We start from the raw sequence: 144,179 nt of genomic DNA, 5'->3' as shown, positions 1-144,179 counted from the left end.
AATTACAACAATTTACATGTGGTATTCTCCTGTACATTCAACTTCTATCCAATTATTTGTTCATTTATTTTCTACAGCTATTCCACTTTTGTAGGTTAAACTTATAACAAATCAAAGCAAATATAATTTTCTTTATTTTTGATGGAGACCACTTATAATGCATAGATTTCAAAGTTGTCATTTTCTTTTTCTTTTTCAAATAAACGTTTTCTTGACACATTTTAATTGGTTCAGAGATCATAGATTTCAGTTGATTCCCACAATTTACATATTTTAACATTTCAGTTTGGTGTAACACAATCCTACAAAATTGATTTTTAAAATGAAAGATAAATCTATCATGTAATCACATTTTCATGTTGAAAAAGGGTGGTTCCATTAGTAACTTCTGGTTTATCCAAGACAAAATTGACTTTCAGTTGGACGTAACACTCGTCGTTACTGGAGATGGATTATGCTCAATCATTGATCCAATCAGATCATCGACTAGTATGTTTTTCCCGTTGCTTATGAGTTGGGAGCACTAAAGTGTTGTTGAGAGTGTGTTGATCCTCTTGAAAATGTATAACAACCTTTTAATTCTCATGACTAAGCGGGGAGCTGATCAACTCTTCGCAGAAGTCAAAGTTACTATGGCTAGGGCTTAAAAGGTGGTTTTGTTTTTGAAACAACCATTCCACGTTAAAACAAATACCACTAGAATCTCAGGAAAAAAGATCTCGATAAAGGAGAATTTGGCAGCTTTTAGGGATATCATTGAAGAAAAATACGATCACTTTTCAGAGAAACTATTTGATATGATGGGTGATATAAAAGAGGTGGAAAAGAAGTTCCATGATATATAAGATCATTGGTTAGTCATCACCCAAGTGCTCCAAAATAAATAAATTCACTACTATTATTGATTTCAAACAAAATACGGCAAACTCTCGTTGAGTCGTTTGTTTTTTCATCGCCTAATATTTCAAATGTTATAGTGTACATTATCTATATCATCCAATATCGAACTCTCAACACATTATTCTCGTTTCTTGGATTGAATATCTAAATGACTGGAGTTATGTGATAGCATGTCACTCAATGTATAACTATTGGATAAAAGTAACATGGTTGCTTTTTTGACATTCAATAGTTCCTAGAAACACATGTAAAAGACTAATAAACTAAGCAGTAGTTGACTGCTGCCGGTTTTCTAGTTATAAGCCAGCGGTAGTTAACTACTGTTGGGGTATTTTAGTATATTACTAGTGTTTTTAGAAAGATTTTGATGTTAAAAAAGCAATTGTCTAAAAGTAAAAGTAATAAGAAACGAAACATACATTCAACAACAACCCATATTTATGTGCTGCCATTAAATGATCATCTGGTAATTGAACTCTTTTTTCAAATGCCTTGGTGTCTTTTGGATCATTTAGTGGCAATCCCACTATTAAGGCCTTAACATCATATTTCTCAACCTTTGAGCGAAGAATGTTCGAAATTGTGTCTATATCTACAGGCTTGTTAGACTCTGTGATGCGGTAGATCGGCCTAGAAAAAAAAACATACATGGGCTATAAAAAAAACAAGGGTGTTATTCAAATAAGCGGCAATATTTACCTAATAGGTTTTTCAAAATCGTCGTCGTGGGCATTTGAGATAGCCAAACCAACAATGCGATCTCCTACATCCATTGCAAGGAAAGTAGCTCGAACCCCGCTCAAGTTTTGTCTTATGTGTTGAGTGACCTCCGGCTTGGTAAGCAAGTGCCTCATCCTTAAATCCACAAAAACTAAAAAAAAAAATTAAAATTTAAATATATAGTTTTTTCTGGAGGCCACTTATAATACATAGATTTCAAAGTTGTCATATTATATTTTTTTTGATGCATTTTAATTGGTTCATAAATCATAGATTTCAATTGATTCCCACGATTTACATGTTTTAAAATTTCAGTTCGGTGTAACACAACCTTACAAAATTGGTTTATAAGATTAAAGATAAATTTATCGTGTAATCACTTTAGGTCATACGTCTACATTACCTATATCATTCAATATCAAACTCTCAACATGTCATTCTTGTCTATATGATTGAATATCTAAATGACTAGAGTTATGTGATCGCACATGACTCAGTAGTTTTTTATAAACTCTGACTTCATTTAATCTATTGTATAAATTAAAGTAGAAAACTACTCTAATTTCTTTAATTCGTTCATAATCCTCTTCATCACATATAATTTATATTTTTTAATGTTCGCAATTTAGACGAATTAGTGTTATAAAAAAAGTAATTTATCTACTATATAAATTAAAGTAAGGTTTCTCTAATTACAACAATTTACATGTGGTATTCTCTTGTACATTCAACTTCTATCCAATTATTTGTTCATTTATTCTCGTTTCTTGGATTGAATATCTAAATGACTGGAGTTATGTGATAGCATGCCACTCAATAGATTTTTTTTTATAAACTACCTTTTATTCTCGTTTCTTGGATTATATATATATATATATATATATATATATATATATATATATATTAAAGTAAGGTTTTTTTAATTACAACAATATACATGTTGTGTTCTCTTGTACATTTAACTTCCCTCTAATTGTTTGTTCCTTAGTTTTTTACAATTATTCCACTTTTATAGGTTCAACTTATAACAAATCCAACCAAATATTATTTTCTTTATTTTTAACAAAGGCCACTTATAATACATAGATTTCAAAATTATCATTTTAATTTCCTTCTTCAAATACACATTTTCTTTACACATCTTAATTGCTACAATTTATATGTTTTAAAATTTCAATTTGGTGTAACACAACCCTATAAAATTGGTTTATATATGTTAAATGTTCAACCCACGATTGTAAGTCTTAATTTTCCGGAAAATATTATATTATAATTTCAACATTAACATTGATATCTTATGTTATTATTTCATATATATAAATCAATATTCACATTTGAATAGAAGGCAAGCGGACAACAAGCTGCAAATAGTGATTTATAAATTTGATAAGTTCTAAATAAGCTCATGTTATTGTTTATACACAGTCAATTAGATGTCTTGTTTCTCCAAATTTCACTGTTGTAGAGATTTAATGAAGTTAATTTGCATCGTCACAATAAAGTTTAAAAGTGATGCTTGTTGTTGTGGTCATAAATGTTGAGTGTTACATGTGATTGTTATTGAGAGATTTGATCGACGCATGACATATAATAGTTAAAATCGTACATCAAAATTGACTATAATGGTTAGTTGAACTATGATCGAGTGTTATATGATCGTATATACAAGTGTATGAGTATATGCGTGTAAGACTATACTCGAATGATATATGTTTGTGTGTGTATATGTGAGTCTCTTATATCAAACGGTTGGAGTTGTCTAGATATAGTTGAGGGAAAACAACATATAAATTCGCAAGTGTCAAAATGCCAAGTTCAAAGTGGTATGGTCAATGCTTGGAGTTATCCTACGTGAATAAGGCAAAATTAAGTTAATTAAACTTACTTAAAAGTATTATGTTCCAATAAAGGTCTGACATCAAAGAATTTGGTTCCTTAATAGCATTATTCACTACACATCATCTTCCTAACTATAATCCTTCATAGTAGAATTTCCATTGCCGATATATTTCTTAATCATATTTTATATCAAATGCGTTCTAGTAAACCATTCTCAAAATTTTATATGCTAACATGCCAAGCAAGGAAATAACACATCATGAACATGACATGAGAAAAGAGTTACTATCATTTTCTTACTATAATTAAAATTCAGAAATTTAGAACTTCTTTTCAAAACCCATTTTTTACACAAAATTAACAACATGATTTTATCATGTCAAACATCATCGAAGATTAACTAGCAAAAACTAAGGATGAGTTAACATATATCAAAACAAAACTTAAACTTCTCTTTGAGTTTAAGATGAGTTATCTCCAACAGACTGTTGATGTCGATCGATAAGAAGTGAGTAGTGTGTTTATTATTAAAATTAATTTTTTCTAACAAAAATTTAAATTACAGTTTTTTCTGCCAAAAAAGTTAAACGTGTGTACCGACTTCTAATTAATCATGAACATGATCATTATTAGTATACTGGTATCAAATAATTTTTATAGTATGACATTCTACTTCATGATAATGAGAATTGTTCAAAAAATTTAAATTGTGAAACTTTCTAATATCATAGACATATAAGTCAACTTTCAAACCCAATTTTTTTTAACCAAATAAACACAATAACTGTCTGAAATAAACACACAAACAAGCTGACACAAGCAAGCATATAAAACACATTACAATCACAAAAGTTAAGTCTAGAAAAATTCCAACAAGCTGACATCAAACACACAAACCTAATCACTATCACTGTCTAAAATAATCCGAACATAGATATTGTTGGAGTACTTTCAATGATGAAAAACAACCTATCACCAATTTTGACATTCCTCTCCTGAAGGAACTTGCACCAACCACTAACTAGATATCTCTTACATGGAATCTTCCTCTTTGGAACCAACACTTTTCTTAACATTCCAGCCACTTTAGAGGCGATCGACAATATTTAAAGACATGGAGTAAGATGATTCGGAATAATCCCGTCAATAACGAAGGAGATCATCATCATGACACTCAGGAATTGGATTCTCCTCTACTTTTACCTGGTCGAGACTTAGAAATTTTAACTTGATTTGTTTTGGAGAGCCTTACAACCCAGGTAAGTGGTTCTTATGAGCTAATCTTTTTTCACATACTGAGTTGTATACGTTCTTGTACGAAAATTCGTTGTTCTTAAAAGACTTGATGTAGTAAATCAACGTTCAGTGAAATATGAACCACTAACCCAAGAATCCGTCTTCTCGTAATAAATGCGACATTTTTTCCGTTTTTTCAAGGCTTTTGGTGCCATTTGTTTGTCAGTGACAGAGAGAAGGTTACTGACATTACCTGCCTCTTGGGCTCCACCAAGGAACCCTCCTGAATTACAACAATCACCAATAAACAAAAAACAAATTTCATCTGATTTAATACAACCAATTTAATACAACCAATTTGTCTTGGGTTAGTTGGTTAACAACATTTATGATTTCAATATTGGACTCTTGAAAATCAAAGTGGTCAACCAATAATTCACGAAAATGCATTGCTGATACGAAGGGGCCACTGATGGGTGGGACCTTATCATCGCGCGTCATCTCGTATTGAAACGAAAACATTAATCCGTGCTTGGCCATATGATGTCGGTGAATGTGGTACAACTGAAATTTTACAAGTAGAGTTACTGAAATACTATGGGACGTTCCTTTTGTTTTGGGAAGGTGATTGATCTTGTTACTGAAATTTTACAAGTCGACGGATGAAGAAGAATTTTGTTTTGGGTTACAAACCCATTGAGAAACAAGAATTTGAAAGAGAAGAACTAAGATGTACTGTTTTTTTTTTGTGCTGGGCAACCTTCATGAATTCATCCACTTTCAAACCCAATTGGTTTTACACAAAAAGTAGTTTTCTATCTAAAGTTATGACCAAATATCACATGTATATGCATACAATTTCAATTTGACACTAATAAAACTCGACTCAAACCTTATAACCCCAACAAGAACAATTGAAATGTCCAAAATATACTAACTTTATAAACATGTTCTTATTGAGATTGTAAGGTTTGAATTAAGTTTTATTGTTATCATATTGAAATTGTATGGCTATACGTATGATATTTTGTATGTCTGTGTAAAATTTATAAAGGTGAGGGAGAAGAAGTTGATCTTCCCTTGTGTTTGTGTTTTGAACTCGTAAACAAGTAAGAGAGGAAGTTGTAGTTAGATTAAGTTGCTTTGGAAGTGAAACTGATTGGGTTGGATGGTTATAAATTAGTTTAATGCGTGTGTAATCGATTAATAGTTGTTAATTCGGGTTTAACAGGTGGATCATTGAATTTACTAAAGTTTATTGTTAATTGCATATGTTAATTAATTGCAATTGATATGACTGATGCAATGAAAATTATTATATTGAGTAGTAAAAATCTGACAATATGTGAAGTAAAGCCTTGAATGTAAGTAAACAAAAAAAAGTTTGGTGTAAATCATCAGTATCCTTCCCACGTAACTGCATAACCAAACGGGCGACAAGACACCACTTCACAACAATTAATACAAAGTTGGTAGGTTTTAACCAGATCAATAATTAAGTCTTCATGCTTATAATGGATAAATCCAAGACGTTCTTGAAGAATTAATATTGTGTCTGTAAAGGGCGTAAACTTTGGACGAGGAAGGGTAAGGGTTAGAGGATACAAAGTTGGAGGATGAATGTTTGATTTCCGATAGAAACTGAGGTAACTGCAAACCAAGGAGTGTACTCTTGGGGAATCAAATTTTTCAAGTGTCTGGATAACAGAATCCATAGTCGAACGAATGTTGAAGAAAATAAGTATAAAGTGCAAGCGAGTGAACCATTAAAGTAAGTTTGAAAGATCAAAGGAAGGGTATGAGTTAAAGGATACAAAGTGTAAGCGGTTGAATGTTGAAGAAAGTTTAAAAGATTGTTTGAAAGAACATTACAGAAGTGTAAGCGGAGTGAACATTAAAGTACAAAGTGTAAGCGAATGAATGTTTTACAATCAAACAAATTTCAACTAAGTGCATGTTTGCTTCCATTTAAAGGGATCATAATTGATTTTTGGAGGTGTAAAATTGATTCTGACATGTTTGATTGCTATCGAATATAATTGATTATACCTTCAAAATTGATTATAATTGAAGATATGATTTCTATTTTTTTATTCTAAAATTGTTTTTCTCACACAAACTTATAGTCCAATTCACTTTTACATGAATGCATTCAAATATAAACCACTTTTATCAGGTTTGGCAGACCGGTTCATACATGTTAACCCATTTTGACAGTTCTATGGTTACGACTCTCTACATTGGAAATATATCCTTGACTTTAATTCACTTCTGATGGTTGCATCAAATTCACACAATTAATCTTTGCAAGTTTCTAATGTAATTACTTATGTGGACACTTCAGGATCAAGCTTTGGAAAACGATGTTAAGATTTTAGTGAAAGAGTCATGCTAACATGTGTCATAAGAAAAATTAATTAAGAAAAAAAAAGAAATTTTAACGTTTTGAGAAATAAATTAATCTTTTTTCATGAAAGGTACATGTTAAGGATTTCACAAATAACAAATATTTATTAAGAAAAATCAGTTTTTAACTTTTTGAAAAGTAATTTGCCACAAATCTCAGTTCATAATTTCTACCATGGTATCCTAACATTTTCCTCAGGGAAAAAAGAAGTCGATTTAATGATAGTTTGATGCCAAAATAGGGCTTGAGGGATTAAAGTTTTGGAGATTGGGCCGGAGATTTTATTCGAAAGATTAAATTGCGAAAAGAATACCCTCTTTATCCCATGTAACAAAAATTACGGGTATTAATAAAAATTGTCTGAGTAACAAATTTGTATCAAATATTTATAATTATTATTGAATTATCCTGAGACAGACAAAAATAACTATTCAAACAAAGAAAAGCTATGATTCATTGGATTGCCATGAGGAATTAAATTACCACTGAAAATTTGATTATCTGTTGTTATTACTTGCTAAGCCTTTCAAAGTAAATGAAACAAGGAGCATGATGTTGGATTGACGAGAAAAGGTTAACATCATGATACTGGACATTTTACACTCATGTTTTCAGATCCGTTAACAAGCGCAAATACTAATTCAATCGAAAAAATTGCAAAGCAAATTTTGTAATCCAAACCCACCTTTTCGAACTCTAATTTATATATCATCTATTCATGAACACAAATCCTCATGTCTTCAAACTCGTTGGCCCTGTCACCATCACTATATATCTCAACCCAGAGAGGGAGGAGAAAGAAGAAGGTTCTTTCTCAACCGTCACAGGCTTACATCACTGGACCTCACACCCCCCATTTGACCCGAATATCACTGAACCAGATCTGAAACTTGACGGGTTGCATAAGACGAAGGAAAATGATCACTCATGCTCACTTTAGAAAAGTATTTTTTGTTGTGTGGGACCACGAAACATTTTTTTTAACTGGCTGTAGAAGAAGGTTTAATTAGAGAGATCCATTGATAGACACTTAAAATTGGAAAATTGCTCTTCTCCCAACAAAAAATGCTCACTCCCATACAAACTGAACAAAATATCTACCGCGTGAGTTAACTCACGCTCGGTAAGCTAAATATAACCTACATAGTTAACTCACGTTGTAGCTATAATCTACATGAGTTAACTCACGCTGGGTTATAACTTATAACCTACGATAGTTAACTCACGTAGGTAATGAACGTGACTTAAGTCACGTTGTGTTTAACACCTGCGTGAATTAACTCACACAAGATATTTTGGTTAGTTTGTATGGGTGAATTTTTGTTTTGGAAGAAGAACAATTTTCTTAAAATTGGGACCATATTAGGGCTCCCTTTTTATTTTAATTGAAGAGAGAATAATAATTTAAGATCTAAATTGATTTTAAGACTTAAGTAACTTCTTGTTTTTATTTCTTCTCCACATTTATGCAACATTGAAAAGGAAAAAGACTAGCAGAAAACCCTCAACTCTTAAACCCTGGTGGCGCAAGCGGCAAACCTGATTCCACTGCCGTCAACAATGGGTTTCTTCGACCTAAACATACCTTACCCTTCACCCACCACAAAACCTTCAAAATCCACCATTGAAAACAACCGAACGCGCCTCGCCGTTAAAGCAATGGAATTAGGTTACACCGGAATCGCTTACAACCGCACGATGAAAGGCGTAATGTCCGATAACCATCGTTGCTCAATCTCCCCACTTTCTCTCTCTTCTCTCCTCAATGTCGTTCCGTTTCTTGCGTCGTCGGCGAAGCTTCATCGGGAGCTTCTTGGAGTTTCGGCTTCTACTCCGTTTCGGCAGTACACGAGGATTACCGTTTGTGTTGAGAATGCTTTGCAGGCGAATGCTTTGAATGCGGGGAATCCGATTTTGAAGACTTATGATTTGGTTGCTGTTATGCCGTTGAATCAGAATGCGTTTGATGTTGCTTGTGAGAGAATGGCGGTGAGTTCAATTTAATCCTTACTGATTGATCCTGAAGAAAAAACATTTGAGATTTTTGGTATATGAGAAGTGAAAATATATAATGTAGTTCTTAAAAAGTTAAAATGTGTGGCAAATTAGTCAATTTTTAAAAATATTATAGTTTTGTTAAGATTATTTTCATGGACATTTAGATGTTTGATAACTATATTGGTGCTAAAAACCGATTTGAATTGATCTATTTGCACTTATTGCAAGAGAAGACCTGCTCAGTAAGGAGAGTAGATCAATGTAGGATAGTCAGATCACTAGAGGCAAAGAGAAATTGTTAAGAATGATCTAGAGATTAATGAGTTAGATTGAAATGTGGTTTACGATAGAGTATTATGACGTAATTTGATTCATGTAGATGACTGGATAAGGCTTGATTGTTGTTGTTGTTGAACTTATGTACTGGCGTATTCCCAATGAGACTGTTATAAAAACTACTTATGAGTTATGACATCGACATGGCCGTGAGCTTTTTTCAGTTGATTTTTGTAAGCTCTTTAGGATATCTTATGAAAACAACTTAGAGTTTATTTGAACAAATTTTTACTTTGTTTTATCTTTGTTATTTTAATAACTTGTACATAAACTGATATATGATGAACAGTTATGCCATAAGCTCTCAATTAAGTTGTTTATACTAAATCTAAATAGTTCTCCGTGTTTTCGTATGGGCATTTAGATTTTGGAGATGTATATTGGTATTAATAACATGTTTCAACTTTCAATTGAATTATTTGAGCTTATTTACGTCATTTGTATTTGTGAGACTGATCGAGAGCTTATGAAAACAGCTTATGATATGTCAATAGGATAGCTTATGAAAACAACTCAGAGCTTATTTGAAACAATTTTACTGTGTTATTCTTTTGTTATAGAAATTACTTATACATAAGCACTTGAATGATAACCACTTATTTATTCAAACACGGCCTAAATAGTTCTTCGTGTTTTTTTTTTTTTGAAGGACTAGATTGAATATCTTTATGATGAAAAGTTTATTTGTGTTCTACTCCAAAATCAATCTTTTGATTATTGATTATTATTGTTGCAGGTAGATATCATTTCAATTGATTTTTCAGCTAAGTTGCCATTTAGGTTGAAGCAATCTATGGTTAAAATGGCTACCCAGGTTTGCTCTTGAGTGTTCTGTTTTTGCTTTTCCCTTTCTTTGAAATAGAAAAAGGAACTAAATATTAACATTTGGCTTATTAATACACAGCGTGGCGTTGTTTTTGAGGTTTCATACTCTGGTCTTATTGCTGATGTCCAATTAAGGAGGCAGTTAATTTCCAATGCCAAGGTAAATAGCTGCTTCCCTATATAAATTTACAATCACATGGAAGATTTTTTATTGCTTAATTGTTTACTTTACAATTCTCATAATTAAGCTCTTTTATTTTGTTTTGTTGCTGACTCACTAGTTATGCATTGTTTTTTGTTTTTAATAAATTGAGGTATCAGTTTAACAAAGTTGCTTTTATACGCCAACATATGCTGTTAGTTAAATTAAAAAAAAATGTGAATGAGAGGTTTAACATGTTGTCTTTTGCTAAACTCACCCATATATTGACCCCATAACTGCACAAATAAGACAAGTTTCATGGACAGGTGCATAGGAGCATACCGTATAGTAAGCTTGCGCAACAGAATATTGGAAGAAATAAAAATGTCAAGTTCCAGTACACATTTATATTACGTATCTTTATTAATGCGAGCTGGTGAACTTATATGTCTTGAAGTCTGACTGGTTATTGAAGTTTTGAGGGATGATAATTCAACTAAGTGTTCTTAACAACTAAGAAAGGTTGGGGGGTATTGAATTGACTGTGTATACTTTATGGAATCCCTACTGATGAAGGGGATGTGCGCGGGATGCACCTTCCGTGTTTATAAGCAGGGATCCAGTATAGGCTGATTAGGAATCGTGCAATATTAAGAATGGACCTATCAAGCATATACAGATTTTAACTAACCAGCGCTAGGCTCTATATGCAACTTATTCAAACCAGTGCTTGGCTCTGTATGCAACTTATTTAGTCATCATTTATTTGGTATCTACTATCTATAGTTGATTGTGTTAAAGCTGTTAGCATGCATGACCATGGGGGGTAAAGAGATTCCTTGCGAACTGGAACGAATCAACTAGTTTTTGTTGACACAGTTTATTTATATGATATAAAAAATTTGTAGTTAGAAGACTTAACCACAAAATATCTGTTTAAATTTACTTTTCTATTTGTCTAGTGTTCCCATTACCCTGTTCCTGGATTTCAATTTCCTGTTAGAGCAGGATCTCATCTTTACCATTAGACCTCCTGACCCTCATAAGATCTATGATTTTGACAACCTTGTATGTAGTTACGGTTACACTATTAAGACATTTTATTAACTTGCATACTGATTAAACATGTAGCTGTTGATTGACTGGACTCGTGGACGAGACATTGTATTTTCAAGTGCTGCTCCTTCGGTGAATGAACTTAGAGGGCCGTGTGATGTTGGAAATTTGTTGTTATTATTTGGGCTCTCCAAAGAGGAAGCTAAATCAGCTATTTCTAAAAACTGTAGGTAATAATTTGCTAAAATCCTTTATAGTGTTTTGGTTCTAGGGACCACTGGGCCAGTGTTTAACATATCTTGAGTGACATTCTGAATGGCTTGTAGGGTTCTTTTAGCCAATGCTCTAAGGAGAAAGCGATTTCATAAAGAGGCAATAAGAGTAGAAGTTTTATCATCAGATGTAGCATCTCATTCTCAAGAGTTGCTAAAGTGGGACCCTCTCTCCAGTGGGGAAGGTGATATCCTGTTGGATGATATGGAAAATTCTGGTTCAGCCTCCTGTAAAGCATCAAAGACTGCAAAAGCCATTGACTTTGTTTCAGTACAAGACAGCCTTCCATCTCAAGGTTATAAATTCCAGGATTTCTTACCTGCAAATGACACTCTCTCTATCTTCTCAATTAATAAGGTAAACTTCATGCCTGTTGCCGAAAATGTAAATCAGTCAACACCTGTACCCAACAACTTAACTGAGCAGCCCAACAGGACTGATGTTTGTCCAAAGCAAGACGATAGATCATCAATGGATGGTATAACAAAACATCACATTGTGAGATGTGGCAATTTTTCTGAGAAAAACGTACACAGCGGAACTACTGAAGCTTTTCATTCTAAAGAGATAGACACTGAGACAAATGGTGCGAAGTTGGAACTGAAGAATTCTATTGATTCAGATGTCCGGATGGACGACGTAGAAAAGTCATTTACAGCCTCTTGTGAAGCATCAAAAATTGCGAAAGCCACAGTGGACAGTTATATTAATGGAAACTTACTTCCTGTTTCTGAAAAAGAAAATCAGTCAACACTGGAACCTAACAACTTAACCAAGCAGTCCGACAGGCTCCACATTTCTCTTGCGCAAGATGAAAGGTCATTATCATCTGACACTGTAGCAACAGATGATGTTGTGAGCTGTGAAGATATTTTTGAGAAAAATACACATAATGGAACTATTGAATCTTTCAATTCGAAGTTAGAGATTGACACTCTGACAAATGCCACAAAGTTAGGACTTCCAAATTTCAACGATTCAGATGTTGATTGCACCCAATTGGATGCAAAATCACTTGATTCACAGTCAGATTTGTGCATCTCAAGTAATGTGTTGGATAATTTAAAACCACATGAGAACGAAAAACAGCCTAAATCTTCAGTTGATCCTCACAATATTAATGAGAAAGTAGAAATTTCTACACCATCCATAGGCGTCATTTTTCCGGCTACAGAACATGCAAAGCACAATGAGAATAACTCTGATGTCAATTTAAATGCACATTTTTCAACGATGCATGAAAATTTGCCAAAGGAAGATTTTAAAATTGCTGAGCATACAGTGGTGGATATGAACACATCTACTTCTGTAACATCAGTGGAGGATGGACAATTTAACAAACCAGAAACTGATGCAGTTGAAGTTGATGAGATGCCTGACCAAACACCTTTTGATGAAATGAAAACGGAAGACGATTCTATAGCTGCAATACATTCATTTCCAGAAGTTATGGTGGAAGATAAAAAGTTTGGTGAAGTGAGCACTGATTCTGATCAATTAGCCTCTGTTCAGTCTGTCTCAGGTTTGCATCTATTCACTAATAAATATCTTTATCTGGTTTTTGAAAGCTATATGTTAATTTTTTCCATTTCCCTCTCAGCAGTCCATGTAGTTTGAATAGTTTCAATTCCTTCCATCACAAGTAAATAACGGATATTGTTGATTGCACTTCTTCATACAATTTCCCTACAAGCGCACATCGTCTACTCGCATGATTCCATTTTAAGTGTTGTGACATAAGTATAATCGTGTGCATTTGCATTATATCCAGGTCGATTGCGAGTTAGGCGAAAGACACCAGTTTTCTTTCCATTGAAGCGGTTGTTTCATATGGTGCCTTTTAAGAAGAAAGGTAAAAAAGTTAAGAGAACTAATCCAAAGTAATTAGTTTTTATTCCAGGTTATTATTGTTACTTGCATAGTCGTGAGCTGATTCTCTATATTGTCTATCGATTTTTTATACCGGTTTCTTCAACCCTGAAAGCTCGATGGGTTATTTAGTCCAAACTTAGGGAAAGACACACAAACAATTGGATGGTTGTAGCAGAATAGTGGGATGACTGCTACATCAAATATTTTGATATATGTTGAATAATTTATTTATATTACAATTACAATTTTTGTGATCTAAAGTGTATCTTATTGAAAAAGTAAAGGAAATGATGACTTATGATGACATTTCATTTATATTCGATGCGGCATAGAAAGTGGAATCTGATAGAAAATCCGGGGACTAGGTGAACTAGGTTGTTCTTGCTAGATGTCGGCAACTTGTTCCCTTGTCTCATTTTAAACCTCATTCTAAGGATTGAACTAGAGAATAAAATATCCTTACAATGTCAATACCATCAGTTTTTGGATGAACCTTATAATCCATCTCTATAATTAGCACACTCTAATCAAGTGACAAAAGCCGATGAAAGTAAAACCAGTGGCCTCGCCTAACCCGGAGGCATTGAGAGAAGCTAAGCGTGCCAGCTGCCTGTAAAGGCATCACTTGTACGTGCACGTGATGGAGGTGGAATTCATCCAATGCTAATATGAAGATCGTGGGCAGCAAAAGCTAGAATCAAACTTGTCCTTGCCTGCCTCCAGTTGCAGAAGAAATTGGCTGCTCTGCTAGTTAAATTGTTACCACGTTTTTTCAAGTTACAAAATGATTAATTTCGCGCACATCAAACATTTTATACTTTTAGGGAAATGTTAACGAGTGTCCCCGGGGCACTCTTTAAGCACTTTAAATAGTAAGTTTTATATGAAAAGATGTGTATTGAATGCATTGGAAATTGTGACAGTAGACTTTTTAAAAGAATAATTGCTAAATTTATGATGCTTAAAGAGTGCCCCGGGGGCACTCGTTAACAAGACCCTACATTTTAATTTGGTTAAAGATGACTTAATCATTAATTAAGAAAATATGTTATCAAACTATTAATCTTTTATTGTGATGGATTCCATTATCTGTTTGCCCAAAAAAGAAAAAGAGTATTTTTTCATGGTAAAAAGAATGTTTCATTACGACGTTGGTTCCTCTAGTTTGTGGTATGTGAAATTTTGGCACTAAAGTTTTTTTTTTTTTTTAGCGATATTAGCTCCTTAAGTTTTTAATTGTTCCAGTCAAGTCCTTTCACAACCTTTTTCATTTGTTTAAAATCCTCAAATTCTCATGATCTATAAAAAAAAAAAAAATCACGATTTGAGTCGATTAAATTGCTTTGAATGTTATTTCACTTAAAATTTACCAATTAAGATATCAAATTTAATTAAAAATAATAAATCCCAAATTTTTCTATATTTTAGACAATAAAAATTAAATTAAAAAAGAAAAGGAAGTACAAAGATTAGGGGGCAAGGGCTGACCCGGTAAACCACCACACCAAAACTCTAATGGATGATACAACAATTCAATACAAAGGTCGTACAATTAAGAAACAACAAAACCCATTAACAACAAAACCCTAACGGGTGATACAACAATTCAATACAACCCCAAGCAACCCTAAGCAACCGTTTCCACAGACAATCTAGCGAACCTACGTGTCGGTGGCGAAATAGAATTTCAAAAAACAACGATCCAAGTTCCAACAGCTTCCTTGAAAGTGTCAACAAGCCATAAACGCCTTACCAAACTAACCATATACGTACCAAAGTCGAGCACATAGTCGCATAAGTCTTGAAACTTCGATCGTAGTCCACATATCAAAATATATCAAATATTACAAAATTCAGATTTTTAATAATTTTTAGATATTTCTCCTTCAAAAAATAATTTTTATATATTTCAAATTCATCACCGAACTCTAAATACATCACCGTGACTTCAGTGATTCGTTTGCGCCCACGATGATAAGATAAAAACATGATAAGTTAAGGCGCTGAATAAGAGTGTTATAAGATAGTGATAATATAGAACCTTATCTTATAATTTGTTTAGCGCATCCATGATAAGAAATAGAATAACATGATAAGAAATAGAATAACACTGTTTGCTATTTTTTATATACTTTTTTTTGAAAGAAGTTTGCTATTTTTTATATACTTAAGTATGTAATATTTTTGTTTGGGTTAATTATGTTTTTGGTCCCTACAAAATTGCGACCTTGTAAGTTTAGTCCTTACTTAATTTTAATAGCATTTTTAATCCCTACAAAAAATTTCTGCACTCAATATTAGTCCTTACTCAATTCAAATTTGTTTAATTTATGCTTAAACTCTTAAGTTTTTCAACAATTTTTTACAGGCGTGTTAAGAACGTTATTAAAAGGTCCTCCGAAAAAAATATCCCAAAAATTTGATTTCTACATCCATATTTTTGTTACTTATATCTTAAACTTTTGTCGTTTTAAAAAATTCATATTTAATTTATTTCATGTTAAAAAATTATAGATTTTAGTAAATGAACCTTTCATAGTGTTTTAAACTTGTATAAAAAGAATCGTTAAAAAATTTAAGAGTTTAAGGATAATTAAACAAAATTTATTTTAGCAGGGACTAAAATTATAAGTAATTTTTTTTTGTAGGGATTAAAAATGCTATTAAAATTAAGTAAGGACTAAACTTACAAGGTCGCAATTTTGTAGGGACCAAAAACATAATTAACACTTTTTGTTTTTGATTATGATATATGTAATTGTTTTGCAAGGATAATCCTGTCATTTAAATAAGAAGAAGATAGGTATGAACAATGAAGTTTCCAACTAATGGTTGGTAGGACGGCAAATTGATATTGCTTGCCATGTGCTGTTAATATATATATATATATATATTTTGTTTTTACTATATTATATAACTTTCATTCCTTTTTTGTTCTTCTACAAGCCTTGTGTTTAACGATGTTGAAGAAGTTTTGGTTTGGAGCGGTCCCCCCACATGAACTTTTAACTTAATCAACTCGAGAGTCATGATCATAGTAAAGTCTTATAGGCATTCATAGCTCCTATAGCTCATTATAATGACATCCATCATCCGTATATCTTGCACTAAGTATTTATTCCTTCTTAAAGAGGGGTGGGGTTTCCCTATCGGAGCATCAACCGTGTGGGTTTTATGCGTCTACACATTTCACATAAACTTAAGAACTAAACTCTTATTGGGAGCTCATTGGATTGGACCTTTTTCTAGTGATAATGGAGTGTGCTAACCTATGATTTTATGTTACTGTAATATGTGACTTTGTAACCACCATCATCTCTCTATCAATGCAGTATATACGAGAAGTGAGCAAGAGTAAATAGAGGGAAGGTGAATAACTGAATATAATGATGCAATAGGAGAAACTTTATAATGTTGCGTTTAATTTGATCTGAATTTAACCTAAATTTTGAATAAAGGTTACTCCCTCGGTTTCATAATAACCGACACATTTGAGCATTTCATTTCATATACATTAAGAGGTTCCTTCAAAAAAAAAATATACATTACGAGGTTCCTTTAAAAAAAATACACATTAAGAGTGAACAAGCATTTTTTGTGCACCTCGAACCGGGTAGGAATGTAATGAGTGATACAACTCTTCTTAAAACGATTTAACACATGTGTATTTTTAAGGTTGAATTCTAATCCAAGACCGCCGGTTAAACCGAAAGATATCTCTTATCAACGTGATTAATTTATTTTCTCTTCTAGCTTTTTGATACACTAACTTCCATACCAAAACATTTGGAGTGAGTATAACAACATGTACCGCAAAATCAAAATAAAATAATCAAGAAACAAAGAAAACAAGAGAGTAACAATAATTTGGCTTCACTTTACTTTATATTTTGGATATTAAAAACCTCCCATTAACCAAAGTGGCTAACACACCGCCGGCACACAAAGGTAAATAGGGCCATCCTCCCCCACCTTTGGATCTTACCATTGAAGGTTAGAAGCTACAGATAGATATAGCTTTTAAAGGATCAAGAATTAAAAAACATAATATTTATTTTGTATCTATTAACCCTCAATCTTACAACTTGGTTGATTAACAACATGTATGATCTTTAATGATTAGTAAGAGTAGAAAACTAGCTAATTTTGAGTTTAAATTAATCATTCTCAAAGAAGGTACAAACTACACAAGTATGCAATATATAAAATAGGTTGCTTCCTTTTGAATGTGAGTGAGACCAGACCTTACCTTTTTCAATACTATCTTAAGGACGAGTGCGTGAATAGACATATATATATTTGTGCACATGGTTGGAACTTTTAAATTTAGACACGTTATGAGATTAAACTTTTAGTTGTTTAATTTTAATTTTTTTTTTTTTGCCTTGACCCTCTTAAAGAATGTGTTATGTGGTAATTAAATTGATTCTACTTGAACAGCTAATTGATTAACACTAATTGCTAATGTCATTTTAAAACTGAGAATATTATGTAAATAAGAACTAAATGATTTAATTCATATACATTGTCGTCCGTTAATGTAAAAAGTTTTTATATTGTCAATCGATCATATTCATAATTGTCAAATAATTAAAAATATGCAATTGACTTTTGTCATAACTATAAAGTTATACACGTAATTGGTTATGATATGTCGACAATGTAAACCTTTTAAAACTAATTGTACATGAAAATTAAACTGATTACTAAATATGTTACTCCTAAAGAAAAAATTGAAACAATTGAGATTTCTTAGAAGTAAACTTTTATGTTGTTATGCTCCTAACTTATCATGGACTTTCACGTTTCAGTCCTTTTCAGAGCACTAGACAGTAGCACCTTAACTAGCCACTCTTCAAGTCCAACGTGCATATGGTATAGGTAACCAATGTTTAAGTCAATTGCTTTATCCTTCATTGTTACTTTATGTGGGATCTAGATTCCCTCCTCTCATGGAAAACACGCATACATGCAGTAATAGGTTAAAAATCGAAGTAATAGGTTAAAAATCGAATCGGTACTCCGGGTTTGCTATATTCACACACTGCATACCAACTATTTGGGGGAATTAGTCACTTTAGTCCCTGAATGGGGAACGATTCGTCGATTTAGTCCCTGAATGCAGATAATATGCAAAACAGTCCCTGCATGGTCAATTTCAGGGACTAAAGTGACTAACGAAGTCTACATTCAGGGACTAAATTGACTAACGGAGTCTGCATTCAGGGACTAAATTGACTAACAAAGTCTACATTCAGGGACTATTTTGCAATTTATCTGCATTCATGGACTAAATTGACGAATCGTTCCCCATTCAGGGACTAAAGTGACTAATTCCCCCAACTATTTGTGTTAGATTTAAGTGTTACACACAATAATAGGTTGAATTCATTGGGTAAAGATCAACTTGAAAGATTACCTCAACTCATTTTACCTATGTAAACTCGAATCATAAACTCGACTCGTAAACTCTGTCGAGTTTACATGAGTTTACACAAGTTTACCGAGTTTAACACGTGTTAACTCGGTCAAACTCATCAAACATTCCAATTTTGGAGTTAACACATTTTTGGCACCTAAAAACGTAAACTCAAACGAGTTTACGAGTTAACACTCGATTTGTGGAACACTGATCAGATGACTCAAATTTTAATTTTAACTAGTAACATACCCGTGCATCCGCACGGGTACTGGTTGGTCGGGGATGATATTTAATAGTTTCAAATTGAACAGTTTGAATTTTGACCATTTAAAAGTAAATTAATATTAATTTTAAAAGAAATATAATTCTATATATAACTTGTGTTTAACTAATGCAAAAATTTAGATTATTTTTATGTATAATAATTAAAAATTTATTTAGTACGTGTATTTTTATATTAATATTAATAAAAATATAAAATTATATGGCTGAAAATATACAATATAGTAACACAATTATTTTGTTTACAATTATATTGTACTCATTTCAATAATAGAAAATATTATTAGACTATGTTTAGTTGTGTGCGTTTATACCTAGTAATAAATGAACTGGTCAACAAAAATGTTTGTGTTGGAAAGAGAACTATTAAACAGGAACATGTTCCATAAATATGCAGTACATCAGTAAAAGAAAAATAGAATTGTCATCCCTCAATAAAAGATATTGAATGGTTATGTCTCATTATTTTTGACTTTATAGTCGTGTATTATAGATAGTGTATGATACTCTCTATGTTCCACAATGAGTGTCGTTTTAGGGAATTGCACACAGATAAAGGAATGAAATAAGGTAGTCAAATGTCATAGCAATTTTAATAAATTATCGTAATCAAGTATTGGTTTGTTTTTCATTGAAGGAAAAATAATTATTTATAAGTAGTGTAACATAGTATTAATTAAAGGATACAATTGAAAAGAAAAAGTTATTATTGTATTGAAAACTAAAAGTGACATTAATTTTGAAACGAAAATTTCTGTCAAAGCGACATTAATTTTGAAACGGAGAGAGTAGTAGTCATAGTTTGTACAGCATATGTATAAGTTTCAATAGTAATGTATTTAATAATAAAATATAATCGGTTTATTGTTTATGAAAAAGGGGTGCGAATAAAAAAAATTGATTTTTTTTTTTTTTACAATTGTTGGCTGGGCCTTGCAATAGCGGGTCACTATTTTCTTCAACAGATTATTTGACCCGATTTGAGGGTTTAAATAGTAACATTCACAATAACCTTTAGTATACTTTGTGTTTGCAGCATTGTTTATTTGGTTGTGGATTTTGAAAATGTCTGTTTCCAAGAAGTTAGACTTCGATGCATCAACCAGCAGTGTTGATACAAAAAAAGTTGATGCAGGCGAAGATGTTGTAGCAGACAAATCGAAAATTGTAATGGTTGACAATTACCGTGAGCCAGTGGAGCTTCCTCCATTCTTGAATGTTAAAAAAAATTCATGGGAGATTATTGTCAATGAATCACATATACTACCAAATCACAAGCTTGTAAGTGTTATTTATATATTTTTCTTTACCATTTTATATTCGATTAATAGAAAAATATTTACTTTTTAATATGCAGCGTCTCCCTCAACATCTTACATATGAAGGTGTTCTGAGTTCTGATAAGAACATTATGCTCACTCAACTTGATCGAGATCAAGATGCAGTTGATGCATTTGGATGTGAAGTTGATTCTGAAGAAGGAAATCCTCATAAGAGATACATAGCTAGTGGGTGGCATGCATTTGTTAAGGCAAGCCAAGTTGAAGTTGGTGATAGGTTGTTGTTCTCAATCGAGAATTATGAGATGCAAATATTCATTATATTGTATTATATGTTATTAAAAGTTTTATTTAACCCTATGGTATCTAAATAACAAAAACTCTCAAATAATCATTATATTGTATTATATGTTATTAAAAGTTTTATTTAATGCAGAGAAATTATAAATACATACGAACTAATAGATCAGGACGCCATTTCCCAGCAACAATCTCAGCAAAGGGCTTGAACTTCAGATCAACATCGGGGATATGATGGACATTTGGGTCTGCAGCTATAGTTCCACCAGTCCATATCAACTTGTACTTGTTATCACAAGCCTTGAATACCAGGTCATTTGGCAACACCTGAAAGTTGCTTAAAGTATAAGTTGAGTTAACCTCAATAACTTTCTCATAATCAGCCTTGCATGCCGTTGGAACGATAACTTGAATGTCGGTTCCCTGATCCAAGTCAAAAATTCAGCTATGGTAAGGCAAACATGAACTAAAAACTTTAACTTTTTATAAGTGAGACATAAAAGTTAATATTGTAAACTTTAAGGACTACAAATACCTTGCCATCAACAATGACCATTTCTATGTGCTCCCTACCATCCTTTACAACGGTCCAGTTGTCTCTAACCTTAACAGTCACTTTCCAAAAGTCTTTCTTCTGATTGATATCTCTCAAGAATGCAGCTGGTCTCAACATATCAGCTGAATATTCAAAAAAGATTACAACATAGGAGTTAGATAGATGACCAACCAAGTTAAATATAATAAACATGGTAAGAATTTGATCAAGACTAATCTTACCTTGGAAAAATTTCACAGAGAATTTAGATCTAAAGATACTTTTAGTGTTAGTAGTAGTTTGAAGTTTGATGTTATGAGCTGCAGCAATAGAGCTTTGATATGTTTTTTCTGCACTATAATAACATTAGAGTGCAGCATGGGAAAGAGTGAGTATGTTGATTTGATATGGTACTTGATGAACAGTAAAAAGCAAAAGTTGGTGATTTGTTTGAAATTGTTATGGTCTGTTGTTGTTAACTGAATATAGGAACGTCATTTAAGCAGTTAGAATTGAATTGAACACAAAGTTTGAAGAGGAAAAGAAACCAAACTAAATAAAACATGACATCATTATACCAAACCAATATGTAAATGTACTGAATTAGTTGGCAAAAGCATATTTTAGACACAAAATACCCCTTAAACAATGGCGTGTCAGCAGGGTAGATTGGGTGCATATAGGATTTTCCACAGGGTTTAGTTTTCTTATATTAAGTAGGATTTTTTGATCTATTTTTTTTTTAAGAAGCTAAATTAGCCCACCCAAATTGACACTTGTGAGAATCGAACAACACATTTTTGGCACCTAAAAACGTAAACTCAAACGAGTTTACGAGTTAACACTCGATTTGTGGAACTCTGATCAGATGACTCAAATTTTAATTTTAATTTTTTGATCTATTTTTTTTGTTTTGAAGAAGCTACATTAGCCCATCCAAATTGACGCTTGTGAGAATCGAACATGAGACCTCGAGGAGGAGCACACTCCCAGATCCCAAGTCATTACCACCCAATTTTTTTGATCTATTGAACTTTAACATGAGATGCATGATGTTTATTCAACAATTTCAACTTACCAAGTGCAAAGAATACAAATTCCTTCATAATTATGGGGTACTAAAGTTCAATTGTGGTATGACTTTTGCCTTTATTAGTTGAACTTGAAACCAAATTCGGTACAATGTATCAAGAAAAAAAAAAAACCAGTCACAGAACACTTCATTATTGTCCCAAATTCACATCAAAGAAATTATAGAACTATAAACACATCATATAGAGTTGTTACCAAAGTTTGATTCAATAATACATGACATACATTGATGCTAAGTCCTATAAAAAGATATGGGGCACTAAAAACATCACCCCTGACTGAACTCTAAAAACTGCATATATGGACATGACTCAAATAAATATAAAAATATTTACATTAGTACTTAGTTTGATCTAAACTAAAAGAGAACCACGTACAATAATACTTTAAAAATGGAAAATAAAAAAAAAAAACTAGCTAAACTTAATAAACTTGTAAGTATTCTAATATAATAGACCAAAGGAAGAACTTCCTTGAAACTCATCATGAACAAGATTTGCAGCAACTATGGAATTAAAGATATTATTCCAATTTTCATCTTCTTCATCCTCTTCCTCCCCACCACCAATGTGGCTCCACTCGACTATAGGTTTATTATCAATTTCATCATTTCTCGCAAAACGTCCCCTAATTCGTGGCCTCCTATCCGCCAATGTCTTTCGGCAAACATACTGATTCATAACAAAAAATAAAAATTAGTCAATAAAAGTGTTGTCAATTGCGTGAATTGCGAAAAATAGATGTTTGTTCAAATTCCACCGTACTAAAATGCTATAACGCTGTTATAGCCACTATATGACAATAATTTGTACTAAATAGCGTATGGAGCAACAATAACAATTTGTTCAAATACTGCTAATAGTGTTGCTATAACTGGTTTGGCAACACCGGTCAATATTCTAATCGAGTTTTTCATACCTAAATGGTAGTATAATGATGGACCACTAGAATCAATAAACAGTATACATTTTTTTTGAAGGAATAAAAAGTATACATGTACACTATGAATTTTCTCTCAAAAAAATGTACACTATGAATTTGGAGTATATTGTTATTAATAAGGGCGTGTGGCTAATAAGATTCCTGATCTATAAAGCCCGGATACTCCAAAATGGTGCCGTACCCGTGTCGGATACGTATCGGATACCGATACTCCGCGGATACTCCGGATACCGTATCCCAGAAGTATCGGAATTAATTATTTTAATTTAAAATATATATTTTATCGGATACTTAAAAGATACTCGACGGATACACACAGATACTTATAAGATACTTCACACAGACGTATCCAAAAAAAATGAAGTGTATAAAAATGAGATTGTGTTGTGAAAATTTAAGATACGAATCACTATAATTACTTTTCAATTAACAAATTAAATATTATGATTTTGGTGGATGAAAGTAACGAGAGAGGGGAGATTTAATCAATCAACATTAAACAAACTTTGTTTTGAGTTCTTTTATTGATACATTTGTTGATATCCTAACATATTATTGATACATTTGTTGATATCCTAACATATGAATGAAAATAGAATATGATTTATACAAAAACTTTACATTTTTTATTTTGATCATATGTATTTTTTTTTTTTGTAAATTGTAACTTTTATGATTATATAGTATGAGTAATCAATGTTTTTTTTAAGTATTTTACACGCATATAAATTTTAATATAAATATTTTGTTAACGTATCTTAGCCGTATCGTATCCTAAATTTTAAAAATTTCGCGTATTCGCGTACCCGTATCGTATCGTACTCGTATCGCACTACGTATCCGGACTTCATAGTTCCTGATTGATTCTGTTCTCCAAGATCTTGACAGGAATGGAGTTAGCAGTTACATTAGAGAATAAGACAAATCCGTAAGAAGATTTTCACACCTCACAAAATTCTGAACCTGTTGCTATATACACTGACTAAAAGACACTTCAAATCATGGAAACAAATTCTTGTCATATTACATGTAGAATTTAATTTTGATACATATTGTTCGTAAAAAGTTTTACATTGTCAACAAATCATAACTAATTACGCATGTATAAGGGTAAGATATTTTCCAATGAATTTATTTTTTCACCAGTGGCAGTGTCTACCTGTGGAGGTAGCATGCATAAGTCTCTATATATGATTTGAGTGATAGAAAATTTCATAAAGGGGTCTACCATGCATTTATTTTCCTCTTTGTACAGTTTTGTCCATTACTTCTTGTTCTTTTTATATTTAAATTAGTGTATGAAAGTTAAATTGGTGCAGCACTTTTAAATTAATTCATCAAGCAAGACATAGAAAACTAGTAAAATGAGACAAATATAACAAAATTGAAGTGTGTCATGTGTGTATTTTGTACAAGAGTTAACCTTAATTTTCTTGTTAAAGTTCCTCTGATTCCTCTTTCTTCTGTATCTTTCAATTCTCACTTTCTTTTCTTCTGGGCTATATGGACAAACTCTGCTCATACCTTCTATGATCATACTACTTTCACTAGACAATGGACTATCCACGCGATGATGATTATGTTGCATTCCGTTAATCCTCTGTGAAAAACGTTGCATGAAATTAGTAAAACAAAAAACATTATTAAACCCTTAAAAAAGCATTCTTAAATATCTTACTTAATACTCATAGCAAGTTTAAAATAAAAAAAAAACTTGTGCATTTCTTTAGGTACGCTTGGTATGATTCTTAATTTGAAAAACATTTTTTTTTGCGGCTGTAAGAAATTTTTAATTTTTTTGCGGTTGTAAGAAATTTTAAAAAAACTATGAATTTGTGGTTATGCTGCAATTAAGGTTTAAATAATTGTTTATATATATAAAAAAAAATGTTAACTCGTTGACAAGACCAAAAAAAAAAAAAGTTTAATGTAGTCGCACACACCTCCAAAATTATTAAAATGCGACCGCAACTGCAATCTAAAACAATGAGCATAGTGTACCTGCAAATCGCCGGTACTGCAAACTTTCCTCACCGGAGCATCGTCTGAGTCGAGCAATTCAGCAAAAAAAGCGGAGAGGGGATAATGGTGAGTCCCATTATTGTACTGAAGGGAATGACTGCTAATGCTTCTCTGCATCAAGATTGGAGTACTTGGAGAAGGTGATCCACCATAGCTGCTATAGCCACTGCTCAACTCCGAGTTATTCAGCTGGGAGAGAGTGTCTTGGAATGAGTCTAACTCATTGAAATCAGGGATATGTTCCATAAATGGAGAAGGAGATGGAAGAAGAAAGGGTGTTGAGAATGGAATATTGTTGGAATTAGAGTGTGCGTACATGATGATAATGATTTATAGAAGCACTTAATTAATTAGTAGTGTAGTAGTAGTTACTAGAAGAAGAATGAAAATGAAATGTCAAGTGTGTATGGTACTAACACTGCAATGCAATGCTAAGAGCATTTAGTATTTATGATGAGTGAATTATGTTTCTTATGAGACATAATGAAGTCTTAAAAAGGTCAACAGAATGTCGTTGTTACAAAAAATTAACATTATGGGTCTCATGCTGTGAATGACGTGGATGATGACGTCATCACTTGTTGTTGACTTATTTTTTCAACCCAAGTGAAAAGACTGCAGGGGATAAAACTTAAAGTAAATCCTATAACATTGCCAAACTAAAATATTTAAGGGTTCCCATTTGAGTGAATATTGATTTTAGTCATTTGAAAAAAAATTCAACACAACTTAAAATTTTATTATTTATTGGTACAACTTAAAATTCCATCATTTTTGATCCCTTCAGTATTCAAGTTACACTGTATCCATTTACGTGAAAGGAATCTTGATGACTGAATCTTTCCACGCACAACAAAGATGAAAAACAAAACTAAGTTAATTATATAAATGAAAACCAAAAAACCTAAAAATTATAGGGATCAATGACATAAGTTATTCATCCTTCAAAAATAACATAAGTTATTCAAAAAAACTTTATAAAGATCATATTTTTTAGCGCAATAAAGTATTATTGCGCTAAATTAGTCAACGAGTTATGCAAAAAAAGTTTATTAGTTTAACGTATTATTTATATATATAAACAATTATTTAAACTTCTTAGTTGTCAAAAAAAGAATATATATATAATCTGACTACGTTAAACTATGAATTCAGTAGTCAAAAAAAGTTTAACGTATTGCAAAAAAAGTTCTAACTTCAATAGCTACTTATGCAATAAATATACAATTTAGCGCAATAAAAAATAGGAATGACAGACACATTGTCTATATAAAGATCATATTTTAGTTGTTCTTTTTATCTTAATTGCAAATACTCAATACTACTCTAAAAAATATGACACGATGGTAGTTGTCTTCATACCGACTTTACTACATTATATGAAAAAAGAGACGGCTAAAACAAACCCAATTTGAATTTCGTAGGCCACTAAGATGACATTGGATTCTTTACATTTGTTTCATAGTACACTATATTGTAAGCATGGATGAATCTGTACTCACAATATTGGTGAGACACAATTTCTTTGGTTAGAAAATTAAGTAAAACTCAATTTAATAAAAAGTTATACTAAAAGTAATTGTAGCAACCAAAATTACGAAGAAAATGCTCTATTTTTCATTTGTTGAAAATGAGCCGAAATTACATCATTTCTAATTGTTCTAAGAACATCTCTTTCTATATACGTTATAAGACGATCATTTAACCATTGATCACCCATCTCTTTCTCATCCAGCGTGCTTCTGTTTTGCAGTTATGTTGTGTTGTGCGCGTTTGCTGAGAGAAAGAAGAATGAAAAGTGCTTGCTGAGATGTGAAGGGAAAGTGTGTTCTTGTGTTTCGGGCTGAGTTTGTGGAACAAACAAAAAGAAAATTAAAATTTGGGTCTGAGCTGGTGTGACACTTGCCACACATTGACCTGTTCAGATCCATCCCTGGTTGTAGAGCAGTTTAATTTCAGATTTTTTATTTGGTACTCTAAAATTTCATCAGGTACAAATACTTTGTAGGTAAATTCAATTCAAAATTTAAATTTACTTGACAATAATCAAATATAAAAAATTATAAAATTTAAATGATTTGATGTTCAATATCATATCAACCAAACTTTAGAATATCATAATATTCACTTAATCAAATTACAAGTTGGTCCTAAATTTAGAGCAACTAAGAATTTAGGATGTCTCACACATGGGTCAAAGGAGAAAGGAAGTTGAAGTAGTAGCACTTTCTTGTGTGGTGGTCATTTTGGTGTCAAATATATCACCTCCCCCCTAAGGGTTATAGAATCGTACCCAACTTTCATCTTACCCCACCACTTACAGCACTTTTCTATAAGCCTGCATGTGACAAACATATTGGTGATATACAATGGCAATATACAATATATATACCAGGCTACCAGCTTTATTTATAATTATAAATCAATTAGGCCTTCGACAATTTGGTTCTTAATCATCACTATTTGAGATAAAGCAAACCTAGTTATGGTATGTTGTAAAGGATGATGGGTAGCACTTTGGTGCCATTAAATCTGGGCCACACAAACACATTGTCATTACATCTGAGCCACACAACACATCTATCTTGGTGCCATTAATGACCCAGATTTAATGGCACAGTGCCATTAATGGCACCGAAGTGCTACCCAAAAGATGATATTGATTTAGGATTGTGGTCTTTCAAGGTCATTATTTTCATCATAAACATCATTAGCATATATGAATGAAATATGGGCACGGTTGTGAATGTGAACACAAATATAAACACTTTGACGCTTATGTCTAAACTATAGGACTAGTGCGAACTTTTTAAAAGCTGGTTCATACAATGGTTAGTACCCTGGAATTTGGTTGATATGTTTCTATCATTCAATTATTCAGTCACTCTCTCTATTTTAAAATAAATGTCGTTTAAGGTTTTTACACACATATTAAGAAATACATTAATTAAAAAAAATGTTATTTTACCAAATTATTCTAATCAACTATTGCTTTGTTTTTCATCAAAGAAAAAATAATACTTTGGAAGTAGTGTATATAATATTAATTGAAGGGTACAATTGAAAAGAAAAAGTTATTATTGCATTGGAAACTGAAAGTGACATTCATTTTGAAATATTTTTTTTTGGCTAAAACGACACTCATTTTGAAATGGAGGGAGTACATGTTATGTTTTTATATTCATTTGTTGCATTAATTAAGTAAATGATCTCTATAAATATCCATAATTTCGTTTTTAATCCCTAGAAAAACGTTTATACTTTTTAGTCGTTGTAACATTTTTCTTTAGTATTTTTAGGGGTAAAAATGCTGACGGAAAATTTTACAAGGTCTAAAAATGTTCATGAAATTTTTTACAGAGACTAAAAATGCTGATGGAAATTTTACAAGGACTACAAAATGCGATTTTTTTGTAGGTACTTAAAAAGAATTTCAGGATATTTATACAGACCAAACTTAATTAACCCTAATTTATTTACGAATAAAACCAAAATTTCAATGAATTTTGCCTAGGAAATACAGATTTTCAACCAAACTTCATGCTACCTAAGAATTTACTAATAAGTATTCAAATTTTACATAAAAAAACCAATTTTTCAATGAATTTTCCTTATGGAATATCGGTTCTCAACCGAACTTCAAGGTACGTAAGAATTTATATTACTAATAAGTATTCAACTTTTACATAAAAAAGAAGATATGTCCATGCTCATTTCTTGCTAATTCATAACGAGCAATGTTTCAAACTATTTAGCCACTTGGTAAAGAACCAAACTATTTATTAATTATAACCTAAGGTAAAAAATCAATTGCCATGAAGACTTGAATATGTGTAACCAGAAGAAGAAGACTTGAATATGCAATTAGATGCAAAAATTGTTAATTACCAAAAGTAACTAATAACTGATAGCGTGGAAACTAAAATGTATAGAATTAGTTGAGTTTAACCATAGTTTGAAGTTTTAGTGAGGGAGCATACGATCCAAATAAGCAATAAGAGAAATTTATTTCATTTGTTTGGTAGGCTCCATGTATATATGTTTTCTGTTACAATATATATAACTTTGATACATCTTTGTCTCCACTGATTCTTAGTCCCCACAAGTACTGCATCTGCAATTCTGCATAATCTTTTTCCTGAGTCATTATTTCCGTAGAGCACATGCCACACTTGAATTGACAACTTGGTTTTGCACATTTTTTTTTTACCTCGTATATCATATACGTATCTTATATAACCATGCTCATTGTTCCGTTTTATTACACTTTAATAGACCATATGCAATCAACAATTTTGACTTTGGTACTGATTAATCTTCTATATATGCACATCTTTGTCAGCTTTAAGTTTTGCATTTTGAAACAAGTCAACCCTTATAATTATATCAATTGAAAGAATATATATATAGTTGAAACATGGTGTGATTCGGTATTTTTCAGAATTGCTAAATGAAAAACTGATATGATACTATTTTAGAATTCAGGTTACACATAACTCGACCCTTATAAAACTGGTTAATAAAGTTAGAACTATCCACCACTTATAAACACGTATTACTTTGGTACCATGTTAAAATTTGGGGCATAACCATCCTTACAAAACCGGTTCATAAGGCGAGGAGTGTCTCCTCTTTATAAACTTTTATCGAGAGTCTTATCTATCCAATGTGTGAGACTTAGGTTCTTTCCAATACAAGGGTGGAGCCATTTCAAATTCTTTCTCATGATCATGCCATTGAAACTCACTCACAAATCCAAGTTAAAGAAGAAAAGAATAGAATCTTGGAGAACAAGGGACTCCAACTTGTTGTGTGCATCTAGCTAGGAAATAATAATGCATGCCTATGAAACATAGCACGATGTTTATATGGAACATGGTAGGAATTAATGGGGTGGGGGCTTATGCTTAGATGGAAAGCAGAACGATTACCAATAAATAGTAGACAACTAAACTTGGACATGGCCCAACAAGGCCCTTTGCATAGATTTGTGGTCTTTTTCAACTCCACAAATAGTTTCTCCACTACAGTTAATCATTCTTTGACATTGTTTGTTGCTGCTGGGCTGTTTATAAGTTTCAATTTAGAAGCTTCTGTCTGATGTAGATTGACAGATGAGATTAATGTTGGGATTGTTTGATATTCCATTCCATTCACTTTTCACACAAGACTTCTTTGTAAGTGGAATGGAAAAAATCATATATAGATAGAAATGGTAGGTGGACTTTGTAAGGCCCAAACCTGATCCGATAAAAGAGTTAAAGACGTCTGATATGTTACCTTTCATAGACTTATAAATAATATCATATTTTAATTCTAGTTTATAATGATGCATTTAAAGATTATAGCTAATTTATAACAAAGTTTGTTTTGCATAATAAACTTCTAAAAAGTCTTAACTTTCGCTACTTAAAACAAAGTCGTCTTGGTCCAGCTCCACGTAGACTAGACCTCAGGCTCCTGTCGTTCAGTCATCATGAATTATTCCCAGCTCTATATAGGTCAAATGTCATAGCCCAATCCCTTTACTAGAACAAAAGTTGAAGGAAAAAAAAAATAGGAAAAGGGGGAACCCTTGAACCCTTTTCAAGAATTTAGAAATTGGTGGATCTAATAGGAGAAATGGATATAAATGATCACTTTTTCACTTGTCGTGTGTTTGATGGATTACATTTTCTTTGGAGCATATAATTTGGATTAGCAACTAATCTCTTTGGACTGTATTGATTTGTCATTTCAGATTGGACCTCACGGAGGATTTCAACTCTAGGCCCCTTTGAACTGCAAGCACCATATTAATGGCACATCATATACTCAAGTTGGCTTCTATATCTCAAACACTAATACAAGTTAGTGGAAGGTTGACTACTGATTCCTATGTCCAAAATTGTGTGCATATAAGTCACGTATCAATTGTGATAGATTGAAAGCGAGTCTATAACTCTACATCTTATGGGAATCGATCCTCTCATGTGACAGGATGGTCTACTGAAATCCCCACCATTTAATAATAGAAAGAAAGAGAATGTAGTAAAAAAGAGATCTTAAAGATTGAGATTGAAAAACATGAAGAAAAAAATGAGAGAAAAAATATCCAAATTTTTGTAACGTGTGCAAATTAATCCTTTTTTTTTTATATGGGTGAAATAAGAAAATTCTTGCATTGAGAACTTGTGTCAATGACGCCGACATCTTTAAAAAAATAATAGTTTTTCAGTTCTCACTGTCCTCGTGGTTGAGACGGTAACTTGGTCGACAAATTAATAAAAACAAGAAACAACATTATGGATCTTCCCTAAAAAAGAAAAATATGGATCCCAACTTTAACTTACATTCATTTACTTTTTTTGTTGGACACTATAACGAAAAGATACAAAATTTCTTACTTCATTGATAGATCAATTGAGTATTCATACAAGGGTGCACAAAATGAAATACAAAGATGCAGAAGAGAAACAACTAAGTAAGATAGCAACTAATTCTATAGGACAACGTCCATAATTGTTAGAGTTTCAAATGATTTTAAGTATTGGTATATCGTAGACAACCAATACTTAATATCATTCATCAACTAATCTCATAGGACAACGTCTCTAATAGGTGTATAAAATCGGGTTGTAGAAATGTTTAAAAATAACAAATAAGTGTATGAAATGAGAAGTAATATTTGTATAACTGTTTTGCGACAATTCTCTCTCATATTTTCATTGTGTTCTTACTCTTTTTATTGTTTTGATTTATGTGCAAATACTTTAAAAAAAATATTTGTATATATTTGGCTGTCTCATAAATTGTTTCAAAATTGTTGTTCAAATAACATGGATCGTATAAAATTAAGTTCAAAATATGTTTTAAAATAACAAAAGTTCAAGATATGTTTTAAAATAACAAAATTCACATCTCACGGGTCATTGTCACATGTAAGTGACTAGTCATCTAAACAAGAAAAGGTGGAATTGAAATAAGTAGGCTTTTGGTTGATTGAAATTGTGAGATTATTATTATGGCATTGAACATTTGTATGTGCAGTGGTCAATTTCATCTTAATTATCTTAAGGATAGCTTAGTTAAGATTAAGTTAGCCAATCATAAAACACCATTGTGGAATGTCGAGTCAAAAAGAATCTTGGCTGGGGGGTATAGTATAGCTTGGCTCACAACTCAAAACTACAAACACATTTTGTAGTAGCGGGTTGATGCATGCCACACATATATCTACGTGCTTGTTATTGCTGTCATTGAGATAAATTTCTCATCTCTAGATGCGATTTCCAGATTTCAATCATTATTATACCCAAACAGAGCGTAAGGAGTGGAGCCAATTATATAATCTTTTGTGTAAATTGATCTGTCGACTCAAACTATATTTGATAGATACCCATACCAAACATATCTTCTATTTTACACGTTGCAATAAATAATCTGACTGAATCTTGATTCCTCCTGTTTGTTTCAAAAACCAAGAGAGCAGTGCTCATTTAGTAGAAATATATAAACAATAATAATCACCATTAAAAACTTAAAAAAAAAAAAACACACATAATATATCTCTTTAATTTTCTCTTACTTACCTCCTCTATTTTGCTAATAATATTATTTTCCAACTTAATTTAATCACAGTTTTTTCTTTTCACTGCCCAAATACTAAAAAAAAAACAAATAATGGCGTGGAATTATGACTATTTTATTTTTTATTTATTATCAATTACTTTATATGTTATATTAAAAATGACAATATTTAATTATTATTGATCCGATCCGGGAAAACCCCAGTCCGATTCCTAAACCTTGAACCCGTGTCTGCACCTGTTTAATATTCGGTCCAATTTTGATTATTTTGAATGATAAATAAAGGGGTGAGAAATGGTTAGGAGGAAGATAAAGGGAGGACCTTTGAATTGTTGAGTTTTTAGGGGTAAGAGTAATTTTGCCTTTTTTAAAATTAATAGGAAACAAAATAAATAACAAGGTGGCAATATGTATTTATTATTAATTACTTTATATGTTATATCAAAAATTAAAATATTTAATTATTATTGATCCGATCCGGTCAAACCTCGCTCTGATCCTTAAACCTTGAACCCGTGTCTACATCTGTTTAATATTCAGTCCAATTTTAATTATTTTAAATGATAAATAAAGGGGTGGGAAAAGGTTAGGAGGAAGATAGATGGAGGACCTTTGAATTGGTGAGTTTTCAGGGGTAGGAGTAATTTTGCCTTTTTAAAATTAATAGGAAGTGTCAAAATGAATAAAGAAGGTGGCAATAAGACTGTTCTTAATTTCATGCATATGAACAAGTGAACACATCGAGGTCTCACTCTACAAAAACATTGTTTTTAAGAGCTTATATTTTAAGTGCTTTCAAGTTTATTTCTACTAATAATTTTTTTTCTTTCTTTCTCTTGTTTTTTTATATGTTTTCTCCATCGAAGATATGTCGAGCATACTATATTTTTTGTCACAACAAAGTTATAACAACATTATTTTGTGAGAGTGATTACTTGAAAGCGGTTGAACTATTCGTTGTTGGTCGTGATCATACCTTCACGCTTATGCTTCTAACATCTTCATATTAGAGATGTTTTACATGGAAATGGTAACACTACATTGATGCATGTTCTTAGGGAACACGATGTGTGTGCAGATTTTATGACTAATGAATGATCACATTCAAGGTGCTATGCACCTCTTCTCGCCGAGATTGTCCCGCCTGACATAGAGTCTCTCATATAAGCTTGGAACTTACTTTTTCCTTTTTGTTTTGTCTTTTTACTTTGTCACACCACCTAAAAAAAATGTAAATACATCTCGCAATCAATATTCAAACTTGTTATATTTTACAATCTAATCCCTTCTACTAGACTAAAACCCTTTGCTAACTTCTAGCTAACAATTAAGACGTTGGAGAAATATCAGCTAAATTATCAAGATATCAAGAGCAAATCTAGGATCACATCCCTAAGTAGCCAATAAGGAGTAGCTAAAATATTCACTTGGCCAGTATAGGGAGTTGGTGAAATTGTATAAACTAAGCTGGATGTTGCTGTTAGAACAAGTTAATCCTAGATATAATTTGAAGGTAACTCCATATATAACTTCTTTTCGAGTCTTTTACCTTGAAGATGACTTCCACTTCTTCTAATCACACAATTAATAGAAGTATATAAAGGACAATCTATGTTGGCCAATTTTTCATTGCAATCAAAACTAATCAAATTATTACTATCCCCACCCCACCCCCACAATAATAATGGTGTCTATCTTTAGGCAGTATACATTCGATGACTCATTCGAGCAAGTTTTCATATCTAGCAAATTCCTAAAAGAGTACCAAATTGCCCTCACATTTGCCACAGACTACGACCAAAACAACATACCCACAAATGGAATTTTCAGGGTAAATTGGGACACAACAAAAGTCACACCTGAAGCAATAACCAATTTCAAAAAACAACACCCCGAAGTGAACATTAAAGTGTACATTAGTATAGGTAACCGTGGCACAACATTCCCATTTTCTCCACAAAACAACAAATCATGGATTCTCAATGCAACAAAATCACTCACAAACATCATTAAAAACAACAAAGATTACAATCTCCAAGTAGATGGGATCGATATTTTATATGAAAACATTGAAGCTTCACCCCTTGACTTTGTTGAATGCATTGGTCAACTTATAAATAATTTAAAGGAAAATGGAGTTATAAAAGAAGCTTCTATTTCTCCTTCTTTTGCTCTCAACAATGAATTTTATTTCTTATTGTATCGTGCTTATTTTAATCAAATTGATTGGGTTGATTATCAGTTTCAAAACGAGGTTATTCCTATTTTTGCACCCAACAAATTGGTGGAGCTTTATGATGAATTGGTATTGGAATTTTATCCTAGGAAGAAATTATTTGCTGGATACAGTGCGGAGAATGAGGATTGGGCTACATTATCACCTATAGTGTTTTTTCTAGGTGGAATGAACATTCTCAAGAAGAGAAAGGGTCCTGGTATATCAATTCATTACCATAATTACTATCAACAAAACTCGAATAACGAGTGATCCATGGTATATGTATGTACACTTTAATTTAATTATACTCGTATATAGTACACGTATGCTTATAAAAAAAATACGGTATAAATGTATGTGGCTGCAGTGTATGCTTGATGCTCAAGCAACTATTGTTAAATAAGACCCATATGGATAGTGATAAAATCTTCTACCTAACCATCCTCTAAAAAAAAACTTCAATATCTCATGCATGTTTGTTATAGAGAAATTTGTCACTGTTATGAGCAATTAAGCTTTTTTTGTTATTGTTGTGAACAATAATTTTTTGTGAATAATGTAGGAGCATGTAATTTGTTGAAGATAAAGTATCTTAGACGGATATGTATAATGTGAACATTTACACTATCCTTTGCAATTTTTGCATATGTTTAAAATCTAGAGTACATGAATATGATACTAGTATCAATTGGGTCAAGATACTAGGATCATACTATGTTTTATATACTAAAGATATCAATATTTAGTCCATCATCTAAAAAAACTCCTAGATAGAAAATCAATCTGTAAAACATATAAGGGAACAATACTTTAGCCAATTGAAATAAACAAAGGATAGGAGTTCAACATCCCCGGTTGAAAATTCTATTAAGGAGATTTATATAAATAAGTACATGTTACTTGTTAGTTGTACTAGCACTAAAAATAAATAAAATTTTAAATTTTGGTCTTCACTTAATGTTTGAGAAAGCCTTTACAGAATTAAAATGGTAAACTCATAATGATTGCTTATATTCCCTTACAAGTCGGTGGTGTGAGATTTACAAACTACGTAATAAAATCATGTTCAATGGGGGCGCTTACATGAGATCATGACAAAAAGAATTAGAACCTCGTGATTATTGGATGCACGTAAGACCTACAATGCTAAACAACATCAACAACAAGAATTGGGGACGTGTGATATAATGCCCTTCTTTTTATTTAATTATTTTAATTAATTTTAGAATATATTTATATATTTATATGTATATGAGGGATATATGATTTGTTGAGATTAGATGTCTTTTTATAATTTAGTTAATATATTTTGTTGAGTGATATTTTGTTGTTATATGTTGGTATTTACTAGCATAATATATTTGTTAATTGTTATAGATATATATTTGTTATTTGGTGTATTATTATATATTTAGTAGAGAAATATTATTTATTAGAATATGAGGATTATTAGTGTGAGTGGATTTGAGGGTTAGAATAGAAAGAAGAATAAGTTGTTGGGCCTAAATAGATTTGAGAAGAATATTTTAGTATTATAAATAGAGAAGCTTAGGTTAGAAAGAGTTTACCCTAAACCGCTTTTTGGAAAAGAGGAGAACAAGAAAGAAGAGAAGAGAAGAGAAAAGTCAAGAGAAGAGGAGAAGACCTTAGGAAAGAAGAACGTTGCTGCTGATTCAGGAATTAATCTAAGGTGAGGGTGAGACTATCTTGCATTAATATTAAGTTGTTAAATCGTTAAATTACATCTAACAAGTTGGGGAGAGTTTGTGAGAATTTGAGAATTAGGGTTTTGAGAGAGATTTGATGATTAGATGATGAAAACTTGTTGAATTGATGTAGAAATTGTGTACAAACCTTAGATAATCATTAGGATGATAATTAGAATCAGTTTTGAGGTTAGCACCATGAGATTAGGTGAAACTTGAAGAAAATCTACATTCTGGCCGAATTTTGATATTAAAACTGGTATTGATCGATGCGGAATTGGTCTTAGGTGTAAACACGAAAGTTGTAGGCATGGATGTTAGCTTTCTAATGTCGTTGGTCTCACGTCAAAACGATTTATAGAACTTGAGTTATGGTCAAATTACTGCACGTAGGTCACAATGAATTTTTATGGACTTTCAGCACAACTTTTCAAATTTAAAATGAAAACTGGTATTGATAGGTACATAATTGGTCTTAGAAGTAAACATGAAAGTTTTAGATAATTTTGTTAGCTTTCTAGTGGCCTTGGTTTGACGTGAAAATGATGTTTGGTCTTTGAGTTATGATGAAAATACTACAGGGAGGTCTTAGCGAAATTGTACGGTGACAACATTCTCTGTTTCATGTTTTTGCGTTTTGTTCATATGTTTCTGTTTTGAATTGATCCTTGTTGTAAACATGAAAGTTGTTGATATTTGTGATATCTTTCCAGTAGCTTTGGTTTGACATGAAAATATGTTGTGGATAATTTATTATGTTTTTACAAAGATACATAGTGAATTATTGTTGATGTTTAAATACGATGTTATATGAAGTTGTTTATGATTGATGAATATGATGTTTTAAGATGTTGTTTATTATCATTTGATATCGTTATATTATGATATGACATGAATTATTTATGTGATCCATATGTTGTCAAGATGCTAGGATGTTAATATGTTAAGACGTTAAGATGATAAGAGTTGTTAAGTCGTCCAGTCGTTATGAAGTCATCAAGTTGTTAAGATGTTATGTTGTCAAGATGTCAAGATGTTAGGATGTCATAGATGTTCATGAAGTTGTCTAAGTTGTACGAAAGTTATGTCGTTGCATTAGAGTTGTGTCGTTGCATAGTCAGAGATGGGGGCTTAATGCCCGACAGGTCCTTTATGACCTTAGAGATGGGGGCTCAATGCCCGACAGGTCCTTTATGACCTTAGAGATGGGGGCTTAATGCCCGACAGGTCCTTTATGACCTTAGAGAAGAGGGCTTAATGCCCTGGTGGTACCACATGCATAATGAAGATGTCTAAGATGATTTAAGATGATTTGGGAAGTAGAAGTTGCATAGTCAAGTCGAAGTTGTTAAGATATTGAGATGTCAAGTTGTCAAGTTGTTAAGATGTCAAGTTGATAAGTTATTAATGAAGTGCTATGATGAATGAAGACGAATGATTTATGATAAGATGTTACGTGAGTTATAATTATGTTGATATATGAAGTTGATTACGAATTTGATTATGAAGTTGTTCTCGGTAATGCTATGTTTTGATAATAATACTTATGTGAAATTACATGATGATGCTTATGATTATATTTGATATTAGGTGTTGATGCTTATAAATAATGTTTGATGAAATGTGGTGACGTTTGTGATTAATATTGATGCTATGTGATGATTGTTGGAGACTATTATTTGATGTTATATGATGATGTTAAGATTAGTAATTGATAATATATGAAGATGTTTATGATTAGTATTAAGATAGTTTTACGACCAATATAAGAAGATTAATGACCCTAGTTAAGGAAGTTTAAGTTGTTCGATATGATTAATGAATTATAAGATGTTTAAGTTGTTGAATGTACTTTATATGATTTATATGCTTAATATTATTGTTTGAGAAATCTCACCCCTCTGCTTGGAAATGTTGCTCTTCGTATGGGTAACTTGCAGGTAATCAAGATTAGAGGCGTCGTGAGTGGACTCCTCACATGTGTGTCTAGGTGCTCTGATACGTAACGGGATGAGACTTGACTTTACTTCTACTCCTTACGTATTGTTTATGAACTTTTATGAATAAATATTGAACTAAGACTTATGAGATTTTCTGATGAGGCCTGCGTGCGAAAGACTTTTTATGTTGAATGAACTAATTCCGCTGTGAAGTTTCGAATTACTTATGTTAAATGATTTTGAAGAATAAATTGTTATTTATTCAGTTTATGAATTTTTAAGAAGTGTAGCATTCCGTTTAAAGTTGAATTACTCTGATTTTTAATTATGAAATTTTTACGTTGGGAAAACGGAGTGTTACATGTGACATGATTTACTAACATCTAACATACATAAAGTCTTATCAATCTAGATTTAGTTCATATAATTTACTACATCAAGTTTGACGCACCGCGTCTAGGATGTTAACCTAATGAAATTGTTTTTAAAAACTTTTCATAAAAATTGTGAAATATGTAAAATATTTTTTTTTTTAGAGGTTGAAATATGTAAAAGATTGATAGAAATTTATATGCATTTCAAAAGTTCTAAAGATATTGTGGCTCACATTTGTTGATCATATTTTTTGACATGGTGTAATCCTATTTTTAAAACAGGGCTTAAAACAGAGCAAGTAAGTATGTTAAGATTGAATTAACTTCATTATCTGTTGAAAGTGAGCTATTACAATTACTTTACTTGATTATAAAACTTTTGGTTAATAATTTCATACCAAATTTTTTTCTTTATAATTTTGTACATAACATATATTTAAATAAATATTATACAAGTCCTAAACATAAGTTTATCAATGTCAATTCCATCTTCGAAGGAAGACCACATAATAAATTCCACATGTGACAGAGGTTTGACTTGACTTGGACTATGCCAACCATATAATGACTTAATTAGCTCCACAAACTTAAAGTAGAGACGTGTCATGTAACATAGAATAATCAAGAGCTAAAATTAGGAGAAATAATTATCATAATCGAACAATACTATATATTTTTATAGATACTAAATATTAAAAACAAGTTCAACCCTTTATTTAATTAATACAATACAATGGGTGAACAAAAAGATAATTAAAATCTAATTAGGACTAGCCAAAAGCTCTTGTGCTTCCTTCTCATAGCGGAAACCATCAGCTTTAGAGTCATCAGCTGAATACACAAAAATGCCATTAAGCTTTTGCTGACTCTTCAACATACGACATGCATCAAAGAATCCATTCCCTGGGCCTAATCCAGTACTCCCATCACTAACAAAACTCACCAAAACTTTTTCACTATTATAATTTGAGCTTTGTTTATTGTAATAATCAATAAATTGTGCCACGGTGGTACTTTTATCATATGCATAAAATTGAAAATTAACATAATCTATAATGTTATTATAACTCTTCCATAAGGCTAAGTAATGATTTTGAACTTCATCATTATCAAATCCAAATGGAGCAATTGAAGCAAAACTAATAACCTTGTTATTTTTTAGAGTTGTAATTAACCTTCCAATACATTCAGCAAATGTAGTAGGATCTCCCTTGAAATGTTCATAATCAATGTCAATTCCATCTAAATTATACGTCTTGATTATGCTTGTGAGTGAAGAAACCGCGTTCGAAACCCAAGAATCAATCGAAGATGGACTGAAGTTAACGGGGTCGCCTTGAACGGTGGCTCCACCAAGACTCAGAGCTACTTTGACATTAGGATTTTGATTTTTGATGGAAGAGACTTCGGAAGGGCTAAGGTTTTGAGTGTCCCAAAAGATGTTGAAATTTCCATCTGTGGGAGATGGAGGAGATGAAGTATCATAGTCAATAGCAAAGGATAAAATGAAGTGGAAATTGACATTTGGGTTTATAGGAACATCTGAAAATTTGACACCTTTGAATTGAGCTCCAATGTATTCTCGGAATAGGTTTGAGTTTGCAGCTAGGGTGGTTGATGCAAACAAGGAAGTCATTAGGATTAAAAGGACAAAGTATGGTTTGGGAATGTGAAGTTCCATTGTGATATTGCTACTTTAGAGTTAGGCTTAGATATGGTACAAGGAAATGATGCACTATATGCGCTTAAATACTGGTACTAGTTTATAGAAAGGGGCTAAAAGTAATATTAGTCTATATGAGTTGAAGAATAGTAAGTAAAGTGGGGAATAAAAATCAAACACAAGATAAAAGATTTGTTTGAGTGTCAAAATTGTCTTTCTTTTGACGTTTTTATTTTTTTGTCATACATGTCAGTAAGAGATCGAATTCTCAACTAAAATGGTTAAAAAATTAAGATATCTCAGTTGTCAAAATATAATAGGTCAATTTATTTTGAAAATATAATAGTTGTGGTATTTTTATTTTTTAAACATGTGACCAAGTCAAGTCAATCCTTGACCATGTAGAGTGTGACTTGAGTATTTTGCCTCTTTGTCACGTAACTCATCCCATCCAGATGTCGCCTCAATTGAATTTTCCTATTCTTTACATTTCCACAAGTTCTAATCCACATTTTGTAAAAACAAAAACAAAAAAAAACTTTGAAGAAATGAAGAATATCGATTCGGATTCCGACTCATACATATTATAATATCCTTAAAACTAAGTTATGCTTACGGAAACATTTTAAGTTTTGATAATTATAATGGATTAATTTTATACGTAATTTTTTTAGGAAGCAATATGTTTTCAATTCAGTAAGTTATATTCTTGTATTAATTTTTACCAGTCTTAATTCTTTGATTCATTGTTATATTTTTTCAATCAAAATTTCACAAAATGGTTTTATTGAAGTTAGTTAGACTCAAAAGATATAAATAGCTCTTCATACTCATCTCTCACACAGGTTCAATCTAAATCTAAGATATTTTCCTAAATTGAGTTTCTCTTTGTATTCTCTAAGATTCTTCATTATTTCTTTAACATGTACAATAACTTCAAGATGGTATTAGAGCTCCTGTCAACAATGGTTTGCGGTGTTGGTATTGTCGGCAGCAATGTCAACAATCTTTTTTCCTCGTTAGTGTATTATTATTTGCATCTCTATGATGGATTTTTTTTTTTTTTTTTTTGTTGACTTGCTCTAACTCACTTGAATTACCATGCTTGAGTTAAGAATGAATTTAATTTTGCTGATAGAAGTATAGAGCTATTTCAGTTCCTGCACAAGTTGATCGAAGTTTCAAAAACTGGAACCTGTGTAATATGCTTGTGCATTCATGGATCATGAGTTTCGTTGATAATTCCGTTGTACAAATCATTGTATTTCTTGAAAATTCAATTGATTTTTGGATCGAACTCAAGGAACATTTTCTTCGAGGCTATTACATTCGTATTTCAGAACTTTAATTTGAGTTTTTAGTTCTAAGACAAGGATCTAGATTTGTTTCTTAATTTTCTCTCGGTCTCGAGACACTTTGGTAAGAACTTGAATCTTATCTTCCTACAACTGTTTGCGGTTGTCTAATGTGTTGTGTTTATGTTGGCTTGAGCGTGCAAAGTATCAACATGATATTACTCGCACAATTAGATTATGTTTGCACCAAAAAATAAGTAATCGAATCATAAATTTCTCACTAGGTTGAAGTGAAATAATTTGGTTATGATTTGCATCTTAATCAACAGACATTAAAATTAGTTGATGTTGATATTAGAGATATATAGTTTAGTTACAAGTAGTATTAGTCCTATTAGTATATATAGTTGTAACCTCCCCATAAGTGGGACAACTTTCTCATATTGTAATATTTCATTTTCATCAATAGAAAGAATTTCATAAGCTTTTATCTCCTTCATCAATAAATGCCATGTTTCCTAACATGGTATCAGAGCTAATCTGGTATCCTCCTTGAAGGATTTTCCACTGCATTTTCTTGAGAAAATTTAATTTTCTCACGTCAGTTTCATTTTCTTTTCCTTTCTCATTCTATCAGAAAATTTTCCTTCGTTTTCTTTTCTTCTTTTCTTGTTTCTGTTTCCTCCTTCGATTTCTTTTCTTCCTCGATCGATTTCTTCAGTTCTGATCTCGCATGTTCTTAATCCCAAATTCTAGGTTATGTGTTTTCAATTTCCTTTCATTGCAGTTCATGATTCTAGTTCAATTGCAAATTCGATTTCAATTTCTGGATTAGAATCCAGTTTCTGATTGAATTTCACCTTCGATCCGCGTTTCTTGCTCGAAATCGCTCGTTACTGCAATTTTCCCCAAATTCTAGGGTTCTTGATTCCAATTCGATTATGATTCGTTTTCTTGACTTTATGTTCAAATTCGGTTTCACTTTCTTCGTTCTAGATCGGTTTAGGTTTCGTTATCGATTCCTATTCTCAGTTTTCAATTTGTGATTGCTTTTTGGCCACGTTTTTTCTTTTCTTTTCAGTTCTCTCTTTTCCCCAATTTCAATTTCTAGGGTTTCATTTTCGTTCTTCCCTTCATTTTCTTCTCCATGAATTGTCATTTTTAGTTTTGTGACTCTGTTTAGCAAATTGGTTTTGCAATTCTCGCGATTCCAATTGCGATTTGTTTCCTCCTTTATTGTCAATATCTGGTTGTGGTTAGTGATTTCAGAGAGCACTCAGATTCTGTTTGAGGTTGTGATCTGTTTTGTTGATTGTGAACAATTTGAGGTTGTGATTTGTTGGAATTTGTAATCATTGTCTTGATGCTACGGTTGCTTGAACCTGGACATCATCGCTGCATTTTCTGATACAGTTAGTCCATTGACGGATTTCACAGCCGTTATGCAACTCTTATGCTACAATCTATCAGACTTTGGTATGTTATCTTGTAACTTGTAGCAACCGGTTTATTCTTTGAGTTTGGAATATTGTTTGAGGTTGGAAGATTGATCATGGAATGGTACTTTGGAATTCTCTGTTGTTGCTGCACTGGTTATTTGATTGCTTATGGTTTCTGCATCAGTATTTCTATTTGGATGCATAATTGTGTTAGTTTTGGCATATTGAACTTGGTAGCTTCCTTTGTGCATTGGTTTCTGATATGGTTGATTGGTTTCTCCATTTGGTTGCGTATATGATGATCTATGAGAGCTGCACCTGCATATATATTTTTGATTTGGCAATTCTCAAGTTGAGCAGATGAATATTTTTCGAAGAATTGGTTTATTTCTTGGTATCACTATAGTGAGATATGGCATGTTACTCATACTTCAAATAAAGAAGAACTACTTTGAGCATTGTTGGGGTTCTGCACATGATAGTAGCAATTGCAGAACATTTTGGTTTTTATGATTGGATTGCTCTTGGTTTTACTTGAGGACAGTGATAGAAATATGAAGTATTGGATTCATGTTTTAGTTACTTCATTTACTCACAACTGGTATTAACAATTAGTTGCTTTGCTTTATTCCTCTTCTGGTGTTGTCTATGGAATGGAGCATCAAAGGAATATTTAGATGGCTGTATTGATTCTTGGCAGTTTGTTTCTCTATATTGTCAAGCTCTTGCACTTCAAGTGGTTCTGTTGATATGATTTCAGACTCTGTTTTGTTCTTCCTGGATCATTCATGAAGTTTTTTTCCTACTGATGAACTATGTACTATTGGAGTTTGGTACCTGTTTGTTATCTCTCTGTTCTGTGCTATTTTTGATTGCATTATGCAAGTGGTAGCACCCTTTGAAGAGAAAATTTGGTTGTCAAATTTTGGGCAGTCCTTTTACAGGTTGCATTTGGTTCTTTTCTTGTCTCGGCTCGGCATTGGAGGGCATCACTTTTTATCTTTGGAACCTTGGTCTTGTTGCTTCATGTTACCTTTGGTGTGAAGTTTGTTCAACATATGACCTCTTTCCATTGTAGACTATGGCCCTTCCTTGCACTTCTTTTTTGGATATCATCATTGATTTTGGATATCCTTGTATTTCTTGTCTTGTGCTTCTGTTCATGATGGTTAAGACATGTTGATATGCTTCCGTCATGGATGGTTAAGCGTCGTTTTCTTCTTCTTCTTCTTGTGCTTCTATCTTGAGTGATTGAACACTCTTGATGGTTAAGCGTTGTGCCTTAATTGGCTTTGTTGATATTGGCTTCTACCGGATGGTGGTTAAGCGTTGCTTTGATGCTTCTTCCTTCAATTGGTTTAACCTTGAGTTGTGGTTACTTCTTGTTAGATAAGCACTTGTTTGATGATTTTGGTTTTTTAGCCGATGTGTTTCCGGCATCTTTCCTTGTATTTTCATTTGCTTGATGTATTTCCTTGTATTTTCTCATTTCAAGTTGGAAGTGTTTTGCACACCTTCCAACTTGAGGGGGACTATTAGAGATATATAGTTTAGTTACAAGTAGTATTAGTCCTATTAGTATATATAGTTGTAACCTCCCCATAAGTGGGACAACTTTCTCATATTGTAATATTTCATTTTCATCAATAGAAAGAATTTCATAAGCTTTTCTCTCCTTCATCAATGGATGCCATGTTTCCTAACAGTTGAATTGGCTAAAATCTAGACAAACCAACAAATGAAGCGACTGATAGTTGAGTTAAATAAAAAAAAAACCATTGCACAAAGACGAGAAATCAAAACAAATAATGTAGTGTCGTGCTAAGACGACAAAATAAGAAAAAATATGAAAGAATACTAAAAATGTGTGAAAATCACTTATTTAATTAAAGGAAGACAAAATAAACAATTTGAAGAGGTGATTTCAAGTAATTATTGACTCTAAGCCACCGCTCATAAATTGATCTAAAAGAAGAGGAATATAAGTGGTAACAACTAGGGGTTGTGTTATGTTCCATCCTCAGATACACACCGCGTTTCGAGGTATTGTTCTTTAAGTGTAAGCTCTTCAAAGTTTGGTCCTTCATAAAAGGTGTCTCATTGGTTTGATTATTGTGGATGTTGTATATAAACTATCATTGTCCTCTGCTCCCAAGCGATGCAAGACTTTTAAGAGCATACACATCGCCTGGCAAAATGGGTTGTAACACGCTAACCAATGCATTTGTGTCATAGTAACTTGGATAATTGGCATTTGATATGAGTAGCTAAACCATCCATAGTAGCAATGCATTGCCACAGTTCTTTTACTGCATTTTTCAGAATTTGTATTACTTTTGAGCTTTTTTTCCTTTAATTAATATTTATATTTTTAAAGAGGGGTAACCTTGGCGCAACTGGTAAAGTTGTTGTCATGTGACTGAAAGATCACGGGTTCAAGTCCTGGAAATAGCCTCTTGTGTAAAACAGGGTAAGACTGCGTACAATACACCAAATGGTGGGACCCCTTCCCAGACCCTGCATATGCGGGAGCTCTAGTGCACCGGATTGCCCTTTTAATATTTATATTATTAAAGTATATTGTTGTTGTAAGATAAATGGGACTCATTTTAGAGTTTTAGAGGAGTGGTATGAATATTTAGACAATGTAGTTGAGTGGTTTAAATAATTGAGAAGTGTAAAGTAATATAATGTAGGAAAAAGATAGGTAGACACCCTTTTTTATACACCTCTCTTGTACACCCCATGTGCCAGGGATATTTTAGTAATTTCACATCACATCATCACCCCCTTTTCATCTCTTCTTTCAATGTTTTTGCCACATGTCACAAATGTGTATTGGTGTAAAAGGGTGTATGCCACCTAAGATGGTTCATGTATAAGAGCTCTATAATGTATTATATGAGACCCATTTATACCACCCATATGGGTGACATGGATGTGTATGCTCTAAGGTGTACAAGAATAGTTTCCCTCCAGTCTAGGCTAAGAGAGAATTTTCGAACTCGATCCCCAATTTCTTGTTCCACCCACAAGTATGTCACACCGTCTTACGAGGTATTGTCTACTTTTGGTGTAGGCCTTTCACAATTTTGTCCTTTATAAAAGGTCTCGTTGGTTTGAGGAGTGTGAATTGTATATAAACTACCATTGACCTTGACTCCCAATCGATATATGTTTTTTAAGATATACATGAACAGTTTGACAAAGAGACAAAAATACAAAAAGGGATGAATGTAAATAAGCGATTGATTGCATTCTCATAAACAATTGTTAAAAACCTAGAGCATCTATCACTTTCAATCATATTTACCACCCTCTTTTTTTGTTGTGAAACTACCACCTTCTCTAGTTCAGTATGAAATGCAATCAGTAGTTACCTTTTAGTCACACAAAACAAAAGGAAACTGGGAGCATCTCAATCGGTGGGCTTTTTTTTCAATCGGTGGGCTTTTAAGAAATCTAAAATTGGTCGGTCAAGAACAAAAAAAAAATAAAAATAATCTAAACTTGGTTCTATGATCATTGTTTCTAGAGAAAATTACATTAACCTCCCCTGAGGTTTCTTTAAATAACACTTACACCCCCTCTAGTTTTGAAAAAACACTTACCTCCCCTCATTATTAACGGTGTTAGATATTTGTTAATTAAAATAACAAAATAAAGAACATTCCACTACGTCTGTTTTTCTGGAAAATAAAGAACATGAGAACAAACGCAGCATCTAACACCAAAGCTTGATGAGATGATACGGTAGAAGATGTTAACTGATACCATTTGACTTCAAAATATTTGTTGGAAACAACTATTTGTGTGGTTTTCACTTATAGCAGTATATCGTATTCAATTTGTTTGTTAGAATTTGTTTTTGCAATGTGCAATTAATTATGAATGTGCATAAGAAAGGAATTTGCTACTGCTTGGTTGTCCATATAGATTTACAACTATCGTCCTAACCGCCCATATGCCACCTAGACTAAATCATGAGCACCCTATTTGGCTCCATTGATCAAATATTTTATTTGCTGGATTTGAGAAAATTGTTGGCAGGGAGACGGTCACATACAAAAAGCAGCAGATAATGTGTTGGTCTACATAAAAACCCACGTAACATAATGAAAAATTAGGTTTAGAGATTCAAATGAACATAATGGACTCCTCTTAATTTCTTAAGTTAACAGCAAGGAAACGGCGCTAACAAGCCAGGGGCAGTTAGTGTCAATTAAAAGATTAAGTAAGGGAGGTTATCGTCTATTTAAAAACTAAAGGGGGTATCAGTGTCATTTAAAGAAACCTCAAGGGAGGTGAGTGCAATTTCCCCTTGTTTCTATCATGTCATCTCACATTAAGCAAATTCAAATTCTTATTATTTTGTTTTTGGTACAAATTCAAATTCTTATTTCTAATGATAGCAAATTTAACCAACTTCCCTTAAGAAAAATAAAGAAAAATGTTAACCGGTGTCTCAAAGACACTAGTTAAAGAAACAAATATAATAAAAACTTTTTTAAAATTTCTAATCAAATATTTAAAAGTGTGGAAAATGTTTTTAATACATTTTTTTTTTAACTAATGTCTAGAAGACACTATTTAGTATGACTCAAACAAATTTAACCAACTCGTACCAAACTAAATAGAGGGTTTTGCCGAGGACCCATGTGACGGAACTTAAAATAGAAACTATGAAAAAATAATTTAAAATTTTTAAGAAATTAAATGTGTGGTATTTGAAGATAACATTTCTATATTTTTAATTCATTAACACATAGAATTGGATTCTTGGAGTACATGTTAACATTTGTCATAGATAAATTAACATACCCACCCATCCCCTAAAAAATAGTTTAACAAACCCGCGATTGTCATGAATATAACTCAGTTGACGGGGACATCGTAATATATAGTAATTAACGTTTGAGTTTCACATTCTCTACTTATTCATCTTAAGATGTGAATTTTAAACCGATAAATTATCTAAAAAAAATTAAATTTAAGAAACCCACTGTTTTAAATATTTGACTGTATTCATTCTTACTTCAAATTAAAACGTTAATTAAATCATTTTAATCAATTCGAATTTTTTTTTTTTTTTTTGAAAGATCGAAAATTTGTTAAATATATTAATGTTGCTGTCCTCAAATGTATTTGACCTTTTGGGTGTTGCTGGAACTATGCTGAATAATTTCCCCATTTGTTTTTCTTCCCAAACTTCGTTGACCTGTTCTTTCACCTCATCAACCCGTAATGTCCCCTGCGTTGTAGGGAAAGTGCACATGTTTGGCAACGAAATCATAGTGCACCACTTCAATTTTGATAAAAAAAAATAATATTTATAGTTTCAATAAAGGGGTAATAGTCACTTTGGTCCCTTAATGTGTAGCAAGTAGTCATAATAGTCCTTCAATGTATCAAAATTCTAAAATAGTCAATGATTGTCCACTTTGTTAGTCAAAATAGTCCCTAACGCTTAAATAATCCCTTAATACTCACAATAACTCTTTTTATATAGGGACTAAAATGACAATAAGTAAGTACGTATAAGGACTAATATGATAATAAGTAAGTCTATTGAAGGACTAATATGACAATATTAACGAAATATTTTAATATCAAGGACTATTTTGACTAACAAAATACACAATCAATGACTATTTTGAAATTTCGATACATTGAGGGACTATTGTGACTATTCGTTCCTCGTTCAAGGACTAAAATGACTATTTCCCCTTTCAATAAAACTACCGTATCACAATAAATTTGTTAAATTCGTCGTCAATTCAAACATAAAATGAAAAGGGAAAAGCTAAAGAGTGCCTTAAATATTTTAAGAGTATAAAAATAAAAATATTGTATTGAAAGATAGTGAAAAATGATAAATTTGACTCTTTAAAAATTAAAATAATGTTGAATCCAATGCAAACTTACTATTTTTGATTTCTTTAACAATTATCATAAGAGTATTTGTTAACATAACCCTAAATGAAATAACAAAGATTATTGTAAAAAAACACAATAACTATATTTCACCATTTATTGTTTGATCAATCATATTTCACCATTTGTGTTGCTATTCTATAAAATAGTAACATAATTTTAATACTTTCTATCCAAAAGTCTCTCCATCACGTGAAATTTATGTAGTCTATCTCGTTTTTAAAATGGTGAGACGCACATGAAATTTATCCAATTATAAAATAATTAAAGAAAAAAGAATGTAATATTAGTATTATTTATATTAATGTCAAAATGGACGCTAACATAAAAAAAAAAAAATATGCCTTTCACTTTTATCGTTGTAAATAATTAAAGTTATAAAACTTATCCAATTATTGAAAAAAAATTAAGTTATTTAATTGTTGAGGAATGTTATAAAGAAAAATGATTAAACGAAAAGCAAAATTGAAAAAAAATGTTATATCGTATATTTAAAAGAACTAAACTGTAGATAAAATAATTTGTATAAAAGGTAAAAATAGAAAAGAACAAATCACATCAAGTGTATATCTTCTTTTTTATATATAGATGATATATCTAAATTGTGAAATTATTGACGAATGTGTTACAAAAATTGCACCGTAATTAATTCATATTAAATATATACAAATTAAACTCTTTATCTTGAAAAATTACATTGAGCTAAGAACAATTATACAAGTAAGATTGGACACCACATCATAATCCAAAATTTTAAAACATCACATATATCACTTCTATATTTTTCAACATCTGTTTTTTTTATATAATGTGGAACTTCTAGTTCATTTGATTCATCAACATTCTCTTCTTCAAGTGTGAGACTCTCCTCATCCTTAATCCAACACCATAAACCACACCTTGCATTATCATACAACCAAACTAAATCATAAAACTGAATTACGTAAATGAGTATGATGATCACATCTTCATCTAAAATTACATTGAGCTAAGAACAATTATACAAGTAAGTTTGGACACCGCATCATAATCTGTAATTTTTTTCGAAAAAAAAATCCGTAATTTTAATACATAAAATATATGAGTCATATCACTTATATATTTTTTAATATTTGTTTTTTCATATAATGTGGAACTTCTAGTTCATTTGATACATCAATATCCTCTTCTTCAAATGTAAGACTCATATGATAATGACTATCACATCTTTATCTAAAACTTTAACATGGCATATCGAAAGTATATTACTCACGGTGCGAACAGGGGTAGGGCTGGTCCTGGAATTAAATTGTGGAAGCGGTATACAACAAGAACTTCGTAATGTGTGTACATGTCAGAGAATCATAGAAGGTAGCTAAATAATATATGTTGAGAAAACAAAAGGAGTGGAGTGAATGATACGAAGCAAAGACATAGAGTATGTCCCAAGCAAAGATATTGGAAGATTATTCGTATGACTTAGGTGATTGAGTATGAACTCAACTGTGCGTGGATACTGCATGAATATAGTACTCTCTCCGTTTTTAAATAATAGTCATTTAAGGTGTGTTTGGATGGAGGGTTTAGAAGGGGAAAGGGAGGGAGGACTTGATTTTCTTTTTTAAATTACAGACATTATAAAATGATTTTTAAAAAATTGAATTAACAACATGATAAATGATCATATAATACTTCAAAAACAGTTGATTTATTTTGAAAAAAACATTTTACATTGTTCATAATTTAAAAAAATTAAAGTGAGCCATCCCCTCCCTTCCCCTCCTAAACCCTCAATCCAAACACGGTTTATGCACGATTATTAAGAAAATGATTAATTGTGTTGATTTTGATGGTAAAATTAGTTTCATTTACTAAAACACCCTTATTAATTGTAGTTAGTTGAGTAGTTAAGTTGGATGAAATTCAATAAATAAGGGTATAATAATGAAAAAAATTATAAATGCTGCATTGATATTCTAAAGTGACAATTATTTAAAAAAAAAAAGAAAAATGGATAAAGAGACAATTATTGTGAGACGAAGGGAGTATACTTTTAGCACACAATTTTATGACTCTTTCACACAAGGTCGATCCATGATTAATTTTAGTTTGGTTAAAACAATAGTATCAAAAAATTTGCTCAATAAAATTAAAGACTATATTATTTTATTCAAAATAACAGTTTTTGTAGTTTTATTTATGTAAGTTTTATTAGCTTATGTCTATTTATAACCTTAACAATTGCTAATTATGACAAAATAAACTGTCAACTGTCAATCTAGCAATTGTCTATGCAACAATGATCAAACAAGAGTAAATCTAGCAATATATATATATATATATATATATATATATATATATATATATATATAGCGAATCCAAAATCATAACCAAAGAACAGTATAATGGAGAAGGAACAAACGCAACGAGAATTTGTTTACCCATTTCAACGCAAACGAGTTTTTACAAAGAGACACAAAAATGTTACAAAAAATTAGCTTCAAGGCTTCTACATGAACAAACCATAATTTGTACTACTTTTCTTATCTCTTCTCATGAACAAGAGAGTTACAAAGGTGACCGAGAAATCGTTCTCTATTGCTCACCAAGAGCAATCACCAATTTCTCTTCTTTCTTCTCTCAACCCACTAAACGATAAACCACTCGAGAAAACAAGAGAGAACTTTGAATCCTCACTTTAATGAAATCTCTCAACCCAAGATGTTTAGAATGTGTTTTCTAACCCTAAAGTCTCACCCCAAGAGCTCTAAACACTCAAAACCCTAACTTTTTTTGTGTCCATTCTCTTTAAGATTCTATTTTGTAAGTTGTTTGTAATGATGTCAAAAAGCTATTATTTATAGACAAATACACGATCTTAATTCGAATCATATTACATTACGATTAAAATCACACATACAATACGAGGAAACTAAAATAACAAAAAAAAAAAACTGGCATGATTCAAATCAAATTCGAATCACAACAGCCTTGATTCAAAGGACAAGCGCAAAAAATTCAAAACTACTGCTTTTAAGACACAATCTTTTACACTTTTAATTCCCGAAAATAAATAAATAAATAAATAAATCGAAAGACATTTGTTTGATTTTTAAGACACAATCTTTTACACTTTTAATTCCCAAAAATAAATAAATAAATAAATAAATAAATCGAAAGACATTTGTTTGATTTTTGTGCTAACTTATGTTCATACTCGTTAGCGTGGTGGCACAACGTGTATTATGTATTAATGGTGAATGCATAACAATATTTTTAGGATAATTTAGTCATTTAACATTTCTTTCAAAAAATTTTTTTAGTCATTAACATTAATTAAAAGGGGCAATTCAGCCTCTTAAACTGGGTTAAATTCTTAACTCATTTCTTTTCAACTATTTGCCCCTTTGTGTTTATTCCTCCATTTGAAGACTTTGTAGAGCACTTTCGACTGTATGAGTCCGGGTATGCTCCATTTACCATATGCTCCATTTACCCCATTTAGGGTCTTGGATGATTGACATGTGGCTAAAAAATATTCAAGGGTTGAGATTTAAAATTATAAAATAAGTTTTATTTAATAAATAAAAAAATTATGTCCTCTTGTTCCCTCTTCCTCTGTACGCACGACCACTTTGCCCTCTTCCTCTCAACGTCGCTGCCGCCATCAACTTCCGTCCACCACCGTCAATCACAACACCCATCTCTTCCCCTTCCTCTTATTTCTGCTCGCGTTGTCACTTTTATCATCCCAGCGTCGTCTCGCCGTCAAAAATTGATCCATTATTGTTGTTGATGTTACTGTTTTGTTGGTAAATTTTGTTATGCTTTGAACGCCGCCGTTCCAACCTCCACCGTGTGTGTTATCAATCCATTAAAATTTGATACAACCCTTTTAATAATTTGAACAACCATGGCAGTACCATGGTCCATGAACACAACCTGTTTATCTGTTAAATCTATGAATAGGAATTGATTTGTGCAAATAACGGTGATGAAAGGCTTATGAGAGGAAGAGGGCTGAGGTTTCCAAGGAGAGAAAACATAATTCACGTTATATTTTATCAAATAAAACTTATTTTATAATTTTAAATCTCAATCCTTGAATATTTTTTAGCCACATGTCATTCATCCGAGACCCTAAATGGGGTAAATGGAGCATATGGTAAATGGAGTATACCCGGACTCCGATTGCATTGTTCTTTGTCTCATTGATGGTGCAAGTCAATAAACAATAGAATGTCATTTAAAGATAATCAATAAAAGGAAACAAAAGGAAATCAATGGAGCAACTTTTTTAAGATAAAAAAAGGTGTAAATAAACTTCAATTCTATTGTTCCTTTTAATTAATATTGTGAACTAAATTATCCCTAAAAACGCATTGCAATAGCACGTATTCAATATTGATACATGTTGGAAGAATCGGCACACAAGCGATCTGGATCCTCTATTGCCACAAGACGGTCATGTACGATCTGGACTAGTGATTTCAATCAACCACATGTAGTCAGCAACACATATTGGTTGATTGGTTCAAATTCCGAGCAGAACAAAAAATACGAGAGAAACGTAGAAAAAGATGTGATCCCGCACACAAATTAGCAAAAAAAAAAAACATATTTTTGAACAAACGTTAAAGACAATGCATTTATTTTTCAATTTGGGTTTTGCATTTTTTCTCTTATACATCACAATTTTTATTCAATCTAAAAGTTAACTAAACACATATTTACATACAAAGTAATTGAAAGTAAACTATTACTGCATGGGTGTGGTGAGAAAAGGACAGAAATTAATACTATATGTATAAAATTTGGTCACATGTCACATAAGTGGATATTATTTATTAGAATAGATAGATTTGAGACAAATCGTTAGTTTGGTTAACTTAAGTTTGCAACTACCTACTAAAAGTTCTACTTTTTTTCTTCTTTACAAAACTAAAAGTTATAATTACAATGAACAAAAAACTTCTATTGTTGTACACAAATTTACATTGATCAAGAATAACAAGAGTTCTGACTTTTTTCTCTCTTCTTCCAATTTCGTTTTCGAATAGAATTATATGCTACATCAACTTGATGCAGACTTGGCTTGTAAATCTCAAGTCAATTTTTTTTTTATTCTAAGAAAATGAAGAGATTTAATTGTAACTGTTGTTCAAGAATTTATTGGAGAACATGAGCTTTTGTTTAACAGACGGACTAAAATGTAATTAAACATTCTTTATTTTTGTTATTTTTTGATCAATATTTACATTTCTTTAATTAACATACCACATGATAATTTGCAATCAATTTATTTAAAATTATAACATATATATACAAAATAATAAATTACAACCGGTTTACTTAAAATTAAAACATATTTGTTGTCGGATGAGTTTTGTTGCAGTAAGAAAACCCATGCAGTCACACAGTTAAACATTGGTAATCGTCAAATCAATGATCAAACCGTCTTTAATTTAAACACAATATTTTTAAAATTTTTAAATAAAATTCAAATATACTTTTCTAGACAGTCCAACTGATTAAGATCGAACATACACAAACATCGTGACTACATGGAATGACCGACTGCGTGGAATCCATTTCCATTTATAGTCATAGGATGCTCTCCAGCATCAAAATTAGAAGTTAAGTAAGAAATGAGAGAAAAGAAATGAGAATGCATGAAGGAATCATAAAAGATCAAAGGGCATGTGCCTCATTCCTTATCATGTGGGGTAACTTATGCCTGCATACCACGATGCTAAACCCCACTTTGCTTTTCTTTTCTGAACCACCAAACTTCTACTCCCTTTTATCTAGGTTCTTTCTCCATCATGTTTAATTGATAAAAAAAATAACTTTATATATAATTTTTCGTCTCAATTACCAACTTTGCATACATGCTTCCTGTAAAAGAACAAGACCAAAGGAAATGAAAACATTATTACTGTTCCTGGGTTTGAGTTATACTCACGGAGACAAAACTTCTATCTAGTATTTACCACGCAAGCGCGTATAAATTTTGTTAAAATAAATATTAATGAGGTGTATGATTTTGCATCCGTCCATGAATCTCATGCGATGTATAGTTAAGGAGGTATATGATTTTAAAATAAAACAGTGCAATCTTAGTTTTAAAATGAAACTATTTGTAGAATGGAAAGAAACTTCCTTTTCTAATGCTATGTGAGAAAGATGCAATTGGGTGAGCATGGAATTCGATGTACATTTTCTTAACCCAACCCTAAATTTTAATCGAGTCATTTTTTCTCCCATCTCAATGTGTCCTTAACTTTAATAAACTCGATTTTATGTGGGTAAAATTAAGACAGTGTTTTATTAAAGACAAGATTGTACTCACGTGAAATATTATCGAAATAAAATTATAAGATTATGGCTCAATATTTATTTATTAACTAAAAATTAAAAGTGAAAATTATATTTGTTAGTATTTTATCATGTATCTAAACTCAAACATGACTCTTGCTAAAACAATTATAAATAAAAGTTTAGCCTAAGGAGACACATTCATAAATAAAACGAGAGAATCATCAACCTCAATGAGAAGGAGACACATTCATAAATAAAACGAGAGAATCATCAACCTCAATGAGAATTTAGATGAAATTAACATATAGTCAGTCTATCCACTAGAAAATTTTAAACTTAAATTACAATTATACGTAGTGTGAATAGAAGATTCAATTGTCCCTACATCTGAACAAAATTGAAGGTTAAATGACACTAGGATGAGTTAAAAGGTGGAATTTGCTCTGATTTACCCTAAGAAGCAATATCCATTTTTTATTTTTATTTTTTTGAAATGGAAGATGAAACATATTAATGTTTTTATATTAAAAGTTCAGGTGAGTTGAATCACGAGACGTCCCATTAGGTTCAATGCTCATTGAGCGCTTAAGAACAGTCTATTAATGATATTCTTACACTGAAAATAAAATTGAATCCACGCTTTTGCTGTTTGTGAATCAACTTCTTACAAATTAAACAAATCTACATTGCCAACAACGGCGAAGCTAGAATTTTTTTTTTACGTAGGGGCCAACTATAATTATTTTTTTTTTTAAAACCAACATATTAAATTTAAAGATAAAACATGTTTTTAGTCCTATAAATTATAATTTTTTAGGTTTGCTCCTTACAAAAAAATATTAAATTTTTGTCTTGATTTTTTTAAAATTTTACAAAAAAAAAATGTGTTTTTAGTCTTGGATTTAATCTCTATAACAAAAAATTAAGGACTAAAATTTAACAAAATCTTAGGAACTTAATCTGAAAATCGCAAGCGTTGTAGAGACAAAAAACAAAATAATCCGAAAATTAACCAATACATGAAAATTAACTAAAAGCAGCAACAAATGATAAAAATTGACAATAGCTATTTAAAAAGTTGGACAAAATGTGTTTCAAGGAGCCAATTTTATCCATAAATGTGTTTATAAAATAGATTAATAATGTCTTTTTCAATATACACAAATAGGTTATGTTTAGTTATGACTATTGTCTTATTAATTTTTATTGTTGAAATTTTTTTCTCTTTAATTGTTATTGAGACCGAAAGTATCAAACCGATACAAATAAGTATATCAATCATGTAATAATTTTTTTACTTTTTTATTTATGCTAATTTTCGGCAACTGAACTTATTTGAGGTAGCTGAACGTTTATTATTTGAGGTAACTGGATATAATTTGATATCAAGAATAATAAATTTTTTTTTGGTAGCCAAGACCACCCCTTCACAATGAAAGGATACAACCTTGATTGCCAACATATTAATTTCTTGGAATCCTTAATGAAAAATATTGTTCAACTCTCCATAAATGTATTTATTTATAAATATTAATACAACCCCATCAATTTAATTTAAACAAATATGGAATTTTTACTTAAGTTCCTTGTCCCCCGTATAATTTTGTTTCATGCAACAAGTTTTGCGGTGGGACCATGAACATGATACTGAAGGCCAGCTTTCCTAGTCCAGGGATACAAAACCTCACCTTGATCAGTTTTTGTTTTTATTTCTTTCATAATCATAATGATCATTATTTTTTCATTCTCTTTACATTATTATAGTATACTAATTCTCTTTTTATTATTACATACAAAAAATAATTCCACGCAATAACCGCAAGAAGTACCTTCTTTCTTCCATCTTCTGATCCTTGTCATTTTTCTTTTCTTGTTATAAAAGCAAAAAGTAAAACAATCTTACCCGATCCAACCACAATTTTAAATTATTGTAGTTAAAGCAAGAGAAAGCATGAGTACACTATTAGCTCTTTTGCCCTCTCGGATACGGACACAAACACAAACACCATACATAATATAGACTTTGGCACATTGATATTGATAATAATTTAAACAAATATAATTACATGTGTGAGTATCGTGTTCGTGTCAGACCGTTAGACATTATTTATTTAAGGGTCATGTTAACTTGTGTCCTAAGGGCACAAGTTAAAGAACTTAAAATAGAATTAAGTAATAAATTATATGTTGAAAAGATAACTTTTGAAACTTTCAAGACATTGAATGCACAATTTTCAAAAAAATACTTCTACTTTTGGTTCCTTAACTTATGCCCCAAGGGAACAAGTTAACACGTCTAATTTGAAGAGTATTCGTGTTTGGTTGCTTTTGCCGGATTTCACAAATCATTCCTTAAAAAAAGAGGTTTAATTTTATACTACTTTAACTCACGTTGCTTGTCTTGTTTATAACGGTCGGAAGATCCGAAGTAACGTCCAAAATTAACGGCGTTATCGTGAGCCTCACCTACATCACAGTCAATTACCGTCACTTTAATTTTCAAACGCCCCGTAACGGCCTTGAAATTTCAATTTCCAACTTTTTTTTATATTACTCACATTTTTCTTCTTTCAGCTCACAAAAGAGACACTTTCATTATAGTAACAATTTAAAAAACTTAACAAATCAGAACAAATTAAAATCAAGTTAAGTGCTTTTTCAGTTAAGTGCTTTTGCAGTGTAATCTTTGACTTCAAGTTTTCCCTCACTCACGTGAAATTCTCTTTCAAAATAGAACAGAACAACTCTCTAGAATATCACTGTAAGTTCCAATTTCAACAATTCTGTAACCGTTTCTTCTTCATTTCTTGATCCGTGAATTCTTCATTCTTCACATTCTTCTTCAATTGCAGATCGCAAATTCATCATCATCATCATTGTTAATTGTTGAATTTATTCAGTTTTTTTTACCGATTAGGATTTGATTTGGTTGAAATTGGAACTTGGAAGTGAAATGGAGGTTCAACATAAAAAAGGTGGATTGGTGCCGTTATCGCCGTCGCAGACGCCGCGTTCGACGGATAAGCCGGCACGAGATCTACGATCTGCGGATTCTAATTCAAGTAGTCATAATAAGTATGATAAAGAGAAAGGTGTTAATGTTCAGGTTCTGGTTCGGTGTAGGTGAGTTTGACTCGTTCTGACTCGTTGATGAGTTGAAAATTGAGTTTGTTTTTGATTGTTTTTGGTTTTGAAGTTTTATGATTGGTTTTGTATTTGTAGGCCAATGAATGAAGATGAAATGCGGCTTCATACGCCGGTTGTGATTTCGTGTAATGAAGGAAGAAGAGAAGTTGCAGCTGTGCAGAGTATTGCTAACAAGCAGATCGATAGAACATTCGTATTCGACAAGGTTTTTAAGTTGTTTCGTGTTTTGGCTACAAGAATTTTTATATTTATAATGATAGTAGATGAATTATTTGATGTTGATTTCATATTGGTAGCTGCATTCTGCAAATTTAGGAAAATTTGTTTCTAAATTTAGTAACTTTAGGTTATGAAAGGGAATTTAAGAGAGAGAATTTTTCTAATTTTGCATTATTCAGATTTCCAGAAAAGATAACTGCATTCAAGCATTAAATTTTGGGTTTGAAGTTCATTAATTATGATGGCATATTTTGTAGGAACTCTTATGATTTTGTTTTTTCTTGGCTTAGGTGTTCGGTCCTAATTCTCAACAGAAAGAATTGTATGATCAGGCAGTGTCTCCTATTGTGTATGAAGTGCTTGAGGGTTATAATTGCACAATTTTTGCATATGGACAGACCGGAACAGGGAAGACATATACCATGGAAGGAGGCGCAATAAAGAAGGTAATTCATGTCACCGGCCTCTCTTTGTGATTAAAATTTAAAGTTTATTATGTTTTTTCATGGGTCTTTGATAAAAATTTAAAATTTATTTTATTGTACTTGATTTCGTAGAATGGCGAATTTCCGATTGATGCTGGTGTCATCCCAAGAGCTGTGAAGCAGATTTTTGATATATTAGAAGCTCAGAGTGCTGAATACAGCATGAAAGTAACATTTTTGGAGCTTTACAACGAGGAAATAACTGATCTATTGGCCCCTGAGGAGACTACCAAATTTGTAGATGAGAAGTCTAAGAAACCTATTGCTTTAATGGAAGATGGGAAAGGGGGTGTTCTTGTCAGAGGATTAGAAGAAGAGATCGTTTGCACTGCAAATGAAATTTACAAGATATTAGAAAAAGGTTCCGCAAAAAGGCGCACTGCCGAGACTCTTCTGAACAAACAAAGTAGCCGTTCTCACTCCATATTTTCTATCACAATTCATATCAAAGAATGTACTCCGGAAGGTGAAGAAATGATTAAATGTGGAAAGCTAAACCTTGTGGACCTTGCGGGCTCGGAGAATATTTCACGCTCTGGTGCAAGAGAGGTACCGATTATTATACCAAATTTGAGTTAACACATGCTTTTCAATTGCATAATTGGAATAATATGAAAATTTGATTGTTATGGGCTTATGTCATGGCAGATTACTTATTTTGTGTATATGAATCCCGACAATACATAATAAATTGAATCACCCCTATGCATAAAAAATTGAATTACCCCTATACATAAACAATTGAATAACCCCCCTAAACCCTTGTCTACTTTTTTTTTCTTTCATTCCACGTCTGGGATTATCTCTATACTGCTCTGTAGCTTTTGTCTTAAAAGACAATGTCTTCATTAGCTCTGGAGCTTCACTAAGAAGAAAATACTTGCAGGGTCGAGCAAGAGAGGCTGGGGAGATAAATAAAAGCTTGCTTACACTTGGTCGAACTATCAATGCTCTAGTTGAGCACTCAGGTCATGTTCCATATAGGTATGACTAGCAGCAACTTATCTAGTTAATTCTCATTGTCATTTTTTGATTGTTTTTAAATCTGGAGAATGATTTTTATTTTTATAAAAAAGATATCCCTTATTGTACCAGAGATAGCAAATTAACCAGGCTGTTGAGGGATTCTTTGGGTGGTAAAACCAAGACATGCATTATTGCCACAGTATCACCTTCCATTCACTGTCTAGAAGAAACCCTTAGTACCTTGGATTATGCACACCGTGCTAAAAATATCAAGAACAAACCAGAGGTGACTCTAATATTCCTTTGGTCAACCTTTCACTATTTTATAAAGCTGCAAAGGATATCTAATAGGTTGAAGTTGCTTGTTTTTTTCAGGTTAATCAGAAAATGATGAAATCTGCGATGATTAAAGATTTGTATTCTGAAATTGACAGACTAAAGCAAGGTTGCTAACTGTTCCCTTATTAATAAAGTTTTATAATCATTTTGTTTTCTCCTTCTTGTTTTTTTTTTTCCTAAATAGAGAAAGAATAGTATGTTGGTAAACTTGCTTCTCTCTCCTCCCTTTTACAGTTCAGTGCTGAAATCTGTTTTTTTTTTTTCCATTTATGTTACGCAGAGGTGTATGCTGCAAGAGAGAAAAATGGAATCTATATACCACGCGATCGTTACCTTAACGAAGAAGCTGAGAAGAAGGTTCCTTCCAAATGTTTTAATATGAACATGAATTTTAAATACTGTTATAAATTTGGAATCATTACTAATCCTAAACTTTTACAATGTTATCTTAAGGCGATGGCTGAAAAGATAGAACGCATGGAACTCGATGCAGATTCTAAGGATAAGGTATATTACATTCTTAGTAATTCTGTGTAGCGATTATGATTGCTTAGCTACTGAAACAAGAACGTAACATGGTATGTGTGCAGAACCTGGTGGAGCTTCAAGAACTCTACAATTCTCAGCAACTTTTGACTGCTGAATTAAGTGCGAAACTTGAAAAAACTGAGGTAAGAATAGCTGTGTATAGTCACTTGATTCCTTTGTTCTGGACTTCTGATCTGGTCAAGAATTAGACTTAATTCTGGTATCTGTAATTTCAGAAAAGTCTAGAAGAAACTGAGCAGACATTGTTTGATCTTGAGGAAAGGCACAGACAAGCAAATGCAACAATTAAGGAAAAGGAATTCTTGATATCAAATCTCCTAAAATCTGGTTAGTCATTTGTGTATTCCCTTTCTCGAGTTGATTGAATATCATTTGTCTCATGTCTGTAGCAATATACTTCAGCTTTAGGGCTGCTACACATGCAATACCTTATACTTCATTTTATTTACTTTTTACCATCTGCCATGCTTTCTCCAGAGAAGGAACTGGTAGAACGTGCAATTGAACTACGGGCAGAGCTCGAGAATGCTGCATCGGATGTGTCAAACCTGTTTTCGAAAATCGGTAAGTGTGATTCTCTAGCGATTTTCTTGTGGGGTTCCAGTAGGAGAATTTCCTGCCCACTAACATCAGATATAATTTACCTTTCCTTTTTTCAACCTTAGAGCGGAAGGATAAAATTGAAGAAGAAAACAGGGTACTTATCCAGAAATTCCAGTCTCAGTTAGCTCAGCAACTTGAAGCTTTGCACAGGACAGTTTCAGCATCTGTAATGCATCAAGAGCAGCAACTGAAGGATATGGAAAAAGATATGCAGTCTTTTGTATCAACAAAATCAGAGGTGTGTTTCTGAATGACAGTTACTTTGGTACTTAAACTTCAATTTTCAGATTTACTGACTTCGATTTGGTATATGTTTCTGAAGGCTACCAAAGATCTTAGAGTAAGGGTTGTTGAGTTGAAGAATATGTATGGTTTTGGAATTAAAGCTTTGGATAATTTAGCCGAGGAGCTTAAATCAAATAACCAATTAACTTACGAAGACTTGAAATCTGAAGTAGCTAAGCACTCATCTGCCTTGGAGGATGTAAGTGGTCTATTATCCTTAGAGTAATGATATTTTGACATCCATTTGATGACAACTTTGTTGACAACCTTGTTTTTCTCACTTCTTATTGGTCAAAAACAATGGAGAGAGAAAAAGGAAGAAAGAGGATAACAATATCACGTGAGTATGAGAGAGAAAGTTGTCCAAAAGTTGTCAAAAAGTGGTTGTCAAAATATCATTTCTCTTATCCTTAAGAGTTGATTTTACTTGAACTTTTTTGCCGTGTTTAACTTAAATTATGTGCTTCAGCTTTTTAAAGGAATTGCCTTAGAAGCTGATTCATTACTGAATGATCTTCAAAATAGTCTCCACAAGCAAGAGGCCAATGTAACTGCTTTTGCTCGTCAACAACGAGAGGTCTGTATTTTTTTGTTTTGAATGTCTCTGGTTTTTTGTTGGTTGACTGAACTTATGAGATAGAGTTGCTGAGTTTTGTGCTATTGCATGCAGGCACATGCCAGAGCAGTTGAGACTACACGTTCAGTATCTAAAATAACGATGAACTTTTTTGAGACAATAGACAGGCATGCATCCAGTTTGACCCAAATAGTGGAAGAAACACAATTTGTTAATGATCAGAAATTGTGTGAGCTTGAAAAGAAGTTTGAGGTGACTGCAATGTCTTTTCTGATAGACATAAATAATGATTGGAAATGTTTTTATTTGTTTTCCTCTTTTACCTTTAGTATTTCTCATTCTCTACTTGGTTTAGGAGTGCACTGCTTATGAAGAAAAGCAATTGCTGGAGAAAGTGGCAGAAATGCTAGCAAGTTCAAATGCTAGAAAGAAAAAACTGGTAGCTATTATTTTTAAAACATGCCTAGTTTACCCATACTGCGTTCAAATGAAATTAATGTGTTTTTGTACGTATAGGTTCAAATGGCCGTTAATGACCTTCGAGAAAGTGCAAACTGTAGAACAAGTAAATTGCAGCGAGAAGCATTAACCATGCAGGATTCCACTTCTTCTGTAAAGGCAGAATGGATAGTTCACATGGAACAGACAGAATCCAACTATCACGAGGATACTTCTTCGGTGGAATCTGGAAAGAAAGACCTTGCGGAGGTTCTTCAAATCTGGTATGTATATGCCAGGACATTGTATTTTGTCTTAAGTAAATTTCTCTTTTGTTAAGTGTTTACTGAATCCTACTGAATAAACAACTGCAGCCTCAACAAGGCAGAAGTAGGTTCACAACAATGGAGAAATGCTCAAGATTCCTTGCTTACTTTAGAGAAGAGAAATGCTGCTTCTGTCGATACGATTGTTCGGTAGGTTTTATATTGCTTATTTTGATTAAAATAGTCAAAAAATAATAGATTTTGTTAACCCTTTTCTCTATTGCTTATTGTCCAGGGGAGGAATGGAAGCTAATCAAGCTCTGCGAGCCCGATTCTCAAGTTCTGTGTCAACTACACTTGAAGATGCAGGAATTGCAAACACGGATATTAACTCATCTATTGATCGTCAGTATCTAGAGTTACATATATGCATGATTATTACATTAGTTGTTGTAACTATAAATGTCAGCTTACAAGTTAAATTACTTGCAGATTCATTGCAACTTGATCACGAAGCTTGTGGGAATTTGAATTCCATGATTACCCCATGCTGTGGTGACTTGACAGAATTGAAGGGTGGTCATTACAACAGAATAGTGGAGATAACTGAAAATGCAGGAAAATGTCTTCTCAATGAGTACATGGTAAGAAAAAGGCTTCATGTGCAGTCTTCAATTCTTATGCCGTTACAATATTTGTTGTTTTCTAGACTCTAATTTTGAATGTTGTCTGAATTGCCTGTGCTATTACTACAGGTTGATGAACCATCTTGTTCAACACCAACAAGAAGACTCTTCAATTTACCTAGCGTATCATCTATAGAGGAGCTAAGAACTCCATCATTTGAGGAACTTTTGAAGGCATTTTGGGATGCAAAATCTCAGAAACTAGCAAATGGAGATGTTAAACACATTGGTTCATATGAAGACACTCAAGCAGTAAGAGATTCCAGAGTTCCTCTTACCACTATTAACTAAGAGACACTCAAATTGTGTAAATAGCATATTGTTCGGATGTAATTCTATAAAATGATATATTTATTCATTATTATTATTTTTGGGAAATAGAGGAAAAAGGTTACCTTTTTATAGTTTTGTTTCACTTCGATATTGTCAGTTGAGATTGGTATGCAATATGATTTTGACGAGTTTGTATTAGAGTTTTCTTATACATGCAAGTTTTTATTATAGTTAATCATTCCTAACTCATATAATTGACATTGTCATGGCTACTTGACATTGAAGTCTAAAGATAGTTAAAATATTACTTACTATAGATGAAATATTTTTAATTATAAAATAAAATTAAAATCTGTATTTCTTTGGACCGTACAATTTCTACGGTTTCACGCATCAACCAACACGTCAAGCAAACAGAGTAAGTAACAAGAATGTGCATCACTCGACATATGGAGCCATCTTCTTCTCATGCTTAATCAGATAAAGTATTTTGCTTTGTTCATCCTCCTAAATACGGGTGCTGTGCTGGTGATGTTTGTGGTACTTTGTCAGTCAGGAGTAAGAGACACAGGGAGATTCCCAAACATAGGAATAAGTGTTCGTACAACAGCCTGGTCACATGTTAAGAGATACTTCTCTTGGATGTAGGGTAAGTAAAGGGGACAGATAAATAGGTCCCAGGTCAAGGCTGTCTGTGTGAAAAAGCTGCAGCTTGGATTGGAAGTAGCACTTATTTTTGGGTTACACTGAAGACCTTTTTTACTCAATCTACAGTTGGGATTGATATTCTCAGTAATTGCTTGTAACAAACACTATCATATGATATCATGTTGAAAACAAATGGAATAAATAATATTGTAAGGATTGGTGATGGGCGACGATTCCATCAAGATGTACCACTTGGAACTGGAAGTGGCATGGACCACAAACTTGTAGACCTGGTGATGGGTTGAGTTGCTTTTGATAGACTTATCACAGACAACACAACCACGTGGGAAAAATACTAAAAAGATATGAATATAAAGAACAAATTGGTTTTTTTAGGGGAAAGAAAAGAACGAATTGTTAAACTGGTTCTTAAAATTGAGTACAGATTAAAATAGTCTGAGTTTTATAAATCCGTAAAATAATGCTTCGGGTAAACATTTCATACAACTCCAAAACTTGCACACCCTGATCAAATATTAAATAATTTTTACTCATAAATTTAATATAAAATATAGTTCTATAAAGTTGATATAAGATACATGGGAAATCACATGTCTATTTATTGTTGAAATATCATAACCTCTAATAATAGAAATTACGAAATGAATTACAATTTCATTGAAGTATTTATCAATTTACAAAATTCCAAGACTATTTTCAAAAGGAGGAGACTATTTTAATAAACAACTCCATTTAATATGCTTTTGTTGACACAACTTTGAGTGGTTATTTTATGTATCGCAAAACAGCACCTAAGGAAGAGGATGTAAGCAAGTATTTTCCATTTCAAAAATCAATTTCTCTATTCACTAATCGCCCAAGCATAAATAATAAAAATATACAAACATGTAAAGAGAGCAAAAAATGGCTTCTCTTTTCCGTCTGAGTCGTAACTAATTAATATTTTGTCCTGATCATTTGGATGGACAGATTTATTGGATGTACCACTGACATCATGTCTTAATTGAACCGTTTATATACATAATAATATAAGAATTTTGCGATTCAATTCAATACAATAGTGCCACTCAGAGCTTCTTGATCCCTCTCACACAAGAAGCAAAATAAGATCATTTTATAAAGAGAACCAAATGGTATTATTATATATGAAAAGTAAAGCCACAAAAACATTCAGCTAACCTAACCAGCTTCCATGATCTTCAACAAGATCGCATATTCTATCCTATTCTTTCCGACCAAATCAATATACAAAGATACTGCGCCCGCAATATATACAAGCACAGCTATAACCCGGTGTAATTGAACTCTTGAATGTGAATGACTGAAGCCTGCAGAAACATGTAGGTCTTTGTGTAAGTCCACTGATATCACAAGTATAAATAGATGGCAAAACAGATTAATTAAATATTGGAGTATAGTTCATATAGTAATTATTGTAGATTGCAGGATAAAATATAAAATAATTAGGTTAATGTTGGTAAACAAATACTTAAATCGGATTAAAATTTTGAAGGGTCTTATAAAAAGAAACAAATGAAGTTCTCAAGAGGATATATTTATGGACGGAAGTAGTACATAGGTATATCACGCAACCAAATATCAAAGAGCAATCAGAATAATGCTACAATACCTGCAGATTTCTTCACAATAAGCTTGCACTTAGTAGTCCAACAGGTCTCTCTCTCCCAAAGGATTCATCACCAAAATCTTCATTTGTTGAATTTTCTTGGCATAACTCTCGAGTAGGATTCAAATCAAGAGCCTCCCAAGTCATTGAATTGTCCTCGCAAGAATTGCCTACTTCAGAAACAGGATTGACAACAACATGATCCTCTGCATTCGGCCTTGTATCAGTAGACAGAAGTTGAACTGCTTCCTTATCGTCTTCAATGCATGGTGGATCCACATTGAGATCAGAGCACAAATCATATCCACATTGCTCTCCAGTCCCATTACAAGCAACAGTTACTGGTGCCTCTGGTGCCTGATCGGATTGATCAGCAACATCTTTTTTCTGCCTCTTCCATTTCTTTGTGGAAGACGTGCCATCATCGTCAAAATCTTCTTCTTCTCTTTCTCTATGTAAATAGACCCACAGTTTCCTCTCTTGATCAAATAGTACACACGGATCACGTTCATAATGCAATCTATCCAAGGCTCCACTAACTACTTGGTTAATTTTTTCATCAGATACATCTTCAACAATGTATTGAGAATCTCGAATTAATGTACAAACATCTGCTCTAGTACCAATACTTCCAGGCAACCTAGCAGCTGCATCTCTGACAAGACAGAGAATTGTAACATGTGGTGGACGATCACGTTTCAACATAAAATGGTCTCTGGCTTTTGATGTTGGCTTACCACCACATCTTCTCAATGGAGCCACAATAGACTTTTTACCATCAGCTGCAGTATATGAGAAAGCTCTATCCGGAATTGAGTACCTGAGAAGTTCCTCCTTGCGAAAATAAGCCCTCACTTCCTCTGAACTCGGGCTTATGGTGTTAAGACTCTTTTGGGCCCTTAGGTCTCTAAACCGTTCCTTCTCGTCAAGGTTGACTTGCATCAATTCCAAGGGTGGTGCAGGGAGACTTCCTATTTGTTTAAGAGTATCCTGACCACATTTCAACCAATTGGCAAAGGAATCGACCAACTTGACGAGCATCTTATGAGGAAGGCCCCAAGCTTCAGGAGATGTCACTTCCTCAACGGGATCATGGTCAGATGAGTTGGGTAAAACCGGGCCAGTCCATGACCAACTTCTGGTAGATTTTTCATAAACTGCTAGTACCTTCCAACCCTTTGCTCCTAAAGGTGCTGTTTTGGAAGAGAATATCTTTAGAACACCTCTAACCAAATCCTGCAGTGGCTCTTGTGTCTCAAGAATACAGGGATCACCAGGGTTTGATCTCACACGATCGACAATCTCCTGAATGGTAAGAGATGGCACATTCTTTTGGTCAGAAGGTTCAACATTGGCAGCCACCTTATCATCCACCTTATCGCTAGAAATAACACCATTGAGACTGTCTTCCTGCGCTTTGTTCTGCTGTTCTACAGGCTTCCCCGCCTCCAAACTTTCTACTGCAGGTGGACTAATCATTGCCGTGCGGACTGCAGTAAGAAGATGCATAATAGAAAATGAAAATCCAGTATGAACAGTAGGTGTGATCAAAATATATGGCTTTTTCTGTGGCTTGGTCTCCACTTCTACGTCTGCCGTCACCGTATGAGTAAGAGGCAGTTCAGAATTCTCCATTTCAGAAATAACCATCTCAGCCCCTGGTTTTTTCTTTGACTTTCTTTTCAAAGAAAAAGCAGGCAAATCATCTATTTTGGAAGGATTGCTTGACAGAAGATTGGCATCTTCATCTCTTTCACCAAAATCTGTTGCACCAAACTTCATTTTTCGCTTCTTCATTGCTGAGTTACAACCAAGTAATGGTACCTCAGATCTTTCATCACGATCATCCTTATGTGCAACATTTTTCTGCCCTTTTCTCCAAAACCTGCTCTGTCCAACTCCATTTTCATCCCCTAACAACCGATTCTCAAGTGAGTCATCCTCATCATTACCATAATCATGTAAATATTTTGACCTCATACTGGAATGATCAAGGCCAGTTCTCCCTTTCTTCTTATGCTCAGCAGCATATGAAGTTGATGAGGGCATGTCAAACCTTTGAACAGGTTCATCTCGTATTCGATCATTCTTGCTTTTGTATAATTGTCTCCAATCATCATGACCACCATTTAGCATATCCGATACTGAGGGATAGCTCTCTTCAATGAATTTGCCAGCAGGGTTACGCACAGGACCGCCATTGAATATTTTACTCTTCTGCTTTGCATTTTTTGAAAGGTAATTATCTGCACCATGCATGTTCCCCTGCTCTGCAAAGCCACCTTTCTTTTTGGATTGTGTTATAACATGTGCCTTCATATCTGTCCTATTAGACTTCAATGGTTTTGTGAGAGGACCAGCAGCTTTACCGATTGGGTAAGCAAATTTGCTCTGCAATAAAGGATTATTATCATCATCATCATCCCACTGGTCTGAGGAATCTGATTCAGTTTCTTCACCTCTTACAAGCATATGGCTACCCCCCCTCAAAGGCTTCATATCTTTTCTTCCATTCTGTACAAAACTCCCTCTGATCTTCTCTTGCGATGATTTTGTTCTAAAATCTGACGAAAAAAGTCTATCACTGACCTGTGGTGAGGAAGACCTATAAGCTGTATAACTGAGATCAGGAGACTCTCTCTCAGCTTTCCGTTTCTTGCTCTTTGGATTCCAATCTTCATATTTAAATAAAGAACTCGTACCAAGTTCCTGTGCTGGTGTTTTGTTGTAGAAAAGATCATCAGGAACTGGTGAGCGAGTCATATCAACATTATGTGATAACTTTGAACCCCTAGAACCTACAAATTGTTGAACATTTTCGGCATACTTGCCCTTTTTCTTAGAAGGTGGCTTTGCTGCGAACAACTGCATATCAGAGGATTGGTTTGGATTTCTGGTGTATCCACGTAGATCAGTCTTTGAAGACATAGACAGACCCATCAAATTGCCACCCTCTATTTCATCACCTCTCAGAAGGTCGTGCCTCTTTCCCACTCTCAGTGCACTAGACATGTCCATCAGGCTGCCTCGTAATGCATTACGATCTCGATACGACATTTCCTCTTCATTGTCGCCATTCCACAACTGATCCCTCGTCCTGCGGATTGACCCCAAATCATATCCAGTTGATATATTATGTTGAGGGTGAGCAGAAGCTGAACCATTAAGCCTGGGGTTCATATCCAAACCATGGTAGAAAGAAGACGAGTGAATAGTTGGGTCCTTTGCTAGATGTGTCTTTGAACCAGCCAGCTTGAGTATACCTTTGGGGTTTTGCTTGCTATACTTCTCTTGCTCCATAACCATTGATTGTTCTCGCGGATGGAAATCTAAACCTGAACCCACACCTTGGAAAGGAAAACGACCCAATTTCTGGGCATTTTTCTTATCCTTGTTCTTCCTACTCCACATACCTTCACCGGACTCTTCTGAAGAATCAGCCTCCAGATCATCCATCTTCTCACCCATCAAACTCTTTTGACTGGTCATAATATTCAGAACACGGAGCCTTTCTTCAATACTGTACCCTCTGCAGTTGAGCCAAGCATCTCTCATCTGACAAAGATTGCTAACCATGTTGTTCTGATGCTTCTTCAACAAATGATAATGTTGGCGCTTCTGAACAAAATTCAACCCCTCCCTGTAAAGCGCAACTCTCGGCTCACATAAACCACCCTTCAGCATATCAAACAACTTCTTAACAGGACTCCCAAACTGAAAGTTACAACCCGTAAAAAGCTCTTTCAACGTCTGAACAAAAGTCTCTTGATCCATATCAGGAAGATACTTAGCAAGTTCAAACCTCTCCTCTTCACTCAAACAATCATTCCACACATCAACCGAAAGTATATCTTCAAGCCCCGAAAGATCATAAAGCTCCAACGGAATACTACAAGTCTGATTCCCAATCTGACAAAACTCAGCCCCAGTCTCACCCAATTCAAGCAAATCAAAATCATCCGAACCCGCCCCAGAATCAGCATCATCAAACTCATCATCATCCTCATCAGATTCATTCCCCGAATTCCGCCGTTGAACATCCTCTTCATCACCACTAGACATACTCTCTTTACTCATCGGTTCACACTCAGAATCAACCCTTGACACCTTAAAACTGTTCTTCTCAATAGCCATCATACATAACAACACCAAACTGCCGCCAAAAAGCGCGTTTGGTAACCCAATTCAAAATTTCCAACCCACCCACGAACAGATCTCAATTATCAATCCAAACCCTAACAAAAATAAAAATAAAAACAATTAAAAAAAGCCCTAATCAAATTACCAATCTAAATAACAATAATAGTAACAATTAAACAAAAAACACACATAAAAAAAACGATTTTTATAAAAAATCTGAAGAGAAAATCACGAAAAGGAATCAAATAAACGCAGAGAAATTCGATTGGATTGATACCTGAATCGAGAAATTGAAGGAAGCAGCGATGATGAAATTGAGAGTGATGAAAATTACGAAAGATTTTGAAGGAGGCGCAGTGTGATTGAGAATGAAAAAGCGAAACCCTAAAAGGGTGAAAATAGGGTTATATAGTGAAAAAGGGGGGGTTGAGGCAGAAAGGGAAGGTGGGGAGGGTATGAAGAAGACGAAGGAGACGTGGGAGAAGAATGACCGTGCGATTTGATTTGTGAAAAGGGGTAGTGCGAAAAGACGAAAAAGGGTTTCACCGTAACAAGGATGAATGCACGCAATGTGTTTGTGTTTATGTTTGTGCAGTGAGTGAGAAAAAAAAGGGTTAGAGAGAGAGAGAGAGAGAGAATGATAGAGAAGACGAAAGATAGAAGGTGACTGAGTTGGGAAACGAGTTAGAACGTTGTGACTCGTTATTTGATTTTTGGCCGTTGGATCTGACGCGTTGGATTAGATCAACCGTTGATGTATATAAACCGACGTCGTTTTGACATGTGTTGTTTTTTGTTAATTATTTTTGTTTCCTTATTAATCAATTTTGTGGAGTTTATAAATAGGTGAAACAAAGTGGGAAGATTACTAGGAATTTGTTGTATGATGTTGTTGTGGACAGGTAAAGTGATGCGGTCGGTGGTAAGTGAACTCAATTGGTTAACTAGTTAAGGCTTTTGCTTCTTCCCCAACCACTTGTGAATTTTGATCATAAAATAAAGTGTATATAAACTACTATCTTTTACTTTTTTTTTTTTGAGCGAATAAACTATCTTTTACTTAGAATATACTAGTATTTGGTTATATTTTGACAATAATTAATTTTGAGTGAATTAATTTTCTAAAATTATTTTTAATTAAAATGAGGCGTAGATAAAATGATTTATGTTCGGATACATTCATATAAAGTTACAAATAAAGGTATGGATCAGACTTGTACCTTCATATTGTATAACTGACTTTTTTTCTCCCTTTGATTGCAGGAATTGGGTTTTTACAAACCTCAACAAGCGTTGGAACAGAGATCCCAACTCTAAGTGGAAGACAACTTTCATGACTACTTGCTGGTATATTTGGAAATGGCAGAACAAGACAGTCTTCGAGGAAAATTTCCAGAGACCGAAGAATCCCACAAGTATCATCCAAAAGTTTACCAGTGATATTGAAGATTGTACTCTTAATCAGTTTCAAATGGATCTTCGACACACCGAAACAATTTATATTGGCTGGAAATATCCTCAAGAGGAATGGATCAAACTCAATTGTGATGGAGCGTGCAAAGAGAATGGAGATCGGTCGGGTTGTGGAGGCCTACTTCGGTATGCTAATGGTAGATGGATCAAAGGTTTTGTCCCCAAGATTGGCGCTTGTGATGCTCTTCATGCAGAGATGTGGGGTATGTACCTTGGTCTAGGGTTGGCTTGGAGGGACGGTATTTCTCATCTTTGCGTTGAAAGTGATTCAAAGTTGCTTATTGACATGGTAACAAATAATTGCAAGATAAATGGGACAACCCCTGTGCTCATTCGGCGTATTCAAAATATTTTGAATCGTAATTGGCAGATTCAGGTTCACCACACTTTGAGAGAAGGCAACAGAAGTGCTGATTGGCTTGCCAATTTCAGCCTTACCATGAATTCTTGGAATTTTATTCTTTTGGAGACCCCTCCTAGTGAGCTAAATAGTCTCCTCTTTGATGACATCTCTGAAGCTTGTATGCCTTGAAATGTTCGTTTAATTGTTTAGTTTTCTCTTTTGGGCTTCGGCCCTCTCTTGTTAAAAAAAAAAAGTTACAAATAATAAGTAGGATTGCTTTTAGTTCCTAAAATTGATTTCTCATAAAAAAATATATCAAACATAATTTGATAGAATTGAAATTACTTATAAACGGTTCTGAGACATCTAAAAGTAAAACCAAACAATTAGTTACTTCTCCGAAAAATGTATTATTTACTTACTTGTATAAAAGAATGCTATATATTTTTTTCTATTATTTGCCATCATTTCTCTCTAACTACATATTCATAGGATAACATTTTTGCAATTTATAGGATCATATTTTAAAATATTTGAAAGGACAAAATAAAATAAATTGGAGTATGTATTCGATGAGAATCAAGTATTTGATGGTTATTTTAATTTCTTGAAGTATGAACTTTGGTCAAATCCCATTAGAACGTTTTTTTTTAACAAAAAAAGTGATAGAGAATTATGAAGAATAATATAGAACATTATGGAACTTTCAAGATGTCGAAGAACTTTCAAGAATATTACAAAATAAAGTCATAGTGATTAGGATCATCTTAGCATCTCTAGATCTTTCTAGGCACATGAACTAGATATTAGAATCTCTAGATAGTTCTTGTATAATTAAGTAGTAGCATTAAATGTTTCTAGATATTTCTAACTTGTAATGTAGAGCCTTCCTAGAGTAGGATAAATAAGGCTCACCACCTAGTGTTTATGCATATTCAAGATACTCAAGCATAGTCAAGCATTGAAGAATTCAAATAATAATATCTTTCTTTGAGAATATTAGAGAGTTTCTCTATTTTCTCTACCTTTCCTTTTGTCCCTGAGCCAAAAAGTATGAAATGTGGTGGACCTTACTAGCAATGTGCTATAATCAAGGCCCTAAGTGTTTAAGGGTTCTCTCATTAGAGAATTAGATAATCTAGTTGACTGAGTGTTGTATTGAGGATATGGAGTCTGTAAGGTTATCAATAACTTAGGTTTTTATGAATCAATGTTGTTCAATTTATATATGGTTGGTCTAACTTCTTTCCTCATATGATGCGGGGAGCTTCATGGCCAAACATGGATGCACTGGATCGCTAGTCCCATATTCAGAGTCCAACATGGATTAATTGAGTAAAAGACTGCGTGCAATGCATTTCCCTTTAAATGGTAATTGGATTACAGGTTTGCGAGTTTTGATCTTGGGTCTTGTGATTAAATCCTGGATCTTACCAAGTCTTTGGTGATGGGCCGAGCTAACTTTATCGTTATGATGGTACACAACTCCCAAAGTATGAGACAAAAATGGTTGAAATGCTTAATCGAATATCGGCAAAGACCTCATCTCAATCCATAACCCCTAAGAAGGAAACCTAAAGGGGGAAGTGTTTAAGATTTTAGACGTTTCTAAATTGGTAGGATACATTTGTATTGATAACAGCCCTAACCGAGAATGTGTAAAATTATTTATTTGATGATTTGTTAGCAAAAATTGTTTTTAATTGGTTTGTAGGATTTTGTAGTCAACATCTTAAGTTTATGTTTGATATTTTGATTGTGTATTGAAGTAGGACCATTTCTGGTTGTTTGTAGTTATGAGGTGTTTTTAGTTGTGAGGAGTCGGACCCCTTTTGAAACATTAACATATGTCAAGTGACTTTTCTTTCTTCGTCATGATTAATGACATGTAGTTTACGATGAATGCCATGATGCATTGGTACCTTTCGTAGTAGTGTGCCAAAAACGCTCAATTTATGGATGTCAATGGTCTTTCATATGCGACAATTGTGTTTCATTTTTCTTGGTCTATCGCAATTTGCCAGCATGTGTTGGAACATTATAGAGAAAGGTTACCATTGTTCATCACTTGTATTATTGTTCTTTGAGTTTCTTCTTTGTATATTTCTTCTGAGTTGTTCATCACCCCTGTTGTTTAATGTAAACATTTTTGTCCCATTTATCAGCTTAACTTTTTTTTTTTTTTGACCGAAATTCAATAAATTCGTTTAATCAGCTTAACTTAAATAAATAACGTTAGTCAAGTTAACTTGATACCCTTCCTTTTGTTCAATTTTTTCTTTTGCTTATGGAAATGACATGCTTGTGGTACGAGAGATATGGAGTGATGGTGAGAGGGTTTTATTTGGCCTATTTATTCTCTTATTGACCCTTACTTCGTTGAAAACATATGTGAATGTCGGGACCCTAAAACCAGCAAGATAAATATGGGTTGCTTTGAGAGGGAATTTATGGGTTTTTCTTCGGATTCATCATCTTCATTTTATTCTTTCTTCCTTTCACCACCGAAGAATTCCAAACGACATTTGATTATTATATTATTGTCTTCTGATTCTAGTGAGGATGATTGTGTTGGTGACATTGCCATTCCTCCTTTCACGTGGTTCAATGAGGGAGAGTATTCTAGGTCTATTGAAGTTAGGTGGCCTATTAAAATTGTTATGGAATAACAACATGTCACAGTTTGGACTTGGTATAAACATTGGGGTAGCACTTGGCATTGATGATTTGTGTGTCTAGGTTAATTCTTGAAAAATTGATTTCAATCAGAAAAATATCTTTTATTCTTGAACTTTCATCTCAGGTTCAAAAATGAAAGATCATTCCATGATTAAATTCAAATTTACTAACAATTTTTCTAGAATTAACCTAGAAACACAAATCAAGAAGCAAGAAAGGAATTGAAAACATACAAAAAAGTGAATTAGACAAGAAGATGAATATGAAGATAAATGATCACTACTTCCACAAGGATATAAGATCAAAATGGGAGCCACATGAGATGTGAAAAACCCCTTGATAAGATCCGTAATGGTTCAATCAAGAACCCTTGGAGGATATTCTCTACATCACACACAAGTATGAAAGTTGCAAATTCTATTATGATGAATAGCTAGTTACAAATATGTGTGAAATATTATGATCAATAGCTAGTTACAAATGTGTGTAAAATTCTATTTACAAGCATGAGAGCTAAATGCTAAACACAACCTTGCATTACTAAATTAATCCATGATCCCAAATTACAAAATGAGCTTCTAAAAGAGAATTAAATTGTTCTACTTACGATAGGAGCCAACTAAAAGATATAAAATCTAAGTTGGGTGGGAGAGTTGAAGAGGGAATTGGGAAGGGATAAAGAGGTTGATGTTTGATCTTCACTTGCAATATAATACTAACATTGACCGTTTAAAAAAACTAATTTCAATAATTTATTCTTCTCATTTTTTACCGCTTCTCTAATACTAAACACAACGATTCAAATACATCATATTTTAAAAAGGAAATATCATACTACATATGATCATACTAGTTTGATCATAAAATTGTTTATTTTGTAAAAACTTTCTTTATGAATATGTATTAGATATTTTTTTTGCCCCCACAACAACTAAAAATCAGGATCCGACACAACCTGTCCCACTCAATCAAATGTTTGGGTCAAGTTCAAGGGCAAGTCTTTCTCACTGCGCTCGAAAGATGCTACCCACTTATCGGTACCTATGAGCCATAATTTCATTCAAGAAGTTGAAGCTTTTTATAAATTTAGTTTTTCAATTATTTCAAGAATTTGCATTGAAAATCCACTTTTTAAAAATAAATGTTCTCAAATTAACAGATATCACACTGCAAACATTTTTGTTTAGTACAAAAGAATGCAACAATGTAGGTTCATTTTCTTTTCTAAAACAAAAAAATGTAGGTGTTCATTTTCTTATATTTTCATTGACTGTATATCATTCCAAAATTATGCAAGAATTTCTACACTAAACTAAGTGCACGATGGCCCCCCTCTATTGGATTGCCATATAACTTTAACATCATAAACTGCAAAAAAGATTGTATCTCCATTTCATAACTTACAATGAACATTATCAAACTTTACAAACTGAAGCAAGAAACTGAAATTCCAAAATCGAAAACACTCATTATGTGTTTCTTGAATTTCATTCTATCATACTTTAAACCTACAGCCACAAGATAATATGCTAATTAATAACTAGTCACTATAATGATTAAGTATAACCACAAATGAAGAAAATATTTTTCAGAAAATGAAGAAAGACCTTTCAGAAAATATTTTTCTGTAGATCATCTAAACCAGGGTCGATATCTTTGGCTTCTTTCTTTTCATCATTTTCCAGTAAGATAGGAGCATCAAGCTCAGGAGGTTGCTGTTAAGATATGAATGAATTGCACTAATCAAAGAGTTAACAACAAAATTAAAGTAAATCATTGTAGCAATAATGAAGCAATATAATATTGCTACTAAAATTTAATATTGTGTTACCATGCAGCGAATTAGAGCCCAATTGACATTCTTGAAGAATGGATGGCGCTTAATTTCATTCGCTCCTTCAAGTGAACCTAATCTGTTTTTGGGATCTCTGTGCAACAACCAGTAAATTAGCTGCTTTGCCTGGGGACTTACCTGCATAGAAAATATCACTTAATTTGTGTTCACAAAGTCCATGGAGCTTTTTAATAGAAAGCTGCTGGCAACAAATACATGATAAGTTATACGTAGAAAAACAATCTCACCGGTTTGCTTTTGGGAAATTTAAGATCTTTGTGAAGAATGTTTGCAAATGTCTTTTGTCTTGTTTTTCCCCTGAATGGTGTGTATCCATAAAGCATTTCATATAGAAGAATACCTAAAAAGAGAGTATTAATTGAAGTCAAACAATGTGATATAATATGCTTCAAATATGTTACATAGCCTTCAACCGATTTAATGTATAGAAACTGATCTAGGTTGTTCATTAATGCACTTTATAATGAGAATTAGAATGTTACCTAAAGCCCACCAATCCACAGCACTAGTATGACCTGAACCAGTTATAATTTCCTGTACAAGTTGAATTGCACAAACTTGTCACATCACATATTTGGATATGGAACCTTTTTCTTAACAAAATATGAAGTGTTCGATATTATAAGCAAATGCACCATATTGATTGGTCCATTTGACATAAGATAAGTATTGAGTCATGCATATAATATACGAGGAAATACAAACCGGAGCTATGTACTCTTCTGTGCCAACAAAAGAATTGGACGCTCTCATTGGTTCAGCCATAAACATTGGAATTTGTTGAGTTTTCTGTGGTCCCTTCTTCTTTGTCTTCTTTCTTTTCTTTTTATCCTCTGTAGCTGGAATTATAAGCTGCAGAGTAAAACTGTTCAGTGGCCTTAGTTAAAATATTTCTAAAACCACCTTATCTAATGTTCTTGCCTAAGATACCTGTGGCTTGCAAGATGTTAAACATGACAAATCAAAATCTGTTAGAGACACATGCCCATTTCTTTGGATCAGCACATTTTCTGGCTTCAAATCTCGATAAATTATGCCTGCAAATTCTCACCAAATAACGTCGTTAAATTTTGTTCTAGTCAGTTTCTAAGTATATACAACAGAAATCTAGTGGCAAGGTTTCTTGCAAAGGACTGAACTTGTGATACATAGGATCATGTAATTGCTAGTAGTAGGTCAATTTATGTCACTGGATGACTTGAAAGGATTTTAATACACCTTTAAATGATTGAAGTTTGATGATTAAGTTCATCATTTTAGATTAATGTCGTTGTATTCTGGATAAGAACCTACCTTGACAATGAAGGTACTCCAATGCAATCAATACCTCAGCAGCATAAAATCTAAAAATATCAAGAACTTGATATTATTTAAAGAAAAGTCGAAGAACACATGAAGTAGCAGACATAGTTGAAGAGTGAAACTTCGCTTTAATGGCGGTTATTAAAAGTCTTAATGCACCATTGTTTTTTAACTTTTGATTTATATACATAAATTCTTTGTGCAGTAGAATAATATACCTCACAGCGTCTTCCTTGAGAACCTTAGTTGGCTGCTGGTCAAGAAGCAGGAATAGTTCTCCACCAGGGTAGTAATCGGTTATCAAACAAACATGTGTTTTGGTCTGCAAATCATTCAAGTTTCAAATATATGAAAAATTCAATATATGAAATAAGCAGACACATGGACATGCTTGATCTTAAGTAAATTATGGATTAATATAACAGGAAATAAAGGCATTACTCTAGGTGAAAACATATGATATAATCCATAAAGCTATTATCATTAAATTATAGCAAGCGTCTTTTATAGGATTATGATGTGACATATTGATATTTCCTCTTTATATTAACAGGTTTTTCTGTGCAGAAAGAGGTAAATGATGTAGCAATCATAAAAATCATAATGTTCCTACCAGTCATTAGCAACTCTGGTTTACATGAATGATAATTACCGAGTTACTTATTTGAAGTTAATAATTGAGTTTCAAACCTGAAAGGAAGCATATAATGCAGGCAGAAAAGGATGGTCCAACATGTCAAGGATTTCTCTTTCAGTGCAAGCTCTATGCACCTGGGGAAAGTATAAAAGGCCATCCTATTATGACAAGTGGTAAATGCTGCTATAACTTATATTTGCACAAATCAGAATAGTAATTTTTGTGATTAGAAAATCATGACATATAAGCTTCAATTAATAATGGTTTTTATCAAACTCAAAACCTTATTGCGATTGAGCATAACACGCTTATCCATAGCCTTCATCGCGAAGTATTGACCAGCAGTTCCTTCTAGCTCCACCAGATGCACACTGAAAGCCGGTAACATATCATATCAGTCCCAAAGGAGTATTCCAGTGGTATAAGCTGGGACACTAAAAAGTATTATAAAATCTCGGGCTCACTTGAATTTTCATCTAAGTAGGACCAATTCATCGATAAGGCATTTATATATTCACAAGTTCCATTAAAGAAATTGTAGAATTACTGGAAGTGACAATATCATGGACATGTATGTAGTTTGTACTTGGAAAAGAGAACTAAGGAGAAAAAGAGAGAAAAAAAATAAACCTTCCGGTATCTCCAGATCCCAAAGGTTTAATTGGCCTAAAGTGCTTTAGGCCAATCTGTTCTCCATTTTCGATAATCTGCAAAACCATAGTGTAGTTTGTAACCATAGTGTAAAATAAAATCCTAAATATTTACTCAGTTAACATAAACAATAAATAACAAGAAATTAGTTCGAATGGGAAAACAATACCTTCTGGATTGCTCTCCAAGCATCATTATCCTTCCTATGAGGTTTGGGGTGAACCACTTTTGAATGATTTATCCATAAATCATCCGGTTTCTGACGAAGATCATAAACAACTGATGTCATAATGGAGAACCTAATTGAACTTTAGAAGACAAGAAGCTAACAAATACACCTTATTACCTGATTAGCATCTGGAAGTTCTCTCACTGCTTCCCCAACATTTTCTGCAGTTTGTTTGACCTGTGACACAAACTTGTTATAACATGGAAAGTAAAAAGCATAATAGATTGAACAATATTTCCTATTATTGCAAACAATGCCAACAAATGTTATATGTAAAAAAAGAGCTGAAAATAGCAAACAAACCAATTGTTCTCCCTCCTTTGCAGTATCTTCTTTAATGCAGTTGTGAAGAGGCTCTACATGTTGACTACCATCAAGTTGAACACCAATAAAGTATTGTACTTCTCCCTATTTCACCGATAAGGAAAAAATTAGCTTCCTGTAATATCCAAAACAAAAATTGCATTGCAAGATATTGAAATATGTAACATCTTCAAAGGACTATCATAAACTATACCTTATGATCACGCATAGGTTGCAAATGAAACAGATTCCAGAACTTTTTCCCTGTAAATTGCAAGGAATGTCTTAAATAGAATAATAATTGCAACATTATTCATGAATTTTTGAGGTAGAAATATTTATCTTTATAATGAACTGCATAATGTGATATTGAATATCACTGTAAACAAACAGGTCCTATCATTTTAAACTCAATTAGATGTTTCATACAACTATACATAAAATATTCACATAATACTTGCAAAGTTATAATAGGTAAGAAATTTGCCTATGATTCCATGAAAGTGATTTTCCCTACTGAAATCAAATAGCTTACCAGTCCTTGTATAATTGATCAGTTGCACTGTAACTTCGGTTTGGTTGTCAATTGCCTCTCTAATTTTTCTCACAGTTGCTGGATCAGTTTCTGGTCCTTGAAGAAACCTAAATAGCCAATTTGTATGTAAGGTAAATACACTAAATTTTGACATTATAAAAATAAAAAACAACTTTTATATCATTGTTTCTAGGTATATCAGCCACTCGAAACCTTCAGAAAGCAAATTTGTACACTAGCTTCTGGTGATTTTGATATGTTTAATTCATATCTTCAATGCAACAACTAGGCTCCAAATTTCTGGAATTTTACCATTGATATGGAATATCTAAATGGCATGGTAAGGAAATAACTATGGATATTCAACTTAAAATATACCTGCAATTTCTTCCCAAGATTTCTTCACGAGTATATTCTGTAAGCTCTAAGAAGCTATCAGATGCAAAGATCTGAAAAATTAGAAACCAAATACAAACTTTAAATCCCTAGTTAAATTTTTACTTCCGGTACAAGAATCCAACAAAAGAAGGTAACATTTTCAACGTAATATAACAACTTTAACTCTACTAAAGTGAGTATCGCATGCATAACAAATCATGAATATCTTGGAATATCGATTTGAGACTAGTTATTTTACCCTCTAAAGTGAAAAGTGAAAAGTGAAACACTAACTTTAGAAGAGGTAAATCTTATTAAATGGTTCAAAGAATCTTACTATAGGATTGTCGGGAAGCCTTGGATCAGTAATGACAAAGTTTTTCTCAATACGCTCAAGTGTAGTAGCAAGATCAAGACCTTTTCGCTTTTCCCTCAGCTTTTCTTTGTCATCAAATTCAAAACTATCATCCCTCTCATCATCCTCACTCTCGGAGCTCATATCTACAATAACTTCATTATCAATGCTTTCATCAATTGACTGACTTTTCCTCCTGAACCTGATCCATAGAAAGTTTGCACTCTTAAATGATCATACATTTTAATTGAAGATTTAGTGCTTGTATGGCGCTACCTTAACAAAAACTGATTTTGTAAAAAATAATTTAAATGTAAATTGATTTATCTTGAATACATTTACATAAAAGTGAGTTGCATAATAAATTTGACACGAGCTAAAAATCTGAACCTCAAAATAAAACTCATTCTGAAAGTAAAAATAGTTCTATTCAAGAAGACTCAAAATAGATGAAGTTCAATTTTATATTTCTAGAATCACTTTAGTTTATGTTTGATTCAATTTATGGAGGAGTCAAAATTGATTATAGAAAAATCAATTTTGACATGTTTGGATGTCCTCTAGTTGTAGTAGAATTGTTTATGTCTCTAAAATTGATTCTAACTTGAAACTACAATTTGAAGTTTTTGCCTTTAGAATTGTTGTTTAGCCTATAATCTATTGATCAACCCACATTTACATCAATGTTGTTTACATTCAACTCATTTTTAGAGAGAATCAATTATTTTCTAGCCACATAACTAAACACGCACTTAGCTAAGCGAATCCAAACATGCAATTAACTAAAAAATTGAAGTGATTAATGATTATTTCAAGAACATAGATATAACTTCAAAGTAAATGACCATATATATAGATTTACCCCATGAAGGAATGGCGATGAGAGTTTTTGTTTGCATTTTCAGGTAGCTCACTGATTCGTTCCATTGAACTTCTACTCTTTCTTTGTGATTTTGGTCTAAAAGAAGCTACACTATCAGATTTTCTCCTTGATTTGTGCTCTACTTTCTCTATCTCTTGATCTTCCTCAGAACCTCCTCCTGATTTTCTTATAAAGGGACGCTGTCCGGATTCACTGAGTGCACGAGGGCGCTTCATGGCTTGTAGTAACTCAGATACAGAAGACGAAGCCTTCTCTTTTTGACGAGCTGCAAATTGCAATACACAATATGTTAGTGTTTTGAGCCAAACACTGTGAAAATATCTTATTATTACATAGTAAGGTTGGAAAATTAGTTTGAAACTTGCATGAGAAGCAATGTTTAGTAGTTATTTGTTGCCTTGTCAATTATTCTTCTTAACCCTTTGATTGGGAGTTTTGGTCCTTTTGGGACAATAACTAGTCTTAAAACATTGGATATTGAGCAAAATATATTTGAAATATCTTATTATTGTGTGTTTCTGCTTATGGAATTAATCTTGGCCGCCTTCATTATTTTTTTACAGGTCTTGACTGCTATCATGCTTACTTCAAGAATAGAAATAATCTGTATATATCCATTATTTCCTTGTGTCTCTGATCCAGTAAAAAGAATAATAACTTAGCGCACAATTTAAAACAGACATTTTTTTGGCAAAGTTCTTAATTTTTATAGAAGTGTTAGGTTTATTTTAGAACGAAGGGAAGAGTTAAAAAAAGGATAAGTGATTTTACATTATCATATGTTCTTGATATGCACTTTTTAATGCTAAGCTGAAAGTTTAGCCGGGGAAAAAAAGGAATAGTAGTCTCTTAATTTGAATGAGCGACTTGTTTTTCATCATAATAATACAAAATCTTTTTTTTTTTTTTAGCCAAGTTGCTTGGGCTCTAGTGGCAAGGAGCTCCTTTCAAGGACGTACCCGGGGAATACCGGGTTCGATTCTCAGGGGGAACAACGCTTGGCCAGTATGCATGCCTCTACACATGAGCCGGATTAGTCGCCCACCATTGGTGGGTGGGAAACCGGTGCGAAAGCCAAATTTTTTTTTTTTGGACAAAACAAACTCTTTTAAATACAAGAAATTCAAAAACAGTATTGGAGAAAGTTTTTATAGGTTTTTCTCATAATGTTTTAAATTAATAAAACACTTTATAATACTCTCAAAATAAAAACTATGTTAATCACATTCACAAGTGTTTTCTTCTGATTCTCTACGAAAACACTCTTCTAAATAAGGTGGATGATCAAATGAGTACACACCATTAAGGAATCAATTCCAAATGAGTTTATTATTAGTGCTTGCTCTAAAGTGATGATGCTACAAATACACTCTTGGTAGAAAATGGGTGCTAAGTATAAAGATTAATTGTTGAAATTCACTTATATCTACCAAATTAAAAGAGGACCTCTACCAACTCGACAAGTAAATCCCGACTCAGAAATTTCCACAAATACAAGAATCACTCGATTTATGTCCCTCAACATTTAAACCAATTTTTTTTGGGTTGATGCAATATATCCCAAATATGTTTACCAAATAAAGAATTATTAAATTTCATGGAAGTGTGGATCTTTTTAACCTCAAGAGCATTGGATTTAGTTAGAGTCTTCCCTTTATCTCAAAACTCGAAAACAAAGCATAAGATTTATTTATCAATAATATATTTGATAAAACCTCTTTTCCTTAGGCCAAACATTAAAAATAATTAGCTTATTGTACCAAAAAATAAAAAGTAATTAGCTTATTTTAACTGTACAAAAAACAAAATGAAAAAAGAATACATCTTTCACATAATTAGCTTATTTTTAAGATTTTTTGTTTTTCTTAACTTTATATTTTTAAACAGTGTTGTTCTTGATTTAGAATATTTAAAATTACCATGATCTCTTTAAATTTATAATTTTCTCAATATTTTTTTTTGAACAAGAATTTTCTCAATATTTATTATAACTACAAAAAATATAGTATTTTAAATTAAGAACAACAAAGAAAGTACGAAATGTACTTACGTTCTCAATGTACTTACGTTTTGTTTATTGGGTTAAATATGTTTTTGGTCCCTATAAATATACTAACTTTTCGTTTTAGTCCCTCTAAAATTTTCCTTCAACTTTTAGTCCCTATAAAATTTTCAATCACTACTTTTGGTCCCTATTTTAAAGTTAATTTTTGTATTCTTTAATGAAATTGTGCAGAAATGTGTAGAATATTGTAAAAATCTTTTTCAAAAAAAATTAGAATTTTTTAAGAAAACATAAATTTAAGGGTTAATTATGTTTTTGGTCCCTACAAAATTGCGACCTTGTAAGTTTAGTCCTTACTTAATTTTAATAGCATTTTTAATCCTTACAAAAAAATTCTGCACTCAATATTAGTCCTTACTCAATCCAAATTTGTTTAATTTATGCTTAAACTCTTAAGTTTTTCAACAATTTTTTACAGGCGTGTTAAGAACGTTATTAAAAGGTCCTCCGAAAAAAATATCGCAAAAATTTGATTTCTACGTCCATATTTTTGTTACTTTTATCTTAAACTTTTGTCGTTTTAAAAAATTTATATTTAATTTATTTCATGTTAAAAAATTATAAATTTTAGTAAATGAACCTTTCATAGTGTTCTAAACTTGTATAAAAAGAATTGTTAAAAAATTTAAGAGTTTAAGGATAATTAAACAAAATTTATTTTAGCAGGGACTAAAATTATAAGTAAATTTTTTTTGTAGGGATTAAAAATGCTATTAAAATTAAGTAAGGACTAAACTTACAAGTTCGCAATTTTGTAGGGACCAAAAACATAATTAACCCTAAATTTAATATGAATTTTAACCATAAAAAATATAAAAATTCATATTAAATTCATGTTTTGTTAAAAAATTCTAATTTTTTTTGGGAGAGATTCTTATAATATTATGAATTTTTCTGCAAAATTCTATTCAAAAATATGAATTCTACATATGAGTTTACTTTAAAATAGGGACCAAAATTAATGATTGAAAATTTTATAGGGACTAAAAGTTGAAGGAAAATTTTAGAGGGACTAAAATGAAAAGTTGGTATATTTATAGGGACCAAAAATATATTTAACTCTTGTTTATTTTGTGAATATTGTATATTTTTACCGATGTTTCTCATCTTTTTCTACTTTTATATCGGACCATCTCTCTTTCTTTTAGCTTGAACAATCCATATATAAAGAGTTCCAAATTTTATTTATTGAATGATTGAATATATCATTAGATTTTCATATTTCTTTTCTTCTATTGAACAACTTTTATAACCTGTAACATGGCCAGACACATTCAAATTAACTTTTCTTAAAGAATAAGACCTAACGTATTTTTTTTTTGTTGTTAAAGAAACATATTTTTTTTAAATTTAATTTTTTATATAATTATTTTTGTATTTTAAATCAATTTATAATTTTAACTTTTTGATTTCTTATTATGTATATATTTTTTGTAATAACGTGCATTTTTTGTCATACCTTAATCAATTTATATCTTACATGCATATTTTTAAAATTTTATGTGACTTTTATATTATACAAAAAATGATCGGAGTGGTGCTTTTAATTACTTATCCAACGGTATGATAGTCTTCATTTCATTTTTTTTTCTTTTATTTAAAATTACATCAATGGTTTTTTCATGGTATAAATATAATCGCAATGAAATTGAAATGGAAGAAGATCCATCCAATATTACCATACCATCATATCGAATCAAGGATTCAGGCAACCCATTGGGACGTAAATTCTTCTCCTTTGACCCTTCCGTATGCTTGTTAACTTCCACCAACATTCTGCCACAAAACATTCACATTGGGTAAGCATCGCACTGATTAATTTTCTTTCTTCTTTTCATTACACATCTAGGTCCACATTCAAAGGTTAGAATCTTTATCTACACTCAAAAGCATGCAAAAAAGACTTTTAAAAAAGGAGGTCCATTTGGTCCATAATATCAAAAGAACTTATATTCACTACCTCACATTGATTATCTTCTTTACTTTCCCTCATATTTTGGCACTATGCATGAATGTAAGATAGGAGTATTTAACTAAAAATTATGGACATGCATTCATGACATTGGCTAGCACTTTATTTGATCAGCCAAAAGCAAGAGTCCCAAGTGTGAAAACAAAACTACAATTGACGTACCAGTCGAAAATAAAACCAGAATTGATGTAAACAGTTAAACATAGCCGTCTTTGGCACTTTGTAAATTTAAATAAAACGATATATACAGTGTGTCAGTGTGGTCCTTATCACAGTGAGAAATGCATGCATCTTTCTCTCTGGCTATGTCCCCACACTTTCTATCTTAATATTTGCAACAGACAACATACACCTCGTGTGACATGACTATACTATTAATTAAATGTCAATTTTGGTCCCCCAAGATATTTAATTTAATTTAATATGGTTAATTTAGTTGAGTAGACGATTAATTTAATTTACGGTAAAAATTATACTTAATTCAACTATTTGATTAACCATGATTCACAAATTTTAACGTAATCTAAATCAACCATACACTCAACTGAATTAGCCACATGTGATTAATTGTGTCCACATATGATTAATTGTGTCGCAAGAAAACTAGATGTGCATAAAACATTTTTGATAGTTTATATATCTAATAAAAAAAAATCAAGAAAGAAGTTAGTTACTAATTACCCAATTAACTTGAGCACATTGCCATCATCATCCTTGATGGGTGAAATAGTGAGAAGATTCCAGAATGGAGTTCCATCCTTCTTGTAATTCAGTAACCTTCCACAATAACTTTTCCCACCTTCTAATGCTTCCCTTATCTTTGCCACGTCTTCCGGATTAGTATCCGCACCTTGTAAAAACCGACTGGACCCCACCCAACCCGCAATCAAAAAGCAATTTTATTATATTTACAAACAATGATACATGGACACCTTTCTTTAAACACCTACGTGATATCTGGTTAATTAGGTACAAAACTATGGTTAATTTAGTTTCGTAGATTATTAATCATCTACTCAACTAAATTATCCATATTTTTTGCATGTGATTAGCCATATATCAAGTGTGTGTTGAAAAATGGGGTAGGTTAAACATTTTTGTTCCATAAGTTAAGTAGGTACTTGGTAGAAATATTTTAACAGATAAATAGTAAAGATATTTTTTACCAGTTTCTTCCTATGACTTCTTTTGAAGTATAACCCGTCATGTTGAAGAAACCTGCACTTGCATACATAATCGGGTAATCGGGTTTGGTAGCATCCGAAACCACGAAAGTTTGTTGAAAAGCAGATAAAGCATCTTTCAAATCCTCCGAAACTCTCGGAAACCCGCATGGATCACCGCCGTCAGAAGAGTCACCGGAAACTCTGCCAGAGTTATTAGAATTCCTTTTGCCGGAGAACTTTCCATTCTGTTCATCGTCACCGGAGTTTCTAACTCCCACTCCTTGTGGTTTCCCGGTTTCAGCGTCTGTTCTGAGCACCAAACCCCACTCGGCTGCTCTCTGTGCCGCGGCGCCGGTTTCTCCTTCCTTGATTGCCATCCATGAAGTGTTGGTGACTTCATCGCTGGAAATGAAATCTTTGTGTTGTTCTTCCGTTTCTGTCCATGTTTTCAGGTGTGAGTGTGACGGAGAACGTACCGGTGAAGTTGAGTTGCTTGTTGGATTGAATACTTCGAGGGATCCTCGAGGATCCCTCGGAAATGATGGTCTTTGTGATGAAGATGATGGTGATTTCTTCAAACGCTCCATTTTAACTAGTAACTACCTTCCTGTAGAATGTAGTTTCCACAATGCAATATATATAGGAATTAATATTGTTATGATTTTGTTCGTGTAGGTTGTTTAATACATTGGACCAGGTTGGACCAAAAATTTAAGTTATGTTACATCAAATCACATTATATATGATATTGCAAAAATTTCAGTGAAATTCAGCTGATGTGATCAGAAGGCGTAGTCTACGGAGATTGGATTGTTGCCATCAACATTTTACCGCATTCACGCGGTCACAACATCTATTGTTGTTGGATCGATATCAGACAATTCAAATTTTAATACAAAGTTTCATTTAAAAAAATATAAAAAAAGTACAAATATTGAAATACGAACCATGTGATTTGGATTCAACGATAATAGATTATGGGATATCCATGAGGTCTATGGTTCAAAATACATAACACACTAACAACCAACATTTTTCAATAAAAAAGAGTTATAGATGAACAAATAATAATATGGAGTTGTGTGTGGTTTATTGTGTCATTAATTCAACAATGCTATTTTGTCTAATTTATGTTCCTTATCAACTGGGTTACTGAAATAAATTGAGGGCCTCACATTTTTGAGATGGTTTTGTCAACTGATAATGAAGTATGATAAAATAATTAGTGGAACTTCAATTTATTTATTTATTATTATCTAAGAGTTGGGACATTGGAGGAGACATCAATTTCAAAATGTACTGTTTTCTATTTATGGCTAATCCAAAAAGAATAAACACGTAAAAGAAGCAAAACATCTGTAATAGTTAAAATCAAGAATGCTTCTTACTATTATAGGAAAGTGAAAGTGAAGGTGATTGACACAAAACAAGCATGAATGGAACTCAGAAAATTTATTATATTCAGCTAGCAGCATATACTCTATACATTAATACATAGTTTTAAATATGGCAGAGTATTTTTTTTTTTTTTTTTTGAGAGAAAATATGGCAGAGTATATATAAACAAGAATATGCTAGAAATTAAAATACCTTAAGCTGAGTTGTGCTGATATATACTTGCTGGATCAGGAAAACAGTAGATATGAAGGGTTTTTTTTTTTTGAGAGAAAGTAGATATGAAGGGTTGTTTGTAGAACTTTGTGTAATATATTCTATTACTACTTATAGTTCTGATTTCTGAAGCAGCACGTTGATAATAAAATGATTAAAAAGTTGGTTTTTCTGGCTAGAAATGGCAAGAGAAAAAGTGGTATAAGAATCTAAATCAGTGTAAAAAAAGGTTTTGGGTTCCCATCCTTGTGCGCTGTTATTCACATGGTTCATGAATTTATTCCCTTATCATTAATCTCCAAAGTCGTGTATCTATATAATTGGGACATCAAGAGCTTGATTAGTGATTGCTAGTATATGCTTCTTTCCTAACCTAACCCCTTACCTTTCAAAGTTCAAACTTCAATGATGATTTGTGGTGTCAGGGAGAGAATATGGAATGGAAGTGAGTTGGAAAGCAAGAAAACCAACAAAATGAAAAAAATTGTGTAGGCCTACTTAACTTAATACTAATACTTGATGACCACAAATTATCAACAATTTTAATTCTATAATAAGTGTATAATTTTCCTGTAAGGAAGATTGGAAATGGAGATTTGACGTTTTCCTAATTGGACTATATTAATGTGGCAGCTGGTGCTAAAAGGAGTGGAAGTAAGTGGTTCCTTACTGAAATATCAACCATTCACAAATCATTCACAATAGCAGAAACAAAAAAACAATTAGTTGAGTCAAAAGTATAATGATTTTGTCTCAAAAAAAATAATGACAATAATTTTCTAATATTTAAAATTAAATATCCTTAAATTTGTTTGTATATCAAGTATTGGTAATCAAGAGTCTTATGTTTGATGGAAAAATAGACGTTGAACAACATACAAGTAGATGAAACTCATATAAAGATGTGGTGTTCGAACCACTTGCACATATGCTCAAAATCCACTGGGACAATCCCTTGATATTATAGACATCTCATCGTGTTCTAGTAAGGAGACTTACATCGTGATCCAATTGATCATATATATGTGAGAAGACTCACTTGTGCATTTGCTTTCATTGGATGTAGAGTTAACATATTTTTTTTATTTTTATTTTTTAAAAAATATATGATTTTTAGAAGAAAAAAAATTAGGTGTAATTCCTTGCGTGCTTTTGTATGGTTTCACCATAATTTTCTCAAATGCATGATTTTCTCAAAGTTTGTTATATCCAAAAAAAATGTATTATTAATTAAACTATACAAAAAACACTTAAAGAATTGCACCCTAAGTTTTGTCAAAAAAAAATCCTATAAACAAAACACAGTTCTTTATTTATTTTTTAAAATCGTATAATCATAGAAAATTTATTTTTAGTTATAAGTGATTTCAAGAAAAATAAAATTTTCATAGTGTTAGATCAATGTTCTAGAACTAAATGGCCTATTCTGTGTTGATAAAGTAAGGGAATTATTATTTTAGTCTTTGAATCTGTAGTCAAACAATTTGGATTTGAAACTTTAAGAAATATCAACAGGGGCTTGAAGAAGGTCGACAACCAATTCAGTCTATTTATTTTAATGTTGAGCTGACTCATCATACATATGTTTTTCTAACGTTGTGTACGTTTTTTTTTAGATCTATAATTTTTTCTTTTAAGTAGTTTAGTGGCTACAACTTACACATTATAAATGTAGAGAAATAAGATGTTTGGGATTCAAACTCTAATCCCTATATATAATATACAATATTCCTATAAACTGAGCTAAACTCACGAGTTCCTATAAACTGAGCTAAACTCACGAGGATTGTAGATCTATATTTTACATTAGAATAGATTGAAATTGGTCAATAAGAAGACTAAGTGCTTGTTTGGTTGTACGGTGGAGTGCACCAAACATGAGTCTATGCCTCGCAAAATCACTTTTAGCCTAAAAATATATGTTTGGTTTATTATTTAGGGATAATTAAGTTTTTGGTCCCTATAAATATCTGCAGTTTTCTTTTTAGTCCCTATAAAAATAAATCACACTTATTAGTCCCTACAAAATTTTCCGTTAGTGTTTTTAGTCCCTGTTGAATTAAAATTTGTTTAATTATGCTTAAAATTTTAAATTTTTAATGATTTTTTACATACTTGTTTAAAACATTATAAAACGTTCCGCCGCACTAAGTTAGCTCAAATTTTTATTTTTAGGTCCAAATTTTTGTTAGTTTTATCTTGAATTTTTGACGTTTTTAAAAAATTATATTTATTAGTCCATACAAAATTTTCCGTTAGTGTTTTTAGTCCCTGTTAAATTAAAATTTGTTTAATTATGCTTAAAATTTTAAATTTTTTAATGATTTTTTACATACTTGTTTAAAACATTATAAAACGTTCCGCCGCAATAAGTTAACTCAAAATTTTATTTTTAGGTCCAAATTTTAGTTAGTTTTATCTTGAATTTTTGACGTTTTAAAAAAATTATATTTAATTCATTACATGTTAAAAAATTCTAATTTTTTATAAAAGAGATTATTATAATGTTCTTAACATGTCTGTTAAAAATCATTTAAAAATATAAAAGTTTAAGTATAATTAAACAAATTTTAATTTAACAAGGACTAACACATACTTTTAGTCCTTGTAAAATTAAAATTTGCTTAATTGTGCTTAAACTTTTAAATTTCTAACATATTTTTTACATACTTATTTAGAACATTATACAAAGTTTCTCCGCAAAAAAGTAACTCAAAATTTAATTATTAGGTCCAATCTTCATTAATATAATCTTGAAATTATGGAATTTAGAAAAATCAATATTTAATTCATTACATGTTAAAAAAACTAAAAGATTTTATAAGAGTGTCTTACGCTGTTATGAACATGTCTGTAAAAAAATCTTTCAAAAATTTAGAAGTTTAAGCATAATTAAACAAATTTTAATTTAACATGACTAAAAACATTAACGGAAAATTTTGTAGGGACTAAAAAGTGTGATTGATTTTTATAGAGGTTAAAAACAAAACTGCATATATTTATAGGGACCAAAAACTTAATTAACCCTATTATTTATTGACGTGAGTTTCATAATTAAAAGTGATTCACCATGAAGAAATACAATGTAGCTTCTGCGTTCAATGAAATTGATTCTAACCATTTAATGTCCTTTAACAACTTTTTCAATTAACTCTTTAATAACAATTTTAAATACAATATTAATATCTATGTCGGTGATTATACATTCAAAAGCAATTTTACTTTAAACTATTCAAACAACATAAATTGGTAAAAATCAATTTATTTCAACTCATTTTTAAACAAAATCAATTCTTTCAAAATCAATTATATCAAACTCAATTTTTGACACAACATAACCAAACACACACTTAAATTGAAGATAGAAATATACCTTTAATAGAAAAAGAAAACGGAGACAAAGAATTTGAGTGGGGAACATGAGGAGCATATGAACTACAGTATGAAAGAAAATTGAGATGAGATAGGGATGTAATTTGTGGGAGAATATAGCTAAAGAAGGATGCAATAGGCCCCATGTCCACGTGAAGTGCTTTTTGGACAGTCATCTTATCTTGTTGGTCACATTTATTTGACAGTAACTATGCAGGCGAGTCTACTCTAGTTGTAGCTATTTGTAATTAATCCATATAGTCCCTAGACTATGACTATACTATAGAGAGCTACATATCATATAGATCTAAGATCATAGTCATGGAAAAAATAATTTTGAAACTTCAAACTGTTTTGTCCATGGCTTAAATAGCTTTCACCTTTTACTAACTAGCTTATCCTCATTTGCATGGAAATCATGATGAGCACACTAGGGCTAATCCATTCATACAGTGTCATGTTGTATACTTGTATCTAGCCTTCAATTCACTATCATCTTACCACACCATGTACTTAGTTTTGCTAATTAGACTAATGGAGACAATATTTTCACAAATTATTATCCATATAATTACAAATGTGGTCCATATAACCCTTTGATCAATTTCATCCATATCCGTCAAAGAAATATTGAGGGATACCAAGAAAGTGTTTGTATTCGTTTTTTTGTTATTATACTATCAAAAACTAGCGGAAAGACGGGCACTATGTGATTATTTTATTATGTTTGTTTGTATAATTTTGATTAAATTTTTTAAACTTTTAAATATTAATGGAAATTATTGATATATTGATTTTATTGTTTATTCTAATAGTAATTAGTAACATCATAACATAAATGTATAAATGACATTTTATGTAAAAGAAACATTGTTATGATTGCGATAAAAGAATATCTTTAAAAACAACATTTTTCGTAAAATCTCCATCTTATCCTTCTATTTTCTCTTCATTAATGAGAACTTTTGTTGAATTTTGAGAAACTCCTCTCGATAAAGCTACATATAATTGACCATGACTGAAAACATGTCGTGAAAGATAGATTCCGACATTGGGAATGGTCTGCCCTTTAACATTAATTTTTGCTCACATTTGTTACTAATATTTTTTTAGAGGATTTAAAGTCCAATCTTTAACATAATATTTTGCTCACGTTTGTTACTAATATTTTTTTCCAGAGGATTTAATGTTCAATCTTTAACATTGTTTTTTGCTCACGTTTGTTACTAATATTTTTTTTAGAGTATTTAAAGTTCAATCTTTAACATTATTTTTTTTCTCACGTTTGTTACTAATCTTTTTTTAGAGGATTTAAAGTCCAATCTTTAACATTATTTTTTGCTCACGTTTGTTACTAATCTTTTTTTTAGAGAATTTATAATCCAATCTTCAACAATATTTTTTGCTCACGTCTATTACTAATCTTTTTTTAAAGGATTTAAAGTCCAATCTTTAACAATATTTTTTGCTCACGTTTGTTAATAATTTTTTTAGAGGATTTAAATTCCAATATTTAACATTATTTTTTGCTCACGTTTGTTACTAATTTTTTTTAGAGGATTTAAAGTCCAATCTTTTCTATTATTTTTTACTCACGTTTGTTACAATTGATCAAAGACTAAGGATGAGTAATTTATATCAGTAAAATAATATGGAATACTGTTTTTTGTGGACGGGATATGAAAATACTTGACAATCTTTGTCGGTTGTATTGAGGGGAACAACACAGATGTACAAAATAAAAGCGATTGATAAAAAAGTAACATGAGTTTTTGTTTTGTGCTAGTTTTCTTGTGAGTTTGATCTTTGGTTAACAGAGGTAAAAGAGGGTTAACGGCAACGATTAGTGACATGGATTACTAATCCACGTATTATTTTATAATTGGCTATTTGTATTTAAAATTAAGGGTATTTTTTGAAAGAAAAGTTCAACCCAAAGGTGTGCTTATGGATAAAAAAAAGCACACTATCATAGTTTGTATAAGCAATTATAAACCAGCAAAGTCAAATAATTCTTAAAATTAATCGTAAATAATTTGAATCATAATCACTTATAAACCAACAAAGTCAAATAATCCATAAAATTAATCAACTTTGATTAGTTGTAACATGAAAGAAAGAAAAAAAACTTAACAAGTTAATTCTGAATTCTGATGCAAGGGCGGATAGAGGTTGAGAAAAACTAAACAATGCGGGAACGAACTATGAACTGTGAGAACCCTACTTATTAATATTTTTAATATAGTGCTAACAAATCTTTTAGGATTTTGAATCATAATATTTTTCTCAAGTTTATTACTAATATTTTTATCAGAGGATTTAATGTCCAATTTTTAACATTATTTTTTTTCTCATGTTTGTTACTAATCTTTTTTTTTGCTCACGTTTGTTACTAATCTTTTATTAGAGGATTTAAAGTCTAATATTTAACATTATTTTTTCTCATGTTTGTTATTAATATTTTTTATAGAGGATTTATAGCCCATTTAATATAGTGCTAACAAATCTTTTTCTAAAAGATTTTGAATCATAATATTTTGCTCACGTTTGTTACTAAAATTTTTATCAGATGATTTAAAGTCCAATTTTTAACATTATTTTTTGCTTAGTTTGTTACTAATCTTTTCTTTCTCACGTTTGTTACTAATCTTTTATTAGAGGATTTAAAGTCTAATCTTTAACATTATTTTTTGCTCATGTTTGTTACTAATATTTTTTTAGAGGATTTAAAGTCCAATCTTTAACAATATTTTTTGCTCACGTTTGTTACTAATTTTTTTTAGAGGATTTATAGTCCAATCCTCATCGGCTATTATTTTTGTTTAAAAAAAAAAAATTAAAAAAACTCATAGACTCGTGAGAAATAAAGCTGGAAAATACATAAACTTTGGATTATTTTTTTTCATACGTGATTATTGTTCAACTTTGATTTTCTCAAATTCTGATTCATTCGTTCTTCTAACAAAAAAAAGTAAAAACAAAGCTTGAATTGTAATGTTGGCGGAAAGTAAATTGCTCGAAGGATAAAACAGAAAGATATTCAATTCATGAAGTGGACCTTAAAGATACTCCATTCAAAGGTGCTTCAGAAGTATTAATTAAGTTCGTGAGCCTTGGAATTTTCTAATTTTTTAGAGGTGATGAGATGTGATCAGAGGGTACTATGATGAATTCTGGATCGATTTGAATTCATGAGAAGAGACACAAAGAATGCAAATATAATTTTTAAACTTTTTGTGAGTTTGATCTGTTGTTAACGGTGGTAAAAGAAAGTTAACGGTGACGATTAGTGACATTGATTATTAATCCACGTGTTATTTTATAATTGGCTATTTGTATTTAAAATTAAGGGTATTTTTGGAAAGAAAATTTCAACCCAAAAGTGTGCTGAAAGGGGTAGTTTTCTTTATATATAGTATAGAAGTATAGATAAAGCAAAATTCTTTGATTGAAATTTTTGATCAATTCGTTTTTGATATGTGTATTCTTTGATTGAAATTTTTTACTAATTGAATTTACTGAAACCAATATCTCATACCAAATTAGCCAGGTCTAACAAAATCTCAAAATTTTCAAGTTTACAAATTGATAAACATTTAACGTCACTTTTTATTTTATGTTTGTCCTAACTTCACCTTATTTCAATAAAGCATCTCTTACTTATGAAGTTTATAATCTTAGATATTTGGCGCTTTTAATACGATTTTTTCAACATAAACTTAAAAAAGTTACTACTGCCTTATTACTAGTAATAATTACATTTACATGTATACTGCCTTAAACTAGGGTTTTACTGATCTAATGGTTGAGACGACTCTGACTAAGGTGATTCACTCAAAAAAAATACAACTCATAACCGACTTTAAATGAGTAAAGTTGAATTGAGTGACACTGGTTTGAGGATGTATCAAAATTTAAAATACTTTCAACCTCTTATCGTCTTTTTATTTCTTTGGAGGGCTGTCTCAACTTTTTAATTTAAAATTTATGCTAAAAAAAAATAATAACAAGATAAAGTACATCTATCCTCTTTTAATCCTTCCACGTACGAGTTTGTCAAATAAAAAATTTATCAATTTTTTTTAGCCTAAACAGAAACATTTTCTAAGATCTGTTAATCATTTAACCGAGTTGAAGAGTGAATTGTTCTTAATGATCATTCAATAGTGACCGGTACTTAACTACTAATGAGAGTATTTTCAGAAGTTTAATATACTTGTGAGCAATCCAATATGCTTAAAGAATTTTCAATTCTAGGTATTTCATTTTCATTCTATAAAAGATATCTTGGACTCAAAAAATTTATCCCACACCTCTACAATTATGCCTTCACCCCAGCAAACTATACAAAATATCAATTTTAATCTTTTTTTTTTTTAATCAAACCCATCCACCTCTCAAGTTTTTCAGAATTAAATCTTCCCTCATAAGTTTTCCAGTATTGAAGACCAAATCGAAAATCTTAAGGGAAGTTTTAGCCACGTTTATGTTTGCCACAATTAACCGTGATCAACATATGATCTGTTTTAGCCATTGTTGCACATCAATTTTTAGAAATATGATCTATATGTTAGCCATGTGTGTTGTGCCATATTCATCCTCACTTCTATGTAGAAAAGATGATGAACAAAAACGGTAAAGATTGGGGGGAAAGTGAATTGCTATTTAACTGAATGGGATAAAGACGCACTGCCATGGTCGGTTGGTCTTTTTGGTATGTCTTCTTCCTTGGCCAAGGTTGCTAACTCCATTACTTTTGAATACAATATTGTGTTATCCACCAATAAATTCTTTTCTTTTTTTTTCATAAAATTTTTATTTTCAATAAATTTAATGTGTTATATTTCTCTTATAACAAACAATTGTTAGTTACTCTCGCTTTCTCCAACATTTTTTTCTTTCACACATTTTATCTCTTTCCCTTAAAAAACAATTGTTAGTAATCTATACTTCTATACTATATATAAAGAAAACTACCCATTTCAGCACACTTTTGAGTTGGATTTTTCTTTTCCAAAATATCCTTAATTTTTAATTTTAAATACAAATAACACATGTAACAAATAAATAAGAATAAATTTAATTTAAAGAGAAAACTCACACACAATTCCTTATGAATTGTTCTTACTGTTAGCCAGTTATAAAATAACACGTGGATTACTAATCCATGTCACTAATCGTCCATATTAACCCTCTTTTACCTCCGTTAACCACATATCAAACTCACAAAAAACTAGCACAAAACAAAAACTCATGTTACTTTTTTATCAGCCGATTTTATGTTGTACATCTGTGTTGTTCCCCTCAATACAACCGACAAAGTTTGCCAAGTTTTTTCATATCACTTCCACAAAAAACAGTATTTCCATATTATTTTATTACTTACACAAAAAACATTATTTCCATTTTAATTTTATTATTTTATTAATATAAGTTACTCTTCCTTAGCCTGTGATCAATTGTAAAAAATGCGAGCAAAAAATAATGGTAAAGATTGGACTTTAAATTCTCTAAAAAAAGATTAGTAACAAACGTGAGAAAAAAATATTGTTAAAGACTGGACTTTAAATCCTATAAAAAATATTAATAACAAACGTAAGCAAAAAATAATGTTAAAGATTGGACTTTAAATCCTCTAAAAAAATATTAGAAACAAACGTGAGCAAAAAATAATAATGTTAAAGATTGGACTTTAAATACTCTAAAAAAAAGATTAATAACAAACGTGAGATAAAAATAATGTTAAAGATTGGACTTTAAATCTTCTGGAAAGAAAAAAAAGATTAGTAACAAAGGTGAGCAAAATATAATATTAAAAATTGGACTTTAAATACTCTAAAAAAAAGATTAGTAACAAATGTAAGCAAAAAATATTGATAAAGATTGAACTTTAAATCCTCTAAAAAAAGATTAGGACTCAAAATATTTTAGAAAAAGATTTGTTAGCACTATATTAAATATTAATAAGTATGGTTCTCACAGTTCATAGTCCGTTTCCGCATTGTTTAGTTTTTCTCAACCTCTCTCAGCTCTCTGCATCAGAATTCAGAATTAACTTGTAAGTTTTTTTTTTCTTTTTCTTTCATGTTACAACTAACCAAAGTCGATTAGTTTTATAGATTATATTTGACTTTGCTGGTTTATAAGTGATTATGAGTCAAAAATAATTTTGTTATATGCCTTGACAATATTTTGTTTATAAATCAATATATCAATAATTTTCATTAATATTTTAAAATTTAAAATTTTAATCAAAATTATACAATCAAACATAATAAAATAATCACATGTGTTAGCGTAGTAGAAAGAGCAGACAAACAGGCACTATAGTGCCCGTCTTTCCGCTAGTCCAAATAGTACACACACATTTTTTAATAATGGTAAAACAAAATAAAAATTATTCCAACTTCACATTAATCAAAAAGTTAAAAAAAAAATTCAACTTTTTTTCAACTCCTTTAACTATGATTTCATCAAATACTAGATTTACACTAAGTGATAGAGATTTGAATGTTGGAGATAACAAAAAATAAAATTTGTTTAAAAAAACAACTTTTAGTTTTCCAAATACATAACATAATTAGTTTTATTGAAAAAGATAAAACTAGTTGAGAAAGAGTAAAATTGACAAATCGTACTCTTGAAATACTAAAACGACAGTTAAGTTAAATAAGAACGTTAAATCAGTTGTCAAACTCATTGTTAAACGACATTTAAAAAGGAACGGAGAGAATATAAAGAAAATATGAGATTTTTGGCTAGCTTTTTCATTATTTCAATTATACCCTTAAACAACTTTTCCTATAATAATTGGGAGGGGATTGTCTCCCGTGAGTTTTTCTCCTGTTGTCTCCTGTGAACAAATCTCTGCCCTTCATTCAGTTTAATGACAAATCAATGGCTAGGAATAAAAACTCTTAAATGGTGTGTCGTTTTGGGTCAACTCCTTTCATTCCCTTTTCACGTCCTTGCTTCTGTCCTGGATATACACTGCTTCATCTTCTTTTCCATAACAACAACCAAACTCCATCTATGTTGCTCCATTAGTGGTCATCAGGTGCACTTGTTGACGTCTCCGTCTTATACTCTTCCGTCGCCGTCGCCGTCTTTAACTCTTCTGTCGCTGTCATGCTCCATTGCAGTCGGTGATTCTAGTACCACCATTAATCATACACCAGTTCCAAATATGCTATCCTTAACGCTGCTATTGTCATTGCAATTTGCAATCTTGTTGTTATTTCAGTAGTCATATAATAAAATAAATAGGAGAACTTTTGTAGCAAAAAGATAGAAAAAGAGTGTATGGAACATCTTTACACGCCTGGACAGAAGAATTTTTAAGCATTTACCATAGTGTTTTTGAGAGATCTTGGTATTATATTAAGACCCTGCCTGTAAATCTGCAATAGAAGTTATGATTCTGCAAAAGTTTTTGTCCAACTTTCAATTTCTACGTTTGCTAATCAACTAGAGAAAGTTATTAGCAAATCAATTTCGACGGCGATTGGATTATTAGCGGTGCTGGTGGTGGATAAAAAGGAAGAAGAAAAGGAGAAAACAGACCCAAAACCAGACTTGTTCACCAAAAGGACACCATTTAAGAGTTTTTATTTCTGGCCATTGATTTGTCATTAAACTGAATGAAGGGCAGAGATTTGTTCACAGGAGACAACAGGAGAAAAACTCACGGGAGACAATCCCCTCCCATAATAATTATATAATAATGATTGTTGTTGGTTTCATTATGAAGATAAGTATTTATTTTATATTTTTTTTTGTCATATTGTTGGTGTCATTGAAATATATAAATATGGTTAGTTTGATTTGTTATAATTTGAAAGTAACAAATATTTGAAACTCAAAGATGAAGTTGGAATAGATCCGTGTGAAGTGAAGCAAAATGGGGAATGCATGTGTTGGTCCTAGCATTTCAAAGAATGGTATTATTCAATCATTTTCTGCTGCGATTTGGCGATCACAACCGCTTGATGCTGAAGGATCAGTGTCTAATAGAGGATCAGTAAATGAGGGGACGACTGATAATGAGCCGGAATCTCCTTTGACTGTTCAAAACAAACCTCCTGAGCAGATAACTATGCCGAAACTGGAAACAAAACAAGAGACGAAATCAGAACCGGAATCGGAAAAGGAGAAGAAGAAACACATGAGACCTTCTGTGAAGAGAAGTTCTAGTGCAGGACTTCTTGTTGATTCTGTGTTGCAGAGAGAAACCGGTAATTTCAAGGAATTCTATAGTCTAGGGAAAAAAACTCGGACAGGGTCAGTTTGGGACAACATTCTTGTGTATCGAGAAAGCAACTGGGTATCAGTATGCTTGTAAATCTATTGCGAAGAGGAAATTGGTAACCGATGAGGATGTCGAGGATGTGAGAAGAGAAATTCAGATAATGCACCATTTGGCTGGTCATCCTAATGTTATATCCATCAAAGGTGCTTATGAAGATGCTATGGCGGTTCATGTTGTGATGGAATTGTGTGCAGGTGGTGAACTTTTCGATAGGATTATTCAGCTTGGACATTATACCGAAAGAAAGGCGGCTGAACTAATTAGGACTATAGTTGGTGTTGTTGAAGCCTGTCATTCTCTTGGTGTGATGCATAGAGACCTTAAACCCGAAAATTTTCTCTTTGTCAATCAACAAGAGGATTCACTACTCAAAACTATTGACTTTGGATTATCTGTGTTCTTTATGCCAGGTGACACATTTATTGATGTGGTTGGCAGTCCATATTATGTAGCTCCGGAAGTTTTGAAAAAGTGTTACGGCCCTGAAGCAGATGTTTGGAGTGCTGGAGTTATCCTTTACATTCTTTTAAGTGGAGTACCTCCTTTTTGGGCTGAAAGCGAACAAGGGATATTTGAACAAGTTTTGCGTGGTGATCTTGTCTTCGTTTCAGATCCCTGGCCTGCAATTTCTGAAAGTGCAAAAGATTTAGTAAGCAAAATGCTTGTTCGTGACCCTAAAAGGCGGATGACTGCATATCAAGTATTATGTCATCCTTGGGTTCAAGTTGATGGTGTAACACCCGATAAGCCACTTGATTCCACCGTATTATGAGAATTTTTTGTTTTCAAAAAAATAAAAAATGCCGTTTTAGGCTGACTTTTTCTCCTTCCAATTATACCCTCAAACAAATTTGACTATAAGAATGCTATTTTGTTGGTATCATTCAAAAAGATAAGAATTTGTTATATATTTTTGAAAGATATCATATTTGTTATATTGTTGGTATCATTGAAAAAGATAAATATTATCTATGCATATAATTTTAATCAAAATTTCATAAAAGCTATTGTTTTGTAATTTATATGCATCAATCAATATATATAAAGTAAGATTTTTTATTTCACGTGTCACTTCCACATTCATTCTCAATATTTTTATTATTTTTTCCTTAAAAAAAACAATATTTTAATTGACAAAAATATCTCAACAAACTTTTGATCTTATCTACTCAATATTTTATTTAAATTTTTATTGAGTTTCTAATATTTTATGTAGCAGAAATATCTTAACAAACTACATATAATTCTTTCAACAAAGCTTAGATATATGATCTTATTTTATGATTAAAAGACTTCAATTGGTTTTTTTTTTTAGGAAAAGAACCTTCAATTAGTTACTAAGTAATCTTTTAGCACTGGATCATTTAATTCGTTTTTATTTTTGAGAAAAAAAGACTTCGATTAGTTATTATGTTATCTTTTAGCAAAATATTCTAACGCAAATGTTAACTATATATAAATGAATTTTTGTTAGTGCACATATTTTGAGCACAAATGGAAACCCCAAACCTTCTTTTCATATAACCTTTTTCCTTCTTCAGGTTTACCAAACACCAATTCTATTATTTCACTTTCATATACTTTGATATATATATATATATATATATATATATATATATATATATATATATATATATGTTTGTACTCCCTCCGTTCCTTTTTAAGTGTCGTTTTAGTGTGAATTTTTTGTTTCTATTTAACTGTCGTTTTGATATTTTAAGGGTATGATTTGTCAATGATACCTTTTGTCAATTACTCTTATCTTTTTCAATTACTCTTATCTTTTTCAATAAAACTAATTAATGTTATATATTTGAAAAACTAAAGTTTGTTTTTTTAAAAGTTTGTTTCTTGTTATCTTAAAATTTAGAGAAAGTTTATCAGTTAGCTTTACATTCCAAGAACAGGCCGCCCTAGCTAAAGTATGAGCAACCATGTTCGCTTGTCTCCTAATAAACTTCACCTCAAAGTTGGAATGTAAAGCTAGCTGATAAATAATACTAGAAACAATAGCACTGATAAACTAATGCTACTTTTTAATATAACATGTTTTCATCTTTTTGTTATTTTTATTTTTTTGATTTTTGAAGACAAATTTTCAAACATCTTAAATACTTGTACTGATGTTTACACACACACACTTGCAAAACCTTGATTCAATTTTGATTCCAAACTAACCAAATCATAAATAAAATTCTTTCTTTTCATCAAAAAGATCCTCCTCCTCTTCTTCTTCTTCTTAAGATTATTAACATGATTTCACATTAACTTAATTATTTTTATATGCTAATATTTATTTAATTTTGTTGTTTGTGATATCCTAGAGGATCAAAATTCAATGAACTGTGTGAAGCGGCAATGATACAAAATATCAATCTATGTTATTATAAAAAAATATTACCGATCTACGTTGATTGATGTAATATGTTATGAGATAAAAAGTATCTTAATTTCTAATAACAATCATAAATTTAAACCAACTTTCTATGAATATAGAATATTTTATAAAAGTATAACCATTGTGAAGCCGTATAATATTTTTCGAGGAGTTAATTTATATGTCTTTTGTCTATATATTCGTTATGTTTTTTTTGTTGGTAACCATGATATAGGTTCATAGATTCCACCATCGTTAGATGACTAATCTCCGTCAGGAATCGGTGGGGCACAAAAGGTGGGTTCTTCCTTTTCAATTGATTTTTTTCTCATACGCATCAGCCACGAAACAAACTCATGACCACATGTTTAAAGTGACCCAAAACTCTTACCACTTGGACTAATTCATTATTGTTTTTGTTACACTTTATTCTTGCATTGGACATCCATCTCACCATTTATATTTATTTTTAAGATATTATTATAATTGTAAATTTAAATAAATTCAATTTAATATACTTACACAATCTATGATATTATTATTCGTGCACACAAACTTATTTAATATCTAACCCGGCGTTGCCGGAGCTCTAAACTAGTTAGCACAATAAGAAGATAGGACAAACGGACATTGACTGTCAAGTATACCTTAAAGAGAATACATGGTTTTGGGTTGGATTTTTCACTTTCAAGTATACCCTTAAATAAATTTAAAAAGATAAGAATTTATATTATACTTGTTATATCGTTACAATTTGTTACAATATGAAAGTGAAAAATATCTATATTTATACTTAAAATAAAAATCAAAATAATTTTAATCAAAATCAAGTTTTATTTTTCTAGAAGAAAAACAAAATTTTATAAAAATCATTGTTCATAATTTATATATGCATTAACGCAATAAAAATAGTGGACAAACGAGTACAAAGTTCCCGTTTAAACGCTAGTATACATAATAATGATTTATCAAAAGAGGAGTGATATTTGTACAACCCAAATTAGACAACTTTGATGACAACCAATTTTCTCTTCTTGTGATTGGACAAAAACAATGGAGAGAGAGAAGAAGAAAGAGAATAAAAAACACATGTGAGTATGAGAGATAGGGTTGTTTAAAGAGTTGTCAAAAAGTGGTTGTACAAATATCATTTCTCTTATCAAAAGAGAATGACTCTAAAATCAACCTTAAGCTAAAAGAAATAAAGTAAGTAACTCAAAGGATTTTAAAAACTACATTCGATCAGAAGACATGAGATGTTTACATTGGAACCAATAAAACATTGATACACATTGGAACCAATAAAACATTGATACACATTGAACCAAAAAACGTAAATAGTCTCGATATTCAAGTAGGCATAGCATAACGGCACAAAGGGCACACATGACTTGTTTGTAGCCGTTTTACAATACAATTATAGTGAAATATATGACCGCATGCCATTGTTGAAACCTTCACGTCATCACTATTATCATCACCACCTTCTTCTAATTCATCATGAAAACTCTGCATGCATATGCAACAATCTCTAGGCAGTGAGTATGCTTTCAAAGACGAGATAGCTTCATTGGATGCAGGAGTTGTGTTTACAAATTGCATAGACTCTTCTATCATCTCTTCATCAGTTCTTGATCTTTCTTCGTCTGGGTACACATCAACGCATGTTAAGAGTCCCACATCGGTTAGGAATTGACCTGACAATTTGTTTATAAGTGGGGGCAATCCTCACCTCACAAGCCGGTTTTGTGGGGTTGTGTTAGACCTAACCACGATTTTTAATATGGTATCAGAGCCTCTTCACGATTTTTTGAGCCACCTGTTGTCAGGTTTCCGTTATCGGGCCACCCGTCATTTATGTTCACGCTTCAGATGTGCAATCCTGAGCGTGAGGAGGTGTGTTAAGAGTCCCACATCGGTTAGGAGTTGGCCTGACAATTTGTTTATAAGTGGGGGCAATCCTCACCTCACAAGCCGGTTTTGTGGGGTTGTGTTAGGCCTAACCACGATGTCTAATAACGCAAATATGCAGAACCACAGGGAAAATAGTACCTAGATGAAAATTACTCGTTGGTCTCGGAAGTGTAACGTTGGTCTCGGAAGTGTAACAAAAGGACCAGAGATGTTGAATATCTCTTTAACAGTAGGTATAAGACTTTCTGACAATTCAGCAAGGTTCCGATGAGTTAAATAGGGCGAGGATAATTGACTTAAGCAAAACAATCGGAAGATTTGGTTCTGATTGAAGAACTGATTGCAATTTATATATATTGGTGTTTCAAATACCGCGTTCTAAGACTATTTGGAGGGTTAGAACAATTTCGAGTGACAATGGGGACATCAAACCTAAAAAAATCTGATGTGTATGCAGGCTTGTTTGGAGGGTTAAAAACATCAAAAGCATCAAAAGAGTACTCAACTCTTCCTGCCATAGTAATCAACTTTTTTCTTTCTTCTGGTTTCTTTCTTCACGTTTTTTGCTATTAGTATTAGTTTTGGCCTCTAGGTTTTATTGATAGGTTTTATAGGAAAAGTGATGCCTATCTAAAATGGAGAAAAAAATAGGATCTAGGGAAAAACAAATCAATCTTAAAAATCCAATTTATTAATTAATGTGGTCACTTCACTTTAAATTCTATTTTAATTTTCTTTTTGACCAAAAATTATATTGACTTCGCTTTAATGAGAACAAGGCATCCATTTAAACCGCATTCAAATTCGCTTGTTACCATAACAAACTTCACTCACATGAACCAAACAAAAACAAAATGTAGTAATTTAAGATTAATACACACATTATGTCTCTATGTTTCTGTGATCCGAACAATTCTGAGCTAGAAGGAACATTTCCACCAGCATCAAATTCCAACACCAAAGAACACAAAATAGTGTAATGCAACAATTAATCTAAAACCAAATTTGAAGACCATAACCAAAATAAACAAATGCACTATCCTTCCCATCAACGTATGATCCACACAGGCTCAAGAAGCATCACAACTTGGTTGATCTTAATCACAATTGTTTTATACATTCTTTATTCTTCCAACATTCTTCTCTTCAACAATGAACAAGAATGTCCAACGACAACGACCACTTTAGATGACACAACACAAGATGATGTTCACATGACTAGTTACAATATTTCCTCGACCTCGGATAAAAACATTGAACACAAAGTATTACCAATAGAGAACAAAGAACAAATGCAAGATGAAACTGAAAAAGAAACGGAACAAGACGAAGATGATTTTCATGAAGGAGAAGAACAAGAAAACAAATCACCTATCGTTGTTCGGTTAACACCCGAACAAATGGCTCAAAGACAAGATACTGAGCTGAAGCACATTGTTTTTGGGATAGCTGCTTCATCAAATTTATGGAATACAAGAAAAGAATACATCAAAATATGGTGGAGGCCAAAACAAACAAGAGGTGTTGTTTGGTTAGATCAAAGAGTGAGTACACGAAGGAACGAAGGGTTACCTGAAATTCGAATCTCAGGCGACACTTCTAGATTTCGGTATACAAATCGACAGGGACAAAGATCAGCATTGAGAATATCAAGGGTTGTGACAGAGACATTGAAGCTTGGAATGAAAGATGTGAGATGGTTTGTGATGGGAGATGATGATACTGTTTTTGTTGTTGATAATGTTGTTAGAATTCTTTCAAAGTATGATCATAGACATTTTTATTATGTTGGTAGTTCTTCTGAGAGTCATGTCCAGAATATTCATTTTTCATATGCTATGGCATATGGCGGTGGTGGATTTGCTATAAGTTATCCATTGGCGGTGGAGTTGGCTACGATGCAAGATCGCTGTATTCAGAGGTACCCTGCTTTGTATGGTAGTGATGATAGAATGCAAGCATGTATGGCTGAGTTAGGTGTGCCACTCACAAAGGAAGCTGGATTTCATCAGGTAAATTATTAGAGATTTTTTATGTGATTGTCGTGTTCTTTAATGGACAATGTGATAAAATATATAGCATTGATTGAAATTATTTTCATAGTATAATAAATCATATGCACGTGTATGCTTGCCATACTTTTGCATATGGATCATAGTTTACCGACAACGGGTCCTCGAGCTCATGAGCCCTCGTGGTACGATTCAGAGGTAATCTTGTAAATTGGACCATAATATTTTTTAACACAAGTTGTAATGTGTAAATCCTAAACTTGAATAATAGAAAGGTATTATTACAGTCCTTGTTAAAAATAATCTTGAATTTTCTTTATGCAGTATGATGTGTATGGAGATCTATTAGGCCTTCTAGGTGCACACCCAGTGGCTCCACTAGTGTCATTACATCACCTTGATGTAGTACAACCAATATTCCCAAGTATGTCAAGAGCACAATCCATAAAACATTTAATGGAATCTGTCAACCAAGACTCATCCAGCATCATGCAACAATCGATATGCTACGACAAAAACAGGTTTTGGTCAATCTCAGTTTCTTGGGGATTCATGGTTCAAATTCTGAGGGGAGTTTTGTCACCAAGAGAACTAGAAATGCCATCAAGAACTTTTCTGAATTGGTATAGAAGAGCTGATTATACTGCATATGCATTCAACACAAGGCCTGTTGCTAAACATCCTTGTCAAAAGCCCTTTGTTTACTACATGAGCAAAACTCATTTTGATACTGCTTCTAGACAAATTGTTGGTGTTTATGATCGTGACAAAGCTAAGAGTCCTTTTTGTCGGTGGAGAATGGAATCACCTGAGAAAATTACTTCCATCGTTGTCACAAAAAGACGCGATCCTTTGCGCTGGAAAAAGGTAAGGTTTCTCATAATTTTTTTTATTCAGAGATCAAACTTTAATACTATCCAGACAATTCGATTTCATCTAAAATTCATTAGGTATGTTTGGATTAGCTTATTTTGAGTTTATCTAATGACATAAGCACTTGTGAAACTGTTTGGAAAAGTTCATGAAAACAGCTTGTCCACATAATAAAATTACATGACTAAGTAACACATATTCTATCAATGACATGACATGTCCACAAGTTGTTTCCAACTTGTTTCCACAAGCTCTCCATGATGCTTATGAAAACAGCTTATAGGATCGTAGTCAAATGTTGACTTTATTTTATTTTTTGTTATAGAAGTAGCTTATAATAAGCACTTATATGATAAATGTTTATGATTTATGTGTTTAATTAAATTGTTTATCCAATCTTATCTCTTACTGTTTATGATGAACATTTGTGATATATGCGTTTAATTAAGTTGTTTATCCAAATATACTAAGCCACATAACCAAACACAATTTAATTCATTCTGCCATTAAGAAACCTCACTTTTGCAATTATTAGCTAATATCTATATACTAAAGGGAATTAATGTTTTAAGATTTTCTTGATTGAAATGGATGATATTATGAAGTGAATATTTGACTTGTTTTGCAGTCACCAAGGAGGGACTGTTGTAGAGTTCTGCCATCACGTAAGAGCTCGACTTTATTCGTATGGGTAGGCAATTGTCGACAGGGCGAAGTTACTGAATTGTAGCTGCGACGAACATATAATGGAGCATACTGGAAATGGAGCTTCAAACTATATTTCCAACAATTGCTAGCCTCAAGCTGCATCAGAAAGACACCAGATGACCAGAATATCACATGCTAATGTTTTGTTCTCTACAATTTTTGTTTCATTTTCTACTCTTATGTAAATTAAACAAAGCAAACTTGGAATTTTTTCTGGTAGATGGTGTCATTTGATCCATGTAACCGATCTCATTTAGTCAGAAAATGCTTGGTTATTGTTGTTGTGCTCATTATTGTTTCCGAGTGTGAGAACGCTAGTTGTTTACAAACACAAATATTATAAACTCACAATAATCTTGAACAAAAGAATGTCTCTAATAATTTGCAAATAAGTAACAAATCTTTTTGAAATGTGAAATTTGGAAAATGTTAAGTTGAATCCTTGAAGGCTTCAAACCAATCTTCACATTCTTCCTATTTGAGGGGAATTAAAGTTTGAGTTAAGTTGCAATATTCTCATTCAGTAATAATATGCTATATCTTCCTTTTTAGGATGGAGTCTATATTTGTATTGATAGATAGCTAATGAAATTCAATTAATAACAGGATCACAAAGTCATATATTATAGCTGAAGCTAAACACTAAGAAATGATCCAAATCAAGAATCCCAACGAAAAGCATCTTCAATCCGAAATAGTAGTCTAGCATGTTCAAAGAGGAAGGGGAAGGGAGCTAAAAAGAAGAATTTTTCTTTCTGAAATACTTGAGATTTTAAGAGGAACCTGTTATCTCCTATAAAGCAAAAAAAAAAAATTGATAACTGAGCACATAAGAATGTAATTGTCTCAAAACACTACTCCACTTATTCTAATCTCTGAATTTGTCTATCTCAACCATTACTAGTAACTAGTAACACATCTTTGACCTTCGCTCCTATTTCTTTAAGAAGAGGAACCTTTTCATTAGCTTTGTATCGGATGAACTTGTGGATCGTACTGATGCGTAGCAATGTAATTTAGAACTGTGGCCACATCGGCTATAGAGGGTGGCACATCAGGCTGCTCCTCCAGAACACACATAGCAGCAACAGTGAGAGCCCGGTACAAACCCCACACTGGATATCGACCTTCAAGCAATGGATCCACCAACTCTGAGAATCGCCGATCTCTGATTAACGGCCATGCCTGCAAGCATATGCATATGCATACCGTCAGAGTTTTAACATAAAAAGCACGGTCATCTCAAACAACATAACAATGTCATAATAGAGCCTAGAAAAAGAATTTGGAAAGGAAGGTAATTCACAACGTTGAAGACAATGTATGCTACAAAAATTAGGCCTTGGATGAAGATTTGCACCAACAGTGCGGTTAATACAACTTTGTCAACAACTGAGGCAACAAATGTGCCAGTTCCACTTGAAATATCGGAGGATTGACAACAATTTTCTTTGTGTATGAAGTAATACTACGCCAACTAGAAAAGGAAAGGCAATGCAACCAAATGCAATCGCAACACTATTTATTGCACATCGACTTTAGATATTTGGAACTACTTCATAAAAATATGTTGCAGGAAATATGGTAATCTAAGTCTCCAATTTTTTTATTATCATACACTTCAACTAATTTGAGTTTCCTTAAATACTACCAATGAAAAATTCACATATGCAACCAAAGACGTGATAATCTAGCTTCAAAAAAGTTCTAGCCAATACACTTTTACAGCATGCAAGACATCGGTATAAACAAAAGATGCAATTTCTGGCAACTTAGTTAGGTAAAAGATAATTGACATACCCATGCGACTAGAATTTGTTCATCAGCAGGTTTGCTATAATCGATGGCCTTTCTGCCAGTAATGAGCTCCAAAAGAACAACACCGAAGCTATAAATGTTAGACTTGAATGTCAATGGACCCATCATTGCGTAATCCAGAGCACCATACCCATATGAGCACATAACACTTGACGAAAAAATCTTATTACCAATTGGGTCTACTTTTGCAAAGCCAAAATCAGTTAACTTAGGATGATAATCTTCGCCTAACAAAATGGTGGAGCATTTGAGGTCACGGTATAGGACGGGAGGCTTCATTTTATCAAGCAAATACTCCAAACCTCTAGCTACACCAACAGCTATTCTCAGTCTTGTATTCCAGTCCAGCGGTATTTTCCCGGGGGAAAGATCTGAAAGAACGAGGAAAGAGAAAAAGATAAGCGATGAGGACAAAGAATACTTTTGCCAATTTATTTTGTACATGTTTGGTTTGACGGTGGGTTCGACATAATACATTATGCCACTATGATTTTTGCTAACATTATCTTTAGAGCTTTAACAAAACCACAATGCGACCGTGATTTCGTTAAATTCACCACCAATCCAGACATGCACTCTATTTTATATGAAGAAAAATGAGAAACTAGGAATTTAAAATAACAGTATAGCATACCATGCAAATGGTTCTCTAATGATCCTAATGGCATGTTCTCATAAACCAATAGCCTTTGCTCCCCCTCAGCACAAAACCCAATTAACTTGACAAGATTTGGGTGTTCTGCTAAACTGAGTCTTGACACTTCAGAAAAAAATTTCCTTTTTCCTTGAAGCACAATAGGGTCAAGTTGCTTTATTGCAACAACCTACACCAACAATAAAATGTCTCAATCTCACCAATTATAAATGTGCAAATTAACATGAAACTATTTTGCAAAGAGCATGAATGTGGAAGGCATTACAAAAGTACTATGATTTAATGGGATCAATTTATAACGAACCTGATTTATTTTCTCGATGTAACCTTCATAAACCTTTCCAAACCCTACTTCACGAACAAAGCAATCTGCCCTGAAATTCCCTGTTGCAACAGCAAGCTCATCAAAAGTAAATTTCTTTGCACCATTTCCATCCGTGGAAACCCCGTCTTTCAAATTCAAATTCTTCACGTCCAAGGAAAGTTGATCATGATTAGAATCGTCTTCTCTTTCATCATCACTTTCATCATCTACAAAAAAAAGGACATACAAAACAAAGGAAATAAACCATACAAAACAAAGAACGTGTGAGGGATAGAAATCAAACAAAATTGCACATCATCAAAAACTGATAAAAGCGCAAAATGACAACCCCGCTATGATGTATTGATTGAACCATTCCAACCACGCAGGCAGCCAATAGAAGAAAAAAACCGATATAGAATATAAATAAACAATTATAATCTGAACTTCAAAATACTCCATCAATACTCAAAATTCATCAGAGAGAGAAAGATAATCTACTATGTGGAAATGTTGCTCTGACCAATAAATTTTATCGCCGTATAAAACATGAATGGTCACAAACTCTAAACCCTAAACCATTAAAAATTGCAAAATAAAACAGAAACAGTTACAATAAAAATTCCACATGGCACAAGAAGAAGCAAAAAAAACATAGGCATTCGATAATTTGCATCATGAAGAACAAACTCCCTCTAAAAAACAACCTTTGATATAACAGGAACAGTCATAAATCCTAAACAGGAACAATAACAAACTCTAAACATTAAACTCTAACACTAAACCATGAAAAAGTTGCAATATAAATCAGTTGCATCAATAACTTGCACAAGAAAAAAAAACAGAAGCATTCAACAATTTGCATAATGAAGAACAAACAAGCTCATCAATAAAAATAAAAACAACCTTTGATCGATCTATGACACATCCACCTTAAGAATTTCATTTTGGTAAAGTAAAAGATGAGAAACAAAATGAACTAAAAGAAGTGAAGAAGGAAAGGAAGGAAATATATAGGAGCATAATTGTGCTGTTTATAAACTAGGAAACAATTTTGCAAACATTTAATGTGGATGAAATTTTGAACAGATTCAATGCAATCACAATTATTACAAAAAAAAGAAAAGGAAAAAAAAGGACTGGCATTTTTTTTTTTTTGACAAAAGGACTGGCATTTTAACATGGTATACTTTTTTTTTTGACAAATTTTAACATGGTATACTTGTTGAGTAAGGGATTGGTGCGCAAGCTTGTAATTCCTATGGAAGATGTAGAGACCGGCAGACCACGCCATTGATCCTTTAAGGTTAATGCAGCTCGATCTTTCATTACACGAATATGATAGTTTATTTTCACAAATCAAGTTGCTCAACCGGCAAAAATGCATTGTTAAGACGGACGCTGTGATTCTCGACTTGTGTATGAATTTCTAACTCTAATGACGATTTTATTTCGTCTATCTATCTAATTTAATAATTATTTAAATTATTAATTAAAAAAATAGTTAAATCTTATTAAAATATAAAAAAATTTACTATAATATGAACGATATTGAATATTAATAAAAAAACTTATTTTAATCTTTTTTTAGGAAACTTTAAAAAAGGTTATTTTAATCTTATTGGTAGAAAACATTGAAAAATAATATATACCAAAATTGATATATACCTTTTTATATACAATTAAATGCAATAACGTGTATGTCTTCAATAATTTTATTTTACTAATTACTGAAATTTTAATTTGTCAGAACTGGGGGAAGGGGGCGAGTTCGGTTGTGAGATAGGCATAACATGGCCAAAAATTATTTCATCCAAAAATCAACCTTTGGTTCTCTTGAACAAATTGTCTTTGGGTGGAACTTATTAACCACTTAGTCTAATGGCTTGTTTCGTATATTACTTCGATCATATAGACTAAATATTTACTTTAATTTTTGAGTAAATTACGCTCCACTCCCCTCAAAGATGCTTGAATTACACTCCCCTCCCCTCTTATATTAAAATATACACTCCCCTCCCTTGAAAAGTAAAATTTACACTCCCCTCCCCTATAAGATGCTTGAATTACAACCCCCTCCCTTAATAATTAAATATGTACTACACTTTAATCTATTTTAACATAAATAAATATTTGTATAATATATATTAATTTTGAATCACCATTTAAAAAATATAAATTCGTTTCTTTATAATCTAAATGTCAATAACAATTAAATTTAAATATTTTGTTATTAATTTTATAATTTAGAGTATAAAATTCACTTTTAAATAACCATACTTAATAGACTTTAGTAATTTTTCACATATTTTAATTTTATTTTGGGTTGTTTCATATTTTATAATAGGGTTTAAAACTATATGTTAATGAAATTGTGAATAAACAATAGAGAAAGATATGTATTCAAAATTTGATTATATTAAAATGAACCCGCAATGTTAATTTTCTTTTGAGTGTGTTAGATTATTTTTTTTGTTAGATTATTAGAAATAAAATAAAATTGAGGGACTAAAGCGTAGATTTTAACATAAAAGGGGAGGGGAATGTAATTCAAGCTTCTCTCAAGGGAGGGGAGTGAAATATTTTCTAATATATTTTGAATAAGAGGGGAGGGAAGTGTATATTTTAACATAAGAGGGGAGTGGAGTGTAATTCAAGCATCTTTGAGGGGAGAGGAGTGTAATTTACTCTTAATTTTTCTTAGGTGAAATAATGTTTATTACCTTTAACATAAACCTTTCAATAAATTTAATACTTTTTTAAGGTAATGAATTTAATAATTTTTTTAAGGAAAGATTTAATTTTTTTACTTTTCCTTGTTAAATATGCACATGTAATACTATTCCATTAATAGTTTCTTCATTAAAAATATTTTTTGATCCCTTATCTTTATTTCAGGGTTCATATAAAATCCCTTGTTTAAAAAAAGACGCAGATAGGTCTCGTAATTTGTTTAATTAGTATCACATTAGTTATTTTTATCCATCAACGGCTAACGACGTTAAATGAAGTATATGTGACATCTCATTCTTCCCGCTTTAAAAAAAAAACCCATAAATCAAAATTAGGGTTCATTGGAACCATTTTTTCCCAAAATTATTCACCCCCAAATTAAAGATCGTAACCAATCTTCTTCCCTATCTAAGAAAACATGTCAAACTCACGAGGTTCATGATAGGCCAAACCGCAAGTGCACGGTCTATCGAAGTAATAGTAGTAAGAGAGTATCGTTCCGCTAGGGAGTTATGAATTCAATTAACTTTTAGAGAATGATTAGAAGAGAAGAAAGATTATAAAATAGGGGTTTTTAAATAAGAGAAACTAACAATAATAAAATAAATGGAGCCTTGGGATTGTTGGTTCATCCTAATGACAAGTCCTTCGCAAGCAAACCCTTAAACTTATAACTTTACGCTAGTTCCAATTTCTAAAGACAAGTTTCTCTTAAGCGTATCAAAGCTTCTCTCGAAGTCAGTGAGTGTATCCCTCCAACAACCACATCTATTCTCATGGGTGATTGCCTTTGGGACCCTTGAAGATCGAAACTTTATATGTCTCAAGGTTTGCTAAACTATTCTCATGTTTCGCAATCCTTGTCTAAATTCACTTGTTCGAATATCAAAGCTCCGCGTTCGCTTTATGAATTGATATTTGAGATAATGAATTAACAATTATCAAACCCTCCGCGTTCGCTTCCACAGTTTGATAATGGTTAATTCATGTTAAAGCGGTGAATTTAGATTCGAAATTAGGGTTACATAAAATTAAGGTTTAAGGCTTGGCTTGATCCGGATTACGTCATTAGACTTATCCAACAATCCAAAGACAAAGAAATCTACTCACTAACGTTCATTGTAGATATGGAGAAGAAGAAGAAGAACATAAAATAAAAGAACAATAAAATAAAAGTGAACTTTTATTCAAAGAAACAATTGTCACATATTATTTTCAAGAACAAAAGATGAATATTTGTGATGGAGAGATACTCTATTTATAGCTTTACAATTGACTTAAAATCTAAGCAACTATAAGGGCATTCTGGTAAAACTAAAACAGGGTAACTTGGCCTTCAAGCAAAAGCAGCAAAAGCAGTCCTGGGAGGTGGCACGGCCGTGCCAAGCTTCTGATTTGGGGGCTTTATATTTTTGTTCCGAATCTTTCGTATTTTTGCTCCAAATCAGCTCCAGACTCCTTTCTTTTGCTCCAAGACACCTTCCATCATATATTCGTTCATGAAATATAAAATATGCAATTGAAGTAAAATAGTTCAAAAAGGAAATAATATTTAAATAAAATAAAACTAAATCTAAATAAAACGAAAATAATGCATAAAAATAGACTAAATTATGACTCATCGGTTCATGATCACCTTCCTTTCTAAAATCGTTGAATAATGGTGCAAAGGGTGGATCCAACACAATTCGCATGGAGCTCGTACTTCATAACCACGAACTCACATGAAAATGACAGTTAAACAAATTAAAGAACTTATATGCACCATTTTTTTAATAAGGGACCAATATGAGCCCCGAAATAAAGATAAGGGGCCAAACAGATGTTTATGCCATTAATATTTTATGCACTCGATTTTACATATATTACTTGAAGGAAGTAAAACCTAGTTTAATCTAGGTTTTTTTTTTTAGCAAATGGGTTGTAGATGGATCCAGATTGTGGGATGAATCCATAACAGTTTGACCAGAGCTCAAAATAAATTGGAATCGCGGAAGAGAATACTGATGGCATCAGATATGGATGACAACAAATAACAAACCCTTTCGGGTTTTAAAACAACAGGCCCAACAGGACGTGATAGATATTTAGCAAGTGTATTAAAAGCTATCGAAGTAATAAAATGTTCATATCCACAAGGACTGCGTTAACTTCAATTCGGCAATATTTGTTATGAATTAAGATGTGTAAAATTGGGGGGTTGCCCTAGGCAGTTGGTTAATTTGCATAAAATAATAATAAAGCTTGTAAAAGTGTTGTGAAAATAATAGGAGAAACGGATCAGGTCTGTCAAATCTTCTTGTTATCACTACTTGGTAAACTGCACATATCCTTAATGTTCTTTTAGTTTTAAGATGATTAACAATGTTATCTCTGATCAATTCCTTGACTCGGAGTTCTTTTCAATGATTACAGATCCTCAATTCCTTAAGCCTTAAGTGATCTAATATCCTATGAAGGTTTATAAAGTCCGATAATCTTTTATCATAATTAAACAATGGACAAAACTTATATACAGTACCCTAGGTACTTTTCATACTGGTGTCCAATAAAAAATTGCCACGTAGGCTTTCTTCTAAATTAAACTAACGTTGTGAATTGTAACACCCACACTAAACTTATCTAGAATATTTAGCATGTGCGTTAAATTTAGTACTGGATACATTAAAATTACAACATAATTTTCGACCAAATGAATATATACACCAATATAAGTTCGTACATCTGATAAAATATCAATGGCCAAATACATATATCTGATAAGTATTTGAATACATATAATATCTTCATCTAGTACGAAACGAGCTCTTGACGATAATCCCTTCGACTACGTATCTACCTCCTCTTGATACAAGCCACCTGCTAATCTGTAAAATAAATAAATGGATTGGGGTGAGACATAATGTCTCAGTGAGTTCCACCTATCCTAGGCTGTAGGCAATCTCAGGGAACCTAGGATCGCCATCTGTCTCTAAACTCAACCTCTTTGAGGATTATACAATTTCTTGATGCATAACTGAGCGATCAGGGGATAACTAAGATCGCTGTCTAAAATACTGATATGATTCTGATACTAATGCCAAAATCATAATCATAATCATAATGTCTGTCATATTATGTTAGAAATGTTAGCGTTGAACAAACAATATTATCTGAGTTGATTTTACGGAATAAACCCAGGTGGAGTAACCTCGGAATTTATTCCACTCTGACCGGTAATAATTTCCAACTGACGGGGATACCGGACTCCTCTGATTATCGTGGGGTCATCCTTACGGATAGTGCCCGTTCCAACTGGCGGGAACCTTTCATATCCAACTGGCGGGATATCGAAAGCCACGTCGTGGGTGTTACATGCCCACCAGCTTCCGCCTGGTTCGTCCCCGAACCACACCGTACTGGGAGAGGTCTGCTCTGATACCATTTTGTAACATCCCAGACTGCTTTCAGGATTGCCGACTAACCCCATAAACCAACACGAGTCTTTTCAACATGCTTTGTCCCTTCATTGTCCCTTCATTACAGATTAATTTTCCCGCTGCGCTACTCTGATTTATCAATTTAATTCGGTCAAGCGTACTGGTCCAACCCTACTATAAAATTTCTCAATCTCATTACTACACGTTATGAACCGAGAAGTTAACTTTACAATTATTGTTACTTCGGGCTCTGACTCATATCATTAGCGGATTGTTTTCAAGTATTGCTCTTTTCCTTGGATATGCGCTGCATACTTATTCTTTCGAAGTATCCTTTGAATAAATCTCACATTCATATCTTTGACATACTAAAATGTACTTGACAAATTCAGACTTATTTCCATTTTCCATTCTTGTCATAGTGGCAATTACACTTACGATCTCCTTTGAGATAGCTTTCACTGCAAAAATTCATTCTAGTCGATAAAAATCATCCTTTTGGTTTCCAGGACAATTGCGTAAGAAAAGTCATCAAATGAAAATATTTAACTTCTTAATGCTTTACTTCGTTCATAACTTCTTCGCACTAGTGGCAATCTTTCATATAACAGAACCATAAAATAACTCTCATTCCAAAGTCCTGATTAATCCTTAACACATCAACCTACTATATTCATGTGTTGACACATTCTTGTCCTCGACATTCTGTTGAAAGAGCTTTACATCATTGGTCCATTAGTTCACTAAACTCCGGAAGCTTATCATTAAATCTTTATTTTATATTTCAATCCAAAATTTCATCTTGTATCTGACCATCATTAAGATCGTTTTTCCATTCACTGCTATACTGGTGTTTATTAATCCAAAACAACTTAATATCTCATGATAGATGCAGGGGGTCTAATTTAATCACCTTTATATACACCTTATATACACCTCTTGTTAGCTTAACTTCTCTGCGACTCTTTGCCAATAAAATACATATGAATCATACTTTGATCCGTATAAGATCTTTCCACTATTATTTATTCATCCTTCTTAATTTTGAGGCTGCACAACATTTTCACTTCCTGACCCATAAATTTGACACTTAAGATTCGGGGGGTACGGCTAATCTGACTGAACTTATCTGTTGTATTGTCCATTCAATGACTGCATTGAGGGGTTTTCCTTGTCTGCTCCAAAATAATTTACTTTAATTTCCAATTAATTCATTTAACAACTCAAGCATTAAAATTTTTCTCGTTCTGAGAGTTTGAGTCCTTCGCTTATTACGTACTCTACATCCATTGAGAGCTTTTGGATTCCATTAATTATCTGACAATTTCTTCATACCTTACATCATATTTCTTATATTGCGGTTCTTGTTAAGGTTACAATCATCCCCGAATCTCTTGTATCCATGTATGAAGTGCTGTTTAATAATATCAAAAGTATTCCGTCTTACTCATAACATTTTCTATCCATTCCTGACGAATTTCCATCTTCACAAATCACCAGCCACCTTTTGGCATTAAATACTTCCTTATCATGATTCGTTATAAAACCTAACTTTCCTTCTTTATGCGCTTCATTCTTCCTAGGTCCTATTCAGCTCTCGGACATTAGTTCTAACTGTCATGTACTAGTTTGAGTTGATCAGGCTCAGCTAGACATGACATTTAGAATAAATATCCGGAACCCAATGGTCCCACTGCATTTTATTGAATTCTAATGACCCAAGGCACGGTCTGAATCGACCTGCTCTGATACCAAATTGTAACATCCCAGACTGCTTTTAGGATTGCCGACTAACCCCACAAACCAACACGAGTCTTTTCAGCATGCTTTGTCCTCACTCACATGCTTATCGGGAAACTTCCCGGTAGGTCACCCATCCTAGTACTACTCCAAGCCAAGCACGCTGTGGAGTTCTTATGGAATGGGCTACCGAAAAGAAGATGCATCTTGTTGATATGGGTAGTACCTAACAATTCTTATAAGCCTTCCTTCAACCATGTAGTCCCATACCTACACGGCCTCCGGATCCCTCTCATTTCGATGTGATTCGGTTCCTCTTATTAACGTGGGGTCATCCTTACGGATAGTGCCCGTTCCAACTGGCGGGAACCTTTCGTATCCAACTGGCGGGATATCGAAAGCCACGTCGTGGGTGTTACATGAATGCTCCTCCGTCACTAAAACTAAATTAAACTATACAATACTAATCACAACTTTGCACCTACATACATACTATTGCAAAGATTTTCACATTGGTAGCAAAATGGTTAGGGAGTATGGTGCAGCAGACCCTATACTAATAGAAGTTGTTCTCCTCTACTTTCTCCCGCTTTCGTGTCGGCGCCGACGATGGTGGATTTTCCCGCGATGTCATCGATTACCCTGTTGTGGAAGATTGGATCGGAGAGCCATTGGTCGGAGGATGGGGAACTGACAACACCAACGATTGAGGAAATCAAAACCGTTGTTGTTATTGGGCATTAACGTTGGTGTTGAGGTTGAAGGAATGGTAACAGAGCTATCTTTTTTTGACGGAGAGAGTATAGAAGCAACACCGTTAGATGTGAGTTGGACTAATTGAAATGTGTCAGTTTTTTATTGGACACCAGTATGAACAGTACCTATGTAAGTTTTGTCCTTAAACAATTATTCATTCCTATACTAACCATGTTTAATTGAACAGTTAAATTAGATTCAAGCAGAAATCTAGAATCAGTAGTAATCCATTCTTTACATTCAAATTATATATGATCATTGTATAAAAGGCATTAAACACAAATTTAACTGAATAAAGACTAGAATTGCATTATCATAGATAGAGTTTCACAATCTACATGGTTCAAAAAGATTCAACAAGTTTCATCTCCAGATCTAATCACTAAGAACTTGGGTACTCATAATAAAGATTACAAATAACAAATTCAAATGAAGCAAACTAACATACAAGGAACTGGCAATGAGTTTGGTAAAAGGTCACCTCTTCAATCTTCTGCTCTCAAATCTGTGCTTCAAATCACCAAAATTCATAATCCTCTTCCTGAAAACAAGTTTAGCTTATATTGGCAAGGTCTTGGGCGCCTAAAATCTTGTCACGATGACAAAAATCGTGACACGATAACCTCTTAAAATTCAAAATCCAACTTTGGCGCTCCTCCAAATTGTGTGTCACGATTATGCAATCGTGTCACGATGAAATAGGCAAGAACAAACTCCAATTTATGGGTGAAATCGTATCACAATGTAGAAAATCATGACATGATGCTTTAAACTCAACTTCTTGTAAAATCCTGCTTTTTGCACCTCTAGGCTGTCTAAAATTGCTAAAGACTCAATAAAAACATCAATACTGATAAATAAATAAATAAATAAAATGTAATGACAACATGTCATCAGGACGCAAAACCTAGGAACCCAGATCGAGTGATGCGTTCTACAAGATGATGGCAACCAACATAATTTTTCGGGTTGAGAAGCATAAATATCAACAAACTACATATATTACTTTGATCATATTCATTTAATATTTATATTAATTTTTTTAATTAATTTCTAATTATTTTTTGATTGATTTAGTCAATGTCTAATTTAATTTAATATAATTATTTTCAACAAATATATTATATTTAAATTTTTAAAATATTATTTAATATTTAATTTTGGATTATGATTATTGTGCACATAAGATATTAACACATAAAAAAATTAAATAAAAAACTGGCTTTTGTGTGGATAGCATCATTTTACCCATTGGTTGAGAGAGCTTGAGAATCTCATGCAAACCAAAGGAGAGAACGTTTAAGGAACTTAGAAACTAAGGGTTGATGGTCTTTGGGTGAGATTCAAAGTGTCCAAATGTGAATCCAGGAGAACCAAAAGATGAAGCTCTTGGGAAAGGGTTGATGCCTTTTGGGGGAAACACGTGAGTGGTTGCTAGGTTGTTGTTGCTTGTGGTTATTTTGGTTATTGGTTGTCATTGATACTTTCCCCACAGATCTAAATTTTATTGGTGTGAGATCTCGAGTTACCGAATACACAACAACTTCGAGATGATACTACGAAATTTGGATATGTCATATTAGCTTGTAAACATAGTTTTGCTTCTCAGTTCACAAACTCTCATGTTGAATTTAGTCGAAGAGAACCAAATGATGTTGCTTATATCTTAGTAGGTGTAGCCACATTTTGTTACGTTGTAATATCGTAAACCCTTATCTTATAATATTGTGTTAAATAATGTATAGCAGAACGATAGCAATTTGTTCAAATTTCACTACACAATAGCGCTATTTGACAATAACATACAACCATTCAATTATAGTTACATGGAGACTTTATATGTATTGATGGCTAATAGACTTCAATTAATACCAACATTATAAGTTGGATCTAAACATTGAACACTAAGAAGTGAGCCAAAACAAGAATCCTAATGAGAAGTATCTTTAATGCAAAATAGTAATTTAAGAGGAACCTGTTATCTCCTATAAAGAAATATTTTATAACAAGGTAAATTATAATGTAAGTGTCTCAAAACACTACTACACTTTTACTAATTTCCCAGTCTGTCTTTCTCTGAGACATTACTAGTAACGCGTCTATGACCTTCAACCCTACTTCTTGAAGAAGATGAACCATATCTCGACCTTTGTATTGGATGAACTCGTGGTACATATTTTTGAGAAGCAAGGAAATCTAGAGCTTTGACCACCTCTGTTATAACCGGCCGGTTATTAGACTCCTCTACAACACACATAGAAGCAATAGCAAGAGCGCGGTACAAGCCCCTTGCTGGATATTGACCATTGAGCAATGGATCCGCCATCTTTGAGAAATTTTTTTCGTCTTTGAATAACGGAGTTGCCTACAAAAGCGAATAAAGATGCATAAGGTAAGGATTTTACCATAAAATGAAAATAACTTTCACAAACAGCACAACAATGTGACAATGAACCAGCAACCTTCATCGTCAAACTATTCATTGAAACATTTGTTCAGTTCTAAAAGGGATATATAGAAAGCTTAATGCATAATCACTTACATTATAGCTTGACAACTTCAATACTATATACAACAAGGAAGGCTTAGGTATAAACAACATATATGATTTCCAACAATATAGTTAGATAAAAGTTAACCGACATACCCATTCGACTATTTTTTGTTTTTTAGAAGGTTTACTCTCGTCGTAGGCCTTTCTGCCTGTGATGAGCTCCAAAAGAGCAACTCCAAAGCTATAAATGTCAGACTTGAACGTCAATTGACCTGTCATTCCATACTCTGGAGCACAGTAGCCATATGTTCCCATAACTCTTGTTGAAACATGAGTCTTATCACCCACTGGACCTACTTTTGCCAAGCCAAAATCAGATAACTTGGGATGATAATTGTCGCCTAACAAAATGTTGGAGCATTTGAGGTCACGGTATATGACAGGAGGCTTCATTTCATCATGCAAATACTCCAAACCTTTAGCTACACCAGCAGCTATTCTCATTCGTGTATTCCAGTCCAGTGGTTTCTTCCCAGGAGGAAGATCTAACAGAACGAAGAAGACGAAAAACATAAGCAACAAAAATAAAGAACACTTATGCCAATTTATTCTCTGCATGTTTGGATTGATCCTGAGTTTAATTGGCAGAATCACGGTATGACATTGTTAGTAAAAGTTACATTTTGGAACGTTAACAAGATCAAAATGCTACATTGGTTTCACTAAATTCACCGTCCATCCAGACATGCACTATACGTTATTTAAAGAAAAATGAGAGTTTAGGATAACAATAAAGCATACCATGCAAATGACTCTCCAAAGATCCCAAAGGCATGTACTCATAAACCAAAAGCCTTTGATCTCCCTCAGCACCAAACCCTAATAACTTGACAAGATTTGGGTGTTCTGCCAAACTAAGTGTTAACACTTCAACAACAAATTCTCTTGTTCCTTGAATGCCTTCGGGGTCAAGTTGCTTTATTGCAACAAACTACACAAACAGTAAAATGCTTCAAATTAAGATGAAAACCACTTACTAAAGAACATGAATGTGTAAGGCATTGCAAAAGTTCTATGATTTCATTTCTTTTAAGAGAACAATTTTTAACGAACCTGATTAGTTTTCTGGAGGTAACCCTTATAAACCTTGCCAAACCCTCCTTCACCAATAAAGCAATCTACACTAAAATTCTCTGTTGCGGCTGCAAGCTCATCTAAAGTAAATGTCTTTGCAAGTTTTCCATCAGTGGAAACCCCATCTTTTAATTCATCTTCCGTTTTCTCACTCACATTCGAATCAACTTTAACCTTGTCTACAAAAAACAATCGAAACAAAACAAAGAACACGTAAGGAATAGAAATCAAACAAAATGACACATGTATCAAACAATCGAATAAGACGAATGGAAAAAAATGAAAATAATTGAAATTCAAAGTAGATAAAAGCGCAAACTAACAAGCTCTACTTTTTTTAATAAAAAAAAACGGGGTCTGTCATTTTGCGCTTTTATCAAATTTGATTTATTGATCAAGTCATTCTAAGACACACCCACATGAAGAATTTCATTTATTTTATGTAATGTAAAGATCCAATGATAAAAATTGCATGAGAATATTAATCAATGAAGATCCATTGATAAAATAAAATAAAATAAAATAATAGTTGAACTGATATTACTGTGCTTCTCTATATGGCTAGAATCAATGCTCTCAATCTTCTTCACATCCAAGGAAAGTTGATCATGTTTAGGATCATCTTCACTTTCATCACCTACAAAAAAAAAAAAATACAAAACAAAGAAAAAAAACCATATGAAACAAGGAACACGTGAGGAATAGAAATCAAACAAAATTGCACATGCATCGAAAATGGATAAAAGTACAAAATAACAGCCCTGCTATGATTCATTGATCGAACCATGTAAGCATCAAATAGAAGGAAAAAAAAAACTGATATAGGCTATAAATAAACAATTAGAATCTGAACTTCAAAATATTCCATCAAAACTCACAGTGAGAAAATCTACTACATGGAAACGTTTCTCTGACCAACAAGATTTATTGCCGTCTAAAACATGAACAGTCACAAATTTTAAACCTAAATCATAAAAAAATTGCAATATAAAATAGGAACAGTTACAATAAAATTTACACATGTCAAATAAAAAAAACGGAAGCATTCAAGAATTTGCATCATGAAGAACAAACCTCCTCTAAGAAAAACCTTTGATACAACAGGAACAATCATATATTGTAAATCCTAAACATTAAAGTTTAAGCCTAAACCATGAAAAAAATTGCAATATAAATCAGTTGCATCAACAATTTGCACAAGAAAACAACAGAAGCATTCAAAGAATCTGCATGATGAAGAACAAACAAGCCCATCAATAAAAAAATTAACCTTTGGTCGAGCTACGACACATCCACATCAAGCATTGCATTTTGGTAAAGTAAAAGATGAGAAACAAGATGAACTAAAAAAGTGAAGAAGGAATACAAGGAATTATATTTTTTTTTTCTGGTTACTACAAGGAATTATATAGGGGCATAATTGTTTTTTTAAGGAAATAATTATTTTTATAAATTAGGAAACAATTGCGCAGACATTTAATGTGGATGAAATTTTGAACAGATTCATTTGATGCAATCACCAATTATTACTATGGATGAAAAAAAATCAAATAAATAATTGCTATGAATGAAAAAAAAAAAAGTTAAATAAAGGGCTTGACCTGCAGACCACGCCATTGCAGCTCCGTCATTTAAACTTGAGATTTTAAGGCATAAACACAACACGTTAAGTTTTTTTTATTTTTTTTATTTAGAGAATTGTTTATCCAATTGATTCATTTTGGTTGATTTGGCGTTGATTTAGAAATTTGGGGTGTGCTCTTGTTTGAGATTCAACTAATCCATATAGAACTTTACTCTACCTTTAAATGGACTCTACAAATGGACAGTGAAATTAGATCTTCAAATTATTTTAATCTTATTTGGTAAAAATATTTGATAACAGTATATGTCAAAATTGATATATGCAATTAAGCGCAATAACATGCCCATCTTTCAACTAGTTTCAATAGTTTTAATGCTTTTAATATTTTTTGAATTTAACATAATTTTTTCAATAAACTTTAAACAATTTTACTTTTTAAAATCCTAGAGTTTAATTTTTGTTTTTTCAATTTATCGAAACTGTTTTCTTCATTTGGCATAAACATCTCAGCAAATTTCAAGAATAGAACTCGGGTTCTATCAAACGATTCGTCATTGGTGCAGGTTCACTAAACACCGAAGTCCAATTGCTTGTTTCATACATTAAATATTTAAATTTTTCTTAGGTGAATTAATGTTTAAATTAACTTTAACATAAACATTTCAAAAAATTTAATATTTTTTAAATTAATAAATTTAATACTTTTTTTGTAAAGTTTTTAATTAATGTATTATACACTAAATAGTACATATATTACTTACCTCAAAAAAAAAAGTACATATATTACTTAATTATAAAAAACAATGGGCCACACAAGTGAACGGTGCAATTAGATTCTTTGAATTAGATGGATTTTGGACTGGATACCAAGTTTTTAAAATAAATTATTAAAAAAAATAGTTGAATTCTATTTAAATAGAAAAATTTAACTATAATTAGAACAGATATGGGATATAAAAAAACTTATTATAATTTTATTTGGCAAAAAAAAATTAATAATAACTTATATCAAATAATTTAATATTTATATTATTTTTTGAATGTCAAATAATTTATTACTGTTATTTTATATTTTAAATTCTATGAAGTTGAAGTTTTTTAAAAAAATCAATTTCCCAAAACAAGTATTTTATTATCTGACGAAAAATCTCGACAAATTTCAAATATTAATTTGATCCTATCCACTAAATATTTAATTTAATTTTTAATTAATTTCCAATTTTTATTAGGTGAATTAATGTTAAAATGAAAGTCAACGTCAACTTTTTAATATTTTTTTTGTAAGTAATCAAAAGTAATTAAGTAAGTAACTTTTTAATAAATTTAAAAAACAAAATATTCTCTAAAATTTATTTAATTTTTTATTTTATATATATATATATGATATATACTAACTCATTAATAGTTTCTTATTTAAAAAAAGTTACTTTATTAATTTATTAACTTTGATATGGTCATTAACATGCTCGTCTTTCTACTCTAATTGACAAAAAACGATCAATTTTTTAAACAAATTGCGTGAATGGTAAAATTGAAAAGAAAAAATGTTATATCAAAACACAATACTTTTTAAAAAATTCAAAATAAGGGGTTTTTATAATGTTCAATATTGTTCCTATTGTTGTAGATTGTTCTTATTCTAATGAGATTTATCTATTTTCTATTGATAATTTAAATAATATGATAAAATAGTTTAAATAAAGAATAAAGATAGAAGAAAGGGTCCAGCCCAAAAAGCTATATCCATTTTATATATTGTTATATTTTTTTTTGTGGTGGCCGATGTTTGAACTCCGGACCTTGCATATCTTATGCATTGTTCTTACCAACTGAGCTAAGCTCACGAGGACATATGTGTGTGTGTGTGTGTGTGTAATTCACTACCTTTTTGGGCTTTATTTCTTCCTTTTTTTTTTTAAGAGAATCGGTTACATGTTTTATTAAATCAACTTGTTATTTTAATGGTAAGTGGAAGGTAAAATTGACCAATAAATATGAATGTGAGAAAAATACAAGAATGAGAGAGAGAGAGAGAGAGAGAGAGAGAGAGAGAGAGAGAGAGAGAGAGAGAGAGAGATTATACTAGCTAGTTCCTCCTACAATCCAGGAGTAGTCCAGTCCCCTTGCACTTCCAAGGGATTTCACTATAATCACAACTGATTACAAATGTTCAAGGACACAACCAAGAGACTTCCAAATGCTCATACACATGAGCAAGAGACTTTCAATGCTCAAACACACATGCAAGAGACTTCCAATGTTCAATCACTACTGCTCAAGCACACAAGCAAGAGACTTTCAATGCTCAATCACAACTGAAAGAGACTTATAATGCTCAAGCACTTAGGCAAGAGACTTATTTTATTTACAAACTAGATCGTGAAGCACAGGTCAATGATGATCACAATAAATTAAAAGCATATTAAACTTAAAATATTGTCATTTTTCTAACTAAAGTCAAAGTTTATCATGTAGCCTTTATGTATATGACAGCGACAAAGGTGCATAGAACAATGTACCTATCTATGCTTAGATGTAGCCTTTATGTATAGGGTGGCAACAAAATCATTGTTTTCTTATCTAGACTAACAAAATATTTATATTGTTGCTCAAGAATGCATCAAAAGATTTGGTAATAATTAGATCACTTGTTACTAATAATTGCAACTTTTATGTCTAGATTTATAGTTTTTCCTGTAAACTTGAAATATTGTCATTTTACTGACTATGTCGAAGCCTACCATGTAGCCTTTATGTATGAATAAAAATACATAAACACTATTTTCCCATACACACATTGTACCACCCTTTTTGCAACCAACCAAAACATGACACCTAATACACATAAGAGAGAGAGAGAGAGAGAGAGAGAGAGAGAGAGAGAGAGAGAGAGAGAAAATGTCACATGTTGCATTTCTATGTGGAGGTACAAGGGTGTATGTCACCTAAGTATGTTTATGTATCTTTGATGTATTGGGTGACGATAAAGGTCCATAGAGAAGTGCACATATCTATGTTCAAGATGTATCACTTTTGTATAATTGCAACCTCTATGCCTAGATGTAGCATTTATGTATAGGGTGGCAACGAAATCGTTGTTTTCTTATCTAGGTTAACAAAATCTTTTTATTGTTGCTCAAGAATGCATCATAAGATTTGATAATAATTAGATTTGCATGATGATTTTGATGTAGAGGAAAGCATGCAATATTGAGCCAATTGAACCAATGAATAAAGGTAGCTTCATAGAAGAAATTATGATACAAATGACATGGTTTGATTGCTGGATATCATCGATGGGTAGAAATGTCACATTGGCTTGTATTTTGGCGCCTTGTGGGAGCATTTTAGTAAAAAAAAAAAACATAGCGGTCTCGTGCTTCGCATAGGTCAATGATGAGCACAACATATAAGCACATTAAATTAAAAACAGGTTAAATATAATATAGGTGAAACTTGATTACAACATCACATGAGTAATAATAACATTAATTAACAAACATTCTAAAACACTTCTTTGCAAACTATATTAGATCAACTCAATTATAGGTGATTCTCATCAGAGGTTCTGATCAGAAGATCATTGTTCCTTTTGATTAGAATTTTGATTCTGAAATTCTACTCAGAGGCGGACATCATTATTGAACAAAATGCATGTTCAAATTTTTTAATATTCTTCGGTTAAAGGTTATGTATACTTTGCAGAAAAGGGAGAATTCATCTTGTAAGTATATTCAACTTTCATTCGTATTAGGAAAATATCTTGAAATATGTTTTGAAAAATACGATAACAGCCATATTTAGTGATTTTCAAAAAGAGAAATACGATAAGTGATATGAAAAATGTATTTATTAAACAATATACTTAAATCTTGATTGGACATCAAAACAAATGAAGTAGGCATTAAAATTTAAAAATAAATTGAAGTTCAATAACAACAATCACCATTTCATTATTTATATTATTTTTAATTTGAATAATTTTTTGAATAATTTTTTTGAGATATATTTGAAGGTGTATATATTTTAAAAATTATATGATACCATCTTTAGGTTTGAAATTGTTCTATAAAATTCAATAAAAAAAAATGCGATTTTGGATATATTGTTATTCCCACCATCGATTTTGGCATACACCTCCCAAAACAAACACGAATTGGGCCAAACCCAATTTTCCTCACCAAATCCGGGTCCTCTCCTCTCTTCATCACTTTTCATTCTTCTGGAACCCTAAACGACAGATACGCTCTCTCCCTCACTCAACCGATGTCGTCGACATCAACCTTGATTTGCAAAAAAAGTACCATGTTTTCTTTATCTCCACTACCTCCTCTATCTTTCTATCCAAAAAAAAGCAATAAAGAAGAAAATCGAAGGAAAAGAAAAATGGGTCATTTTGTTTTATTGAGTTTTCAGGCATTTCCCACATTTTTATCAATTCAAGCATTATAGCCTTCGTCATCTACCTCTGCTCGACAAAATCAATGGAAGAGCATGCCGAAATTATGCTAGATAGAAAGATATTTCATACTATTTTCACTTTTCTTTCTCTTGATTGTTTTGCACATCTTTGTTATCCATTTCTACAAATCTGTTTGTGAAGCATTTTGATTTTTCTACATTGATTTCCTTCCTTTTTTTTGTCTTTTAATTTATTTTTATTTTCTTAGCAATAAAACTTAAAGATCATAATCTGGATATGGCTAATGGTTTTAATCATTGATAAATTACAGTTTTTCATAGTGACTTTAATATAGTTCACTATTGTTCAGGGACAATGATTTTTTTTCTTCGTTTTTTTATAGGTTTCATGTGATTTTACCCATCTCAACTTTCTTCTAAACATGAACTTATTTTAGTCTCACTGGGTATATTGAGCCAAAGCTTAACGTTTATGGCCTACAATGATTTAATCTCAGCTTAATAAAGAAAGAACTTCTCTAATATGTCTAGAATCTTATTTCTAGAATCTACATCAGCATATCATTAATTAATTTAAGGAATGCTTTATTTATTTTAAATTTTTGTTATAAACTTTTTCAGCATTCTTCCTTAATGATATTAATTCCATCACTTCTCTTATCTTTTGTATAATTCCTTGCAAAAATTTGAGCCTCATTGAATTGTTTAGGTATTTTGTGTTTTTGACAATAACATCATATTCGTGTTGTTTTCTTTGCATCTTATCTATGTTATACATAGAAGTGGAAGGACATCAAAAAGGATTGGAATGCATTGGAACACAATCTTTTTACCGTGTAGCTAAAAAAGTGAAACCTATATCTATGTCTACCATGTAGCCTTTTATGTATAGGATGAAGATAAATGTGCGCGCGCGCGCGTGTGTATATATATATATATATATATAGACACACACACACATACGGGGGCTGTTAATTTATACCCACCTAAAAATACTAAGGTGTAAATTAGTAAGCTACACCCACTTATATTTTACTAAAACACCCTTTTTTTCTATTCTAATTAAATTTAAATATAAGGGCAATTTTGTAACTATCTTTAGGAAGATCCTTAAAAAAAGAAACAAAAAAGAGAATGACATGCTTAAGGTACAAAACATATAATAAAGACAAACTTTTAAGGAAGTAATATTTGGAAAATGAAAGTGGGTGTAAATTAGTAAGGTGGGTGTAAACAATTTGATAAAATTTATAAAAATAAGTGTATATAAAGTGGGTGTAGGTTGCTAACTTGGACCTTAGTGTTTTTAGACGGGAGTAGCTTCCTAATTTACACCTTAGTATTTTTAGGTGAGTGTAAATTAACAGGCCCCATATATATATATATATATATATATATATATATATGACAATGAAATCATTGTTTTTGTATCTAGGGTAACAAAATAATTTTTTTATTGTTACTTAAGAATGCATCAAAAGATTTGGATAATCACTATGATTTTCTTTATAGAAGAAACTAGGAAACAAATGGCATTGTTTGATTGCTGGATACCATCAATTGGCAGAAAGATCACATGGCCTTGCATTTTGGCGCGCAAGAGGGGAATTTTTGTAAAAAAAAAAAAAAAAAAAACCAATGGCAAACCTAGGGTTTTTCTAGGGTTTGCTTGCAGATATTCTTTAAATTTGTATATAAGATAAACAAATATGATTTTACACTTGATATACAATCAGAGGTGTAAACAATACAATCCAAAACAGACTCTTTACAACTTAGAATTTATAAGATACAAACTTTGATAAGAAATTCAGAAGTGTTTTTGCGCTATTTGATTTTGGCAGAGTAGTGACACAGTAAAAATAGCAGAGTCTTGTTCTTCTTCTTCAGGTTTTCAACTCCTTATATAGGCAAAGATTTGAGAGACGTTAGAAAAGAGTGTCAGCGCATTAAGAGTCGTTGAGAAGCTTCAAATCAAGGGCATTAGACCATTACTTGATATGGATAATGTTGTTGAATAGTCATTTGAAATTCCATTGCTAAAACTAGAATTATCCGTTCATTTTCTTTGTCCTTGAAGTTCTTTGTCCGTTTCTAGACATGGTCATAAGAAGACAAAAATTGTACTATCAGATCTTTGGTAGAAACAGCTTTAGAAGAAGACAAATCTGGCGCGGAGTCTGGGTCCCTCGAGATCTTCTGAGTCTGGGGGTCTTCCAAGTCTGATGGGGTCTTCTGAGTCTGACGATCTTCTGAGTCTGATGAGATTCTCCAGCTTATGAGTAACATCATTTCTTCTGATCCAAGATGTTGACTTCTGGTTGACCTTTCTTGAGATCTTCTACCATAGTTTTTTAAGTTTCTCTATTGCTTCTGATGCTCTTATACATGTTCAATTCATCGATAGATTTTATTCTATGGTCTTACACACTTGAATAAATATTAGCATATTCAATTGTTCTTCAATACTTTGTTATCATCACAACCTTAAAAAAATTGTACAAACCGGTTTTGTTTCAACAAAATGTTTAGCCCCAAAAAATTATGTATTTCCTTTATGTATTGGTATAATTGTATGCTCTAAAAATTACATATATTACTTAATTAGAAAACCGATTTAATAGTAGTCATTTGTTACTTGCCACTTTGATAAAATTGATATTTGTGGCCCCCCTCATATTCACGCGTGTATCTGCTAAACAAGTATTTGTGAATATCAATGAGTATCATGTTTTTTTTTATATAAAAAAGATTACTTTAAAAATTTGCACACACATATATGCATATATATTTTCTCATATCATCATTTGTTTAAACTCAAACTTATTAATCATAACCAATTTTTTATATTTATAAGAAAATAATTATATGCTTTTATGTGCTAATTTTATTCATTCTAGACATATACTCTTGATTTCTATTTAAACTTAGACAACTAAGATTTATTTTTTTCTTTTAACCAAAGTGATGCAAAAAGCATGACACAAAATATATTAACAAAAAAAAGAGAAGTACAAGGGAAAAAAAAACGGACTAGGCCAAGAACCTTTTCAAAAGGTAATAAATCTAAAATTGAGCATACCCAACATATTCTTATTGTACTCCATCATAAAGAAGTCAGGTAGATCTAACTATAAAGCTACAGAGGAAAAAGAGAGGTTAAGGCAAAAATTGGCCAACCTGGACAACCATTTCCTTCCCTATATGTGTAGCAAAAAATTTCATCTCACTTGTTAGCAGTAGGCAATTAAACCATTTGTTCCTTAAACACCATTGCACTATTCTTGAAATGTAGCTATATTCTTTGTCTTGTTGGATTATCACCATCTGTTTGCCCTTCTTGTTTCTAATCAATTCGGAATTGGAGCTTCAAACTATATTCACAATGCTAAAATTTTGTTTTCTACAATTTTTGTTTCGTTTTCTCCTCTATGTAAATTAAACAAAGCATATTACTTGGAATTTTTTAGGGTAGATGACTTGGAATGTATAATGTGTTGTAATTTTTGTGAATATTTAAAAAGTTATATAATATGGTGCCCCATATTTTGAATTGAGAAATATGGAAAAATATTTTACTAGAAAACTACTCCTACCATTTATTAGTTACTATTTATAATGACATTTATTTGCATCGCTCCATGTATCGACTTGTTTCGGTGTTGATGAAAACGGTGGCTTTGAGGTAGTGAGGGTAGAAGCGACACCACATAAGTCAAGTGTTGAATTGATCAGCTTCAAGTTGAGACATAGACTCATGCAAATAAGGTATGTCGTCACACTATTTTGAGTACCTTCTCTAACAAGTTGTTATTCAATGTGTTTCCCGTGCAAGGATGCGAAAGAAATATGGGATTCAATGTTTCTGAAATACGGCTGAAGGCTGAAGATGCTGGAACGAAAAACTTTGTCATTGGCAACTATGAACAGTGATAGAAAACAGAAATTAAGGATTAAGTCAATGAATATACATAATGAAACGCGTTCATTACTGTTTCCAAATGTGAAAATCAATAACTAATAAAAGATTTTTATGTCCATACAAAATGATTTTCATAGTTGGGCAGAATATAAAGATAAAATTATATCGCTCTTTTTGTACCAAAAGAAAAGCACAATTTTATTATACTGATACTACAATGAAACAAATCATATATAAAATGAATAATAAACCGCATAAACAGCACATCATTCATTCCTTTGTAAAGTGATTCATTAAGGTGCACATTCATCTCTATTCTATCCCCAAATTTCAACCAGCACAGGTAAATATTTGTGAATTCTCCCCAAGCCTTCTATCATTCCTTTCTCTCGCTCTGCCTTTTCTCCATACCAGTCTTTACTGTAATCTTTAGAGGTTCTGCAGAGGATGTGATGTTGATACTAGATAAAGATTTGAAATAGTTGTTTAGAGTTTGTTACACTGTAACGCCGCAAACCACTATTTCACAATATTTTGTACTAAATAGCGTATTGTAGAACAATAGCAATTTGTTCAAATTCTGTTGCACTATAGCCGCTATTTGACAACCCTGACAGTTCACAATAACAAATAGTTATGATGGAGACTATATATGTATTGATGGCTAATGAACTTCAAGAGTAGTAGCTCGAGCTAAACATTGAACACTAAGAAGTGAGCCTAAACAAGAATCCAAATGAGAAGCATCTTTAATGCGAATAGTAATATCACACGTACAAAGAGGTGGATGGAACTAAAAAGATGAATAACCTGTTATCTCCGGTAAAGCAAAATTTGATAACAAAGCAAATTCCAAAGTAAGTGTCTCAAAACACTACTCCACTTTTTCTAGTCTCCCAATCTGTCTGTCTCAGAGTCATTACTTGCAACGCGTCAATGACCTTCAGTCCTACTTGGAGATGAACCTTATTTCGAGCTTTGTATTGGATGAACTTGTGGATCATACTTTTGCGAAGAAATGTAATTTAGAGCTGCAACCACATCTGCTATAACCGGCCGCATACTAGACTGCTCTTCAACACACATAGCAGCAACAGCAAGAGCTTGGTACAAACCCCTCGCTGGATATTGACCTTCAAGCAATGGATCCACCATCTTTGAGAAATTTCTTTGGTCTTTGAATAACGGATTTGCCTGCAAAAGAGAATAAAGATGCATTAAGGATTTTACCATCAAAAGAAAACAGTTTTCTCAAACAACATAACAATGTGACAGTGAATCAGCAACCTTCATCATCATCAAACTATTCGTTGAAACATTCAGTGCTAATGGATATATAGAAAGCTTAAGGGATAATCACATACATTATAGATTTAACAATTTCAATACTGTACAACATGCAAGGCTTAGGTATAAACATTGTATATGATTTCTAACAACAGAGTTAGATAAAAGATAACCGACATACCCATGCGACTAGATTTTGTTCTTTAGCAGGTTTACTAGAGTCGAAGGCCTTTCTGCCTGTGATGAGCTCCAAAAGAGCAACTCCAAGGCTATAAATGTCAGACTTGGACGTCAATTGACCCGTCATTGCGTAATCTGGAGCACAGTAGCCATATGTTCCCATAACTCTTGTTGAAACATGAGTCATATCTCCGATTGGACCTACTTTTGCCAAGCCAAAATCAGATAACTTGGAATGATAATCATCGCCTAACAAAATGTTGGAGCATTTGAGGTCACGGTATATGACAGGAGGCTTCATTTCATCATGCAAATACTCCAAACCTTTAGCTACACCAGCAGCTATTCTCATTCTTGTATTCCAATCCAGTGGTTTTTTCCCGGGAGGAAGATCTAACAGAATGAAGAAAACGAAAAATATAAGCTGCAAAAACAAAAAATTCTTATGCCAATGTATTCTCTGCATGTTTGGATTGACCCTGCATTTGGCAGAATGACGGTATGGCATTGTGAACGTAGCAAAAGTTACATTTTTTAGCATTAACAAAATCACAGTGCTACATTGGTTTCCCTAAATTCACCGTCAATCAAAACATGCACTCTGCGTTATACGAAGAAAACTGAGAATTTACGGTTACAGTATAGCATACCATGCAAATGATTCTCCAAAGATCCCAAAGGCATGTACTCATAAACCAAAAGCCTCTGCTCTCCCTCAGCACAAAATCCTAATAACTTGACAAGATTTGGGTGTTCTGCCAAACTAAGTGTTAACACTTCAACAGCAAATTCTCTTGTTCCTTGAAGTCCATTAGGGTCAAGTTGCTTTATTGCAACAAACTACACCAACAATAAAATGCCTCAAATTAACATGAAAACCATTTAGCAAAGAACATGAATTTGTAATTGTAAGGCATTGCAAAAGTTCTATGATTTCATTTCTTTTAAGAGAACAACTTTTAACGAACCTGATTAATTTTCTCGATGTAACCCTTATAAACCTTGCCAAACCCTCCTTCACCAACAAAGCAATCTGCCCTAAACTTCTTTGTTGCAGCTGCAAGCTCATCAAAAGTAAATGTCTTTGCGACTTTTTCATCTGTGGAAACCCCGTCTTTTAAATCCAAATTCTTCACGTCCAATGAAAGTTGATCGTGTTTGGAATCATCTTCCCTTTTCTCACTCACATTCAAATTCAAATCAACTTTGCCTTTATCTACGAAAAAATACCCATACAAAACAAAGAACGTGTGAGGAGTAGATATCAAACGAAATGGCATCAAACAATCGAAGGAAACAAAAAAAAATTGTAAAATAATCAAAATTCAAAAGTTGATAAAAGTGCAAAATGACAAATTCCTCTTCTTGTTTTTCAAAGAAAAGCAATAATAAAATGTGGGGTTTGTCATTTTGCACTTTTATCAGCTGTTGCTTTATTGATCGAGCCACCTACATCAATAATTTAAAAAAGAACAGTCAAAGGGTAAATATTTTCCAGGATAAGATATGCATGAGAATACTAATCAATGAAGATCTGTTTACAAAAAAAAATTACCAGAACTAATATTACTGTGTTTCTCTTTACCGCTAGAATTGTTGCTTTCAATCTTCTTCACGTCCAAGGAAAGTTGATCATGTGTAGAATTTTCTTTACATGCATCATCTACAAAAACAAAGAAAAGAAACCATACAAAACAAAGGACACATGAGAGATAGAAATCAGACAAAATCACACATGTATCGAAAAGTGATAAAAGCGTAAAATGACAAGCCCCGCTTTGATTCATTGATTGAACCATTCCAGCCAATCCATGCAAGAAACCAATAGAAGAAAAAAATACCCAGATATAGAAAATAGATAAACAATAAACAATTAGAATGTAAGAAAATGAATTGCGAAATAAAATAAAAACAACCTTTGATCGATCTATGACACATCCACGTCAAGAATACCATTAGACACAAAATTGTTTTTATTCTCTCATGATTAATACGGAAGGTGAGTTTTTCTTCTGCTAGAAAATAATAGATTTCAAACAATAACCTTTTAATTATTTTATTTTAAGAATTCCTGCTTAAGTTTCTTTTATTAGTATGTTAGGTAAAAAAAAAAATCAAAATCCAGTTTTCTTTTATTAGACAAGTTTATCCTTTTCTAGCAAAAAATTAACTATCGTGTAACCACCGGGATGTTACAATGGTCAAAAGGTTCTTTCCACGTAACAAATTCATGGAGGCCAAGACAACTATTACATTGTTTTTTCAAGGAACGGATGAAACTTTCTGTGAAACATATATGGGAGCAATACAAGTCTATGTTGAAAAGATGTCCTAATCATAGCTTTGATGAGTTCACACAAATCCATGTTTTTTGCAATAGTCTTCAATAAGAAGCTAAACTACTATTTGATGCAACTGTATGTGGTTCTTTAATGTTGAAAATTGTTGAAGATACATTTGCAATAAAAGAAGCAATGGCAACTATAGTGATCATCAAGGTCAATATGCTAGAGGACCAACACCGGAAAGACAAATCATGGTGCTTGGTACACAAGATACCATTCTAGCTCAGAACAAACTCATGACTAAATGGAACAACAAATTAGAGGAATGCTTGAAACCTCAGACAAGCACTGTAACGTCCCAATATTTTATACTTCATATATGTCTTTCTTATATTTTTCTTGATCTATTATTTATTTAACGGCTTATTTTGTGTGTAAAGAATTTAAAAAAAAAAAAAAAACTAATTTTATAAACTAATTAGAACCTTAACTGTTACTTATTTAATTGATTTCTTTTAGTTTATCAACGTGGCTATTATAAAATAACCATCATTCATAAGATTTATTTTATATTAATTATTTAGTGATTATTTTATTGCAAGAGTGGTGAATTAAGTGCTATGTTAACCTGTCTTAAGAATTATTGGGAGAGTGAGAAACCAATTTTACCAAGTCAAAGTTGAAATCCTTAGGCAAAGCCTTGCTACGTGGAATCCAATTGAAATCAGTACACATGATGTAACCAACATAAATCATTTTAGCACATGCAATTTGCATGAACTAATAAGAAATAGGGAAATGTTAACGAGTGCTCCTGGGGCACTCTTTAAGACCTTTAAAAGGTAATCTTTTTTGAAAATTAATGTAATCATTTTTTTTTGAAGAAATCAAAATGAAATATATTAACAACGGCAGTGTAACACTCCTAAGTACAAGGTGTACCTAAGGAGCCACCCCGGAAACAAACAGTCAAACAAAGAATTTACAAGAATCAGTCGATACCCAAACAATGTAAAGGGTCCGACCACCAATGATGATAACCATACACAAACGTGGCATTATGAGCCTTTAGCCACCATAAAGAATGGTATTTTGCCTTTTCTACTAGTTGCTCAATAGATGTTTCTATGTTATTAAATACTCTGTTATTACGTTCCGTCCACAGAAGCCAAACACACAGCAACCAAATCAATTGAAGAAACGACCGACGAGCCTTCGAGTAACCTGAATAATGAATAAACTGATAAAAATGGTCATGAATGTTTTGAGGATCTGCGCCCCATATGCCTATCCAAGACCGGATACGCTGCCATAAAGCACTAAAGACCTCGCAATGCAAGAACAAATGTGATGCTGATTCTGCTAATCCACAACCCGTAATACAAGTGTTGTCCGAAGCTTGAAGACAGCCGCGCCTCTGCAAATTCAATTTGGTGGGTAACCTATCCTTCAACAAGCGCCAAGCAACAATGGAAACCTTCGAAGGAACCTGCTTATGCCAAACCAGTTCATCTGTTTGTACAATTGTGTTGGAATCTGGTGTTGTCAGAATTTGATATGCCCCTCTCACCGTGTAACCATCAATAATGTTTGAATCCCACTGCCACCTGTCAAAAACATTCGACTGCAAAAGAACATTATCAAGTAAAGACCTACACTCCTCTACCATCTTCTCTTCCCATGCCCACAACCTTCTACGCCACTTCCACGCCTCCCCACCAACCTCCCAACCTAATCGATACATATCAGCCACCGTACTCGTTTTATTTGTCGATAAATCAAATAATCTAGCAAACCGTCTAAAGAAAGGAACATCTCCTAACCACCTATCAAACCAAAACAAAGTATTCGAACCATCCCCTACCACCCTCGACACCCTCCCTGCAAACCAACCCCCATCATCCTCTCCTACTCCATCCCTAATCCTCGCTACCTCCCTCCACCAAGAAGAGACACTCCGGCCCCCAACCTCCAACCTCCCTGCCTCCTCACCATATCTCGCCACCAACACCCTATACCAAAACCCGCCTCTATCCACCAACAATCTCCAACACCATTTACCCATCAAAGCTAAATTAAATTCCCTCAACTGCCTCACCCCCAGACCTTCATACTCCTTATTTAAACACACAGAGCTCCAAGCGATCCAGGAAATTTTCCTGTTATCCTCACTCCCTCCCCAAAAAAATTTATTAAAAATAGATTCAATGAGAGAGATTATACCTGACGGAGCCTTGAAGAAGGAAAGAGCATAGACAGGAAGCGAAGTCAGGACAGACTTAAGAAGAACCAATCGACCCCCAAAGGATAGAAAACGGCTTTGCCACCCCGACAATCTAGATTTAATGGTAGACACCACCGGCTCCCAAAAAGCTAATTTTCTAGGATCACCTCCAATAGAGAGGCCAAGATACAAGAACGGAATTTTGCCCACCTTACAATTTAGAATAGATGCAGCCTCTGTCAACCATGAATCTCTGATATTAACACCAACCAACAAACTTTTGTGGAAATTCACTTTTAAACCCGACATCTCGGCAAACAAAGTCAACACCGCCCTCAAAGTTCTCACATTAGCCCAACTCTTTTCACCTAATAACAACGTATCATCGGCAAACTGCAAATGGGACACCACCACCGAATTTGAATCACCCATCGCGTACCCCTTAAACAAATTATTATCCACTGCCGATTTCAGCATTACATTCAAACCTTCAGCTGCTATCAAAAATAGAAAAGGGGATAATGGATCTCCTTGACGCAAACCCCGATGCAAAGGAAATTCATCAGTAGGACTTCCATTTACAAGAATTGATGCTGTTGCTGTGGTGATACATTCTTTAACAATGTGGGAGGTAGTTTCTCAAACTGCCAACGTACGTGTAGTTCTCAATTTACCTATAGTGATTTCCTTGATTTTAATCTTAACAGAAATTGGAGAACCAACTCTTAAAATAATTCACGTGGGATGCATTTCCCACCACTACTCCACTCTCATATTCCTAAGTCTGCCATTCTCCCAATATAACCTCTATCAAGTCTTAAGGATTGCAATTCAATTAGGTTGTTCATATATGCTCTCTAGTTTTCGATACAATCCCATTTTGTTAAATCCACGTTTCCTTCTCATTCTCTCAACCTTATAATTGTCTCAAAAATTAAGTTACAAAGTTTCTCCCACTAACAGATTCCTCACAAATTTCTCTAAACTCACGCAAGCCTAATTCTGCCAACAACATAAACCTCACGCCATGTATAAACATGAAGTTCACCATATGGATACAGCCAAAGTCATCTATTGTAGCGAGTTAAGCGAAGCCCACATAAACCTTAGTGTGAGAAATCGTACACACATCGTAGCAACAAATTGGAGGATAGACTTAGCGGAGAAAAAGACCCATATAATGTAAGTGAGTTTCGAGTTTTGCTAGGAAGGAAAGCGCCCAAGGTAAGGGCTCTAGTCTTGACCATGATCTAAATGAAAATGATAGGTTATGATGTTGAATTTGATATGCTTCTTGATTCGATGGATGAGTGAAAAGATTTATTATGTTTTTATTAATTTTCTTGTAGTTGATAATTATAAGAATTGATGAGTTGCAATTTTGTTAAAGTATGTGATTTGATGAATGTGTAAATATTGATGATTGCATATTTGTGAAATGAAAAATGTTGTTGAGTTAAAATGATTCTATGTGGTGTATGTGAGTTAGAGGTTGTGTGCAAGTTTATTATTTTATGTGGTTTAAGTGTCAAAAAAATAAAGAAAGAGTGCATAGCATGCATATCATTGCATTTGATGGATTTTTAAGTGTCAAATGGGGCGATTCAATGGACTATTAAGTGGCAAAAAGGGCGATTATTATATTATTTTATCAAGTGCCAAATGGGGCGATTCAATGGAATATTAAGTGCCAAAAAGGGCGATTATTATTTATTTTATCAAGTGTCAAATGGGGCGATTCAATGGATTTTTAAGTGACAAATGGGGCTATTTCAATGGATTTTTAAGTGCCAAATGGGGCGATTATTGTTATATATTCAATGGATTCTTAAGTGTCAAATGGGATGATTATTATCATATGCTAAATGGGGCGATATCCGGATCATGTTCTATTTGCATTTCATGCATCTGCAACAACATTAAGTCTTGTGTTTGTTCTTATAGTATATTTTAGAGTGATAAATATTTTAAACTAAAAAAAAATGTTTTAGCCCAATTCCTTGATGATGGCTATATATTCTTATTTGATGTTCTAATTTATTATTGATTTTATTTCATGGGTGTTGAAGACTAACCCTTACAACCAACATTTTAGGTACCAAAGAACATATGTAAGTCTTGATGTTTTGCTTGAAGCGCGTACGAGGGGATAAAATTTGGGTTTGCTGAAATGTAATTAAATTATTTAACTATTTTTGTTAAGTTCTAGTTAGAAATTTATTATGCTTGTCAATTGTTGAAAAAAAAAATAGTTATATTTTTCTAAAAAGAAAGAACTAGATGTAATTTCTTGGATCAAAAATCCAGAACGTTACAAGCACAAATTGACTATGTTTTGTGAGATTTTTCATGATGATCACCCTACAGATTACTGTCCTCCGTCTGATGAAGAGGTGAATTATATTGCTTCAACGTTTTGGTCAATCTCAGTTTTTTGGGCTTCATGGTTCAAATTCTAAGGGGAGTTTTGTCCCCTGCAGAACTAGAAATTCCATCAAGATTTTTTTTAAGTGGTATAGTAGAACTTATTACACTGCATATGCATTCAACTCAAGGCTTGTTGCTAAACATCCTTGTCAAAAACCCTTTGTTTACTAAATGAGTAAAACTCATTATGGTTAAGCTACTAAACAAATTGTTGATGTTTATTCTTGTGATAAATCTAAGAATTCTCTTTGCTGGTGGAAGATGAACTCGCTGGAGAAAATTACTTCCATTATTGTCACTAGAAATTGTTATATTTTGTGTTGGAAAAAGGCAATGTTACTCATAATTTTGTTTTTCTGTTTTAACTCTGAGTCGTTAGAGAAAGAGACATGTGTGATTTAAAATTTAACTAAGAGATAAATAAAGGAAATCAAAAATCGAACTTTAATATTTTTTTTAAAGGAAATCAAATTTAATATTATTTAGGCAATTTAACTTTAACTAAAGCACGCTAATCAATTACGTCTAACAACTTAATTAGGTTGCTTATAAATAAGACTCATAACCAAACACAAAAGAGTAAACCTTCAAATTGATAGCTAAATTGTCAATCTCTCTCTTATTTGGTCAGACTATAGAAAAATAATTAGTTCCTAAACTATTATTCATCTATCAAGTTAGCCATTTCGTAATGTGATCATTTAGGTACTAACTTTATAAATTGAAAATAATTTAGAGGGTCTTTATTATATTTTTATAGTTCATCCAAAATCTACATGGAAAAGATTGTGATGGTTTACATATCATATTGGAGGTTTACAATTTCTACTCATAGTACCATAATGAAACCTCACTTTTAAACTTACTTAACGTATATACCAAAGGGAATGCTTCAAGATTTCCTTGATTGAAATGGATGGGTCAATTAAGTGAATATTTGACTTGTTTTGCAATCACCAAGGAGTTCAACTCTATATTTGTGGTTATGGATAGGCAACTCTATTTATAGTTTGGATAAAGATATGATTTGTTGTTTCATCGTATCATATGTCTTCTTGGATTATCACTGTCTGTTTGCATTTCTTGTTTCTAATCAATTTGGAACTGGATCTTCAAATTACATGAGCACCAGAAACTCCCCAGAATATCACAATATCACATGCTAATGTTTTGTTTTCTACGAATTTTGTTGTTTTCTCCTGTAATGTAAATTAAACAAAGCATACTACTAGGAATTTTTTATGGTAGATGCATTGGAATGTAATTAATGAAACGTGTTCATTATGGTTTCCTAGTGTGACCACACAATAATCTAGAACAAACGAATGTCGCTAATAATTTGCAAATATTTAATTTTTTATTTCTAACTAAACATGTGACCTTTTATTATTGGGGAATTAGTCACTTTAGGAAAGGAGTAGCCACTTTAGTCCCTGAATGCAGAGAAATTGCAAAACAGTCCCTGAATGTAGACTCTGTTGGTCAATTTCAGGGACTGAAGTGACTAACGAAGTCTACATTCAGGGACTAAATTAACTAATGGAGTCTGCATTCAGGGACTAAATTGACTAACAGAGTCTAGATTCAGGGACTATTTTGCAATTTAT

General features: G+C 32.3%; 11 protein-coding genes, 1 non-coding gene and 2 pseudogenes across 21 annotated transcripts; 5 read left to right on the top strand and 9 right to left on the bottom strand.

The window, feature by feature from the left end:
- Window positions 1-8,562: 8,562 nt before the first annotated feature.
- Window positions 8,563-13,919, top strand: GAF1 (Polymerase/histidinol phosphatase-like protein). Its single transcript, XM_085746843.1, has 6 exons — window positions 8,563-9,091; window positions 10,173-10,250; window positions 10,341-10,421; window positions 11,535-11,689; window positions 11,786-13,254; window positions 13,504-13,919. The coding sequence occupies exons 1-6, from the start codon at window positions 8,663-8,665 to the stop codon at window positions 13,614-13,616; spliced, it is 2,325 nt and encodes a 774-aa protein (XP_085602969.1). The 5' UTR covers window positions 8,563-8,662; the 3' UTR covers window positions 13,617-13,919.
- A 7,085-nt stretch (window positions 13,920-21,004) lies between these two features.
- LOC146950890 (uncharacterized) lies at window positions 21,005-22,131 on the bottom strand. Of its 2 annotated transcripts, XM_085746842.1 has the most exons (3): window positions 21,666-22,131; window positions 21,424-21,566; window positions 21,006-21,311 (listed from the first exon to the last, which is right to left on the bottom strand). In XM_085746842.1, exons 2-3 carry the CDS (start codon window positions 21,559-21,561, stop codon window positions 21,030-21,032), a joined length of 420 nt encoding a protein of 139 aa, XP_085602968.1. In that variant the 5' UTR covers window positions 21,562-21,566; window positions 21,666-22,131; the 3' UTR covers window positions 21,006-21,029. The 2 variants fall into 2 exon arrangements, with proteins under 2 accessions (XP_085602967.1, XP_085602968.1); XM_085746841.1 differs by having other exon boundaries at window positions 21,005-21,311; window positions 21,424-22,131.
- A 567-nt stretch (window positions 22,132-22,698) lies between these two features.
- On the bottom strand, window positions 22,699-25,945 carry LOC146950889 (uncharacterized). The gene is made up of 3 exons (XM_085746840.1): window positions 25,459-25,945; window positions 24,881-25,057; window positions 22,699-23,186 (listed from the first exon to the last, which is right to left on the bottom strand). Exons 1-3 carry the CDS (start codon window positions 25,795-25,797, stop codon window positions 22,959-22,961), a joined length of 744 nt encoding a protein of 247 aa, XP_085602966.1. The 5' UTR covers window positions 25,798-25,945; the 3' UTR covers window positions 22,699-22,958.
- Window positions 25,946-34,682: 8,737 nt separating this feature from the next.
- Window positions 34,683-35,704, top strand: LOC146950888 (ruBisCO-associated protein-like). Its single transcript, XM_085746839.1, has one exon. It carries the CDS (start codon window positions 34,733-34,735, stop codon window positions 35,534-35,536), a length of 804 nt encoding a protein of 267 aa, XP_085602965.1. The 5' UTR covers window positions 34,683-34,732; the 3' UTR covers window positions 35,537-35,704.
- A 4,229-nt stretch (window positions 35,705-39,933) lies between these two features.
- Window positions 39,934-41,005, bottom strand: LOC146950887 (chitinase 2 pseudogene; annotated as a pseudogene). The gene has a single exon (XR_015027728.1). The product of XR_015027728.1 is annotated as a chitinase 2 pseudogene (transcript).
- Window positions 41,006-58,494: 17,489 nt separating this feature from the next.
- Window positions 58,495-64,948, top strand: LOC146950886 (kinesin-like protein KIN-5D). Of its 4 annotated transcripts, none has more exons than XM_085746835.1 (23): window positions 58,495-58,678; window positions 58,835-59,040; window positions 59,140-59,269; window positions 59,574-59,729; window positions 59,841-60,317; window positions 60,655-60,752; window positions 60,864-61,020; window positions 61,110-61,179; window positions 61,354-61,430; window positions 61,527-61,580; window positions 61,664-61,744; window positions 61,838-61,949; window positions 62,100-62,186; window positions 62,288-62,463; window positions 62,548-62,709; window positions 62,980-63,087; window positions 63,181-63,339; window positions 63,443-63,526; window positions 63,604-63,809; window positions 63,900-64,001; window positions 64,087-64,196; window positions 64,284-64,435; window positions 64,547-64,948. In XM_085746835.1, the coding sequence occupies exons 2-23, from the start codon at window positions 58,871-58,873 to the stop codon at window positions 64,766-64,768; spliced, it is 3,150 nt and encodes a 1,049-aa protein (XP_085602961.1). In that variant the 5' UTR covers window positions 58,495-58,678; window positions 58,835-58,870; the 3' UTR covers window positions 64,769-64,948. The 4 variants fall into 4 exon arrangements, with proteins under 4 accessions (XP_085602961.1, XP_085602964.1, XP_085602963.1 ...); XM_085746838.1 differs by having other exon boundaries at window positions 58,818-59,040; XM_085746837.1 differs by having other exon boundaries at window positions 58,770-59,040.
- Window positions 64,949-66,352: 1,404 nt separating this feature from the next.
- LOC146950885 (nuclear factor kappa-B-binding-like protein) lies at window positions 66,353-71,802 on the bottom strand. The gene is made up of 3 exons (XM_085746834.1): window positions 71,464-71,802; window positions 67,050-71,281; window positions 66,353-66,747 (listed from the first exon to the last, which is right to left on the bottom strand). Exon 2 carries the CDS (start codon window positions 71,181-71,183, stop codon window positions 67,062-67,064), a length of 4,122 nt encoding a protein of 1,373 aa, XP_085602960.1. The 5' UTR covers window positions 71,184-71,281; window positions 71,464-71,802; the 3' UTR covers window positions 66,353-66,747; window positions 67,050-67,061.
- A 5,248-nt stretch (window positions 71,803-77,050) lies between these two features.
- On the bottom strand, window positions 77,051-90,094 carry LOC146950884 (phototropin-1-like). 4 transcript variants are annotated; one of them, XM_085746831.1, is made up of 24 exons: window positions 89,603-90,094; window positions 88,013-88,619; window positions 87,528-87,710; window positions 86,559-86,650; window positions 82,789-83,074; window positions 81,909-82,128; window positions 81,572-81,642; window positions 81,194-81,300; window positions 80,873-80,922; window positions 80,659-80,763; window positions 80,473-80,532; window positions 80,296-80,385; window positions 80,106-80,182; window positions 79,759-79,846; window positions 79,529-79,609; window positions 79,057-79,160; window positions 78,830-78,879; window positions 78,467-78,573; window positions 78,242-78,388; window positions 78,019-78,070; window positions 77,764-77,876; window positions 77,513-77,653; window positions 77,289-77,396; window positions 77,051-77,189 (listed from the first exon to the last, which is right to left on the bottom strand). In XM_085746831.1, exons 2-23 carry the CDS (start codon window positions 88,597-88,599, stop codon window positions 77,292-77,294), a joined length of 2,916 nt encoding a protein of 971 aa, XP_085602957.1. In that variant the 5' UTR covers window positions 88,600-88,619; window positions 89,603-90,094; the 3' UTR covers window positions 77,051-77,189; window positions 77,289-77,291. The 4 variants fall into 4 exon arrangements, with proteins under 4 accessions (XP_085602957.1, XP_085602959.1, XP_085602956.1 ...); XM_085746833.1 differs by having other exon boundaries at window positions 88,013-88,615; XM_085746830.1 differs by having other exon boundaries at window positions 77,051-77,396.
- Window positions 90,095-100,832: 10,738 nt separating this feature from the next.
- On the top strand, window positions 100,833-102,110 carry LOC146950883 (calcium-dependent protein kinase 1 pseudogene; annotated as a pseudogene).
- Window positions 102,111-106,257: 4,147 nt separating this feature from the next.
- On the top strand, window positions 106,258-109,470 carry LOC146950882 (uncharacterized). The gene is made up of 3 exons (XM_085746828.1): window positions 106,258-107,606; window positions 107,931-108,473; window positions 109,108-109,470. The coding sequence occupies exons 1-3, from the start codon at window positions 106,626-106,628 to the stop codon at window positions 109,207-109,209; spliced, it is 1,626 nt and encodes a 541-aa protein (XP_085602954.1). The 5' UTR covers window positions 106,258-106,625; the 3' UTR covers window positions 109,210-109,470.
- A 262-nt stretch (window positions 109,471-109,732) lies between these two features.
- LOC146950881 (putative serine/threonine-protein kinase PBL7) lies at window positions 109,733-113,132 on the bottom strand. Its single transcript, XM_085746829.1, has 4 exons — window positions 111,965-113,132; window positions 111,640-111,829; window positions 110,988-111,376; window positions 109,733-110,372 (listed from the first exon to the last, which is right to left on the bottom strand). Exons 2-4 carry the CDS (start codon window positions 111,671-111,673, stop codon window positions 110,151-110,153), a joined length of 645 nt encoding a protein of 214 aa, XP_085602955.1. The 5' UTR covers window positions 111,674-111,829; window positions 111,965-113,132; the 3' UTR covers window positions 109,733-110,150.
- Window positions 113,133-122,447: 9,315 nt separating this feature from the next.
- On the bottom strand, window positions 122,448-125,354 carry LOC146950880 (putative serine/threonine-protein kinase PBL7). The gene is made up of 6 exons (XM_085748687.1): window positions 125,315-125,354; window positions 124,785-124,877; window positions 124,220-124,419; window positions 123,908-124,097; window positions 123,260-123,651; window positions 122,448-122,977 (listed from the first exon to the last, which is right to left on the bottom strand). The coding sequence occupies exons 1-6, from the start codon at window positions 125,352-125,354 to the stop codon at window positions 122,666-122,668; spliced, it is 1,227 nt and encodes a 408-aa protein (XP_085604813.1). The 3' UTR covers window positions 122,448-122,665.
- An 8,849-nt stretch (window positions 125,355-134,203) lies between these two features.
- LOC146950879 (putative serine/threonine-protein kinase PBL7) lies at window positions 134,204-137,546 on the bottom strand. Of its 2 annotated transcripts, none has more exons than XM_085746825.1 (6): window positions 137,192-137,546; window positions 136,605-136,852; window positions 136,287-136,476; window positions 135,638-136,029; window positions 134,980-135,363; window positions 134,204-134,779 (listed from the first exon to the last, which is right to left on the bottom strand). In XM_085746825.1, the coding sequence occupies exons 1-5, from the start codon at window positions 137,433-137,435 to the stop codon at window positions 135,136-135,138; spliced, it is 1,302 nt and encodes a 433-aa protein (XP_085602951.1). In that variant the 5' UTR covers window positions 137,436-137,546; the 3' UTR covers window positions 134,204-134,779; window positions 134,980-135,135. The 2 variants fall into 2 exon arrangements, with proteins under 2 accessions (XP_085602951.1, XP_085602952.1); XM_085746826.1 differs by having other exon boundaries at window positions 137,222-137,513.
- A 324-nt stretch (window positions 137,547-137,870) lies between these two features.
- On the bottom strand, window positions 137,871-137,980 carry LOC146950878 (small nucleolar RNA R71). The gene has a single exon (XR_015029541.1). It is a non-coding gene; the product is annotated as a small nucleolar RNA R71 (small nucleolar RNA).
- Window positions 137,981-144,179: the final 6,199 nt, after the last annotated feature.

This window comes from Medicago sativa, chromosome 2 (assembly GCF_051527215.1).
Source record: "Medicago sativa cultivar Bolivia chromosome 2, Bolivia_mono, whole genome shotgun sequence".
In the NCBI taxonomy this organism is placed as follows: domain Eukaryota; kingdom Viridiplantae; phylum Streptophyta; class Magnoliopsida; order Fabales; family Fabaceae; genus Medicago; species Medicago sativa.
Note: the sequence above shows the minus strand (reverse complement) of the source record. Positions and strands in the feature narration are given on the sequence as shown.

Coding starts and splice junctions, on each gene's coding strand:
- GAF1 (XM_085746843.1), top strand. CDS start 8,663: ATGGGTTTCTTCGACCTAAACATACCTTACCCTTCACCCACCACAAAA. Junction 9,092..10,172: donor TTGCTTGTGAGAGAATGGCG/GTGAGTTCAATT, acceptor TTATTGTTGCAG/GTAGATATCATTTCAATTGA. Junction 10,422..11,534: donor AGTTAATTTCCAATGCCAAG/GTAAATAGCTGC, acceptor TTAAACATGTAG/CTGTTGATTGACTGGACTCG.
- LOC146950890 (XM_085746841.1), bottom strand. CDS start 21,636: ATGTTTATTATATTTAACTTGGTTGGTCATCTATCTAACTCCTATGTT. Junction 21,312..21,423: donor TGGTCATTGTTGATGGCAAG/GTATTTGTAGTC, acceptor GACTTGGATCAG/GGAACCGACATTCAAGTTAT.
- LOC146950889 (XM_085746840.1), bottom strand. CDS start 25,797: ATGTACGCACACTCTAATTCCAACAATATTCCATTCTCAACACCCTTT. Junction 25,058..25,458: donor GCAGTACCGGCGATTTGCAG/GTACACTATGCT, acceptor CGTTTTTCACAG/AGGATTAACGGAATGCAACA. Junction 23,187..24,880: donor ACTTTAACAAGAAAATTAAG/GTTAACTCTTGT, acceptor GTTATGAATCAG/TATGTTTGCCGAAAGACATT.
- LOC146950888 (XM_085746839.1), top strand. CDS start 34,733: ATGGTGTCTATCTTTAGGCAGTATACATTCGATGACTCATTCGAGCAA.
- LOC146950886 (XM_085746835.1), top strand. CDS start 58,871: ATGGAGGTTCAACATAAAAAAGGTGGATTGGTGCCGTTATCGCCGTCG. Junction 59,270..59,573: donor GAACATTCGTATTCGACAAG/GTTTTTAAGTTG, acceptor TTCTTGGCTTAG/GTGTTCGGTCCTAATTCTCA. Junction 61,581..61,663: donor ATGCAGATTCTAAGGATAAG/GTATATTACATT, acceptor GTATGTGTGCAG/AACCTGGTGGAGCTTCAAGA.
- LOC146950885 (XM_085746834.1), bottom strand. CDS start 71,183: ATGATGGCTATTGAGAAGAACAGTTTTAAGGTGTCAAGGGTTGATTCT.
- LOC146950884 (XM_085746830.1), bottom strand. CDS start 88,599: ATGGAGCGTTTGAAGAAATCACCATCATCTTCATCACAAAGACCATCA. Junction 80,533..80,658: donor CAAAGGAGGGAGAACAATTG/GTTTGTTTGCTA, acceptor TTTGTGTCACAG/GTCAAACAAACTGCAGAAAA. Junction 78,574..78,829: donor GGAGTACCTTCATTGTCAAG/GTAGGTTCTTAT, acceptor GAGAATTTGCAG/GCATAATTTATCGAGATTTG.
- LOC146950882 (XM_085746828.1), top strand. CDS start 106,626: ATGCACTATCCTTCCCATCAACGTATGATCCACACAGGCTCAAGAAGC. Junction 107,607..107,930: donor AGGAAGCTGGATTTCATCAG/GTAAATTATTAG, acceptor TTCTTTATGCAG/TATGATGTGTATGGAGATCT. Junction 108,474..109,107: donor ATCCTTTGCGCTGGAAAAAG/GTAAGGTTTCTC, acceptor CTTGTTTTGCAG/TCACCAAGGAGGGACTGTTG.
- LOC146950881 (XM_085746829.1), bottom strand. CDS start 111,673: ATGCCATTAGGATCATTAGAGAACCATTTGCATG. Junction 111,377..111,639: donor ATTAGAGAACCATTTGCATG/GTATGCTATACT, acceptor TCGTTCTTTCAG/ATCTTTCCCCCGGGAAAATA. Junction 110,373..110,987: donor AACAAATTCTAGTCGCATGG/GTATGTCAATTA, acceptor ATATGCTTGCAG/GCATGGCCGTTAATCAGAGA.
- LOC146950880 (XM_085748687.1), bottom strand. CDS start 125,354: ATGATTGTTCCTGTTGTATCAAAGGTTTTTCTTAGAGGAG. Junction 124,098..124,219: donor ACCTCCAGAAAACTAATCAG/GTTCGTTAAAAA, acceptor CTGTTTGTGTAG/TTTGTTGCAATAAAGCAACT. Junction 123,652..123,907: donor TTTGGAGAGTCATTTGCATG/GTATGCTTTATT, acceptor TCGTTCTGTTAG/ATCTTCCTCCTGGGAAGAAA.
- LOC146950879 (XM_085746825.1), bottom strand. CDS start 137,435: ATGGTTCAATCAATGAATCAAAGCGGGGCTTGTCATTTTACGCTTTTA. Junction 136,853..137,191: donor ACACAGTAATATTAGTTCTG/GTAATTTTTTTT, acceptor ATTTTTTCGTAG/ATAAAGGCAAAGTTGATTTG. Junction 136,030..136,286: donor TTTGGAGAATCATTTGCATG/GTATGCTATACT, acceptor TCATTCTGTTAG/ATCTTCCTCCCGGGAAAAAA.